The 144,179-nt window shown below is 36.9% G+C and overlaps 12 protein-coding genes, 2 long non-coding RNA genes and 1 pseudogene across 38 annotated transcripts; 10 read left to right on the plus strand and 5 right to left on the minus strand.

The window, feature by feature from the left end:
- Positions 1-30,476: 30,476 nt before the first annotated feature.
- LOC127128842 (pentatricopeptide repeat-containing protein At2g06000) lies at positions 30,477-53,505 on the plus strand. 9 transcript variants are annotated; one of them, XM_051058209.1, is made up of 2 exons: positions 30,477-31,931; positions 38,733-38,832. In XM_051058209.1, the coding sequence occupies exons 1-2, from the start codon at positions 30,659-30,661 to the stop codon at positions 38,810-38,812; spliced, it is 1,353 nt and encodes a 450-aa protein (XP_050914166.1). In that variant the 5' UTR covers positions 30,477-30,658; the 3' UTR covers positions 38,813-38,832. The 9 variants fall into 9 exon arrangements, with proteins under 9 accessions (XP_050914166.1, XP_050914161.1, XP_050914160.1 ...); XM_051058204.1 differs by lacking the exon at positions 38,733-38,832 and adding an exon at positions 32,034-32,353 and having other exon boundaries at positions 30,478-31,931; XM_051058203.1 differs by lacking the exons at positions 30,477-31,931; positions 38,733-38,832 and adding exons at positions 37,354-38,626; positions 53,014-53,505.
- LOC127128846 (uncharacterized GPI-anchored protein At1g61900) lies at positions 32,602-36,699 on the plus strand. 2 transcript variants are annotated; one of them, XM_051058214.1, is made up of 7 exons: positions 32,602-32,758; positions 33,057-33,929; positions 34,800-35,045; positions 35,150-35,173; positions 35,934-36,080; positions 36,183-36,230; positions 36,460-36,699. In XM_051058214.1, the coding sequence occupies exons 1-7, from the start codon at positions 32,725-32,727 to the stop codon at positions 36,534-36,536; spliced, it is 1,449 nt and encodes a 482-aa protein (XP_050914171.1). In that variant the 5' UTR covers positions 32,602-32,724; the 3' UTR covers positions 36,537-36,699. The 2 variants fall into 2 exon arrangements, with proteins under 2 accessions (XP_050914171.1, XP_050914172.1); XM_051058215.1 differs by having other exon boundaries at positions 35,940-36,080.
- Positions 39,301-41,656, minus strand: LOC127128855 (uncharacterized). Its single transcript, XR_007806056.1, has 3 exons — positions 41,462-41,656; positions 41,028-41,358; positions 39,301-40,928 (listed from the first exon to the last, which is right to left on the minus strand). It is a non-coding gene; the product is annotated as an uncharacterized LOC127128855 (long non-coding RNA).
- Positions 45,093-85,283, plus strand: LOC127128849 (uncharacterized GPI-anchored protein At1g61900). 6 transcript variants are annotated; one of them, XM_051058227.1, is made up of 8 exons: positions 45,093-45,111; positions 81,187-81,345; positions 81,644-82,516; positions 83,387-83,632; positions 83,737-83,760; positions 84,521-84,667; positions 84,770-84,817; positions 85,047-85,283. In XM_051058227.1, exons 2-8 carry the CDS (start codon positions 81,312-81,314, stop codon positions 85,121-85,123), a joined length of 1,449 nt encoding a protein of 482 aa, XP_050914184.1. In that variant the 5' UTR covers positions 45,093-45,111; positions 81,187-81,311; the 3' UTR covers positions 85,124-85,283. The 6 variants fall into 6 exon arrangements, with proteins under 6 accessions (XP_050914184.1, XP_050914185.1, XP_050914182.1 ...); XM_051058228.1 differs by lacking the exon at positions 45,093-45,111 and adding an exon at positions 45,408-45,426; XM_051058225.1 differs by lacking the exon at positions 45,093-45,111 and adding an exon at positions 51,513-52,118.
- LOC127128847 (uncharacterized GPI-anchored protein At1g61900) lies at positions 46,888-50,987 on the plus strand. The gene is made up of 7 exons (XM_051058216.1): positions 46,888-47,046; positions 47,345-48,217; positions 49,088-49,333; positions 49,438-49,461; positions 50,222-50,368; positions 50,471-50,518; positions 50,748-50,987. Exons 1-7 carry the CDS (start codon positions 47,013-47,015, stop codon positions 50,822-50,824), a joined length of 1,449 nt encoding a protein of 482 aa, XP_050914173.1. The 5' UTR covers positions 46,888-47,012; the 3' UTR covers positions 50,825-50,987.
- LOC127131807 (GEM-like protein 6) lies at positions 54,983-67,268 on the minus strand. Its single transcript, XM_051060708.1, has 5 exons — positions 67,259-67,268; positions 66,909-67,051; positions 62,626-62,634; positions 55,313-55,471; positions 54,983-55,226 (listed from the first exon to the last, which is right to left on the minus strand). The coding sequence occupies exons 1-5, from the start codon at positions 67,266-67,268 to the stop codon at positions 55,053-55,055; spliced, it is 495 nt and encodes a 164-aa protein (XP_050916665.1). The 3' UTR covers positions 54,983-55,052.
- Positions 75,523-78,113, minus strand: LOC127128856 (uncharacterized). 2 transcript variants are annotated; one of them, XR_007806058.1, is made up of 4 exons: positions 77,908-78,113; positions 77,737-77,833; positions 77,049-77,405; positions 75,523-75,659 (listed from the first exon to the last, which is right to left on the minus strand). It is a non-coding gene; the product is annotated as an uncharacterized LOC127128856 (long non-coding RNA). The 2 variants fall into 2 exon arrangements; XR_007806057.1 differs by having other exon boundaries at positions 77,737-78,113.
- LOC127128848 (uncharacterized GPI-anchored protein At1g61900) lies at positions 79,265-108,429 on the plus strand. Of its 8 annotated transcripts, none has more exons than XM_051058222.1 (8): positions 79,265-79,410; positions 104,377-104,535; positions 104,834-105,706; positions 106,577-106,822; positions 106,927-106,950; positions 107,710-107,856; positions 107,959-108,006; positions 108,236-108,429. In XM_051058222.1, the coding sequence occupies exons 2-8, from the start codon at positions 104,502-104,504 to the stop codon at positions 108,310-108,312; spliced, it is 1,449 nt and encodes a 482-aa protein (XP_050914179.1). In that variant the 5' UTR covers positions 79,265-79,410; positions 104,377-104,501; the 3' UTR covers positions 108,313-108,429. The 8 variants fall into 8 exon arrangements, with proteins under 8 accessions (XP_050914179.1, XP_050914176.1, XP_050914178.1 ...); XM_051058219.1 differs by lacking the exon at positions 79,265-79,410 and adding an exon at positions 79,577-79,725; XM_051058221.1 differs by lacking the exon at positions 79,265-79,410 and adding an exon at positions 92,649-92,790.
- Positions 79,606-80,811, plus strand: LOC127131808 (pentatricopeptide repeat-containing protein At2g06000). The gene has a single exon (XM_051060709.1). The coding sequence runs from the start codon at positions 79,606-79,608 to the stop codon at positions 80,809-80,811; it is 1,206 nt and encodes a 401-aa protein (XP_050916666.1).
- LOC127128845 (pentatricopeptide repeat-containing protein At2g06000) lies at positions 85,772-87,791 on the plus strand. The gene is made up of 2 exons (XM_051058213.1): positions 85,772-87,208; positions 87,311-87,791. The coding sequence occupies exons 1-2, from the start codon at positions 85,936-85,938 to the stop codon at positions 87,499-87,501; spliced, it is 1,464 nt and encodes a 487-aa protein (XP_050914170.1). The 5' UTR covers positions 85,772-85,935; the 3' UTR covers positions 87,502-87,791.
- LOC127128850 (uncharacterized GPI-anchored protein At1g61900) lies at positions 85,959-91,973 on the plus strand. Of its 2 annotated transcripts, none has more exons than XM_051058232.1 (8): positions 85,959-86,100; positions 87,877-88,035; positions 88,334-89,206; positions 90,077-90,322; positions 90,427-90,450; positions 91,211-91,357; positions 91,460-91,507; positions 91,737-91,973. In XM_051058232.1, the coding sequence occupies exons 2-8, from the start codon at positions 88,002-88,004 to the stop codon at positions 91,811-91,813; spliced, it is 1,449 nt and encodes a 482-aa protein (XP_050914189.1). In that variant the 5' UTR covers positions 85,959-86,100; positions 87,877-88,001; the 3' UTR covers positions 91,814-91,973. The 2 variants fall into 2 exon arrangements, with proteins under 2 accessions (XP_050914189.1, XP_050914188.1); XM_051058231.1 differs by lacking the exon at positions 85,959-86,100 and adding an exon at positions 86,267-86,415.
- On the plus strand, positions 92,465-94,481 carry LOC127128844 (pentatricopeptide repeat-containing protein At2g06000-like). The gene is made up of 2 exons (XM_051058212.1): positions 92,465-93,898; positions 94,001-94,481. Exons 1-2 carry the CDS (start codon positions 92,626-92,628, stop codon positions 94,189-94,191), a joined length of 1,464 nt encoding a protein of 487 aa, XP_050914169.1. The 5' UTR covers positions 92,465-92,625; the 3' UTR covers positions 94,192-94,481.
- LOC127128853 (GEM-like protein 7) lies at positions 95,969-96,920 on the minus strand. The gene is given in 3 exon segments (XM_051058235.1): positions 95,969-96,213; positions 96,300-96,646; positions 96,734-96,920. Coding segments are annotated over 3 exon segments (657 nt in total). The 5' UTR covers positions 96,870-96,920; the 3' UTR covers positions 95,969-96,039.
- Positions 98,262-99,143, minus strand: LOC127128854 (putative GEM-like protein 8; annotated as a pseudogene).
- LOC127128852 (pentatricopeptide repeat-containing protein At2g06000) lies at positions 103,111-104,409 on the plus strand. 2 transcript variants are annotated; one of them, XM_051058233.1, is made up of 2 exons: positions 103,111-103,708; positions 103,811-104,409. In XM_051058233.1, exons 1-2 carry the CDS (start codon positions 103,111-103,113, stop codon positions 103,999-104,001), a joined length of 789 nt encoding a protein of 262 aa, XP_050914190.1. In that variant the 3' UTR covers positions 104,002-104,409. The 2 variants fall into 2 exon arrangements, with proteins under 2 accessions (XP_050914190.1, XP_050914191.1); XM_051058234.1 differs by having other exon boundaries at positions 103,815-103,953.
- Positions 108,430-144,179: the final 35,750 nt, after the last annotated feature.

Below are 144,179 nucleotides of genomic sequence, written 5' to 3' on the forward strand. Positions count from 1 at the left end.
ATGATTGGGAAGATTGAGCCTACGGCTTCGAATGGGCACCGGTTCATATTAGTGGCTATTGATTACTTCACCAAGTGGGTGGAAGCAGACTCTTATACGAACGTGACGAAGCAGGTCGTTGCCAGATTCCTCAAGAGAGACATCATTTGCAGATATGGGGTTCCCGAAAGAATCATTACTGATAATGGTTCTAATTTGAATAACAAGATGATGGCAGAACTGTGTCGGGAATTCAAGATCGAGCATCACAATTCTTCTCCTTATCGTCCGAAGATGAATGGGGCGGTTGAGGCAGCCAATAAGAATATTAAGAATGGGGCGGTTGAGGCAGCCAATAAGAATATTAAGAAGATTGTGCAGAAGATGGTTGTAACCTATAAAGATTGGCATGAGATGTTGCCGTTTGCATTGCATGGGTATCGAACCTCGGTGCGTACTTCTACTGGGGCAACACCTTTCTCGTTGGTATATGGAATGGAAGCCGTGTTACCAGTTGAGGTTCAAATTCCCTCTTTGAGAGTCCTGATGGACGTGAAATTGCAAGAGGCGGAATGGGTAAGGACCCGGTACGAAGAGTTGAGCCTGATTGAGGAAAAGAGGCTGGCGGCCATCTGTCATGGGTAGTTGTATCAGCAACGGATGAAGCGTGCTTTTGACCGAAAGGTACGACCTCGTGTGTATCACATGGGTGATATGGTGCTGAAAAGGATCCTTCCTCCTCAAAACGATCGTAGGGGCAAGTTGACACCTAATTATGAAGGTCTATTCGTGGTCAAGAAGGTTTTCTCTGGCGGAGCCTTATTGTTAACGACCATGGATGGCGAGGATTTTCCATCCCTTGTGAATGCGGACGCAGTTAAAAAATACTTCGTATAAGAGACCCGCTGGACGAAAAGAATAAAATAGTCCAGGCAAAAATGGGCATCCCGACGAACCGAAAAAAATGATGAAAGGTTCGGGCAAAAATTAGGGATAAAAAAAGAAAAAACTGTACACCCGGCAAGTCGAAAACCTGAAAAGGCGGATTGGGCAAAAAAGGGTATCCCGGTGGACTGAAAACCCGAAAGGGCGGTCCAGGCAAAAGAGGGATTGAGACGAACAACTGCGTCTGGCATGATCGATTGTACTTTGGATATGACATGGATAATACCCGGTGGGGATCAATCAGAAGCGTCTTGTTCAGAAGGCAGAAAGCACGGAGAGTCTGAGGACATATGGGGTGTAACCGAGTTGGAACTCGATGAGATCACGGGTTCACATTGCCATTAGGATAGATTTTCCTTTTGTGCGCAATTACCTCTTTTCAGGAATTGCTTCCTTTGTATTGCTCATTCATGAGCCACACCTTTTCAATCAATAAAATGCATATTCAGTCAAATAATTTTGTTTTTGTTTTTATTACCGCTTTGATTGCAAAAACATCCGATTGTTTGTGATAAAGAATCTTGCATTTTAAGACATACAGGTCCCTTCCAATGCATGCTTATAAGATTGAAAACTTGAAATCTTATTCGGAAGGTTGAGTGACCCAAGTGTTGAAATCTTGACACGCCTGGGGCACGTTTTTTATCTAACGATCTCTTTTGCAGGTCCTGTTAGATATTTTCACTCACTTGCAGGTTGTGATGTGGAAGCTTTTGACGAAAGATCCCCGAGGAGTCCGATCAGGGACGAATGGATTGAGGAATGGTGAAAAGACGACGACGGAAAGATGTACGATGATCTTTGGATATTAATCAAGAAGACTCTTCAAAGTCTGAAGATTAGAAAGTTTGTACCAATCTAAGGAATTCGCTCTCCGTAGAGTACGGAGAAGTCGGGAATACCAAGGTTCGACGAGTCGACGGGTGTTCTGTGCCAGAACTTTCCTTGTTTCCCCAAGCAGAGTTGGGATTGTTACCTTCCCAGAAGATTCGAGGTCTGTGTTTCCCCTAGCAGGGTCGGGATGGTTATCTCCCTAGCGGGTTTGAGAACGGTGTTTCCTCAGCAGCCAGGCCTGGAGGTTGTTGTTTCCCAGCGGAGGTATCTATTGGTAGTGGTTTCTCCAAGCGGAGTCGGGATTGTTATATCCCCAGCAAGTCAAAGACCGTTGTTTCCCCACAGAGTGCGTTGGTGGTTCTTTCCCCAGCGAAGTCCCCGAGTGGATCGGGTGCAGAGGAGGTTATTCCTGGTAAGGGTGGCCTATTTCCCAGCAGCGGTGCTATTCCCCAGCAGGGTGGAGTTGGAGTGTTGTCGAGTTCCTCAGCAGAGTGCCTCGAGCTCCCCGAGGAGTCCCTTGAGGGGGATACTTTTTATGCATTCATCATGTAGATAAGCATAGCATATTGCATAAGTCGCGTAGCATTTCCATGTTTATGGGGCATTACGCTAAAAAATATATCATGCATCAGCATTTCAAGCATAAGCTAGTCTCAAGCCATGGTTATTGTTTGAGAGGTGGTTTCGCCAGAAGGTGAAGATATTACTCCGAGGAGTTTGGCATCGTGATTTTAATCAACAGTATTCCCCAGTAGTGCGATATTGGAGGAAGAGCTTTTGTCGGGCGGAGATGGAAATGATAATCAAAGAAGTTTCGGGGTCCAAAAAGTAAAAGAGAAAGAATAATCCCCAGCTAAACGCAAAGTGTTCGTTTGCTAGGGTTGAATAAAGGATAACATGCTCATGGCTTGTTACTCCCCAACATGGGTCGTTGGCATGCGTGCCATCTCATGTATCACTGTTCCTTTTTGCCGATGCTGACAGGCATGACGAATCTTCCGGTGTTCAGACCGAGGCGGGTATTCAGACCGATATGGCACTCAGGCCAGTTTCCGATTTTCAAATCGAAGAAGTTTCCGACGATCAGGTCGACGAACTTGTGGCATTCAAGCCAGTTTTCCGGTGTTCAGACCGAGGCGGGTATTCAGACCGATATGGCACTCAGGCCAGTTTCCGATTTTCAGATCGAAGAAGTTTCCGATTTTCAGATCGAAGAAGTTTCCGATGATCAGGTCGAAGAACTTGTGGCATTCAGGCTAGTTCCGATGTTCAGATCGAAGAAGCTTCCGAAGTTCAGATCGATGCAGCTTGTGGCATTCAGGCCAGTTTTTCCGGTGATCAGACCGAGGTGGTATTCAGACCAAGTTCCGATGTTCAGATCGAAGAAGCTTCCGAAGTTCAGATCGACGAGCTTGTGGCATTCAGGTCAATTTTCCGGTATCCGGACCGAAGTGGTGTTCAGACCAAAGTGGCGTTCAGGCCAATTGTGTGGCAGTCAGGCCAATCTCTCGGTGTTCAGACCGATATCAATACTCTCATACTATGATGTTCAGTATTCAGACTGATGAGTGGCGTTCAGGCCATGGTAGTTCCTGTGTTACCATTTATTTTGGTATCCAGATCAATATTTCCTGTTCGGTATTCAGGCCGACTTTCTTCGTACCAGACGGATTCTTCTTTTGAGATTGCTTCTTTGCCGATTCTGATAGGCATTGTTAATTATTTCCCATCAGAGTGCAAATTGTTCGTCTGTTCTTGGTATTCAATCACTCTTTACCCTGATCATCTGAAAGCCGAGGCTATTCATATCGACAGGTTCACAGTGGATTGAATAGGGGCAGTTGTAACACCTCAAAATTTGCCCTCCTCTCTTGGGACTAGCTTAGCATATTGCATTTCATTTTGTAGGTCATTAGTCATTGCATATTTGCATATCATGTGGAAACAATAAGCAAGTCATCCTCCTAGGTCTTTGTCAGAAGATGGAGAGGTTAAAAGATTCAAGCCTGAGGGTCTTGTTGAATTGATCACTAGCCATCTGAGAATTGTGTTTCAATTAGGGTTTCTTGGTTCCTCAAGGAGATTGATCATTATCTTGGTTGAAATGGTACATCACCATCATCATGGTCTCATCATCACCAAGAGGTTCATTGTTCCTGATCATGTGCCTTGGGATTAGGGTTTTGACCTCTGGTCAACCCTAATCAGTGGAATTGTGCCAATCAGGGTTTTGCAAAGAGATGAGATCTTTGTTGAGATGGGGATCATCATATGGTTTTATGGAGCTTGTATAAGCTAGGGTTTCATTTTTGGAGCCATTTCATCAAGAGATTGAGGCTCAGATTCATCAGTCAATGATCAATTCATCTGAAACCCTAGAAAGTCAACCACAAGTCAAATGTTGGATTTGGAGGTGGTAAGTGGTTAGGAATACTTCATTCATGTTCAAACAAGTCTCATTTGACATTTCAAACATCAACATTGAAGAATTTGAGGTCAGATGAAAACTTTCCAAAAATAGTAAGTGACCTGTAATTTGAAATTGCCAAAAATGGAAAGGTTTTCTCCTCAAGATTACATGATCAAGAAAGCTTCAAATGAAATTTTGTCCAACATTAAAGTTGTAGATCTTGTTCTCCCATTTCCAAAAAGTCCAAGATCATGAATTTCTCATGTATGGTTGAAAAGATATGTATCAATCATTGCCAAGTGAATTTGAACTTCAAGAAGGCATAACTTTCAAACCATAAGGCCAAATGGAGTGCTTCTTTTTTGTACATTCATGTCTTGACATGCACTATCCAATTCATGTATCATAGGCCATGCATTTCCATCACAAAAATATTTGACTTTTCATTTGAATTTTGGAGGGAAAGTTATAATTTGAATTTGGCTCATTGTTTTCACGTGGCAACACTTGCTTTGGCTCCAAAATGGCATTTCAAGTGGATTAAAACAGAATTTCGTGCACTGTTCCATTGCTTTTCCACACATGAGGTGCATTGGCCAATTTGCATTACACCTTGGTTTTAGCTAATTACACTTGCATTGCTTAATTGTGATTAACAAACATGATTAGTACATCATATATAAGCTAAAGCATAACAGAAAATTGGTTTAACATCATCACATTTCCAGATCTGAAAAAATTCACACATTGTGCTCTCAAACTTTTCTTCAAAATTCTTCATAAACATTGCTTTGTTCTTGACTGGTTCATCATCCACAAGTATAATTGAGCATTTTGGAAGCAAGATTCAGAGGATTTCATGCAAATTCGAAGCTGTTGAAGTTCACACTCATCCATGGCAGTTGGAGATTCAAGCAAGATCAAGCACGATTGAGCTATCATTCTTCATCCATTCATCCATATAAGCATTGAGGAGCATCTGTTTATGCTTTTCAAGACCTAGATCCACTGGTTTCACTTCTGCATCCTCTTGAAGGTTAGAAATCGATCTCCTCTATTTTTGAAATTGTTAGGTGCTAATTGTAGATCGTGTATCACTGAGTAACCTGAGCTTTGTTTCACTCATTTTCATGTAGAATTGAGATAGATCTATGGATTTAAAGTTTGACATATGAAACTTAAGTGTTTCGAATCTTTGAACATAGGTTGAATTAGAACAAATCATGCTTAGTTTAGTGATGTGTGATGTGAGAGGAACACGATGATATGTTTATTGTTAATTTTGGTGCACTTTTGTTCTTGACCTGTATGAACACGATGAACACGCATGAAGATGGATGAAATTTTTTCCAGAAACTTCATTTGATCTTGCTAGCGCGTGTTTGCATGAGTTTTTATGTTTAAGGACATGCATTGGTCCAGCGTGGCTATTACATGGCGTATTGATTGGATGCCGTTCATTTGCCTTGCCACATCAGTTAAGTGAAATGGTGCGTTTCACTTAACTAGCGCGCCTAATTCAAATCCTGCTTCTGTTCGAATCCGGGCGAAGACATTTCCAAAATTGCATTTCACATTTTGTTCATTTTTCTCCATCCATTCATGTCATGCTTCATCATTCATTTTTTATTTTTCATTCATTTCAAAAATTCATATCTGGTTGGTTAATGATCCAAATGGCATGGGAATTTTTGCATTGTTCTCCTCATTGTGTCTAGTATTTTTTGACTATTTTTCCAGAAATTGTGCATGGATGAAAAATGTTTTGGTGCTAGGGATTGTTCACATGTGTGTTTTCTTGACCTACCTTGCCATATGCTTTATGAAATGATGAGATTCCGTCCAATGCTTTTGAAATTTGGTATGCTTACACTAGACATCTTGATTGAAATTATGGTGTTGAGTTTGCATTTTTCTCATTTGTGGTTGCTGAGTTATGATCCTTTGAATGTAGGTGTGACAATGTGTGTCACACCTTTGCTTTCTCAACTTGTTGAATTTCTTTGCCATGCCAAATGAATGCCAAATGATGTGATATTTTGTATGATGCTTTTTATGGATGTTAGGATTGCCCATGATTTTTTGTGGAATTTTTGGATGCATTTCTGATTTGTTTGGTATTTTTCTTTCTGGATTGCCATTTGTGAGCTTTTGAATAGTCTTGAACTTCCATGATTTGTGAAATGATGGTTGTGTATCCTATGAATATGAAATTTTGCACATTGATTCTAGACATATTGAAGTTTATTGTGGCTTTGGTTTGAGGTCTTTATCATTTTTCATTTCTGTTTTAGGCTTGTGCTAAGTTGATGTAGCAAATTGTGCCCATTTGAGCTTGTTTGTGCCTACCTTGCCTTATGGAATTTCTTTACCATGCTTAAACTTGTCCAAATGCCTTGATTTTTGGTATGATGATCATGTTATGTGTTCTTTTTAGCCATGATTTTTCTTGGAATTAACTGAATCATTTTGGAATTAATGTGCATTTGTTCATTCTGTTGCTTCAATGTGCTTCCAACTTGCATGCCTTGCCTTATTTGATTTATGAAATGAATTTGGTTGATGCTATTGACATGAAACCTTTTGGATTATGTTCTTAATTGGTTGAGGTTGATTCATGTCAATTTTCATGTTCTGTTTTGAATTATTTCTCCCTCCTTGACCCTAGGCCTTGTCCTAGTGGTTTGTGCTTATGTTTGAGTTTTGTTTTCAGGATAAGAAGCATATGGCCATGAGAGGATTGATTCATTTGCTTGAGTTGGATTATTTGGTTGATGTTGACTAATCTTGACTTGTTTTGTAGGTGGCTTTTAGCTCCTTTGAGTTGAGCTTGTGCCTTGCACATTGGTGCATTATCTGTTTGACTATGTCTGTTGACTGTTGACTATTAACTGTCTGTTTGACTTTGTGAGTTGTGTCCTGATTGAGTTAGATTGTTTTCAGGTACATTAGTTGCTTAAGTTCTTTTGAACTTGCTTTTGCTGGTGCTTGGTTGCTTAACCATTTGAGGTATAATTTCTCTGACTTCATGTAGTCTGGAAGACCTGTCCTGTTACTTGGGCAGGCACCTGTCTGAAGCCCTCCTTAAGAGGCAATGCTTGTGTTTGTTTGTGTTTGTGCCAAGCAGGAAAAGACCTTTGATAAGGCAATTGGCAGATAAAATAGATGTGCAATCCATCTCCTGCTATTCAGTGTGTCATCCACTTTGCTCACACACCTTGTGTTGATGCATTGTGGATATTAACCCAAGATCTTTGTTGAGTCAGTCATATGTGGAGAAGAGTTCCAACTTTCTGAACTCCCACACTTTCATTTGTCTGAAGCTCTCCCAGGCCAGGGATAAGAGCTGTGAGGCACACCCCTCACTTCCCATTTCATCTGCTTCACCCTAACTCTCAATGTTAGGGTTAAGAGCTAACATCACCCTGATACAGTGGCTTGTTTGTCGAGGTTGACATGACCCCTTGACTAAAGCCTAACCTTGTATGAGCCCATCTGTTTGTATATAGTGTGTGTGCTTGCTCTTGTGTTTGTGTGACTTTGTTTGTCCTGATTAGGATAGCTTGCTGCCTGTGCAAGTTAGATAGAAACCTCAACCTAGGACCATTGTGGATTACATGATAACTATTAGGCTCGAGTCAGTCTCCCTTCTAGTTTGTCATTTCCCGGTCTCTGGTTAGGAGAAAGTTTCTCCCCTGTTAAGGGGAACTACGTTGCCCTGATCCTCATACCAGATGAGGTACGTAGGCAGGAGATCGCACGAGATCTCTCCGGGCACCCTTTTTATTTTTTGCGTGTGTTTGCTTGACAGTTACTAGGCTCGAGTGCCAGACTCCTTAGTAACTTGTCTGTGTTTGTTATCCTTCTTGTGTGTGTTAGGAGATGGATATAAGACCAGCGATTGGCAGTCCATATCCTATTGGTGTTTTGTTTGTGTAGAGTTCGACGTAAGTCCAGCGATTGGCAGTCGGTTTCCAGTGTGGGTTTGTTTGGTTCGGAGTCTGATGTAAGTCCAGCGATTGGCATTCGGTTTCCATGTTGGCTTGTTTGTGTGTGTTTTGTTTCGGCGTGCGTGAGCCGAACTACGGTAGCTCTGATTCTCGTTCCAGATGAGATACATAGGCATAGGATGCGATATCCTAACGAGCCCGTTCCTCTCTTCCCCCACCTGTGTTGTTTCCGGTGTGTGTGTGCATTCTTTTGAGCAGCGTTTAGCAACCTTTCTTCTATCTTTCTGAGCGTGGATCCCGTCGAGTACGACGGATACGTAGGGGTGCTAATACCTTCCCTTCGCATAACCGACTCCCGATCCCATCTCTCTTTGGTCGCGAGACCATGTCTTTTCCAGGTTTACTTCGAGCATTTCCTTTCCCTCTTTGGGATAAATAACGCACGGTGGCGGCTCTGTTTGTTTTGTTTTAGTCAGCCGGTTGTTTTTCGTGGATGCGACAAATGTGTGTTTATTTGATTTAATCTTGACCCTCGAATTCAAGTTAATCAAAGATCCACAATGGCTATCCATGTGCTATTCTATCATCCAATAAAAGAATAAGGGAATGAAAAAATTTAAAAAATCAAATAACAAAGAAGTAGAAGAAATGAAGGAGGAGAGAAACGTGATTGATCCTTTTTTTTCATTCAAATCCCAATGCCCCAATCACGGAGGGACATCTCTCTCTCTCTCTCTCTCTCTCTCTCTCTCTCTATATATATATATATATATATATATATATATATATATATATATATATATATATATATATATATATATATATATATATCAAATTGAGAATAAAAAGATTCCTTTTTTCAGCAAAGAGAGCAATTCAAGAGAGCATCCACATGATGATAACTGTCTTCTCTCTCCAACTCACATATGACCACATGTCGATCCTCTCTCTAAAAGGGTCAACGAATCTCTCTCGCTCTAACCAATACGCTATATGCGTCACCTTACCTTTCTCCCTCTCATTTTTAATACCTTTCACTCATTAAGTGAAAGAAGAAAGCTTTTTCTGCAATGTAGAAAATAAATGTATTACCCTCACTCTCTTTCTCGTTACTCCCTCAAACATCATATCTTCTTCTCCTCTTCCACCTTGTTGTTACTTCACACACACACACACACACACTCACACACACACACACACACACACACACACACACACATATATATATATATATATATATATATATATATATATATATATATATATATATATATATCAAATTGAGAATAAAAAGATTCCTTTTTTCAGCAAAGAGAGCATCCACATGATGATAATTGTCTTCTCTCTCTAACTCACAGATGACCACATGTCGATCCTCTCTCCGAAAGGGCCAACGAATCTCTCTCGCTCTAACCAATACACTCTACGCATCACCTTACCTTTCTCTCTCTCATTTTTAATACCTTTCTCTCATTAAGTGAAAGAAGAAAGTTTTCTGCAATGTAGAAAACAAATATATTACCCTCACTCTCTTTCTCTTTACTCCCTCAAACATCATACCTTCTTCTCCTCTTCCACCTTGTTGTTACTTCATAACAACCGAATAATGCCGCCTCAATTATTTCGCTGAGCTCACAGACAACTACCCATAACTCACCTATCTTCTCCATCTTCATGTGACTACTCTCTCTCAAACCTTCATTTAAACCTCCTCCACAAACTTATCCTATCACTAGCAACTCTTCATCATCTTCGTATCGTAACACTACTCTATAAACCACCTACAACTCCACCGTGATAACAATAACTTTCCTCACTTTAAAAACCTCATTCTTCCATATCATCATTCACCTAAAAGAAACATAAACCTTCGTCGTTTTCGTAAACACATCCACCACCTTCCGTTTTAATGCACATCACCATCACTCATCAATAACCACTCACTGAAAACTCCTTCGATCCATACCCTCCACATGGATTCATCAACCTCATATCCATCAAACTTACTTCACCCCTTATCAACTTCACCTTGAATCAAACTTCAACAAACCTAACAATAACATACTCCTCCTAACCACTGTGCATCCCCTCCTCACTTACTCCATCGATCTACCTTTATCATGACCAAAAGTAAGAAACCAACAACACCCACCGAAAAACCTCCGTACATGGCTGCTTCGAATCGATTTACCATAATAACCCGCCGTCGAATCTCACTCAAAAACACGAATACACCACACAACATAATCATTTTTACCTTCAACCGTGTTAGAGTTGGGACCATCAGAGGTTGCTTGGCCTTTTGTTTTAGTTTTTCCCATTTTCTATTTATGCACCTGCTTTTGGTTTGATGAGTGGTGAACTTTGGTTTTGACTGCTATGATGAACATGAGAAAGTAGACTTGTCAAAACCAGATTGGTGGCTTTTAATTTTTTTGAAAAAACTCTCTTGTCCAATTTTAGTGCATACCCCCCCCCCCTCGCTTTATTATTCATTTATGTTTTTTTTGTTAATATTTATTATTCTTGATTGTTTTATTTTTTTAGATTTAGTGTCTCGTGGCATGGGCCTTGGCCCATGTTTAGAATGTTTTTTCTCCCTATTGTACTCTTGCACCCCTTTTGGGTTATTATTTAATTGTTTAACTAATTATTCGATTAGATTTAATTAATTAATTGTATTTTTAATTAATATTTGAAGTGTTAGAGTAGTGGCTCATAGATTTTAACTTGTTTGTGTTGTGTGCTTTTGAACATATAGAATAATACAATAAGGGAAAACAATTTTGATTGTTGCTACCTTTCATTGTGTTACGATTTTGAAAGTTTAAATTTAATTTAACCTTCAAAAATCATTTAGACGCATAAGTTATGTTGATCGGCCTCTTATAGAGTGATTCCTACATGAATTACTTTATGATTTATTAACATAGCGCTAAATTCTGTTTGCTTTCAATTCCGGTTGGTTTCCGATCCGATGACTTTCTCTTGGGCCTTCTTACAATGAGATATTTCATTTACATATACTAGTTTAGTGGAATTGTATCTTAATCTCCTCTCTTTGGATTTCTTTGTTATCTTAGTTAACTTTTAACTCAAGATTAAAATCAATTGCGTTAAAAAAAGAACTAAACAATAAGTAAATCCTTGGTCTAATGGCAAGTAACTCTTCTTAAACCCGATTAATCCATCTCTCCTCAATTTCAAATATTTTCCGAATAAACATAAACTCTAAACTCTTTTCTTAATAAAAATGAAAGAAGAGGATCCTTGGAGTCTCGCATTCCCTGAATCCTTGAATGATCGGTCTTAAGGCACACGTCTTGGGAGTCTTGTTTGTTCATCCTTTCATTTCTAAAAACACTTAAGATAAAAACTTGGACAAAAAGAGGGGCCATTGGAGTCTAAAATTCTGGTGGAACCTTTGAACAATCTTTTGAATGTTCATTGTCCATCAAACGATTTCATAAATTCATTGAATGAAAAAGGTGTCATTGGAGTCTAGAATTTCGATAATACCCCAAATACTTGGTCTCGAGGCTCACGTCTCGTTCTCACCAAATATTCATCATTCACCTTAAAAACATTCAAACACAACAAGCTTATTTCTAGACCCCGTGTGATCAAAACCTTTTCACAAGAGAATATTTGTTTAATCCTTTCTAATGCGTATGTAAACCAGCGTTTAAGTCTCCACCGCGAGCATGAAAGCCCATGTTTAACAGTTAGAATGTGATCTAAACACATGTTCAATCCATAAAAAACTTTAATCAAACTCTTTTCTCGCCCTTGTGCAATCAACAAACTCTTTTTTAGAAAAGAACATTTGTCTAATCCCTTCTAATGCATATACAAACTAGCGCTTAAGTCTCCACCGCGAGCATGCAAGCCAATATTTAACCGTTAGAATGCGATCTAAGCACTTGTTCATTAAAACTTAGACCAATCAAACCTATCTTTTCTCTCCCCCATGTGACTGAAACCCTTTTCAGAAATAACATTATTTAGACCCTTCTAATGCGAATACAAACTAGCTCTTAAGCCTTCACCATGAGTAAACATGCCAATGTCTAACCATTAGAACGTGACCTAAACACTTGTTCACTAAAATCAATCAACCAACACTCTCGGCTACCAAGAACTACGTAGCTTTGAGTTCTTCGTCGCACCTGGAGATGTGTAGGAACGAGATTCACGTCTCGTTAAGCACTATAAGAAAAAACTCCAAAAATATATTTTGCATTGCCCCGAACTACGAAGCTTTAAGTTCCTCATTGTACATGAGGATATGTAGGAGCAAGACTCGCAATCTTGTCAAGCACCCTAATAAAAACCTTTTTGCGACCCCTTTTATTTTCCTTTTGTATATCTTTATCATTTGAAGAAAACAATTAACAAAATCTAACATTCAAATCGCAAATTTAACTAAAAGGTTCCCGTTGAGTACAACGTACGTGAGGGATGCTAATACATTCCCCTTGCGTAATCGACTCCCGAACCCAAATTTTATTGTGGCGACCATCTTCTGTTTTAAAAGGTGTTATCGATATTTTCCCTTTCCTTCTTTGGAATAAATAAAGTTTGATGGTGACTCTGTTCGAATCATTTTCCCACGACTTTGTGAAGGATCGTATTTTTTGAGATGCGACAATAGTGTATTTATACAATAATTCAATATAGCGAATTTTAACCTCAATTGTTTCTCATAATTTAATCACCAATTCAACTCGATAAGGTACCCAATTTTAACAAAACCTAAGCCTACGTAATAAATCGCTACCAATGTAATGAACGATAAACTACACTAAAATTGAAATACCTAAGTATGCAAATACTACAAAAATTAAATGCAAGAGTAAAGGGGAGAGATGACATCAAGATTTATAGTTCTTCAACGTTCATCCTCACTTTGTCTACGTGCATTTTCATTGGCTTCCCATTGGAACCTGCATTGTTCCTTTTTATTTGACAAATATTTGCAAGAGTTCATACAATCACCAATCCACAATAATGCTGAGAAAAATAAAATCTCATATCTTGATCTTGACTTGTATACATCATAATGCCAAAATATTATGCATAATCTTTACTCGATCAACTCTTCTTGAATCTTCCAAAATCACCAATCTACTCCAAGCCTTCGTGTGTAGCAATCAACCCCTTAATCCTACCGATTCTTTGAGCGATGAATTGTCCAAAGATTTGAGAAGAACTTTGAAGCATTATAAATATCAGTGTCATCTCTCTCTCTCTCTCTCTCTCTCTCTCCCTCTCTCTCTCTCCCTCTCTCTCTCTCTCTCTTATTCTCGCATTTAATTTCATAGTATTTTCATGCCTATGTATTTCAATTCCATCGTAGTTTATTGTTGATTCAATTGATAGAGATTTATTACATAAGCATTAGGTTATGTTGGAAATGGATACCTTGTTAAGTTAGATCGGTGATTGATATTATGAAAAACAAATTGACATTTTAATTCTATACATTGAATCATTGTGTAAACATTTCGTGAATTACACAATCGAATCAATTCGATACCTAGTGTTTCATCATATTCATCTTTGGTGTTTGTGAAATGATCTAGTGTTAACGTGATCAAAATTCGAATAATATAATTTTCATATTTTCGCATCAAACCTTTCGCTGATAATTATTTTTTAAAACACTTTGATACTTCTGTTATACGATGATTGAATTTTAATTTGGGTATCTTCACCCCCCTCTATACCATTTTTCTACTCCCATATCCATACCCAACAAACGTCTTTCTAAAATAAAATTATAGACACTTCTGCAAGGAACAACGAGGTTTTGTTAATTGATTATACATATCTTCTTTACATCCCCTAGACATATGGTTGTTCCATTGAATTCCTGAAGGCCAGAGCCTTCATACAACTTATGAGCTACTCCAGCCAAGGACCATCATCTTGAACAACTTCGAGTACATAATTTCATAGGAGCTACTATTGTCAACGAGGATCCTAGAGACGTCGAACTACCCGATTGTAGTTGTGATCACCAGGGGGAAAATATCATTGGGGACACCTTCGACCTTCACTGAGTCCCCGAAATCCAACACAGGTTGGTTTGGAATCTTCATTGACGTACCTGCATCCTTTATGTGAAAGACCGACGTCTCAACTATCTTCCTCTTAATAGTTCCCTTAGAGGGGAGATTTTCCCGAAACTTCTCTAGTGATGGAGGCGATGTACGAATGATTTCCTTTGTTGTCATCCTTGATCTCGCTATTGGTCCCAACATCTACAGTCTTCGAGGGGGACTTACCTTTAGGTGATTCCTCGCTATCTCTTTTCCCCCCTTTGAAGTATTTGGTTAGTAGACCCCTCTAAATCAGCCCCTCGATGACATTCTGCAGCTAGATGCAATCATCAGTATTATGGTAGTTCCCCTTGTGAAAGTGACAGTACTTTGATTTATCAGTGCGAAGTATTTCTCTAATGGAGCCAGGGTATTAGACTCATCCCTTATGAAATTTGGTGTTGCCGCAGTCCTGGTAGATCTTCTCTCGAGAAATAGTCAGAAAGGTGTACTTGTCTAACTGTCCTTGCATACCTCAGTTAGATTCATCTCGACATCGATGAGACTCCATCTCGATCGGGAAATTAGAGTGGTCTACGACTTAAGAGGGGTTATCGAAGCACATATTCTACTTCTCCTCTAAGACCATATAAGACTCATCCATGGTAATCATCTTTTGATGGTCCTCACTTTCTTCCTCACTATCTTCAACTTGAAGGGATGGTCCCTTAGGAGGCCGTTCTCAAAGATTCAACACTAAAGACCCTATTTGTCCCCTTCCGCCTTGAAAATGACTTGCATGAACTGGTTGATTTTAGACCTCAACCTTTCCTTCTTACCTTGGATTATTCCACCAAAGCGACTTCAGTCACTGACTGTCGCTTTCGTGTAGTAAAGTGCACCGAAAACCAGTAACAAAAACCAGTCAATGACTTAATGCACCCATCAGGGATACCGTTGAACCATAACCTGGTCGGACAAACCAGGGTCAGGGCAAAAAACTTGCACTTAGAGGTTTCATTGACACTATAGTAGTTTAGATGTTTATTGACAAGTTGGAAATGCTCGTCGGGGTCTCACTTTCCATTATATTCACCGAGCTTGGGTGGTTTTTCCTTGGATTTTGGTATCTTTCTTTCCAAAATCCTAACGCACAGTGTATGCTTCGATTGAACCTTCACTAGCCGATTTTCCACTTGATTCGAGGTAGAAGTATAACTACCTCGGTGTCCCTCGGGGCTTTAAGGAGTACTTTGTTGTTTCCTGCTCCTATGTTAATCTTTTTAGTTAGGAGCTTCACCTTTCTTCGTCGAGTTTTCCTCCGAGATGGCGGTGTGAGTTCTCATTGAAACAACTTCCTGAACGGTGTTTACTCACATATAAGTATTGTAGAGTCTCTCTTCGAGGCGTTGGATCCTTTCTTCAAATGCGTGTGAATTTTGCTGTTGAACGAGGTTGTACATACTATTCAATAACTTGTTCACACCTTTCAATCCAAGGTTTTCTTGTAACATATGGAGACCAGGCAAGGCTTCGGGCTTCAAGAATGGAGGTGGAACTATAGGTCCAATTAGAGACACTTAAACATATCTAGCTATCTTAGGAGCCTGGACTAGATCCAGATGAAATCTTCCTTCCTGGATTTGCGATGCCTTGCAGAGGAAGTGAAAATAGTTGATGAGTAGATGCTAGAGCAGCAACAACAACAACTTCACGCATATCAACATATAAAGTGGATTTGGAACCAACCATCACTTGGAATCGCAGAAACTAGAAACTTGACTTTCAAAGAATCGAAATTGAGATGATGCTTAATTGGATTAAATACGATATATCTTCGTGTTCGATTCTAAATGCTTTTGATTCAGTGCCTGAGGAGGTTACAAATTGACGAATTAAAGAATGATCGTGAAATCGTAGGAATCAAAAGTTGATTCCCATAAATGATGCAAGTGTTATGTTTGGGAACCAGAAAAGGAATGACGATTGAAAGTTATGGTGGTTCTAAGCTTTTGGCACGATGGTGAGGAGGACCTTCAAGGTTAGAACTTCAACACTCAAGTCAGTATGTCAGGAAGAAGAGTGAGTTCAAATTGTATTTGAAACTTGTTATTCGAATTTGGTGCATTCTCTATATACATTGGAGAGGGAATAAATAACTCATTATTAGTTAGGAGTGAATTATAGAGAGTCGTTGGATGCACTTGCAGTTGAGATTTTTGTGATCATCAGGATGAGAATCCTTGTGTGCTAAGAAGATTCTGGAAGGAATGCAATATGTACGGAGGGGTCGACCAACGTTGTTATGACCGACTCAGAATAAAAACCAATTATGAATCTTGAAGAAATCAAATTTAATTAAATATTTATCGGACATAAATAAGAATTCTAATATCTTTAGCAAATGGATTCAGAATAAAATATTTTTCAAATAAAAATGCACTATAAATCAAATTCTTGATTGAACAAAAAAGGAAACAAATATCGCTGAAGCGATATTCAATCAAATAAGGTACGTATGCCATAACTTGATTAAGACAAAATGTCTCACATTATGTCAAAACATCTTGCTTAACATTCAAAAATTTGCCAAACAAATGTAATAACAAACTCCCCCTTTGGTTATATTTTAAACAATCAACATCATATAAGATGTTATGCACATTCTTACACACAATCTTCCAGATGAGATCTCAAGATCATAATAACGTGAGAGACCACTCCAAAATACAACCAAAAGATTTTTCACAGCAACATCATGTCACAATGAGACAAAAAAGAAACATGCATTCAACATCATCATAAAAGACCATAATAGAGATAATTGAATTCACATATCACTAGAGAAAAATTATAATGTAATATTCTCCCCCTATTTGCCTTAAAATGGACAAAGGGAGGAAACCATTTTTACCCACAAAGGGCATACAAAATAGAAAAAATATCCAGCCACACATGGGCATAAAACATCAGTAGAGAACATGTTATCTAACCCACTGAAAGGCATAACACATCAGGAGAGAACATATTACCCAACCATACAAATACGTACATATATGTTTATAGAATCCAACAAAAAAAAGCAAAATAGAAAAGTCATAGAAACCATCAACATATTACTAAGAGGAGGCATGTGAGTCATCATTAGAGACAGTCTCATACTCGACACCTTTATTTAATTAGCACTAGATATGTATTCGTATTCACCCAATTCCATATCATCTTTCTACCCATCTAGTAAAATAGATTGAGAAGATGAACCACATGCAGTATGTGGACTTAACATTTGAAACAACCTTCTACACACACTCTTTCTTATAGTGGGCGCAACTATGTTTTCTTAAAACACCTTGGCTTGTTGCATAAGGACCTTGAGGAGGTGACTTATCACATACCCGTACATGGGTGGTATATCAATTGCGTTCTCATCAACAACTAGATTAGACTCATCAATACCCAGAATGTTGGGAAGAACAATGCTAGAGACATGTTTTCCATCAAACAACTTATGATTGAAGTTTAACTATCCAAGGGAAACACCTACTTTATCTTCAACAATAATAATATCATTCTTAGGGTTAATCAAAATACTAGAAATTAGAGATAAAAACCCCAATAGAAAGTTTTATGGTAAACAATTCAGCATGCTTAATTACTTGCTTAAAAACATACTCACAAAAATCAAAAGCTAGCCTAGTCCCTATTTGATACAATAAGCTAGATAGGCTTGGAGTAATACATGGACCATGGGAAGAAGGCGAACAAGTTGTAACACCAATTTTGTAGAGAATAACATATTTGGCACTGAGGTTTCAAGCAACCCGGAAGCCCTTGGACGACCAATCATCACAAATGTTTTAAGCGATTTCTTGTGCGGTGGTCTTTAGGGATATGAACCGGTCAACAATAATTAGCTTCCCTTTTCCAATATCGTCATTGATAATTGCATATGTGAACCCAAAGCAATTACCTTGTACATGCACCTTCCTATAAACACTGTTTCTAGCGTCATTAAATCATTTTGGTAGGTTCGTACTAAACTTCTTAACAAACTTCAGATAAAAAGGACCAATACTCATTACTATTTTCAAGACCTGAACATCACTGAGCACTCTCATGATCTCATTGTACTTCATAGCATCTTCAGATAGTTATCTTTAAAAAGTTATACATTTTTGGAACCCATGTTTTCATTTGGTAACACTTCTCGGAATGAAAACATACGTTCTAAAGGAACATCAGAGATGTTCTGAGGTAGTTTCTTTCCACCAACTACACTCTTTATTCTTTTTGCAGCAGACACCTCCAAAATGTCATCTAGGATGTCATCAATATTCTCTCTGACATTAACATAAATACATTGTATTCATTAATATAACAATTTTTATCCAAATTTTATTTAATTATCTACACAAAAAGTTTATGATAACATTTTAACATAAACACTTAATTTATAACTATTTTATGATATGAATATTTATTGTAACATATAATTAATACTAGCAAATATTTGAAATACAAAATATATTATCATACCAAAATATAAGAGTAGTAGCATGCCACATATGTCTACAAATATCCTACTAGTTATGCATGAAATCAAAACCAAACTACAAATCAGAATCCATAATATTATAGGGGGATAAGCATTGTTAGGGTTTCAGAGTTTTCTGGATCGGAGATATAACACGATGGTTTAAACTCATAATCTTCGTATTAGGGACGGCCCCGGGGGAACTCAGATTGTCCTTCGCACCAACCCTTGGCCACTCCTGTCTCGCCGGGAAGGTTATTCCGATGGGTTTCACCATGCAAGGTGTGGCTTCAACAGGTTCTTTCCTTCACTCTAAGGAAGAAGACTTTTTTGGAACGAAATACAATTTTTTTTAAAAGATAAAGATGTCGCCGAGCAATTCCATGAAGAAGCTCAATTGATGGATAATGCTCCCTCAGGCCCCAATGTTGTTCTCTCTTACAGAAATGTGGTCTCAGTTGACTTATTGTAAAAAATGAGTGAAATATTGAAGAATATGAAGATAAAGGTGACCCTGAAGATATTCATATTGAAGAAAATAAGGTTAGGGGCTACGAATGTCCGAAATTCATTATTTTGGAAAAGAGGAAAGACACATTGCTAAGCCTTTGTGCAAAGGGGCGATTGTCAAGATGCTTGGAAGAAAGATCATATTCAAGGCGTTAGAAAATCGTCTCAATCATCTTTGGGCCAGAAATGGATCTATTCACATTGTTGACTCATGGCAACATTTTTATCTTGTCACATTTACATATGAAGAAAACCAAGTTGTTATCCTTACTGATGGACCATGGATGATTCATGATCATTACCTCACTGTTAGAGAATGAAGTATCATTTTTTTCCCTAACAAAAATTCCATTGAGCAATTAGTCATTTGAGTGACAATCTATGGTCTCCCCATTGAGTACTCTGATGCTCATGTGCTAACCTATATAGGGAACAAAATTGGCAAAACGATCAAGGTTGATAGGATCCCCCTCACCAGAGAACATGGAAACTATGCCCGATTATGTGTTCAGATAAGTCTCTCCAACATGCTTCTAGCCATGTTCTCTATCAAAGGGAAACATTATAAAATTGAATATGAAGGTTTGCATCTTCTTTGCTTAGACAGTGGTCGATATGGTCATTATGCTGAACATGTGAGACCAAGACAACAAATACTCTGGAAAAGCAGGCTGATAAAGGAAAATGGATGGACCTCAATGAACCAAAAGATCAAGCTTTAGGTCCTTGGAAAATAGTCCAAAATCCTAAGAGAACTCGTAGAAGAAAAATGAAGGGTCTTCAAAGTGGCATAGATATGGAGAATCGTAACAATCAACTAAATCTCAATGATGTGTATTGTACTCTTAAGCACAAAGAAGGGTCGCATTTTAAAGTTCTAACTGTTATCCTCGAGGATCATACCTCTAAGGAAAACACTAAGATAGGAAATATGCATGCCACTCTCAACAAGAAATCTGACAGTGATCTCATATAAATTAGTCTAATGAGGGAAATGTGGGGTCTCACATATGAAGCTTATGAGAAATCAACATAGAAAATCATTAAATTGAAAGGAAATAAAGTTACAACTCATAAAAGATTGGAGATAGCCTCTCGTGGCATAACAAAGTCGAATCTCATATTGACAAAACTTGAGCTTGTAAAGGTTGCTGCCAATTCTTGGAATCTTCATGCTTTCAAAAGCCTCGTCCATAATAAGAATAGGATCTTGGGAAAAATATCAGGTATTCAAAGGGTCATTCAAGAGGGTAGAGGATATTTTCGTTTGTAGAAAATGGAAAGCAAGCTTCAACAAGATCTATCCTTTTTTTTACGGGAAATAAGAGCTATCTTTGACTCTCCATCAAGAAGAAGTCATGTAGTTTCAACATTTTAAAATAAAGTGGTTATCTGATGGTGACATAAACACTCAATTTTATCACCTTGTTATGATCCAAAGAAGAAGAAGGAAAAGTATCTGCATTATTCAGTCCAATGATAGGGTCTGGACTGATGATCCAATCAAAATTCAACAACTATTCAAAGACTTATATCATCAACTTTATACTTTTGATGTTGTTGTTACTCCTTGGAGGGATACCTGCATAAAATTTCATTCCCTTGATAGATATATTCTTGAGGATCTCAATGATGATCTCAAGGAAGAGGATATCAAGCAGGCCCTGATGAGCATGGCTCCTCGGAAGTCCCCTGGCCCTGATGGTTTCCCTGTTGGGTTTTACTAGCACTTTTGGAAGAAGGTTGGTGCCAGTGTCTACAACTTCATCTTAGACTTGTGGAACACTCCTACCAACATTACTGCTGTGAATTATATGGATGTGTGTTTGATTCCTAAGATATCTAATCCTCAGTTTGTTCATCAACTTTGCCACACAACCTTATGCAACATGAGTTTAAGATTTTAAGCAAAATTATTATGAATCATCTCAAGCATATTATAGACTACCTTATCTCTCCTTATCAATCTGGTTTCATACCTGGCAGAAGGATCCGTGATAATATTGTTATTGCTAAATAAATCTTACATAGTATTCACTGAACCAGGGGTAAATAAGGGTGCTTTGTGATGAAGATTGTCCTTGCTAAAGCTTATGACAAGTTGAATTAGAGCTTCCTTGACAAAGTTATCTCTGAAGTGGGTTTTTGTGACAAGATGAAATCCATCATTATGGAAGTTGTTTCAAGTGTGAAGATGATTGTTCTTTGGAAAGGCCGTCCTGATAAATATTTTGCAACTAAGAAAGGCATAAGGGAAGGATATCTTATCTTTCCTCTTATCTTTGTCTTATGCATGGAAAATCTTTCTAACTTGATTTTTGAAGTCGTAGAGGATGGAACTTGGAAGAGCATAAAGGCAGGCAGAAGTGGACCAAAAATCTCCCATTTGATGTTTGCTGACAACCTCCTCCTCTTTGGTCAAGCCTCTGTTAAGAAAATGCAAGTGATCAAGCATATTTTGATACTTTATGTGGTATGTTGGGTTAAAGAATTAACTTTGATAAGTCTACTATCTTCTTATCTAAAAACACTCCTTCTAGTTGTAGACAGCAGATTATCCAAATGACCAATATGAAAGAAACCAAGTGAATAGGTCTTCATCTTGGGATCCTTCTCATTACAAGAAAAATGGAAAGTTATGACGATTATTTTGGAAGGTTATGGCGGTTTGAACAACGTAAATAGTTGTGTTGCGACAATTTTGATTATGTCAGAAAAACGTGTGTTGCTAGGTTGTATTACAATGGTTATTAAAACCGTCACTCCAACCATCCTTCTAAATAACGATGGGTAGTCAACTTCCGTTAGCAACATTATTGCGACTATTTAAACCGTCATTAAATTACTTGATGTTTTTGTACTACTACGAATCCATAGGTAAAACCGTAAGTATCTCTACAGGTAAATCTGTAGGAAATGTTTAATCAACAGGTAAGTCCGCAACTAATATATTTTTTAAAATAAAAGAAAATTATTTGTTAAAATTTATCAACCTTGACAGAGTAATGAAAATAACTTATTAAGAGATCATAAACTATTTATACAAAGTTATTCAAATTATAATGTCATAGGATATAATCTAATAAGCTCTTAAAATTATACCTTATAGTCAATTGTAATTAAAAATAACTTCACATCAAATTTTATAGCTAAACTAGGTTTAGCAAAAACATTGGAGCTTCCTACAACAGAGTAACTAGACTCCATTGGAACACATTAGAACAAACCAAACTATAAATTAAATATAGGCTCAATACACTGCATCAACCTCCATTTTATTCTCAAAGCAAGCAACATAGTACTATGAACCAGTCCTCGTGTCCATGCAAATATGGAAGCAATATTGTTTGTACTGGTACAAAAACCTTTAGTATTTGGAAACAATCAGCGCCATTGTTGCCACCGTAAACATTCCTTGAAGAATTGTGAACATTAACAAGCGATTTTGATCCCCGAGCAATCCACTTAGACGCCACCACATGTTTGCTTTATGGGATTTTTTAGAAAGTTCCCTATGAAAAAGTATGGTCAATAACAGTCAAATACAACTAATGCAGCCGCAATCACGATTGAATGCCACTTTTTAAAACTTTAGTATATTTGGCAAAACCGAATGAGACGAAACAACTTGTTACTTGTAGGAAGTCATGTGAAGTAGTACCTATAATACATTTGAAGTTGTTTTACAATATTTTCAATTATTTTCACCTTCAATTATAATTTGCAAAATATATTTCCCTAACCTTCCTCTTGATGTTGTTTTACAATATTTCTAATACATTTGAAATAATCTCTTTCTATAATCTCCATATTAATCTATTGCTTTTGTTTGGAAAGTATCAAAAAAAGCTTAAGATATACTTTTCCATATTAGTACAATCACTAACAAGAACAAGAAAATAATAATATACGATAAGTAACTATCGTCCAAGAACATCAATAGGAATTGACGAGGCTATAACAACTTTGCTGTAAATTTGTTACCTGTGATAAAATGATTTTTGTACTTTGAAGTAAGTTCTCAAAAAAATCGCACATTAAACAAGCCACAAGCACCAATCAAAACTATTGTAGACTATAATACCACATCAATGAGGAATGTTTGAATGTAACTATTGCAAGAACAATGTGTGCTTGTTCCAACATCATTTCAACTACTTTAAATATCCCAACAAGCCTTGGAAAATGTTGTGTATCTTGTAAATTAAACAATTTTTTCAACATTTCAGGGAGTGATACAAAAAGATGAAAAGTTTCTTACTCCTAACCTAGATTGCCAAATACGCAGTATGCGAATTTTGTAGAAATTTTCAAAGACATTCTGAAGGAGAAATACTAGTTTCCAAAGAGATGCATAGAAGCCAAAATATAGTATAGAAGATTTCACACCCTATTAACTAAGACTTATGGAGATTGAAACATAATACATAATAAAACTAAAATTATATCATATTAAGATTTTTGACCCTTCATAATAAGTACCATCAACATGTTAAAACAAGGTAACCTGCTTCTAAGAGAAGAAATCATGGTTGAAGGCTTTAGAGTAAGTAATAAATAAATTAACTCCATGTATTTAGGTGAAGAATAACATGCTTGTTCCTACACCATCAAACAACAACACTAAAACATGTAAGAAAAGAAAATAAAACAAAAAAAGAAAACTTGCTTAGTAAATCTTTCCTGTAGTTATGATATTATCACAGGTCAACATGAGGACACAGTTAATCAGAACATATTGCCACGGTAGACAAGGCTTGCCTCAGTTGTGCAACTTCAGCAAAGCAACTTTACCTAGAAAATTAACTAGATAACCAATCAAAATAAAAAAGATTCCACTAGGACTATCAATGTAACTCAAATTGAAATTGAAACCTGGAAATTGAAATACCTTCAAATTGAATTTGAAACTTGAAAATGTAGTTAGTTGTAAATCAAAATCGAAACTGATATTGAAATTGAAAGAGAAACTTGGAAATGTAGTATGCATCTAAACCAAAATCAAAATCAAAATCAAAAATGAAACTTGGAAATGTAGTGAAAAACAAATCGAAATTGAAATTGAAAATTTAATGGGCTAAAAATCGAAAATCAAAATCAAAATAAGGGTGATATGTGATAGAAGACTTAGGTTTTGCAATTATGAGATTTGAGATAACAAGAACTATCTAGTCAAGGTTTCCAATTATAGGGAAGGAAGTCCTTTGACACCTAAATTAATTCAGTCAATGAATCCAAAGTATCGATTGGTTCTATGGAAGAGAGAGTTTCATCTAAAGTCGAGCATCGATCTCCTCTTGCAAAAGCTCGAGAACTCTTGCATACGACATACTTTTCAAATTAAGAGGAAATGGATTACAATTCATATTTAGGGGAAAAGTAAAGGGTGTCAAGCACCAAGGGAAATGAAAAATTTATGGAAAAATACTTAAAAAATGGTTGCGAGGGAGGTTACAGAAGCATCACTAGAATTTGAGTGTTAGTGGTGTGAGGGAAGTTACAAAACTGTCGTGGGTTTACTTTTTAAATAAGATTCTCTATTTTTGTAAAAATTAGTTGAGGAGAATGTTAATTATCATCGTGGCACCCGTTACATATGATAAATAAGGGCAATTTTTATGTAACCATCACAACCCAAGTGTCACAAATCAACAAAATCCCTGTAGTGTCTTACTGAGAGGAATCGTAAAGCTAAACACTACCATCATTTAATTGATAAAGTCAAACAAAGACTATACCTTTGGAGGGCCAACCAATTATTTATGGCTGGAAAGATTACCCTTACCAAATCCGTTCTTGGATAACTGTTGGGTTGAAACAGGTATAACCCATCACAACTATATTATCAATAGTTTGAATATTCATCTTTCTCTTGCTGTTTATGATCTTGTGAACGATAAAAGAGATTGGGACTAATGTAGATCAAGGTTAATGTCCCTTTCGGACATTCTTGAGAAAATTGTGTGTATTCAACCCTTGAGGAAAGATTTGGGGTCAGATGCTTGCGTTTGGGGTAGAACCAACAATGACACCTTCACCACCAAAACTGCTTATGAAGCTCTCACTGATATTGATAGTAATAATCAACATGATAGGTGACCATTTATGCAATTACTACAGAGGAAAAGTTAAATCCATAACCTAGTCCTTAAGAGATTGTAGCTCTATAAGGCATATTTGTCTTAATCTTGCGAATAAAGCCTACAAGACTGTCTTTTTCAATACCAACGTGCATGATTGGATTCACCTTAACATGACCCCAACCTCAATAGGAACCCTGACTTGCAGTGGCAGGAAATATGGGCCACTTCTTCCCACTGCATCTGACTGTGGTGTAACAAGTGATACTTCAATGATCAATTCATCATGCCTTCTTATCCCGTTTCAAATGTATGGAAGTTGTTGCACCAGTATAAGCTTTGCGATGCGTTGACTCAAAATAACATCAAAAGCCAACTATGGTGATCTGCATTAAATGGGATCCTCCCGATCTGGGTTGGCTTACGTTTAATACATATATGGTTGTTGGGAAAAACGCGTTAGCTAGCTGCGTGTGTGTGTGAGGGGGGGGGGGGGAGTGAGAAAGAACAATGGTAACTGAATCAATGGCTTCTCCAAAGGGCTGGGCATAACCAATATTTTGTAAGCTGAGATTTGAGGTATTTTCATTGGCCTGGATATGATCAAGAGTTAAACCAACATGAATTTATGTGTCAAAACAGATTGCAAGGAAGCTATTGAAGCCATCAATATAGGTAATAATTTAGATGGTATTTGTGGCAATCTTGTGAGATTGATTAAGAAATAATCATGAAGCTTCAAGGAAATCACCATCGTGAACATCCTGCGTGAAGACAATTATTTGTCGGTAGATTGGCTAGAATTGGCGACAATTATAGCATGAATATTTATTTGTATGATAAATGCCTCATAGAGACCCTGAAAGAGTTTAGAGATGATTTGGATGGTGTTTCCAAAAAGAAAATTTTACCTCATACCCCATAAATTATACCTATACCCCTATGTTATAACTTTTTGGACCAAAATGCCCCCATATAAATAGGTTATATTTATGAAAATTTCCTTTTTTACTTCACTTTCGCTTCAAGACTTCCGGAACATCACTTTTGCCGTTGTAAACTGGAACTCATAGAGTAAGTCTTCCGGTTCACAATAAACAGACATGAACTCTTAGTAAAAGACTTCCGGTTCGCTCTATATTTGAAATGTTGAACCAAAAATCTTGTTGAAAGACTTCCGATTTTCAAACTGTTTACCGGAACTCTTCTTAAAAGCTTTCGGTTTTCATGTAATTCATCGAAAGTCTTATTAAAAGTATTCAGGTGTTCAAACTTTAATTTTTTCACACCAGAACTCTTTTTAGAAGTGTTCCAATGCATTTTTTTTTTTAAATTTTTTTTATAATGGTTCGAAGACGAGGTGCCGACGGTAGGATTCAAGATCGTAGTTTAGGACGGGGCACATCTACATCCGCAACAGAGCCGATTGGCTTTCCAAGAGGGTCGTACGATACGTCTCTTTTGGTAAAGTACGGGCGTCATGTTGCTCTACATTTATGGTTCGGTGAGGTAAATAAACGACGTATATTTGTTATTGAATAATATTTGAATATTTTATATTGTGTTTTATAATATGTGTTTTAATTGTTTTCAGGAGAGAGGCCCGGAGAAAGAGTTAAAGGTTGCTGGACACAGGCTTAAGCTGACATCGAAGGTTCCAGAAGCTCTTCCATAATAGATGGAAAGTTGGGTTTCTAGGTCTGGGTTATCTTCACTTTTTGGAGAACCAATTTGACGAAGATAAACACAAACCTGGTATCCGTATTTGTGAAGAGATGGCATCTAGAGACATCTTCATTTCATATGTCGTTTGGTGAGTCTCTTGTCTACTTCACTTGCCCATCAGGGTGTGTTATGGATCCCTCAAGATGTCATTAAAGAGGTTGTTATTGAACTTGTTGTTGACTACTTAGGAGTGTCACATAGTGAGGCACATGTACATGTTCGTAGCTACATGGGTTCTTACTATAAATTGGAGTGGTTATACGATTTATTCATACATCATAAAGTTGCTTCTAGCTGGGCATATGCGACTATAGCGTATTTGTTGATGTTGGTGGGTTCCACAGTTTTTGCCGACAAGACCTTTACGCTTGTCGAGGCACGGTACCTCTTACTATTTACAGATTTAGAGAGATGTTTAGGATACAGTTAGGGAGCAGTTGCATTGGTTACCCTTTACAGATACCTCGGAGATGCTTCCATGTTCAGTTGCAAGCAGCTCGATGGATATCCTACTCTCTTATAGGTATTTAATTTAATTTTGTTATTATATGTTAATTAATTTTATAAAGTATGCTAATTTAATTTATTTTGTTTATTATGTTTTTATATTATAACAGTGCTGAATTCACGAGTACTTTCCAACAGTTGGAAAAAGATGAGAGAATTGGAAACCAGTTGATAATATTGTAACAGTGTTGGATTCACGAGTACTTTCCAACAGTTGGATTCATGAGTACTTTCCATAATTACCACCTGATACAACAATAACTACATCTTCAAGGTATGACCTAATATGATTAGGAAATTGAAAAGTGAAATGTTTTTTTTTATTGTGGTTGCTTCTTTGATAATTTCAACTTCTTCGAAGCCTGTGATGGTTGAGATTGCCTCTGTGAAGATTGAGATGCTTGATCAACATACTCATGATACAAATGGTCCCTATAAACATCATATCCTACTATTTTTTTTCCTTTCTTCTTCACTCCTTCTTTGTTTTTTAATTTCTCAGGTGGTGGACACAATAAAGTCATTATGGGGTAGGCAAGTTCACAAACCCTACTTTTTAATGTCCTTTTCCCAATAACATCTAATGATCTAAACCATTTCCATAATTCATCTATTGTGTAACTCATATCCATCTCTGATCCATCATCTGCATCTACCTCTAACTCAACTTCCATAGTTAATTTCCTCAAATGAACATGAACATCATCTATAGGTATCGGTATACCACCAAGTGTGTATCTTCCTAACTCACAAGCATAAGGTAACCCATAAGATGTTTTAAGAGTACAACCATATATTTTCCTGTTAGTTCCAACATAATCAACTCTCAATAACTCTTCAACAATACGTCTCAAAGCAGCTCGAGACACTGAACCACGCAGATTACCATAAAATGGACTTATAGGCACGTGCTCAACTTCGTAATTTTTTGTTGAAAAGAAGCTCTAATGTTGCCCAGTTGTAACCTCAAGTTGTTATTCATACCTTCCCAATATTTGACCATGTCACCTATACGGTTTCCCAACATCTACTTTAACTTCCAATGGGTAGATTCAACCCTAAAAATAATACATATTGAAAATATTAAAAATATCACATATAAAAAAATATAACACATGCCGATTAGTCGTCTTGTTACCCAAATTTAGCACTCAATTAATCCATGCTCCAACAAATCTCTGTCTATGTGGAGTCAACCATGTGTCTTTCACATGATTAATAAATCCACTAAAATCAACACATGCCTGCTCAAGTTGATACAACCGTTGATCATACTCAACCTCATCGCTAGCCCAAACAACTTCCATCCATAATGTGTCGATCGTCTTTTGCATGTCATTCACTACATATCGCTCACATTTTTCACCAACATTTTTGTTAATGTGAAATCTACATAGCAAATTAATCGACCTAGGAAACACAATTTCAATTGCTTTCATCAAAGCAAGATCTCTATCTGTCAAAATCACTTGTAGACACAAATCTTTCTTCACAAACAATTCTTTAAGTTTCTCCAATACCTAACAAAAATTCTCTGTCTGCTCAGACTCCATATATGCAAATGCGACAGCAAAAATCAACTCGGTTGATGTCATGCTAACAATTTCAAACAAAGATTGTCTATATTTGTTTGTCTTGTAGGGGCTGTCCATAACTAACACAAAAGTAAAAATATTCAACAACTTAATTGAATCGGGATGGACCCAAAATATCTCTCTCACAACTTTCGAGTCATCCCTTTTCTACTCCAATACACATAACCTGCATCCTCAATAAGCTTAAACAAATGTTGTATCTCACTTTTATGACCTCTTATCTCTTTTTCTATCATACTCTTATGCTTGTATATTTGCATGATCCGAGTGACATTTTCTGGATCTCGGTTTTGCAAGGAAAACAATATGTGTCTAGGTGGTACATGTCTCTTTGTCAAATCAAGGACATGCAGTTTCTCATCTGTGGTCAACCTACCAACAAAGGAATGAACTTCTAATCTATCAGGTAAACCATGGTTATGAATCCCATATTTTACATCAATCTTCCAACCAGACCCATCTTTCGCCGGAGTCAACCTGATTTTAAATGGACATCCACATTTTTTGGATGCACTTTGGGTTCCACTATCACTATCCTTGTATTTTCCACCTTTATCACAACCAAATACTAATTTGTTACTTCTCCCTCTTTTGCATGTTTCAGTATCTGAACGAGTGATAATAATTGTTACTTTATTATGGATTCCAACCTCTTTAATCCACCTGATCACCTCTTCCCGTGTACCAAATCTTTGAGTAGTTAAAAAAGCACAAGAAGTATCTACACATATTTGGGGAAGAATTTCCATACCTACACAATAAAAAGTTGTCAAAAAAAAATTAACAATGCAAATCGGAAGACTTCAAAGAAGAGTTCCGAATCATAGAAATAACACACCGGAAGTCTTTCAAAAAGACTTACGATATATGTTAGTCTGTTAACCGAAACACATATGTTAAGTGTTCCGGAACGGTATTTTTTAAAACTAAACCAAAACTCTTTAAGTAAGTCTTTTAGAACACGTTATGCATTGAATCAGATATCTTCCACAAAGTGTTCCGGTCTAGGAAAAAAAACATATCAAAAATCTTTTCTAATGTATTCTGATACGAGGTTGAATATTGCAATTCTCGGAAATCTCAATTAAATAGTTAAAAGTGAAATGAAAAATTGGTTAAAAATAATCAAGAATAAAATTGATATTTTAAAAAAATTATAGGGATATAAGGATAGTTGTAGAGATATAAGATAAAATTTTCTTCCAAAAATAGAGTTGTTCCTTTATAATATTTGTCTTTATGCCTCCTTTTGCTCGAAAAAAAAAACAAAAACCAAACTACAAATCACACTACAGACATTCTTTTAATCAAGAGAATCTGAAACGTTGATTTTTATTAAAGTGGCACGTGTATATCATATAACGAAGGTTCTAGTGATAGTAATTTGCTCTCCAAAGCTGAGTATCCAAACTCCTCCTTCTACCCTGAACCCCTCCTCCACCTCCACCATCAACCATCTCAAAACCCTTCCTGCCTGACGTTCCAGATGAAACGACGCCGTTTTCTTCCCAAATCGCTCATTCACAGCACGCTCTTCACAAGCTGATGACATTTTCTTCCATCTTCACCACTTTTCGAATTTCGAATACTGCCCTCGTTACCCATTACCACACTCTTAAACCCAACAAACTCGAAGCATGGTTCGTCAAAATCGTTTCAACGCTCTTTCTTCGATTCACAAACTCATCCGACGCTACATTTTCGCGTTATGTTAGTAACCACTTAACCCCTTCACTTACATTACAAATTATCAAAAGACTAAACAATCCTCAATTAGGTTTCAGCTTTTTCCAGTTCACTAAACAAAGCTTGAACCTTTCTTATTCATTTTGGACTTACAATTTTCTTTTAAGGTCCCTTTGTCAACAACATCAACATGATTCAGCAAAACTTGTTTATCATTCTATGAGGGCTGATGGGTTGTTGCCTGATAGTAGGTTGTTGGGATTTTTGGTTTCTTCTTTTGCATTTGTTGATAGGTTTGATGTTTCCAAGGAGTTTCTTCGGGAAGCTTTGTGTAATAAGGTTGATGTAAATGTTGTTGTTTATAATAACTTTCTTAACATTTTGGTTAAATGTAATAGGTTAGATGATGCTGTTAGTTTGTTTAGGGAGCTTGTTAGATTCAATTTCGATATTGATATATTCACATTCAATATCTTGATTCGAGGTTTTTGCGTTGTTGGAGAAATCGATGAGGCTTTTAGGTTTTTGAATGATATGAGAAGTTTTGGTTGTTATCCTGATGTTGTTAGTTATAATACTCTTATACATGGTTTATGTAGAATAAATGAGGTAGATAGAGCAAGAGATTTAGTGAGAGAGATTAGTTTAAGAACTGAGTTTTCTCCTAATGTTTTGAGTTATACGATTGTGATATCGGGTTATTGCAAATTGAGTAAGATGAAGGAGGCTTCTTCTATTTTCAATGAAATGGTTACGTCTGGAGCTAAGCCTAGTGCGGCTACTTTTAATGCACTTATCTATGGATTTGTTAAGGCAGGTGACATGGCATCTGCACTAGGAATGCATAAGAGGATGCTTTTTCATGGTTGTTCTCCTGATGTTGTTACTTTCACTTTGTTAATTGATGGATATTGCCGAGTTGGGCAGTTGGACTATGGTTTGGACCTTTGGAATGAAATGAAAGCGAGAAATGTTTCTGCAAATTTGTATACTTTCTCTATTCTTATTAGTGCCGTGTGCAGGAGCAATAGACTACAAGAAGCTCGTGAGCTTTTGAGACTGTTGAATCAGAGTGACATTGTTGCACAACCATTTATCTACAATCCTGTCATAGATGGATATTGCAAATCCGGTAATGTTGATGAAGCTAATGCAATTGTCATAGATATGGAGAAGAAATGCAAACCGGATAAACTGACATTTACTATTCTTATTATTGGTCATTGTATGAAAGGAAGAGCCCCCGAAGCAATTGGTATCTTTTACAAGATGTTGGGGACCGGTTGTTCGCCAGATGAAGTTACTATTAGAACTTTAAGTTCATGTCTTTTGAAGTCTGGAATGCCTAGTGAAGCTGCCCGCATTAAGGAAGCTGTATTTAAGAGTCAAAACACAAATTCATATATGCAGCAGTCTCTTTATTAAAGTGCTACTGAAAATCAGTGGTTAGGCATTGCCTTCCACTGTTTTCTCTTGAGAAAATACACTCATCAAGCAGCATGTCAATATTTTCTCTAGATTATCAACAAGGGAGTCAGAATTGGCAATTTCCCCATGATTATGCTGATGTTGTTGGAGATTGTTAATTTATTTCTCTCTATTCATCATTTTTTACTATGCAGTTTTATTTGACAGTCTTGTTCAATTGTAGTCATATTACCTAAAGAGTACAACGAGTTCTTCCTGAAAGAAATAAAAGTGACTGAAATATGGAATGCTTTCTCATTGAAATTTATCAGTTAGTTTATTGGTTACTTTACCAAACAGAGCCTTAACTTTTATTCTTACTTCTAATTGCAGATCTTAAGCTTGGAGTTTGAGGTAGTAGTCCGCCTCATCTCCTATGTGAGGCCATTTGGCTTTTCAACGGCTTCAATTTGGTTCTCCCGTGTAAAAACTCAATGTCCCCGAAGGGCTAGGAAGTTATGGGCGGCTATCAGGATGCTAATTATTATAGAGGTAAGCAATAGTAGTATGGTTTCGATTCCTTATTAGCTAATCATGAATTTTTGTAGGTTTTCATAAGTTGCTGGTTGTATTTGTATGCTAACTCTTGTAGTTTTGTTTTATAAACCCGATTATGGTAGTGTGGGTTATTGTTGGATATTCATGCTGCAATATTTAATTTGTCATGTATCAAGAAATTCTAGATTAGAGTAATGCACATTTATACAAATTGTTGGTTTGTTTTATCTTTGAACATCATTGTTTAATGACTGGTATGTATGCTAAGTCAGTCCATGTTTAATTGTTGTAGGTTCTTGGTGCTGTCGGCTAATTTTATTTGTCATCTGGCTTCCTACTTTCTTACATGTGACAGCACAAGAATCACATGCCGACCATAGGCGAACCACTTCACTAGTTGAGTTAGCTAAGGAACCTACTTCTGGAGATTCTGGGCTCTTTGACCCCATAGAAATATCACCTTCCGTCATACCTAAAGTTCCATTTCCCACCGAGTCTGTCCCACCAATGTATCCTATTCCTTATGTCCCAACCAGATATGAACCAGTTTTAACTGGTAAGTGCCCTGTAAACTTTTCGCGACCAGAAATTTCAAATATCCTCGATAAAGCAGCATTTGATTGCTTTGGGCCTTTGGCATCCCTTGTAGGGAATGTCGTATGTTGTCCACAATTTAGTAGCTTAATCCACATCTTCCAGGGTTTCTTTGGCATGAAATCCAATAATCTGGTTTTGTCAAATGCAGTTGCTGATCATTGCTTCTCTGATATTGTTAGTATTCTAGCTAGCAGAGGGGCAAATAATACAATACCCACACTTTGTTCTATTAAATCATCTAATCTTACAGGCGGGTCATGCCCTGTGAAGAATGATTCTACTTTTGAAAGAACAGTAAACACAAGTAAATTAGTTGAGGCCTGTAGAACTGTTGATCCACTTAAAGAGTGTTGCAGACCTGTTTGTCGGCCTGCAATTATGGATGCAGCGCTTCAGATTTCTGGCCGACAAATGATGATAAATAATGACAATATGGCTGGGGAAATGAATCACACTGATTATCTAAATGATTGCAAAGGTGTTGTTTATTCTTATCTTTCCAAACAACTATCATCGGAGGTTGCAAATAAAGCATTCCGGATACTATCTGCCTGCAAAGTCAACAAAGGTACATTGTTTAACTAGCCCATTCTTAATGTTGTATATTTTGGTTTGGAGGGTATGTCAATGGCATGACTAAGCATGTCATTAATGAATAATTTGGGATAAATAATATCTGGATTTAGGAAAATGTATTCAAGTGATTTTGTGTTGCTGGTCTTAACCTACCTTAGATTTCAAATTATTTAATTATTTTTTTGATGTATTGGTTATTTCTTCTTATTTTTTTGGGGGGTCTAGTCTAGATAAAGAAGAGAAGAAATAGGGACTTTTTTTTTTCCGCAAAGAAATAAGGACTTTTGATTTCATAATAATGGGGCTATATGATTGTTAATAAATATGAGAAAGTACCAAGACCTTTGAAATATGTAATATGAATAATATGATTAATAATGACTTGATACAAAAGACTGAGCACTAACCCTAGTTTATTGGGACACATACAAGATTCCCAATTTTTAATGTATAGGGAATCATGATAATAACTATGTGATATGGAAATTAATCTTAAGGGATATTTTGAGATAAGGAACTAATCTTATATGATAAACTGGGATGTCTAACATACTCTCAACCCAAGATATTCTTAGATACTTGTATCCTAACAAGTTTATTACTTCAATAGAAAAGGGGCTGGGATTCCTTTTCATTGTTGTACTAAGATTGCTAGAATATTGTATAGCAATGCACATCCTATTAACATTTTTAATTAACAAAATTTCATTATGGTATCCTGTATAAATTAAATTTATTAGAGGATCTTCTTGAAAACATGTATTCATGACATATTAAAAAATTAAAAAATTGTGTTCCACAAATTGAATTGAAACTGTTTTTGTTTATTGTTTTATTAACTCGGTAAATCTTGCTTGTGCAGTTTGTCCTTTGACTTTTAAGGAGCCTTCAGATGTAATTGCTGTATGTAAGAATGTAGCTGCTCCTAGTCCTACCTGCTGCAGTTCATTAAATACATATATTGCAGAGACACAACAAAAAATATTAATTACCAATAAACAAGCTATAATATGTGCAACACAATTTGGATCGATGTTACGTGGAGGTGGGGTGATGACAAATGTTTATGAGCTTTGTGATGTCGATTTGAAAGATTTCAGCATACAAGGTATTTATACTTATGCTTAAATGATGTCCAAATTACTTACTACCTATGACCATTATTTGAAAATCTCTAACTTAATTCTTCTTTTATCGTGACTATACATGGAGCTTTGCTAGCATTTGGAGTACAAGGTTTACTGCTTTTTCCACTCCTTGAATTTTGTTGATTGCTGTTATTTATAATTTGATAATCTGTTCTCACGAGACTTCGGAATTTATTTTATAACAATGTTGGTTAAATATGATTTCACCGTTTGAGAATAATTTCACTCATGTTTTAGTAGAATATTACATTAGATTTTGTTAGTTGAACTTGAACCGGCATGTGGGTGATATTTGGATTTGTTAATAAGAGTGTGTTTGGATTAAGGGAAAGTAATTTTTTTAAAGAATTTAAAATAATTTGGCCAAAATCCATTGTTTGAATAAAAAATATGGAGAATTGCTGTGTAAGTTAAATTTAAAACATTTAAAATTTACAAATTGGCCCATAACAGTTTCAAACATTACAAACTTGGTCCTAATAATTTTCAAAATTTACAAATTGGCCCCTTTAAATATTCAAATATTGCAAATTGGTCTCTTTTTAAAATTTTTAATTAACAAAACTTTTAAAATTTATAAAACTAACCAAAAAATTTAAGAATGAATTATTTTAATACTATATATCCAAACCAAAGAATTTAAAAATGAAGGGAATTCAGTTGAAGCATTTGAATTACGTAGAATGCTAAATTCTCTAAAAACTTATAATTAACTCATCCAATCAAAGATTTCTAAGTATAATCTTTGTTTATTCTTACAATTATAATCAGTAAGACAAGGACAGCAAAGACATACTTTTTGTCAAGGTATGATTGAATTGTAAGTTAAATTGATATTGTTGGTTTAGATGCAGGATGTCTACTCCGAAGCTTGCCGGGAGATGTGATATTTGACAATTCATCTGGTGTTAGTTTTACATGTGATTTAAGTGACAATATTGCTGCACCATGGCCCTCATCATCTTCATTTACATCTCTATCATTCTGTGCACCTGGTATGAGTTTGGACCAAGTAATTTTCACTTGGCTTATATTTGGACTTGTTAGCATATTGTTGTTAGCATTTTCTTACATTGGCTTTATTTGGACTTGTGCAGAGATGTCATTACCAGCATTACCAATTTCACAGTCATTGAAAAACATTGGTGCGTGTCATGTTGCTTCTAATTCCATTTTTAATTTTTCCTATAAATTTATACCAGAGGCTGTCTGTTTGTCAATTAAATATAGATTATTTAAATACTACTTCTTCCTGGTCTGGTTATGCCTTGAATTTCTTCCCTGAGGATTACTGGTTTACTGTAGTTCTAGCTACTTATGATGCCAATTATTACTGAGCAATATATTGACTTGTGAATATGGTGTATTGCGCAGGTTGTAATTCTGCTGGCGTGGGTTTCCTTCTTGTTATATTTACATTTTTTGTCAGTATTGTTGTACTGAGATTTTAGGGTTTTGAAGTGTGTCACGAAGGCATTTCAAAGTGTCTGGCAAGGGTTTTGCATGTATATTTTTTAATGGCCTCGTTGTATAGCATCCCCCCTCTCTCATCGCCTTTCCATGGGTCATATGCCTGTTTGATCATTAATGAGTTAGTGCTCATTTTATTTAGGATCCATAGTTGTTCCGGAATGGTATTTTTTAAAACTAAACCAAAACTCTTTAAGTAAGTCTTTCATAACACGTTATGCATTGAATCAGATATCTTCCACAAAGTGTTCCGGTCTAGGAAAAAAAACATATCAAAAATCTTTTCTAATGTGTTCTGGTACGAGGTTGAATATTGCAATTCTCGGAAATCTCAATTAAATAGTTAAAAGTGAAATGAAAAATTGGTTAAAAATAATCAAGAATAAAATTGATATTTTAAAAAAATTATAGGGATATAAGGATAGTTGTAGAGATATAAGATAAAATTTTCTTCCAAAAATAGAGTTGTTCCTTTATAATATTTGTCTTTAGGCCTCCTTTTGCTCGGAAAAAAAAAAACAAAAACCAAACTACAAATCACACTACAAACATTCTTTTAATCAAGAGAATCTGAAACGTTGATTTTTATTAAAGTGGCACGTGTATATCATATAACGAAGGTTCTAGTGATAGTAATTTGCTCTCCAAAGCTGAGTATCCAAACTCCTCCTTCTACCCTGAACCCCTCCTCCACCTCCACCATCAACCATCTCAAAACCCTTCCTGCCTGACGTTCCAGATGAAACGACGCCGTTTTCTTCCCAAATCGCTCATTCACAGCACGCTCTTCACAAGCTGATGACATTTTCTTCCATCTTCACCACTTTTCGAATTTCGAATACTGCCCTCGTTACCCATTACCACACTCTTAAACCCAACAAACTCGAAGCATGGTTCGTCAAAATCGTTTCAACGCTCTTTCTTCGATTCACAAACTCATCCGACGCTACATTTTCGCGTTATGTTAGTAACCACTTAACCCCTTCACTTACATTACAAATTATCAAAAGACTAAACAATCCTCAATTAGGTTTCAGCTTTTTCCAGTTCACTAAACAAAGCTTGAACCTTTCTTATTCATTTTGGACTTACAATTTTCTTTTAAGGTCCCTTTGTCAACAACATCAACATGATTCAGCAAAACTTGTTTATCATTCTATGAGGGCTGATGGGTTGTTGCCTGATAGTAGGTTGTTGGGATTTTTGGTTTCTTCTTTTGCATTTGTTGATAGGTTTGATGTTTCCAAGGAGTTTCTTCGGGAAGCTTTGTGTAATAAGGTTGATGTAAATGTTGTTGTTTATAATAACTTTCTTAACATTTTGGTTAAATGTAATAGGTTAGATGATGCTGTTAGTTTGTTTAGGGAGCTTGTTAGATTCAATTTCGATATTGATATATTCACATTCAATATCTTGATTCGAGGTTTTTGCGTTGTTGGAGAAATCGATGAGGCTTTTAGGTTTTTGAATGATATGAGAAGTTTTGGTTGTTATCCTGATGTTGTTAGTTATAATACTCTTATACATGGTTTATGTAGAATAAATGAGGTAGATAGAGCAAGAGATTTAGTGAGAGAGATTAGTTTAAGAACTGAGTTTTCTCCTAATGTTTTGAGTTATACGATTGTGATATCGGGTTATTGCAAATTGAGTAAGATGAAGGAGGCTTCTTCTATTTTCAATGAAATGGTTACGTCTGGAGCTAAGCCTAGTGCGGCTACTTTTAATGCACTTATCTATGGATTTGTTAAGGCAGGTGACATGGCATCTGCACTAGGAATGCATAAGAGGATGCTTTTTCATGGTTGTTCTCCTGATGTTGTTACTTTCACTTTGTTAATTGATGGATATTGCCGAGTTGGGCAGTTGGACTATGGTTTGGACCTTTGGAATGAAATGAAAGCGAGAAATGTTTCTGCAAATTTGTATACTTTCTCTATTCTTATTAGTGCCGTGTGCAGGAGCAATAGACTACAAGAAGCTCGTGAGCTTTTGAGACTGTTGAATCAGAGTGACATTGTTGCACAACCATTTATCTACAATCCTGTCATAGATGGATATTGCAAATCCGGTAATGTTGATGAAGCTAATGCAATTGTCATAGATATGGAGAAGAAATGCAAACCGGATAAACTGACATTTACTATTCTTATTATTGGTCATTGTATGAAAGGAAGAGCACCCGAAGCAATTGGTATCTTTTACAAGATGTTGGGGACCGGTTGTTCGCCAGATGAAGTTACTATTAGAACTTTAAGTTCATGTCTTTTGAAGTCTGGAATGCCAAGTGAAGCTGCCCGCATTAAGGAAGTTGTATTTAAGAGTCAAAACACAAATTCATATATGCAGCAGTCTCTTTATTAAAGTGCTACTGAAAATCAGTGGTTAGGCATTGCCTTCCACTGTTTTCTCTTGAGAAAATACACTCATCAAGCAGCATGTCAATATTTTCTCTAGATTATCAACAAGGGAGTCAGAATTGGCAATTTCCCCATGATTATGCTGATGTTGTTGGAGATTGTTAATTTATTTCTCTCTATTCATCATTTTTTACTATGCAGTTTTATTTGACAGTCTTGTTCAATTGTAGTCATATTACCTAAAGAGTACAACGAGTTCTTCCTGAAAGAAATAAAAGTGACTGAAATATGGAATGCTTTCTCATTGAAATTTTCTAGTATAGAATGTTATAAATTCTGTAAAAGCATAGGAAGATTATTATGACAATTTGCGCTGACAGGAACATTTAAAAAAGGTAGGAAGGAAATCCCCAGGCATAAAAGGTTGGCGATATATGTTAGGACTCTCATATGGGGCATGGGTCTAAGTGGGCTCAACACACCAACTTATCAATATCATGCTCTGGCCTGGTAGCTTTTGGCTAGAGGAGAGAGTAGCTAGAGATCAATGAAGAGTATTACAAATGGATTGGACCGTTAAACTTGTAAGACTTCCGGGTGTTTATGTGAACCAGATAACTTCTCTTCAAGACTTCCGAGTGTTTATGTGGACCAGACAACTTCTCTTAAAGACTTCAGTACACAAAATTCTTATCAAATTCTTTCAATTATTAGCCAACGGTAGTAAAGTGCGGCTAGAACTCCTAAAACCGTAGCCTAAATCTTTAGGCAACGATTTTCCAGTCGTGGAATAAACGGCCGTTGCCTATTCTTTTAGGGACGGTTTTTTAACCTCTACCCACGGAATTTAAACATCGTCGCCTTAAATACAAAAGGCTACGGTTTAAGGACTACTTTTAGAGTGCGGTTTTCACTAAGCAACACAATATAACCGTTGTTGCAACTATAAAAAAACCACGGGTTACTTTAAATATCACATATGAAAAGACTACAGTTTTTAATAAGCAACGCATAAAATCCGTTGCCTAAACGTTGAAAAATGTAAAAAAAAAAAAATAGAGAATCTTCTACAAAAAGATAGGCTAACTTATGATTAGAAACGTGGACCAGTCTTCTCTCATATCTGCACTCATAAAAAAATTCATAAATCATGATATTCTCCCAACATAACCATCTTAGTAACCAATTATAGGAGCAACACAAATCAAAGTTATGCAGTCACCTGTTGTCAAAATAGAGTATTATTAATTTCAAATTTTGAAGAACTTTGAGTACAGGGCTCCTAGCCAACTCCAGAAAAATAAATCCAATACCAAACAATGTTGACTATTTTACCAATTATAGTAGCAACTTAAATTAAAGTTCTACATCCTCCTAGGATCAAAATTGAGTACTATTAGTTTCAAATTTCGAAGAATATTGAGTACAAGGCTCCTAGCCAACTCCAACAAATGAAACCCAACATGACAAAAATACTAAAGAGGCATAGGACATACCAAACGATATTAACTATTTTATCGATTGTAATAGTAGCTCAAATCAAAAGTTCTACACCCTTCTAGTGTCAAAATTGAGTACTATTAATTTCATTTTTCAAAGAATTGAGTACAAGACTCTTAGCCAACTCCTACAAAAACACACAATGTTCAGTAATACAAGGACATTCAACTTCAAAAAGTATAAAGAGTATATGTGGACTATTTTTTCTTGATGGAGTTGTTTTCCATGTAAAAATTTATAGAAGAATATAACATTATGAATATTAAGGGTTCAATTTAGCTTTTAAACATACTGGTTATATCTTCAATTACAGTTGCCATATAATCTCTTGTAAGTTATATCTCATATTCATCTAAGTTTGAGAAGTTGCCTGTTCCAGATATTTGTAAGTCTTATGATATTTTGATACGCCCATTAGCCAGAAATCAAAATTGTCAACTGTAGTTATATTTATGTACTTCTGTCTTGGCTTCTCAACATCTTCACTTTGCCTCACACTCTTTATCTTCTTCACTGGAATGGAAACATGTACATAGATATACCTTTAAGAATCTCAACAAAATGTTGGAATATGAAAACTGAGAGCTATGAATAGGTTTGTTCACGACTTACCTTATAGCGCATCCTACACATTTGTCCTTTCTTATTAAAGACTTTTATTGATCTCTCGCTGTAAAATGCAACCTTTTCGGTGGAGATGAAGAGGAGACCAGCTAGAGGGCCAGATGTGGTCGACAGATAACAGTGGCAAACTTTCAACAGCCTCTCTCCCTTTATCACACTAAAATACTTCATGAACACTTTGTCCACTCCACCCATTTGAAGAATTCTTGTCCCTAAGCTCAACTTCCTTTTTATAGTTTCAGATATGTTTGTCCCCAGTCTCACTGAAATCTCAGAATTACTATCCTGCTGCGCTTTTTCTGGTTACAACTTCCTTTACCTAAAACATTGAAACACTCTATGTAAGTATAATCATCAATACTTAATGAAATTAGAATAGATAATCGTGATTCGTCCGTCTGGAAAGGAAATGAAAGTCTTACTTTTGCTTTGATGTTGGGATGGATATTGACATGGATGAGAAGCATAATCAAGTAAGTATTTGTTATTCGATTTTTGAAATTGTTTGTGTATGATTGGAATTCCAACAACTAGCTCGTGAAGCAGTGAGGTCTGCATGTTGAATGATGAATAAGGTTTGTGTTTTGTGTTTAGCAAGTAGATTGCAAGGAAGCTAGGCTCACTTGGTTAGATCCGTCCCTTTGTATTGTTAAGAGGTAGTATTTAAAGGGATGAAAAGTAAGAAGGGAATCTTGAGCCTTTTGTGGGATGACTCAACCATGATCTTGGTGATGTAATTAAGACACTACTGACATGGCAACTTGAAGGACTTTATTTAAGATAGTATTTTGACATCATGGATTGTTTGGTTGCTTTTAGGAAAACATGATAAAGAGGATATATATAAATTAGCTTTTAAAAAAATAAACTTAAAAAAGGTTAATTTTTAAAGGCTTAGAGAAAAGTTTATATATCTTAAGGAGCAAGATTTCATGGTGTATATGACACGGTGTCGGCCAATCCTTTGGAAATTAAAACAAAAAAAAGTAAAGGTTGATATGGTTTTCATGAGCAGCATAAACTTTATGAGTTGGCATTATAACTTTTGTGATGCTAGATTTGTCTAAATTCTATTGCAGGAAGGTAGGTAGGCAAAACTAAAATGTAGACAGTGTAGTAAGTTCATGTCTCGAGACATTATTTATTATTAGTTATTGGGTAATGCTAACATATTCACATGTTTTATGTTGTGTACCACTAGATACACCTTCAATCTAAAATGTAAGTAAGTGTTATATTGGTCAACCGTCTACAAACATCATCTGTAGCCAGCCTGAGGACGGATTTTAGTTTCCATTCCGTTTCTAGTTTCTGCCAGACACAAGTCCATTTCCAGTATTTATCAAACACAAATTTTATAAAATAAATTTATATTAATGATTTCTACTCTGTTTTTTTATCATAGTTTAATTTTGATTTCTATCAATTAACTTGGTAATCAATGGATTAAGAATTGAGAGAAGGGGTAATTGATTCAAATACCTAGAGATGTGAATCACTCTTTTAAATACTCTATAGTATTAGCAGATGAGAAAAAATAATAACTTCAATACGTCAAACAAAAGTTAACCTCTTAATTATTTTCCCCTAACTTTAATTATTAGAGCCAGTCAATTGAGATAAAGATCAATTGTAGTCGTTGTATAATAATTTGAAATTTATAACTTATATTGAAAATTCATAACAAGTTCAAGTACAATGAGCATACCTTAGCAGCAACAAGGCCACTAATATGAACCATGTCACACATGAAAACAGCTCCAAAGAAATCTTTCTAAACCTTCCATATTCCCATTCTATAGGATAAGAACTACCACCACGGATAAGAATTTCAGGTCTATAATCCCCCTGCTTTCTCCTCAAGTTTATCATAATCATTGTAACCAGTCAAAAGATTAACCTTATAAGACAAAGCCTCAAAAAATAGATGCTGCAGAAACCTTCTTCCCACCATCAGTATAAAAACCATGACTCAAATGTACACTAGAAGGTGGGTCCAAAACCATAATCCTATCACAAGGATTCAAAAGAGTATTATAAATAGCCAAGTGCTTCCATCACCACCCTGCACACAATTTTCATGATAAGCAATAAATTCAATTCCTTTAAATTAAAGACTTAAACTACTACTTTATTCTAACTAAATAAGTTACTTTTCCAAAGAATGAACACAACTTATTCCGCATGATGAATACATTATCACAAGATTATAAAGCTTTTAGAGTTCATACTCATTTAAGAGTCGCTCAAGAAAAAGTTATATAATCTACTGTAATTATGTTCTTTTGCATCCTTGAGGTTTCCGACAAAATTTTTGATAGAAACTCTACAAAAATTAAAAAGCACATCAAAGTCTAGAGATAGACCTGAAAATTAAAACAATAGAAAACACTTACTGCTTTTGATTTCATCGAAGAAATATCCCCAACATTGATCACCTCCTTACAAAATTCTTGATGTTTGGAGAAGTCCATGTACCATGTAGGTATTAAACTTGTTAAAAGCAATAAGAAATTAAAACGGATGAGTCTCAAACACTACATAAATCATGATAAATTGTAGCATACCTTTCAAAATCTAATATGACGAATGAGAGAATGAAGATGAACGAGTGAAAGCTAGGGCACAAATCTTTCGCGAGAATGAAAGGAACTATGAAGAAAGTGACGACACACAATTCTGTTCTGATAACAGTACAACCTAATTTCGCGTTCCTAATCTCAAAGAGTGAAACCTAATTTCACGTTTCATTTATGATAAATGTGAAAATTATATTTTAATTAAAAATATTATTATATTCTATATTAAACTAAATGGACATTGTAATCACTGAAACATATATAACTTAGTGGATTGGTGATGTGTGTAATCCCAAAGAGTATCAGTTTGAATCTAGATTTTCTTCTTTTTTTTTAAATGCTGAATAATTAAATTTCAAAGGCTTGCTTAAACGCATTGTACAACAGGTCGGGGGTTCGAACCCCATCTTAAGTAAGGTTTATTATAGCTTATTTAAATTCAAGCAAAAGTTATCTTTCGCCCACGCTCCAGAATTATTGCTTATGATGCAAAGGCGACGGTTATATTAAGGCCACACATGTAAAATCGTAGCCTAAAATTAATAGACAACAGTTCAAATCTAAAATTTAAAATTTCGTCAACAAAAAAAAAGTGCGGCTTAACCCCTTTTACACAACGGTTTTTCAGCCGCGGTCTATTATTCCGTTGCCTAAAGTGAAAAATATTGTAGTGTATGTTAAGTGTTCCGGAACGGTATTTTTTAAAACTAAACCAAAACTCTTTAAGTAAGTCTTTCAGAACACGTTATGCATTGAATCAGATATCTTCCACAAAATGTTCCGGTCTAGGAAAAAAAACATATCAAAAATCTTTTCTAATGTGTTCTGGTACGAGGTTGAATATTGCAATTCTCGGAAATCTCAATTAAATAGTTAAAAGTGAAATGAAAAATTGGTTAAAAATAATCAAGAATAAAATTGATATTTTAAAAAAATTATAGGGATATAAGGATAGTTGTAGAGATATAAGATAAAATTTTCTTCCAAAAATAGAGTTGTTCCTTTATAATATTTGTCTTTAGGCCTCCTTTTGCTCGAAAAAAAAAAAACAAAAACCAAACTACAAATCACACTACAAACATTCTTTTAATCAAGAGAATCTGAAACGTTGATTTTTATTAAAGTGGCACGTGTATATCGTATAACGAAGGTTCTAGTGATAGTAATTTGCTCTCCAAAGCTGAGTATCCAAACTCCTCCTTCTACCCTGAACCCCTCCTCCACCTCCACCATCAACCATCTCAAAACCCTTCCTGCCTGACGTTCCAGATGAAACGACGCCGTTTTCTTCCCAAATCGCTCATTCACAGCACGCTCTTCACAAGCTGATGACATTTTCTTCCATCTTCACCACTTTTCGAATTTCGCATACTGCCCTCGTTACCCATTACCACACTCTTAAACCCAACAAACTCGAAGCATGGTTCGTCAAAATCGTTTCAACGCTCTTTCTTCGATTCACAAACTCATCCGACGCCACATTTTCGCGTTATGTTAGTAACCACTTAACCCCTTCACTTACATTACAAATTATCAAAAGACTAAACAATCCTCAATTAGGTTTCAGCTTTTTCCAGTTCACTAAACAAAGCTTGAACCTTTCTTATTCATTTTGGACTTACAATTTTCTTTTAAGGTCCCTTTGTCAACAACATCAACATGATTCAGCAAAACTTGTTTATCATTCTATGAGGGCTGATGGGTTGTTGCCTGATAGTAGGTTGTTGGGATTTTTGGTTTCTTCTTTTGCATTTGTTGATAGGTTTGATGTTTCCAAGGAGTTTCTTCGGGAAGCTTTGTGTAATAAGGTTGATGTAAATGTTGTTGTTTATAATAACTTTCTTAACATTTTGGTTAAATGTAATAGGTTAGATGATGCTGTTAGTTTGTTTAGGGAGCTTGTTAGATTCAATTTCGATATTGATATATTCACATTCAATATCTTGATTCGAGGTTTTTGCGTTGTTGGAGAAATCGATGAGGCTTTTAGGTTTTTGAATGATATGAGAAGTTTTGGTTGTTATCCTGATGTTGTTAGTTATAATACTCTTATACATGGTTTATGTAGAATAAATGAGGTAGATAGAGCAAGAGATTTAGTGAGAGAGATTAGTTTAAGAACTGAGTTTTCTCCTAATGTTTTGAGTTATACGATTGTGATATCGGGTTATTGCAAATTGAGTAAGATGAAGGAGGCTTCTTCTATTTTCAATGAAATGGTTACGTCTGGAGCTAAGCCTAGTGCGGCTACTTTTAATGCACTTATCTATGGATTTGTTAAGGCAGGTGACATGGCATCTGCACTAGGAATGCATAAGAGGATGCTTTTTCATGGTTGTTCTCCTGATGTTGTTACTTTCACTTTGTTAATTGATGGATATTGCCGAGTTGGGCAGTTGGACTATGGTTTGGACCTTTGGAATGAAATGAAAGCGAGAAATGTTTCTGCAAATTTGTATACTTTCTCTATTCTTATTAGTGCTGTGTGCAAGAGCAATAGACTACAAGAAGCTCGTGAGCTTTTGAGACTGTTGAATCAGAGTGACATTGTTGCACAACCATTTATCTACAATCCTGTCATAGATGGATATTGCAAATCCGGTAATGTTGATGAAGCTAATGCAATTGTCATAGATATGGAGAAGAAATGCAAACCGGATAAACTGACATTTACTATTCTTATTATTGGTCATTGTATGAAAGGAAGAGCCCCCGAAGCAATTGGTATCTTTTACAAGATGTTGGGGACCGGTTGTTCGCCAGATGAAGTTACTATTAGAACTTTAAGTTCATGTCTTTTGAAGTCTGGAATGCCTAGTGAAGCTGCCCGCATTAAGGAAGCTGTATTTAAGAGTCAAAACACAAATTCATATATGCAGCAGTCTCTTTATTAAAGTGCTACTGAAAATCAGTGGTTAGGCATTGCCTTCCACTGTTTTCTCTTGAGAAAATACACTCATCAAGCAGCATGTCAATATTTTCTCTAGATTATCAACAAGGGAGTCAGAATTGGCAATTTCCCCATGATTATGCTGATGTTGTTGGAGATTGTTAATTTATTTCTCTCTATTCATCATTTTTTACTATGCAGTTTTATTTGACAGTCTTGTTCAATTGTAGTCATATTACCTAAAGAGTACAACGAGTTCTTCCTGAAAGAAATAAAAGTGACTGAAATATGGAATGCTTTCTCATTGAAATTTATCAGTTAGTTTATTGGTTACTTTACCAAACAGAGCCTTAACTTTTATTCTTACTTCTAATTGCAGATCTTAAGCTTGGAGTTTGAGGTAGTAGTCCGCCTCATCTCCTATGTGAGGCCATTTGGCTTTTCAACGGCTTCAATTTGGTTCTCCCGTGTAAAAACTCAATGTCCCCGAAGGGCTAGGAAGTTATGGGCGGCTATCAGGATGCTAATTATTATAGAGGTAAGCAATAGTAGTATGGTTTCGATTCCTTATTAGCTAATCATGAATTTTTGTAGGTTTTCATAAGTTGCTGGTTGTATTTGTATGCTAACTCTTGTAGTTTTGTTTTATAAACCCGATTATGGTAGTGTGGGTTATTGTTGGATATTCATGCTGCAATATTTAATTTGTCATGTATCAAGAAATTCTAGATTAGAGTAATGCACATTTATACAAATTGTTGGTTTGTTTTATCTTTGAACATCATTGTTTAATGACTGGTATGTATGCTAAGTCAGTCCATGTTTAATTGTTGTAGGTTCTTGGTGCTGTCGGCTAATTTTATTTGTCATCTGGCTTCCTACTTTCTTACATGTGACAGCACAAGAATCACATGCCGACCATAGGCGAACCACTTCACTAGTTGAGTTAGCTAAGGAACCTACTTCTGGAGATTCTGGGCTCTTTGACCCCATAGAAATATCACCTTCCGTCATACCTAAAGTTCCATTTCCCACCGAGTCTGTCCCACCAATGTATCCTATTCCTTATGTCCCAACCAGATATGAACCAGTTTTAACTGGTAAGTGCCCTGTAAACTTTTCGCGACCAGAAATTTCAAATATCCTCGATAAAGCAGCATTTGATTGCTTTGGGCCTTTGGCATCCCTTGTAGGGAATGTCGTATGTTGTCCACAATTTAGTAGCTTAATCCACATCTTCCAGGGTTTCTTTGGCATGAAATCCAATAATCTGGTTTTGTCAAATGCAGTTGCTGATCATTGCTTCTCTGATATTGTTAGTATTCTAGCTAGCAGAGGGGCAAATAATACAATACCCACACTTTGTTCTATTAAATCATCTAATCTTACAGGCGGGTCATGCCCTGTGAAGAATGATTCTACTTTTGAAAGAACAGTAAACACAAGTAAATTAGTTGAGGCCTGTAGAACTGTTGATCCACTTAAAGAGTGTTGCAGACCTGTTTGTCGGCCTGCAATTATGGATGCAGCGCTTCAGATTTCTGGCCGACAAATGATGATAAATAATGACAATATGGCTGGGGAAATGAATCACACTGATTATCTAAATGATTGCAAAGGTGTTGTTTATTCTTATCTTTCCAAACAACTATCATCGGAGGTTGCAAATAAAGCATTCCGGATACTATCTGCCTGCAAAGTCAACAAAGGTACATTGTTTAACTAGCCCATTCTTAATGTTGTATATTTTGGTTTGGAGGGTATGTCAATGGCATGACTAAGCATGTCATTAATGAATAATTTGGGATAAATAATATCTGGATTTAGGAAAATGTATTCAAGTGATTTTGTGTTGCTGGTCTTAACCTACCTTAGATTTCAAATTATTTAATTATTTTTTTGATGTATTGGTTATTTCTTCTTATTTTTTTGGGGGGTCTAGTCTAGATAAAGAAGAGAAGAAATAGGGACTTTTTTTTTTCCGCAAAGAAATAAGGACTTTTGATTTCATAATAATGGGGCTATATGATTGTTAATAAATATGAGAAAGTACCAAGACCTTTGAAATATGTAATATGAATAATATGATTAATAATGACTTGATACAAAAGACTGAGCACTAACCCTAGTTTATTGGGACACATACAAGATTCCCAATTTTTAATGTATAGGGAATCATGATAATAACTATGTGATATGGAAATTAATCTTAAGGGATATTTTGAGATAAGGAACTAATCTTATATGATAAACTGGGATGTCTAACATACTCTCAACCCAAGATATTCTTAGATACTTGTATCCTAACAAGTTTATTACTTCAATAGAAAAGGGGCTGGGATTCCTTTTCATTGTTGTACTAAGATTGCTAGAATATTGTATAGCAATGCACATCCTATTAACATTTTTAATTAACAAAATTTCATTATGGTATCCTGTATAAATTAAATTTATTAGAGGATCTTCTTGAAAACATGTATTCACGACATATTAAAAAATTAAAAAATTGTGTTCCACAAATTGAATTGAAACTGTTTTTGTTTATTGTTTTATTAACTCGGTAAATCTTGCTTGTGCAGTTTGTCCTTTGACTTTTAAGGAGCCTTCAGATGTAATTGCTGTATGTAAGAATGTAGCTGCTCCTAGTCCTACCTGCTGCAGTTCATTAAATACATATATTGCAGAGACACAACAAAAAATATTAATTACCAATAAACAAGCTATAATATGTGCAACACAATTTGGATCGATGTTACGTGGAGGTGGGGTGATGACAAATGTTTATGAGCTTTGTGATGTCGATTTGAAAGATTTCAGCATACAAGGTATTTATACTTATGCTTAAATGATGTCCAAATTACTTACTACCTATGACCATTATTTGAAAATCTCTAACTTAATTCTTCTTTTATCGTGACTATACATGGAGCTTTGCTAGCATTTGGAGTACAAGGTTTACTGCTTTTTCCACTCCTTGAATTTTGTTGATTGCTGTTATTTATAATTTGATAATCTGTTCTCACGAGACTTCGGAATTTATTTTATAACAATGTTGGTTAAATATGATTTCACCGTTTGAGAATAATTTCACTCATGTTTTAGTAGAATATTACATTAGATTTTGTTAGTTGAACTTGAACCGGCATGTGGGTGATATTTGGATTTGTTAATAAGAGTGTGTTTGGATTAAGGGAAAGTAATTTTTTTAAAGAATTTAAAATAATTTGGCCAAAATCCATTGTTTGAATAAAAAATATGGAGAATTGCTGTGTAAGTTAAATTTAAAACATTTAAAATTTACAAATTGGCCCATAACAGTTTCAAACATTACAAACTTGGTCCTAATAATTTTCAAAATTTACAAATTGGCCCCTTTAAATATTCAAATATTGCAAATTGGTCTCTTTTTAAAATTTTTAATTAACAAAACTTTTAAAATTTATAAAACTAACCAAAAAATTTAAGAATGAATTATTTTAATACTATATATCCAAACCAAAGAATTTAAAAATGAAGGGAATTCAGTTGAAGCATTTGAATTACGTAGAATGCTAAATTCTCTAAAAACTTATAATTAACTCATCCAATCAAAGATTTCTAAGTATAATCTTTGTTTATTCTTACAATTATAATCAGTAAGACAAGGACAGCAAAGACATACTTTTTGTCAAGGTATGATTGAATTGTAAGTTAAATTGATATTGTTGGTTTAGATGCAGGATGTCTACTCCGAAGCTTGCCGGGAGATGTGATATTTGACAATTCATCTGGTGTTAGTTTTACATGTGATTTAAGTGACAATATTGCTGCACCATGGCCCTCATCATCTTCATTTACATCTCTATCATTCTGTGCACCTGGTATGAGTTTGGACCAAGTAATTTTCACTTGGCTTATATTTGGACTTGTTAGCATATTGTTGTTAGCATTTTCTTACATTGGCTTTATTTGGACTTGTGCAGAGATGTCATTACCAGCATTACCAATTTCACAGTCATTGAAAAACATTGGTGCGTGTCATGTTGCTTCTAATTCCATTTTTAATTTTTCCTATAAATTTATACCAGAGGCTGTCTGTTTGTCAATTAAATATAGATTATTTAAATACTACTTCTTCCTGGTCTGGTTATGCCTTGAATTTCTTCCCTGAGGATTACTGGTTTACTGTAGTTCTAGCTACTTATGATGCCAATTATTACTGAGCAATATATTGACTTGTGAATATGGTGTATTGCGCAGGTTGTAATTCTGCTGGCGTGGGTTTCCTTCTTGTTATATTTACATTTTTTGTCAGTATTGTTGTACTGAGATTTTAGGGTTTTGAAGTGTGTCACGAAGGCATTTCAAAGTGTCTGGCAAGGGTTTTGCATGTATATTTTTTAATGGCCTCGTTGTATAGCATCCCCCCTCTCTCATCGCCTTTCCATGGGTCATATGCCTGTTTGATCATTAATGAGTTAGTGCTCATTTTATTTAGGATCCATAGTTGTTCCGGAATGGTATTTTTTAAAACTAAACCAAAACTCTTTAAGTAAGTCTTTCATAACACGTCATGCATTGAATCAGATATCTTCCACAAAGTGTTCCGGTCTAGGAAAAAAAACATATCAAAAATCTTTTCTAATGTGTTCTGGTACGAGGTTGAATATTGCAATTCTCGGAAATCTCAATTAAATAGTTAAAAGTGAAATGAAAAATTGGTTAAAAATAATCAAGAATAAAATTGATATTTTAAAAAAATTATAGGGATATAAGGATAGTTGTAGAGATATAAGATAAAATTTTCTTCCAAAAATAGAGTTGTTCCTTTATAATATTTGTCTTTAGGCCTCCTTTTGCTCGAAAAAAAAAAAAACAAAAACCAAACTACAAATCACACTACAAACATTCTTTTAATCAAGAGAATCTGAAACGTTGATTTTTATTAAAGTGGCACGTGTATATCATATAACGAAGGTTCTAGTGATAGTAATTTGCTCTCCAAAGCTGAGTATCCAAACTCCTCCTTCTACCCTGAACCCCTCCTCCACCTCCACCATCAACCATCTCAAAACCCTTCCTGACGTTCCAGATGAAACGACACCGTTTTCTTCCCAAATCGCTCATTCACAGCACGCTCTTCACAAGCTGATGACATTTTCTTCCATCTTCACCACTTTTCGAATTTCGAATACTGCCCTCGTTACCCATTACCACACTCTTAAACCCAACAAACTCGAAGCATGGTTCGTCAAAATCGTTTCAACGCTCTTTCTTCGATTCACAAACTCATCCGACGCTACATTTTCGCGTTATGTTAGTAACCACTTAACCCCTTCACTTACATTACAAATTATCAAAAGACTAAACAATCCTCAATTAGGTTTCAGCTTTTTCCAGTTCACTAAACAAAGCTTGAACCTTTCTTATTCATTTTGGACTTACAATTTTCTTTTAAGGTCCCTTTGTCAACAACATCAACATGATTCAGCAAAACTTGTTTATCATTCTATGAGGGCTGATGGGTTGTTGCCTGATAGTAGGTTGTTGGGATTTTTGGTTTCTTCTTTTGCATTTGTTGATAGGTTTGATGTTTCCAAGGAGTTTCTTCGGGAAGCTTTGTGTAATAAGGTTGATGTAAATGTTGTTGTTTATAATAACTTTCTTAACATTTTGGTTAAATGTAATAGGTTAGATGATGCTGTTAGTTTGTTTAGGGAGCTTGTTAGATTCAATTTCGATATTGATATATTCACATTCAATATCTTGATTCGAGGTTTTTGCGTTGTTGGAGAAATCGATGAGGCTTTTAGGTTTTTGAATGATATGAGAAGTTTTGGTTGTTATCCTGATGTTGTTAGTTATAATACTCTTATACATGGTTTATGTAGAATAAATGAGGTAGATAGAGCAAGAGATTTAGTGAGAGAGATTAGTTTAAGAACTGAGTTTTCTCCTAATGTTTTGAGTTATACGATTGTGATATCGGGTTATTGCAAATTGAGTAAGATGAAGGAGGCTTCTTCTATTTTCAATGAAATGGTTACGTCTGGAGCTAAGCCTAGTGCGGCTACTTTTAATGCACTTATCTATGGATTTGTTAAGGCAGGTGACATGGCATCTGCACTAGGAATGCATAAGAGGATGCTTTTTCATGGTTGTTCTCCTGATGTTGTTACTTTCACTTTGTTAATTGATGGATATTGTCGAGTTGGGCAGTTGGACTATGGTTTGGACCTTTGGAATGAAATGAAAGCGAGAAATGTTTCTGCAAATTTGTATACTTTCTCTATTCTTATTAGTGCCGTGTGCAGGAGCAATAGACTACAAGAAGCTCGTGAGCTTTTGAGACTGTTGAATCAGAGTGACATTGTTGCACAACCATTTATCTACAATCCTGTCATAGATGGATATTGCAAATCCGGTAATGTTGATGAAGCTAATGCAATTGTCATAGATATGGAGAAGAAATGCAAACCGGATAAACTGACATTTACTATTCTTATTATTGGTCATTGTATGAAAGGAAGAGCACCCGAAGCAATTGGTATCTTTTACAAGATGTTGGGGACCGGTTGTTCGCCAGATGAAGTTACTATTAGAACTTTAAGTTCATGTCTTTTGAAGTCTGGAATGCCTAGTGAAGCTGCCCGCATTAAGGAAGCTGTATTTAAGAGTCAAAACACAAATTCATATATGCAGCAGTCTCTTTATTAAAGTGCTACTGAAAATCAGTGGTTAGGCATTGCCTTCCACTGTTTTCTCTTGAGAAAATACACTCATCAAGCAGCATGTCAATATTTTCTCTAGATTATCAAAAAGGGAGTCAGAATTGGCAATTTCCCCATGATTATGCTGATGTTGTTGGAGATTGTTAATTTATTTCTCTCTATTCATCATTTTTTACTATGCAGTTTTATTTGACAGTCTTGTTCAATTGTAGTCATATTACCTAAAGAGTACAACGAGTTCTTCCTGAAAGAAATAAAAGTGACTGAAATATGGAATGCTTTCTCATTGAAATTTTCTAGTATAGAATGTTATAAATTCTGTAAAAGCATAGGAAGATTATTATGACAATTTGCGCTGACAGAAACATTTAAAAAAAGGTAGGAAGGAAATCCCCAGGCATAAAAGGTTGGCGATATATGTTAGGACTCTCATATGGGGCATGGGTCTAAGTGGGCTCAACACACCAACTTATCAATATCATGCTCTGGCCTGGTAGCTTTTGGCTATAGGAGAGAGTAGCTAGAGATCAATGAAGAGTATTACAAATGGATTGGACCGTTAAACTTGTAAGACTTCCGGGTGTTTATGTGAACCAGATAACTTCTCTTCAAGACTTCCGAGTGTTTATGTGGACCAGACAACTTCTCTTAAAGACTTCAGTACATAAATTCTTATCAAATTCTTTCAATTATTAGACAACGGTAGTAAAGTGCGGCTAGAACTCCTAAAACCGTAGCCTAAATCTTTAGGCAACGATTTTCCAGTCGTGGAATAAACGGCCGTTGCCTATTCTTTTAGGGACGGTTTTTTAACCTCTACCCACGGAATTTAAACATCGTCGCCTTAAATACAAAAGGCTACGGTTTAAGGGCTACTTTTAGAGTGCGGTTTTCACTAAGCAACACAATATAACCGTTGTTGCAACTATAAAAAAACCACGGGTTACTTTAAATATCACATATGAAAAGACTACAGTTTTTAATAAGCAACGCATAAAATCCGTTGCCTAAACGTTGAAAAATGTAATAAAAAAAAATAGAGAATCTTCTACAAAAAGATAGGCTAACTTATGATTAGAAACATGGACCAGTCTTCTCTCATATCTGCACTCATAAAAAAATTCATAAATCATGATATTCTCCCAACATAACCATCTTAGTAACCAATTATAGGAGCAACACAAATCAAAGTTATGCAGTCACCTGTTGTCAAAATAGAGTATTATTAATTTCAAATTTTGAAGAACTTTGAGTACAGGGCTCCTAGCCAACTCCAGAAAAATAAATCCAATACCAAACAATGTTGACTATTTTACCAATTATAGTAGCAACTTAAATTAAAGTTCTACATCCTCCTAGGATCAAAATTGAGTACTATTAGTTTCAAATTTCGAAGAATATTGAGTACAAGGCTCCTAGCCAACTCCAACAAATGAAACCCAACATGACAAAAATACTAAAGAGGCATAGGACATACCAAACGATATTAACTATTTTATCGATTGTAATAGTAGCTCAAATCAAAAGTTCTACACCCTTCTAGTGTCAAAATTGAGTACTATTAATTTCAATTTTCAAAGAATTGAGTACAAGACTCTTAGCCAACTCCTACAAAAACACACAATGTTCAGTAATACAAGGACATTCAACTTCAAAAAGTATAAAGAGTATATGTGGACTATTTTTTCTTGATGGAGTTGTTTTCCATGTAAAAATTTATAGAAGAATATAACATTATGAATATTAAGGGTTCAATGTTAGCTTTTAAACATACTGGTTATATCTTCAATTACAGTTGCCATATAATCTCTTGTAAGTTATATCTCATATTCATCTAAGTTTGAGAAGTTGCCTGTTCCAGATATTTGTAAGTCTTATGATATTTTGATACGCCCATTAGCCAGAAATCAAAATTGTCAACTGTAGTTATATTTATGTACTTCTGTCTTGGCTTCTCAACATTTTCACTTTGCCTCACACTCTTTATCTTCTTCACTGGAATGGAAACCTGTACATAGATATACCTTTAAGAATCTCAACAAAATGTTGGAATATGAAAACTGAGAGCTATGAATAGGTTTGTTCACGACTTACCTTATAGCGCATCCTACACATTTGTCCTTTCTTATTAAAGACTTTTATTGATCTCTCGCTGCAAAATGCAACCTTTTCGGTGGAGATGAAGAGGAGACCAGCTAGAGGGCCAGATGTGGTCGACAGATAACAGTGGCAAACTTTCAACAGCCTCTCTCCCTTTATCATGTAACCCCCTTCTAAAATACCCCAAATATTTAATTAAATCAACAAAACATAAATCAGAGTAATTATGCCCTGAAGGGTGTCACACAATCATTTCACACCAATCGTCAAAATATCCTGTCATGCTCATTTATTTAATCAAAATAAGACACTTTTGCATAATTCGCAGCGGATACAAAATAACAACATTCAAATCATGTACTACATTACATGTAAAGTTGTTCAACAACCAAAAGAAAACATAGTAAAACATCCCATCCCGATGTTACATCTACCAGAGCATGACCCACTAAGGACTACACTAGACTCCCAGGACTAGCTTCTATTCAATCACTGCTCGTTACCTGAAAACATAGTTGTAAGGGTGAGTTCCTCAATCGATATAATAAGCATTATAAAATATCATGTAATGCTAAGTAATATAACACATATCATCACCCTAATCAGATTACACATATTCAGCAACGGCAATATCAACTCATAATCATCACCATCATCATACTCAAACTCAAAACAACCATAAAACACACGTATAATATTGAAATACATCCATTCATATTATACGCCATACATTCATATATTATGCGATGAGACTCCATGCATGCGGTACCGACTACTCGTGAACATATAGTTCAACCTCACCGACCAAATCCAGGTACGGCTACCAAGCTCACTAGTCCCACTCATTTGAGACCTAGTGACTCACATCACTAATTCCTCACCATGGGAATTAGCTACCACCCCAAGGGCTATGCTATGCACGCTAAATCACCTAGCATGCAAACATCAACAACAATCCACAATAACTCATCACTAATTCCTCACCATGGGAATTAGCTACCACCATAAAGGCCACAACATGCATGCTAATCACCTAGCAATGCTACATCATCAACAACAATTCAAGAATAGATATATGCTCACACTCTAAACCATAAAACAGTCTATTCACCAATGCACACATAACTGATACATTCACAGCATCATGCATACTATCACACATCAGCAGTATTTTATCACATAAGCATATCATATCATGCCAATTAACAGCCACAGTATTAGCACACTCTACTAATACCTATACTACTCAAAACAACGGAAAATGACCCCTAATATATCATACATCATCTGAATTAAGTTACTCAGCTGAACAGTTAAAAACTGCACAACAACAGCTCAGGAAAATCACAATCCTGCCCATACGCGTATTGCCTAACCCCATACGCGTATGGCCCATCTCCTGGCCAAATCCTATACGTGTAACACCATCTCATACGCGTATGCTACGTGTCATACCCCAAAATTTGCCCATTAATATTTCAAGACATTTTTTCAGGGCACTCCGACTCATTTTTATGACACTGATCTCAAAGGAACGAAGGCCCAACTCACGAATGGCCCAATCCAGAAAATGGCCCAAACTGGCCTGTTCGCTACACGCTCGCCTAGCGAACGTTACGTTCGCTACACGCTCGCCTAGCGAACGTTCGCTACACGCTCGCCTAGCGAAGCAAACGTTCGCTACCAGCTCGCCTAGCGAAGCTGACAGACAACAAAAAATTTCGGGCTTCGTTCTGAGCCCATTAGGTCATGAAAAAGAGTATTATAAATACCAGCACTTCAGTAATGAAAAGGAGAACGAAAAAAGGAGAGAGGAGAACTCTAGCAAGCAAACCCTAGCGCTTACAGACGGAAAACCCTAAAGGAAGTCCTGAAGGAAAAGCCGGCGGCGGCAAGGTCACTTCCGCTCAATTCGATCCGATCAGCCAATTCAAGGTTACCATTCGATTACAAACAGGTTGGCATTGCTATTACTACCCTATGTTCTTAATTTGCACATGGTATCATGATTGAATTTATGAAACTATCTTAAATTTTACATATGAATTTAAGTATGCATGAACCGTTGAATGTCTAACCACATAATCTCTGTAATGAATGCTATAAAGTGTGAAGCTTGCTGCCATTATATCGTTATTAAAACCGGAATCCGCAGCCGCTCGCTAGCACATCGCTAAGCGAGCATGCAGCGAGTATTCGCTAAGCCTTCGCTAGGCGAGGCAGGCGCGAACCTGACAGTAGCCAGCTTTTCTGTTATGACTTTTCATTCATGTTTTATCATAGCCAGGCATTGTTTATTTGATCCTATTACTGTTGTGATTTCTTTTGCGGTGTAATCCTCGATTGCACCCTGATTTGGTATGCTAACCCGTTTGTTGAATTTTGCAAAGGTTCATATGTCCCAGAAAAAAAGACCGCTGTTAGGTCTTCCACTTTATTTGTGGGATACCCTTGTGGAGGCTCACCCTAAATTGCTTAATTAATTTTAATGTGTTAATTTTAATAATTAATTTTAATAATTAATTTTAATGTATTAATTTTAATGTATTATTTTTAATGTATTGATTTTAATGTGGAGATTCATCATAATCACCTAATTAACTTTAAAATGCGGCCTTTAAATATGTGATCTTGGACCTCTCTTTTGCCTTATGATATTACGGTATTACGGTCATGTCCCGCGAATGTAGGGATACACTTAGCAACGGCCCTTCGGTTAAATCATCATAAAATAAATCATGGTCCCTCGGATGTTGCCTTCGAAAATACGATTTTGTCCCTCGATGACCCTTCGGTGTAGCCTACGGTTAAATGATGATCGTCCCTTCGAATGCTAAGGTATCCTTACAACGGTTGCCTTCAATGACCTATCGATGACCCTACGATGACCCTTAAACATCCAAAAGGGTAAAATTACTTACTTCTCAATAGTAAGGACAGTTTTACCCTCATAAGGATAGGAAATGCCCATAACGACCTCAGGAAGGTATAACTCTCAATTACTGGATCATAACCTAAAACATTTTCCACCCCTCACACTTTACACTTTACAAATCCTAGAAAATCACCACTTGGTATACATTCATACTAGAATCATTACCGAGTTATATTTTTCTAAACCATTTTCAAAATCAAATGAGATAAATACTTTGTATACATTCATACGAGAATCATTACAAAGTTAAACTCTCTTTCAAACATTTTTTAAGCAATTCACCGACACTTTTCAGACAAAAATATAAGTGATCCAGTAATTAAGAGCCCATGGATAACCATGGATACAAAGGGTGCTAACACCTTCCCTTTGTATAATGTACCTCCCGAACCCAAAATCTATTGAGGTCTTTCCTGTTCTTTTCCACCTTTCCTTATTGGATAAAAGAAAAGTCGGTGGCGACTCTTGCTATCCGCGACATTGCGATAAAAAGCAAAATACCCCAAGTCAGTTCACCGTATGACAGAACTGGCGACTCTGCTGGGGACACTTAAAAAGAGAGGTTACCTTAAAAAACAAGATCACTTATTTGAATTGTTTGATTTACTTTTAAGGGATTGCTTGGGTATCCTATGCTTGAGTGAAAGATCCTACACCCGGATCTAGTGTACCTTAGGTAAGTAGCAATAGATCATCGCGACTATCCGGCGTATACTGGAATGGTTAAAATGATGGCTACGGTTAATGTGACACTTTGGTTGTCCTGATGTTCCTCATGTTACTTGAGGAAAATTTTGGCTTCCGCGTGGTGTCATCGAAGCATTAACCAGACCTTTAGAACCCTAATTGACTCATCCTGGCCATTAGAAAGTAGTGAGCTAACTGACTTCGGTTCCGACTGGGGCTTGGTTGAGACTCGATACTACACTCCTTGAGATTGGACTTTAGGGAAGCTTCGGTCAACCACTTGGCGTTGCACTGAAGTGGACTTAAAGGAAAGTCAATGATTGGAGATCCTTTTAGAACCCGGTTACTATTCTAGGACAGGTTGAACCAACCAAACTTCAGTGGGGAGGGTACTTACCTATGGAACTCATGCAAGCCTTAAAACCTAGGAATGATTGTTGTGTGACTCGTTTGTGCTTGTTATTTTACTTAACATCATAACATCATGACATCATAACATTGTACTAACCATTTCAAGGACTTAGGGATTTAACTTTGCTCTGTTTTGTATAAACAAAAAAACAAAAAAAAAAACCAAAAAAAAAACAAAAAAAAAAAAGTTTCCTTTTTTTGGTAGTTTATGCAAAGTTAAATTCCAAAAGTCCTTGAAAACATTTCATACGTTGCATAGCATAACATTGCATAACAGGTGTTCTAAAGGGATCAATGTTCTCACGGTTTTCATGCAAACAGAAAAATGGACCTCGGACAGACTGTCAAAGATCTCCATGCTCAGAATGCTCAACTCCAGGAGATGATCTTGAACTTATCCAAGGGGCAGGAAGAACTGAAGGCTCTCTTGCTCGAGAAGAAAAAAGACAAGAAATCTGTGAGGCACATTAACCCGGGAAGAAGGCAGTTTACGAAGATCAATATGACTTTAGCACAAGCACTGCAGGGTATGCTAAAAGCAAATTTAATTACCCTCAGAGGTCCTCCTGCAAAACCCAACACTACTTCTCCTAGTTATAATCCCGACGCCAGGTGTGCGTATCACTCCGATAGCCCCGGGCATAATACGAACGATTGTTGGTCGTTGAAGAATAAAATTCAGGATATGATCGACGCCGGAGAATTTGAATTGGATCCGCCTGAGACTCCTAAGGTCATCACTGCTCCTCTGCCTAATCATGACAAAACTCTTAATGCTATAGAGGATGTCGACAGCGATTGCGACCTGGATAGCTGGGTCTACCCAACAATTGGTGACGGACTCAATAATTGGAAGGCTGAAGACACTATCCCGATTTCCTTTAGTTGGGAGTAATTGTTATTGCTATTTTAGTATTTCAAAAGCATTATGTCTATACCCGGGGCATAATAGCTAATTTTAAGGGTTTGTCATTTTCATAAGCATATTCATATTCAATAAATCAATGGACTTTTTGCATTCAAATATTGCGCTCTTTATCTTTCCTGTCATTTTTCAAACAAGCTATGTTTTCTTGCACACACTCACGTAACAATTTGCCGATCCATATCCACTCTGGATCCTGTTGGTAATGACTCTGCTACTGTTCATTATGACTTTGAAAATCCGATCTACCAAGCCGAGGATGGAAGTGAGGAAGATTGTGAAGTCCCTAGAGAACTTGCCAGACTGGTACTACAAAAGACTATACAGCCGCATGAGGAATCAATTGAAATTGTAAATCTGGGTACTGAAATAAACAAGAGAGAAGTCAGAAGTTTCTTGGGGCACTCGAATTACATTGCCCGATTCATTCCACACTTGACTGCTACCTGCAGACCCATCTTCAAATTACTAAAAAAGAAAAATCAAGAGATGGTATGGAATGATGAATGACAAAATCAAGAAGTATCCCCAAGAACCTCCAGTTCCGATGCCACCAGTTGAAGGAAGACCTTTAATCACGTATTTGACCGTGTTAGAAAATTCAATAGGGTGTGCTGGGGCAACATGACGAGTCTGGTCGAAAAGAGCATGTCATACACTGCCTTAGCAAAAGGTACTGACTGTGAAACAAGATACTCACAGCTCGAGAAAGCTTGCTGCGCTTTGGCTTGGGCTGCTCGCCGACTAAGACAGTATATGTTGAATCATACCACTTTATTGATTTCTAAGATGGATCTTATCAAATATACATTCGAGAAACCTGCTGTCTCCTAAAAGAGTTATCACTGATAATGGTACTAAATTGAACTCGGCATGCAGTTCAAAATAAAACACCATAACTCTTCTCCGTACCGGCCAAAGACGAACGGCACCGTGGAGGCTGCTAACAATATCAAGAATATAACAGTAACATACAAAGACTGGCATGAGATGTTACCTTTTGCTCTTCATGGTTACCGCACTTCGACAGGGGCAACTCCGTTCTCTTTAGTCTATGGAAGGGAAGCCATCTTACCAGTGGAAGTTCAGATTCCCTCTCTAAGAATCATGAAAGGGGCAGGCTTAGATGAAGAGGAACGGATTCAGACTCGACTCGATCAGATAAATTTGATTGAAGAGACTCGCGGCTGTTTGTCATAGTCAGATATATCAGAAACGCATGACCCAGGCATTTAACAAAAGAGTCAAGAGACAGGTGTATCAAATTGGCGACTTGGTAATAAAGCGTATCATTCTACCACAAGGTGATCCCAGGGGCAAATGGACTCCCACATACGAAGGGCCACTTGTAGTTAAGAAGGTATTCTCTGGTGGAGCCATGATACTTGCTACAATGGACGGCGAAGATTTCCCGCATCCTGTGAACGCGGACATAGTTAAAAAATACTACGCACCCGCTAGGTCGACGTACCTAGGCAAAAGTAAGGGCATCCCGGCGAACCAAAAAGGTTCGGGCAAAAATTAGGGATAAACATATAAAGACGTACACCCGGCAAGTCGAAAACCTGAAAAGGCGGCTTGAGCAAAAAAGGGTATCCCGGTGGACTGAAAACCTGAAAAGGCGGTCCAGGCAAAAATTAGGGATTAAAGCGTATGACTATGCCCCGTTCTCTGTCAGCTTCACCCAAGTTTCAAGGGACCGAACAAGCCAATCACTTCTATCCGACAGCAGGAGATGAGATGCTTGAAGACATGATGACGGTAGTGGATTTAAAATCAACAGGACTTTTTCTGCATAGCTTTCTCTTTGTTTTCTTGACAATCTCCTCTTACTAGGATTTTTGTCTCCTTGTACACAAACTGCCTGTTTATAGGCCCTCTTTCAAAATCAATACAATTTCATTTCCAAAAAGATGCTTTTGTTTTACCTTTTCTGTTTTGTTTGCGTAAACGTCCATTGATTTACTTTGAATTGATTTATGCACTTGAATATGATCAATGTTTACCAAAAAAGGCATGCCTAGAATAGTAATAGCAATTACTACACGACTTCAGGATCGAGGAGAAGGTCTAATCACGCTTCCCAATGAATCTGTTGCTAATTCGATTCCCCGGCTAAGCCAGTTATTCCCCAGAAGAAATGGGCATCACTAGACGAATTGGTCATCTCTTATATCCCCAGCCAGGCTCTGTTGAATATCTCTGCCAACAGATAAAGGTCAAATACCCCTAGCTAAGGAAGGGTCATCAATACAAATATCTCCGACCAGAAGACTGAGATTTGTTTCCCCAGTAGAGTCCCCTGGAAGAACGTTTCAGACACATAGTGCATTCATTACATCATTTCACATCACATACCTACATACAATTTTCATTCCGCATCATATACATTACATCATTTCATAACATATACATGCATACAATGCTCGCATTTATTCCAGACGCATAATTCACTCATCACATCATTTCACAGCACACGCATGCATACAACATTTGCATCTCATGCATCATGACATGGCATGAAGCTAACTTTATTTTTCAGGTTAATTATCCTCTTGATACAACCAACACAAAGGTCCATTCAGACGGACATCTTTATCAATTACATTCAAGATTCAACTATATCCCTCAGATGCTACCTAGTGTACGGTACATTTCTGAAGTGTAGTCTAGTGTACGACTACCCCCTTTTTATCATCAGATTCAGCCGAATGGACGGCTCAGTCTGCTCAGATACGGTCTAATGTACGACCCAATTTGACCTTCGATGCTACCTAGTGTACGGTACATTTCTGAAGTGTAGTCTAGTGTACGACTACCCCCTTTTTATCATCAGATTCAGCCTAATGGACGGCTCAGTCTGCTCAGATACGGTCTAATGTACGACCCAATTTGACCTTCGATGCTACCTAGTGTACGGTACCTTTCTGAAGTGTAGTCTAGTGTACGACTACCCCCTTTTTATCATCAGATTCAGCCTAATGGACGGCTCAGTCTGCTCAGATACGGTCTAATGTACGACCCAATTTGACCTTCGTCTCCTCAGATGCTACCTAGTGTACGGTACATTTCTGAAGTGTAGTCTAGTGTACGACTACCCCCTTTTATCATCAGATTCAGCCTAATGGACGGCTCAGTCTGCTCAGATACGGTCTAATGTACGACCCAATTTGACCTTCGTCTCCTCAGATGCTACCTAGTGTACGGTACATTTCTGAAGTGTAGTCTAGTGTACGACTACCCCCTTTTATCATCAGATTCAGCCTAATGGACGGCTCAGTCTGCTCAGATACGGTCTAATGTACGACCCAATTTGACCTTCGTCTCCTCAGATGCTACCTAGTGTACGGTACATTTCTGAAGTGTAGTCTAGTGTACGACTACCCCCTTTTTTATCATCAGATTCAGCCTAATGGACGGCTCATCCTGCAACTCCAATACAGTATATCATAAGACCCATTTGGATCTTCAACTCAGAGACGATCTAGCGTATGATCCATTCTGATTTTTCATCCTCGGCAAAGTCATCTGCCTAACGAACAGCTCACTCTGATACTCAGATATGGTCCAGTGTATGATCCATTCTGATCCCTTATCCCCAGCAGCATATAGCATACTCAGACTCCCCAGCGAAGTCAACAGCATGATGGATGACTCATTATATGGTCTAACGTACGACCCGGTATGACACCCATGTCTTCAGATATCGTCTAACGTACGACACAATCTGAAGCTCTCATCATCAAACTTCCTGGATGGTACCTTTAAGCCCATCTTCATCAAGACTAACCTGTGATTAGCAAGAGCAAATTTTTGGGGCATTCTAGTGTTCAATAATCTTCCACCTCCAGACCACGAATGGCGTACACACCATTCTAACTCTCTCGGTTCAAGAATATTGAACAGGGGCAGCTGTCATACCCCAAAATTTGCCCATTAATATTTCAAGACATTTTTCAAGGCATTCTGACTCATTTTATGACACTGATCTTAAAGGAACAAAGGCCCAGCTCACGAATGGCCCAATCCAGAAAATGGCCCAAACTGGCCTGTTCGCTACACGCTCGCCTAGCGAACATTACGTTCGCTACCAGCTCGCCTAGCGAACGTTCGCTACGCGTTCGCTACCAGCTCGCCTAGCGAGGCTGACAGACAACAAAAAATTTCGGGCTTCGTTCTGAGCCCATTAGGTCATGAAAAGGGGCATTATAAATACCAGCACTTCAGTAATGAAAGGGAGAACGAAAAAAGGAGAGAGGAGAACTCTAGCAAGCAAACCCTAGCGCTTACAGACGGAAAACCCTAAAGGAAGTCCTGAAGGAAAAGCCGGCGGCGGCAAGGTCACTTCCGCTCAATTCGATCCGATCAGCCAATTCAAGGTTACCATTCGATTACAAACAGGTTGGCATTGCTATTACTACCCTATGTTCTTAATTTGCACATGGTATCATGATTGAATTTATGAAACTATCTTAAATTTTACATATGAATTTAAGTATGCATGAACCGTTGAATGTCTAACCACATAATCTCTGTAATGAATGCTATAAAGTGTGAAGCTTGCTGCCATTATATCGTTATTAAAACCGGAATCCGCAGCCGCTCGCTAGCACATCGCTAAGCGAGCATGCAGCGAGTATTCGCTAAGCCTTCGTTAGGCGAGGCAGGCGCGAACCTGACAGTAGCCAGCTTTTCTGTTATGACTTTTCATTCATGTTTTATCATAGCCAGGCATTGTTTATTTGATCCTATTACTGTTGTGATTTCTTTTGCGGTGTAATCCTCGATTGCACCCTGATTTGGTATGCTAACCCGTTTGTTGAATTTTGCAAAGGTTCATATGTCCCAGAAAAAAAGACCGCTGTTAGGTCTTCCACTTTATTTGTGGGATACCCTTGTGGAGGCTCACCCTAAATTGCTTAATTAATTTTAATGTGTTAATTTTAATAATTAATTTTAATAATTAATTTTAATGTATTAATTTTAATGTATTATTTTTAATGTATTGATTTTAATGTGGAGATTCATCATAATCACCTAATTAACTTTAAAATGCGGCCTTTAAATATGTGATCTTGGACCTCTCTTTTGCCTTATGATATTACGGTATTACGGTCATGTCCCGCGAATGTAGGGATACACTTAGCAACGGCCCTTCGGTTAAATCATCATAAAATAAATCATGGTCCCTCGGATGTTGCCTTCGAAAATACGATTTTGTCCCTCGATGACCCTTCGGTGTAGCCTACGGTTAAATGATGATCGTCCCTTCGAATGCTAAGGTATCCTTACAACGGTTGCCTTCAATGACCTATCGATGACCCTACGATGACCCTTAAACATCCAAAAGGGTAAAATTACTTACTTCTCAATAGTAAGGACAGTTTTACCCTCATAAGGATAGGAAATGCCCATAACGACCTCAGGAAGGTATAACTCTCAATTACTGGATCATAACCTAAAACATTTTCCACCCCTCACACTTTACACTTTACAAATCCTAGAAAATCACCACTTGGTATACATTCATACTAGAATCATTACCGAGTTATATTTTTCTAAACCATTTTCAAAATCAAATGAGATAAATACTTTGTATACATTCATACGAGAATCATTACAAAGTTAAACTCTCTTTCAAACATTTTTTAAGCAATTCACCGACACTTTTCAGACAAAAATATAAGTGATCCAGTAATTAAGAGCCCATGGATAACCATGGATACAAAGGGTGCTAACACCTTCCCTTTGTATAATGTACCTCCCGAACCCAAAATCTATTGAGGTCTTTCCTGTTCTTTTCCACCTTTCCTTATTGGATAAAAGAAAAGTCGGTGGCGACTCTTGCTATCCGCGACATTGCGATAAAAAGCAAAATACCCCAAGTCAGTTCACCGTATGACACTACGCGTACCACTTCTCCATACGCGTACCAACAGAGACCAATCTACGTTCAAAACATCATCTTCCTCATCCATACGCGTATTGCCTAGTGCCATACGCGTACCATGCCATCTCATACGCGTATTGCCTAGTGCCATACGCGTATGACCAGAAACCAGAATTCCCAGATCTGCTATGGCTTTCTCTGCTACGAGATCTATCCAATTCAACCTTCCACAGTCCAATTTTTCACATTATTCGTTCATATCTCCTAACACAATTCATATCTTATTCAATCTCACAAATCCTAACACTATTGCATCTAATTCCTACGAATTTCCTTCGATTTTAATCCAAATTCGTTCATCCCAAAAGTTCACAATTTTTCATCATACATCATTCAAATCAGAGGTAGATCAATGGTTTATCACTACCCATTACATATTATCCCATAATACCCATTAAACGATGATAAACCCCCCTTACCTGAGTAAATCCGGCAATCTCTGAGCTCCAAGCTTTTCCTCTCTTCAACCCTTGTTCTCTGGCTCTCTTTGCCCTTTTCCACTTTTCTGTCTCCTTTTTCCTTTTCACGTGAAAAATAAACCTTTTTACTAAATTCCAACTTTTATTCCAATAAAATAATAACCCAATGATAATAATAATTCCAATTATTTAATTAAATTAATAAATATATTATTAACTCAATTTAAATAATTATCTTATTTTATCGGGGTGTTACATATCACACTAAAATACTTCATGAACACTTTGTCCACTCCACCCATTTGAAGAATTCTTGTCCCTAAGCTCAACTTCCTTTTTATAGTTTCAGATATGTTTGTCCCTAGTCTCACTGAAATCTCAGAATTACTATCCTGCTGCGCTTTTTCTGGTTACAACTTCCTTTACCTAAAACATTGAAACACTCTATGTAAGTATAATCATCAATACTTAATGAAATTAGAATAGATAATCGTGATTCGTCCGTCTGGAAAGGAAATGAAAGTCTTACTTTTGCTTTGATGTTGGGATGGATATTGACATGGATGAGAAGCATAATCAAGTAAGTATTTGTTATTCGATCACTGCTCGTTACCTGAAAACATAGTTGTAAGGGTGAGTTCCTCAATCGATATAATAAGCATTATAAAATATCATGTAATGCTAAGTAATATAACACATATCATCACCCTAATCAGATTACACATATTCAGCAACGGCAATATCAACTCATAATCATCACCATCATCATACTCAAACTCAAAACAACCATAAAACACACGTATAATATTGGAATACATCCATTCATATTATACGCCATACATTCATATATTATGCGATGAGACTCCATGCATGCGGTACCGACTACTCGTGAACATATAGTTCAACCTCACCGACCAAATCCAGGTACGGCTACCAAGCTCACTAGTCCCACTCATTTGAGACCTAGTGACTCACATCACTAATTCCTCACCATGGGAATTAGCTACCACCCCAAGGGCTATGCTATGCACGCTAAATCACCTAGCATGCAAACATCAACAACAATCCACAATAACTCATCACTAATTCCTCACCATGGGAATTAGCTACCACCATAAAGGCCACAACATGCATGCTAATCACCTAGCAATGCTACATCATCAACAACAATTCAAGAATAGATATATGCTCACACTCTAAACCATAAAACAGTCTATTCACCAATGCACACATAACTGATACATTCACAGCATCATGCATACTATCACACATCAGCAGTATTTTATCACATAAGCATATCATATCATGCCAATTAACAGCCACAGTATTAGCACACTCTACTAATACCTATACTACTCAAAACAACGGAAAATGACCCCTAATATATCATACATCATCTGAATTAAGTTACTCAGCTGAACAGTTAAAAACTGCACAACAACAGCTCAGGAAAATCACAATCCTGCCCATACGCGTATTGCCTAACCCCATACGCGTATGGCCCATCTCCTGGCCAAATCCTATACGCGTAACACCATCTCATACGCGTATGCTACGCGTACCACTTCTCCATACGCGTACCAACAGAGACCAATCTACGTTCAAAACATCATCTTCCTCATCCATACGCGTATTGCCTAGTGCCATACGCGTACCATGCCATCTCATACGCGTATTGCCTAGTGCCATACGCGTATGACCAGAAACCAGAATTCCCAGATCTGCTATGGCTTTCTCTGCTACGAGATCTATCCAATTCAACCTTCCACAGTCCAATTTTTCACATTATTCGTTCATATCTCCTAACACAATTCATATCTTATTCAATCTCACAAATCCTAACACTATTGCATCTAATTCCTACGAATTTCCTTCGATTTTAATCCAAATTCGTTCATCCCAAAAGTTCACAATTTTTCATCATACATCATTCAAATCAGAGGTAGATCAATGGTTTATCACTACCCATTACATATTATCCCATAATACCCATTAAACGATGATAAACCCCCCTTACCTGAGTAAATCCGGCAATCTCTGAGCTCCAAGCTTTTCCTCTCTTCAACCCTTGTTCTCTGGCTCTCTTTGCCCTTTTCCACTTTTCTGTCTCCTTTTTCCTTTTCACGTGAAAAATAAACCTTTTTACTAAATGGGACCTTTTCTAAATTCCAACTTTTATTCCAATAAAATAATAACCCAATGATAATAATAATTCCAATTATTTAATTAAATTAATAAATATATTATTAACTCAATTTAAATAATTATCTTATTTTATCGGGGTGTTACAACTCTCCCCCACTAAAAGAGTTTTCGTCCTCGAAAACATACCTCAAGTGAATAACTCAGGATAAGACTCCTTCATCTGACTCTCAAGTTCCCAAGTTACATTGCCACCTGCTGGTCCTCCCCAAGCTACCTTTACCAAAGCAATCTCTTTACCCCGCAACTGCTTCAACTCTCGATCCTCGATCCTCATAGGTGACGATTCAACAGTCAGGTTATCTCTCACCTGTACATCATCTATTTGGACTACATGCGACGGATCATGAATGTACCTCCTCAACTGAGACACATGAAAAACCTCATGCAAATTCGCAAGTGACGGCGGTAAAGCGATACGATAGGCTACCTCTCTTATCCTTTCCAAAATCTGATAAGGACCAATAAATCGAGGTGTCAACTTCTTCGACTTCAAAGCTCGACCAACCCCAGTTATCGGAGTAACACGAAGAAACACATGATCTCCCTCTTGGAACTCAAGTGACTTCCTCCTCTTGTCGTGATAACTCTTCTGACGACTCTGAGCAATTCTCATCTTCTCCTGAATCATCTTAATCTTTTCCGTAGTTTGTTGAACAATCTCCGGTCCAACCACCGCACTCTCACCGGACTCATACCAACATAAAGGCGTCCGACATCTCCTACCATACAAAGCTTCAAACGGTGCCATACCAATGCTCGAATGAAAACTATTGTTGTAGGTGAACTCAATCAAAGGTAAATAACAATCCCAAGCACCTCCTTTTTCCAAAACACAAGCTCTCACAAGATCCTCTAGTGACTGAATCGTCCTCTCAGTCTGACCATCAGTCTGCGGATGATATGCAGAACTCAATCTCAGCTTAGTTCCTAAAGCCTTCTTCAAACTTTCCCAAAATTTCGATGTAAACCTAGGATCTCTGTCCGAAACAATACTCGACGGAATACCATGCAAACTTACAATCTTCTTAATATACAACTCAGCTAATCTCTCTAACGGATAATCCATTCTGATCGGAATGAAATGAGCCGATTTTGTCAATCTATCGACAATCACCCAAATAGCTTCAAAATTCTTACTTGTCCTCGGTAAACCAGAAACAAAATCCATACTGATACTATCCCACTTCCACTCTGGAATAGCCAACGGTTGCATTAGCCCAGACGGCTTCTGATGCTCTACCTTCGACTTCTGACAAGTCAAACAAGAATAAACAAAACTCGCAATTTCTCTTTTCATTCCCGGCCACCAAAATAACTTTTTCAAATCCTGATACATCTTCGTAGCTCCAGGATGAATACTCAAGCCACTACGATGTCCTTCCTCCAGGATACTCTTCTTAAGTTCGGTAACATCCGGAATACATACCCGATTACCAAATTTGAAAACACCATTCTCATCAACTCTGAATTCACCACCTTGACCTTGATTCACTAGAGTCAACTTATCAACCAAAAACACATCGGATTTCTGACCCTCTCTAATCTCCTCCAGAATACCACTCGTTAACTTCAACATTCCCAATTTAACACTATTGTGAGTACTCTCACACACCAAACTCAAGTCTCTAAACTGCTCAATTAAATCCAATTCCTTAACCATTAACATAGACATATGCAATGATTTCCGACTCAATGCATCAGCTACTACGTTTGCTTTACCCGGATGGTAATTCAACCCAAAGTCATAATCCTTCAGAAACTCTAACCATCTCCTCTGTCTCATATTCAGCTCTTTCTGATCAAACAAATACTTTAAACTTTTATGGTCACTGAAAACCTCAAATCTTGATCCATACAAGTAATGCCTCCATAACTTCAGAACAAATACCACAGCTGCCAACTCTAAATCGTGGGTCGGATAGTTCCTCTCATGAACCCTCAGTTGCCTCGAAGCATAAGCTATAACCTGCTTATTCTGCATCAACACACCACCCAAACCCAACAATGAAGCATCACAGTAAACCTCAAATGGTTCCGACGGACTCGGTAATATCAGAATAGGAGCAATAGTTAACCTTCTCTTTAACTCTTGGAAACCTTCTTCACATTTTGAGTCCCAAACAAACGCTTGCCCCTTTCTAGTCAACATCGTCAACGGTAACGCCAACTTAGAAAATCCCTCAATGAACTTCCTATAATATCCTGCAAGTCCAAGAAAACTCCTTATCTCAGAAACTGACTTCGGAGCTTCCCACTTAGATACCGCTTCTATCTTAGAAGGATCAACAGCAACACCACCTCTTTAAATCACATGACCAAGAAAACTAACCTCTTCTAACCAAAATTCACACTTGGATAGTTTAGCAAATAACTTCTTTTCTCGTAGAACTCCTAAAACCACTCTCAAATGTTCAGCATGCTCTTCTTCAGATTTCGAATACACCAAAATGTCATCAATAAACACCACGACAAACTGATCTAGGTACGGATGGAAAATCCTATTCATATACTCCATAAATACTCCAGGCGCATTAGTCACACCAAAAGGCATTACAGAATACTCATAATGTCCATACCTTGTTCTGAAAGCAGTCTTCTAAATATCCTCAGTCTTCACATGTATCTGATGATAACCCGATCTCAAATCTATTTTGCTGAACACACTCGCACCAACCAACTGATCCATCAAATCATCAATCCTCGGCAAAGGATACCGATTCTTGATCGTTACTTTATTCAGTTGCCTGTAGTCCACACACAACCTCATAGTACCTCCTTTCTTCTTAACCAATAACACTGGTGCACCCCACGGTGACACACTCGGACGAATAAATTTCTTATCCAACAGATCTTCCAACTGACTCTTCAATTCAGTTAACTCAATAGCAGACATACGGTACGGAGCCATCGACATTGGCCTAGTACCAGGTACCAAATCAATCGAGAACTCAACCTCACGCTCTGGTGGCAATTCACTCACTTCTTCCGGAAACACATCAGGAAAATCACACACCACGGCTAGATCGCAAATCACCAGTTTATCTTTAGCCTCCAAAGTCGCTAACAGCATAAACAACTCTGCTCCATCTACTACTGCCTCATTCACCTGCCTCGCTGATAGAAACAAACTCTTTCCTTCCTCAATCTCAGGAAAAATCACAGTCTTATCAAAACAGTTGATATATACCCGGTTAAACACCAACCAGTTCATACCCAGAATAACATCAATCTGCACTAGTGGAAGACACACAAGGTCCATTCCAAAGTCTCTACCAAAAATACTCAAAGGACAATCCAAACAAACTGAAGTAGTAGTCACTGAACCCTTCGCAGGAGTATCAATCACCATACTACCAAGCATCTCAGATATTTCTAACTTAAGTTTCACAGCACAATCCAAAGATATAAAGGAATGAGTCGCACATGTGTCAATAATAGCTACAAGAGGAAGGCCATTAATATAACACGTACCTCGGATCAGCCGATCATCTGCAGCAGTCTCAGAACCCGATAAAGCAAAGACCTTACCTCCCGACTGGTTCTCTTTCTTCGGCTTAGGACACTGCGGACTGATATGACCCACCTCTCCACAGTTGAAACAAGTCATAGTCTTCAACCGGCACTCTGCAGCCAAGTGACCACCTTTGCCACACTTGAAACACTTCTTCTCAGCACTGGTACACTCATGGAAACGATGTCCAGCCTGACCACATCTGTAACACTTAGAAGGGGCATTGGAGTCTCCCCCACTAGGCCTCTTCATCCCACTCTGTCTCTGGAAACCTTTGCCAACTGCATACGGTTTCCCACGATCATTCTGATTCTTGCCTTTCCTATCAACCCTTTGCTGATAGCTCTCTGCTCTAGCCTTGGAATCCTGTTCAAAAATCCTGCAACAGTCAACCAAATCAGAAAACACTCTAATCCTTTGATACCCAATAGCCTGCTTGATCTCGGGACGCAACCCGTTCTCAAACTTCACACACTTCGAAAATTCCCCAGTAGCCTCATTATAGGGAGTGTAATACTTTGACAGCTCTGTGAACTTAGCAGCATACTCAGTCACAGACCGATTGCCCTGCTTCAATTCCAAGAACTCTATCTCTTTCTTTCCTCTGACATCCTCTGGAAAATACTTCCTCAGGAATCTCTCTCTGAACACAGCCCAAGTGATCTCAGCATTCCCAGCAGCTTCCAACTCAGTGCGGGTAGCAACCCACCAATCATCTGCTTCTTCTGACAGCATATGCGTACCGAACCTGACCTTCTGGTTATCGGCACACTCAGTCACTCGGAAGATCCTCTCAATCTCCTTCAACCACTTCTGAGCACCATCTGGATCGTATGCTCCCTTAAACATTGGAGGATTGTTCTTCTGGAACTCACTCAATTGACGAGCAGCTCCCATTCCCATAACATTCGGGTTCCCTCCAAGTACTCCCGCTAGCATACCCAGAGCCTCAGCAATCGCAGCATCATCTCTACCTCTTCCAGCCATCTCTATTCTGAAACCCAACAAGCTAAACAATAAGTACTGATAGGGTTACACAACACCTATCCCGTACAGGGGAAACAGAATAATTACGACTCGACTCGACCGACTATGCTCTAATACCACTAATGTAACACCCTTCTAAAATACCCCAAATATTTAATTAAATCAACAAAACATAAATCAGAGTAATTATGCCCTGAAGGGTGTCACACAATCATTTCACACCAATCGTCAAAATATCCTGTCATGCTCATTTATTTAATCAAAATAAGACACTTTTGCATAATTTGCAGCGGATACAAAATAACAACATTCAAATCATGTACTACATTACATGTAAAGTTGTTCAACAACCAAAAGAAAACATAGTAAAACATCCCATCCCGATGTTACATCTACCAGAGCATGACCCACTAAGGACTACACTAGACTCCCAGGACTAGCTTCTATTCAATCACTGCTCGTTACCTGAAAACATAGTTGTAAGGGTGAGTTCCTCAATCGATATAATAAGCATTATAAAATATCATGTAATGCTAAGTAATATAACACATATCATCACCCTAATCAGATTACACATATTCAGCAACGACAATATCAACTCATAATCATCACCATCATCATACTCAAACTCAAAACAACCATAAAACACACGTATAATATTGAAATACATCCATTCATATTATACGCCATACATTCATATATTATGCGATGAGACTCCATGCATGCGGTACCGACTACTCGTGAACATATAGTTCAACCTCACTGACCAAATCCAGGTACGGCTACCAAGCTCACTAGTCCCACTCATTTGAGACCTAGTGACTCACATCACTAATTCCTCACCATGGGAATTAGCTACCACCCCAAGGGCTATGCTATGCACGCTAAATCACCTAGCATGCAAACATCAACAACAATCCACAATAACTCATCACTAATTCCTCACCATGGGAATTAGCTACCACCATAAAGGCCACAACATGCATGCTAATCACCTAGCAATGCTACATCATCAACAACAATTCAAGAATAGATATATGCTCACACTCTAAACCATAAAACAGTCTATTCACCAATGCACACATAACTGATACATTCACAGCATCATGCATACTATCACACATCAGCAGTATTTTATCACATAAGCATATCATATCATGCCAATTAACAACCACAGTATTAGCACACTCTACTAATACCTATACTACTCAAAACAACGGAAAATGACCCCTAATATATCATACATCATCTGAATTAAGTTACTCAGCTGAACAGTTAAAAACTGCACAACAACAGCTCAGGAAAATCACAATCCTGCCCATACGCGTATTGCCTAACCCCATACGCGTATGACCCATCTCCTGGCCAAATCCTATACGCGTAACACCATCTCATACGCGTATGCTACGCGTACCACTTCTCCATACGCGTACCAACAGAGACCAATCTACGTTCAAAACATCATCTTCCTCATCCATACGCGTATTGCCTAGTGCCATACGCGTACCATGCCATCTCATACGCGTATTGCCTAGTGCCATACGCGTATGACCAGAAACCAGAATTCCCAGATCTGCTATGGCTTTCTCTGCTACGAGATCTATCCAATTCAACCTTCCACAGTCCAATTTTTCACATTTTTCGTTCATATCTCCTAACACAATTCATATCTTATTCAATCTCACAAATCCTAACACTATTGCATCTAATTCCTACGAATTTCCTTCGATTTTAATCCAAATTCGTTCATCCCAAAAGTTCACAATTTTTCATCATACATCATTCAAATCAGAGGTAGATCAATGGTTTATCACTACCCATTACATATTATCCCATAATACCCATTAAACGATGATAAACCCCCCTTACCTGAGTAAATCCGGCAATCTCTGAGCTCCAAGCTTTTCCTCTCTTCAACCCTTGTTCTCTGGCTCACTTTGCCCTTTTCCACTTTTCTGTCTCCTTTTTCCTTTTCACGTGAAAAATAAACCTTTTTACTAAATGGGACCTTTTCTAAATTCCAACTTTTATTCCAATAAAATAATAACCCAATGATAATAATAATTCCAATTATTTAATTAAATTAATAAATATATTATTAACTCAATTTAAATAATTATCTTATTTTATCGGGGTGTTACATATCACACTAAAATACTTCATGAACACTTTGTCCACTCCACCCATTTGAAGAATTCTTGTCCCTAAGCTCAACTTCCTTTTTATAGTTTCAGATATGTTTGTCCCCAGTCTCACTGAAATCTCAGAATTACTATCCTGCTGCGCTTTTTCTGGTTACAACTTCCTTTACCTAAAACATTGAAACACTCTATGTAAGTATAATCATCAATACTTAATGAAATTAGAATAGATAATCGTGATTCGTCCGTCTGGAAAGGAAATGAAAGTCTTACTTTTGCTTTGATGTTGGGATGGATATTGACATGGATGAGAAGCATAATCAAGTAAGTATTTGTTATTCGATTTTTGAAACTGTTTGTGTATGATTGGAATTCCAACAACTAGCTCGTGAAGCAGTGAGGTCTGCATGTTGAATGATGAATAAGGTTTGTGTTTTGTGTTTAGCAAGTAGATTGCAAGAAAGCTAGGCTCACTTGGTTAGATCAGTCCCTTTGTATTGTTAAGAGGTAGTATTTAAAGGGATGAAAAGTAAGAAGGGAATCTTGAGCCTTTTGTGGGATGACTCAACCATGATCTTGGTGATGTAATTAAGACACTACTGACATGGCAACTTGAAGAACTTTATTTAAGATAGTATTTTGACATCATGGATTGTTTGGTTGCTTTTAGGAAAACATGATAAAGAGGATATATATAAATTAGCTTTTAAAAAAATAAACTTAAAAAAGGTTAATTTTTAAAGGCTTAGAGAAAAGTTTATATATCTTAAGGAGCAAGATTTCATGGTGTATATGACACGGTGTCGGCCAATCCTTTGGAAATTTAAACAAAAAAAAGTAAAGGTTGATATGGTTTTCATGAGCAGCATAAACTTTATGAGTTGGCATTATAACTTTTGTGATGCTAGATTTGTCTAAATTCTATTGCAGGAAGGTAGGTAGGCAAAACTAAAATGTAGACAGTGTAGTAAGTTCATGTCTCGAGACATTATTTATTATTAGTTATTGGGTAATGCTAACATATTCACATGTTTTATGTTGTGTACCACTAGATACACCTTCAATCTAAAATGTAAGTAAGTGTTATATTGGTCAACCGTCTACAAACATCATCTGTAGCCAGCCTGAGGACGGATTTTAGTTTCCATTCCGTTTCTAGTTTCTGCCAGACACAAGTCCATTTCCAGTATTTATCAAACACAAATTTTATAAAATAAATTTATATTAATGATTTCTACTCTGTTTTTTTATCATAGTTTAATTTTGATTTCTATCAATTAACTTGGTAATCAATGGATTAAGAATTGAGAGAAGGGGTAATTGATTCAAATACCTAGAGATGTGAATCACTCTTTTAAATACTCTATAGTATTAGCAGATGAGAAAAAATAATAACTTCAATACGTCAAACAAAAGTTAACCTCTTAATTATTTTCCCCTAACTTTAATTATTAGAGCCAGTCAATTGAGATAAAGATCAATTGTAGTCGTTGTATAATAATTTGAAATTTATAACTTATATTGAAAATTCATAACAAGTTCAAGTACAATGAGCATACCTTAGCAGCAACAAGGCCACTAATATGAACCATGTCACACATGAAAACAGCTCCAAAGAAATCTTTCTAAACCTTCCATATTCCCATTCTATAGGATAAGAACTACCACCACGGATAAGAATTTCAGGTCTATAATCCCCCTGCTTTCTCCTCAAGTTTATCATAATCATTGTAACCAGTCAAAAGATTAACCTTATAAGACAAAGCCTCAAAAAATAGATGCTGCAGAAACCTTCTTCCCACCATCAGTATAAAAACCATGACTCAAATGTACACTAGAAGGTGGGTCCAAAACCATAATCCTATCACAAGGATTCAAAAGAGTATTATAAATAGCCAAGTGCTTCCATCACCACCCTGCACACAATTTTCATGATAAGCAATAAATTCAATTCCTTTAAATTAAAGACTTAAACTACTACTTTATTCTAACTAAATAAGTTACTTTTCCAAAGAATGAACACAACTTATTCCGCATGATGAATACATTATCACAAGATTATAAAGCTTTTAGAGTTCATACTCATTTAAGAGTCGCTCAAGAAAAAGTTATATAATCTACTGTAATTATGTTCTTTTGCATCCTTGAGGTTTCCGACAAAATTTTTGATAGAAACTCTACAAAAATTAAAAAGCACATCAAAGTCTAGAGATAGACCTGAAAATTAAAACAATAGAAAACACTTACTGCTTTTGATTTCATCGAAGAAATATCCCCAACATTGATCACCTCCTTACAAAATTCTTGATGTTTGGAGAAGTCCATGTACCATGTAGGTATTAAACTTGTTAAAAGCAATAAGAAATTAAAACGGATGAGTCTCAAACACTACATAAATCATGATAAATTGTAGCATACCTTTCAAAATCTAATATGACGAATGAGAGAATGAAGATGAACGAGTGAAAGCTAGGGCACAAATCTTTCGCGAGAATGAAAGGAACTATGAAGAAAGTGACGGCACACAATTCTGTTCTGATAACAGTACAACCTAATTTCGCGTTCCTAATCTCAAAGAGTGAAACCTAATTTCACGTTTCATTTATGATAAAAGTGAAAATTATATTTTAATTAAAAATATTATTATATTCTATATTAAACTAAATGGACATTGTAATCACTGAAACATATATAACTTAGTGGATTGGTGATGTGTGTAATCCCAAAGAGTATCAGTTTGAATCTAGATTTTCTTCTTTTTTTTAAATGCTGAATAATTAAATTTCAAAGGCTTGCTTAAACGCATTGTACAACAGGTCGGGGGTTCGAACCCCATCTTAAGTAAGGTTTATTATAGCTTATTTAAATTCAAGCAAAAGTTATCTTTCGCCCACGCTCCAGAATTATTGCTTATGATGCAAAGGCGACGGTTATATTAAGGCCACACATGTAAAATCGTAGCCTAAAATTAATAGACAACGGTTCAAATCTAAAATTTAAAATTTCGTCAACAAAAAAAAAGTGCGGCTTAACCCCTTTTACACAACGGTTTTTCAGCCGCGGTCTATTATTCCGTTGCCTAAAGTGAAAAATATTGTAGTGTATGTTAAGTGTTCCGGAACGGTATTTTTTAAAACTAAACCAAAACTCTTTAAGTAAGTCTTTCAGAACACGTTATGCATTGAATCAGATATCTTCCACAAAGTGTTCCGGTCTAGGAAAAAAAACATATCAAAAATCTTTTCTAATGTGTTCTGGTACGAGGTTGAATATTGCAATTCTCGGAAATCTCAATTAAATAGTTAAAAGTGAAATGAAAAATTGGTTAAAAATAATCAAGAATAAAATTGATATTTTAAAAAAATTATAGGGATATAAGGATAGTTGTAGAGATATAAGATAAAATTTTCTTCCAAAAATAGAGTTGTTCCTTTATAATATTTGTCTTTAGGCCTCCTTTTGCTCGAAAAAAAAAAAAAAAAACCAAACTACAAATCACACTACAAACATTCTTTTAATCAAGAGAATCTGAAACGTTGATTTTTATTAAAGTGGCACGTGTATATCGTATAACGAAGGTTCTAGTGATAGTAATTTGCTCTCCAAAGCTGAGTATCCAAACTCCTCCTTCTACCCTGAACCCCTCCTCCACCTCCACCATCAACCATCTCAAAACCCTTCCTGCCTGACGTTCCAGATGAAACGACGCCGTTTTCTTCCCAAATCGCTCATTCACAGCACGCTCTTCACAAGCTGATGACATTTTCTTCCATCTTCACCACTTTTCGAATTTCGCATACTGCCCTCGTTACCCATTACCACACTCTTAAACCCAACAAACTCGAAGCATGGTTCGTCAAAATCGTTTCAACGCTCTTTCTTCGATTCACAAACTCATCCGACGCTACATTTTCGCGTTATGTTAGTAACCACTTAACCCCTTCACTTACATTACAAATTATCAAAAGACTAAACAATCCTCAATTAGGTTTCAGCTTTTTCCAGTTCACTAAACAAAGCTTGAACCTTTCTTATTCATTTTGGACTTACAATTTTCTTTTAAGGTCCCTTTGTCAACAACATCAACATGATTCAGCAAAACTTGTTTATCATTCTATGAGGGCTGATGGGTTGTTGCCTGATAGTAGGTTGTTGGGATTTTTGGTTTCTTCTTTTGCATTTGTTGATAGGTTTGATGTTTCCAAGGAGTTTCTTCGGGAAGCTTTGTGTAATAAGGTTGATGTAAATGTTGTTGTTTATAATAACTTTCTTAACATTTTGGTTAAATGTAATAGGTTAGATGATGCTGTTAGTTTGTTTAGGGAGCTTGTTAGATTCAATTTCGATATTGATATATTCACATTCAATATCTTGATTCGAGGTTTTTGCGTTGTTGGAGAAATCGATGAGGCTTTTAGGTTTTTGAATGATATGAGAAGTTTTGGTTGTTATCCTGATGTTGTTAGTTATAATACTCTTATACATGGTTTATGTAGAATAAATGAGGTAGATAGAGCAAGAGATTTAGTGAGAGAGATTAGTTTAAGAACTGAGTTTTCTCCTAATGTTTTGAGTTATACGATTGTGATATCGGGTTATTGCAAATTGAGTAAGATGAAGGAGGCTTCTTCTATTTTCAATGAAATGGTTACGTCTGGAGCTAAGCCTAGTGCGGCTACTTTTAATGCACTTATCTATGGATTTGTTAAGGCAGGTGACATGGCATCTGCACTAGGAATGCATAAGAGGATGCTTTTTCATGGTTGTTCTCCTGATGTTGTTACTTTCACTTTGTTAATTGATGGATATTGCCGAGTTGGGCAGTTGGACTATGGTTTGGACCTTTGGAATGAAATGAAAGCGAGAAATGTTTCTGCAAATTTGTATACTTTCTCTATTCTTATTAGTGTTGTGTGCAGGAGCAATAGACTACAAGAAGCTCGTGAGCTTTTGAGACTGTTGAATCAGAGTGACATTGTTGCACAACCATTTATCTACAATCCTGTCATAGATGGATATTGCAAATCCGGTAATGTTGATGAAGCTAATGCAATTGTCATAGATATGGAGAAGAAATGCAAACCGGATAAACTGACATTTACTATTCTTATTATTGGTCATTGTATGAAAGGAAGAGCCCCCGAAGCAATTGGTATCTTTTACAAGATGTTGGGGACCGGTTGTTCGCCAGATGAAGTTACTATTAGAACTTTAAGTTCATGTCTTTTGAAGTCTGGAATGCCTAGTGAAGCTGCCCGCATTAAGGAAGCTGTATTTAAGAGTCAAAACACAAATTCATATATGCAGCAGTCTCTTTATTAAAGTGCTACTGAAAATCAGTGGTTAGGCATTGCCTTCCACTGTTTTCTCTTGAGAAAATACACTCATCAAGCAGCATGTCAATATTTTCTCTAGATTATCAACAAGGGAGTCAGAATTGGCAATTTCCCCATGATTATGCTGATGTTGTTGGAGATTGTTAATTTATTTCTCTCTATTCATCATTTTTTACTATGCAGTTTTATTTGACAGTCTTGTTCAATTGTAGTCATATTACCTAAAGAGTACAACGAGTTCTTCCTGAAAGAAATAAAAGTGACTGAAATATGGAATGCTTTCTCATTGAAATTTATCAGTTAGTTTATTGGTTACTTTACCAAACAGAGCCTTAACTTTTATTCTTACTTCTAATTGCAGATCTTAAGCTTGGAGTTTGAGGTAGTAGTCCGCCTCATCTCCTATGTGAGGCCATTTGGCTTTTCAACGGCTTCAATTTGGTTCTCCCGTGTAAAAACTCAATGTCCCCGAAGGGCTAGGAAGTTATGGGCGGCTATCAGGATGCTAATTATTATAGAGGTAAGCAATAGTAGTATGGTTTCGATTCCTTATTAGCTAATCATGAATTTTTGTAGGTTTTCATAAGTTGCTGGTTGTATTTGTATGCTAACTCTTGTAGTTTTGTTTTATAAACCCGATTATGGTAGTGTGGGTTATTGTTGGATATTCATGCTGCAATATTTAATTTGTCATGTATCAAGAAATTCTAGATTAGAGTAATGCACATTTATACAAATTGTTGGTTTGTTTTATCTTTGAACATCATTGTTTAATGACTGGTATGTATGCTAAGTCAGTCCATGTTTAATTGTTGTAGGTTCTTGGTGCTGTCGGCTAATTTTATTTGTCATCTGGCTTCCTACTTTCTTACATGTGACAGCACAAGAATCACATGCCGACCATAGGCGAACCACTTCACTAGTTGAGTTAGCTAAGGAACCTACTTCTGGAGATTCTGGGCTCTTTGACCCCATAGAAATATCACCTTCCGTCATACCTAAAGTTCCATTTCCCACCGAGTCTGTCCCACCAATGTATCCTATTCCTTATGTCCCAACCAGATATGAACCAGTTTTAACTGGTAAGTGCCCTGTAAACTTTTCGCGACCAGAAATTTCAAATATCCTCGATAAAGCAGCATTTGATTGCTTTGGGCCTTTGGCATCCCTTGTAGGGAATGTCGTATGTTGTCCACAATTTAGTAGCTTAATCCACATCTTCCAGGGTTTCTTTGGCATGAAATCCAATAATCTGGTTTTGTCAAATGCAGTTGCTGATCATTGCTTCTCTGATATTGTTAGTATTCTAGCTAGCAGAGGGGCAAATAATACAATACCCACACTTTGTTCTATTAAATCATCTAATCTTACAGGCGGGTCATGCCCTGTGAAGAATGATTCTACTTTTGAAAGAACAGTAAACACAAGTAAATTAGTTGAGGCCTGTAGAACTGTTGATCCACTTAAAGAGTGTTGCAGACCTGTTTGTCGGCCTGCAATTATGGATGCAGCGCTTCAGATTTCTGGCCGACAAATGATGATAAATAATGACAATATGGCTGGGGAAATGAATCACACTGATTATCTAAATGATTGCAAAGGTGTTGTTTATTCTTATCTTTCCAAACAACTATCATCGGAGGTTGCAAATAAAGCATTCCGGATACTATCTGCCTGCAAAGTCAACAAAGGTACATTGTTTAACTAGCCCATTCTTAATGTTGTATATTTTGGTTTGGAGGGTATGTCAATGGCATGACTAAGCATGTCATTAATGAATAATTTGGGATAAATAATATCTGGATTTAGGAAAATGTATTCAAGTGATTTTGTGTTGCTGGTCTTAACCTACCTTAGATTTCAAATTATTTAATTATTTTTTTGATGTATTGGTTATTTCTTCTTATTTTTTTGGGGGGTCTAGTCTAGATAAAGAAGAGAAGAAATAGGGACTTTTTTTTTTCCGCAAAGAAATAAGGACTTTTGATTTCATAATAATGGGGCTATATGATTGTTAATAAATATGAGAAAGTACCAAGACCTTTGAAATATGTAATATGAATAATATGATTAATAATGACTTGATACAAAAGACTGAGCACTAACCCTAGTTTATTGGGACACATACAAGATTCCCAATTTTTAATGTATAGGGAATCATGATAATAACTATGTGATATGGAAATTAATCTTAAGGGATATTTTGAGATAAGGAACTAATCTTATATGATAAACTGGGATGTCTAACATACTCTCAACCCAAGATATTCTTAGATACTTGTATCCTAACAAGTTTATTACTTCAATAGAAAAGGGGCTGGGATTCCTTTTCATTGTTGTACTAAGATTGCTAGAATATTGTATAGCAATGCACATCCTATTAACATTTTTAATTAACAAAATTTCATTATGGTATCCTGTATAAATTAAATTTATTAGAGGATCTTCTTGAAAACATGTATTCACGACATATTAAAAAATTAAAAAATTGTGTTCCACAAATTGAATTGAAACTGTTTTTGTTTATTGTTTTATTAACTCGGTAAATCTTGCTTGTGCAGTTTGTCCTTTGACTTTTAAGGAGCCTTCAGATGTAATTGCTGTATGTAAGAATGTAGCTGCTCCTAGTCCTACCTGCTGCAGTTCATTAAATACATATATTGCAGAGACACAACAAAAAATATTAATTACCAATAAACAAGCTATAATATGTGCAACACAATTTGGATCGATGTTACGTGGAGGTGGGGTGATGACAAATGTTTATGAGCTTTGTGATGTCGATTTGAAAGATTTCAGCATACAAGGTATTTATACTTATGCTTAAATGATGTCCAAATTACTTACTACCTATGACCATTATTTGAAAATCTCTAACTTAATTCTTCTTTTATCGTGACTATACATGGAGCTTTGCTAGCATTTGGAGTACAAGGTTTACTGCTTTTTCCACTCCTTGAATTTTGTTGATTGCTGTTATTTATAATTTGATAATCTGTTCTCACGAGACTTCGGAATTTATTTTATAACAATGTTGGTTAAATATGATTTCACCGTTTGAGAATAATTTCACTCATGTTTTAGTAGAATATTACATTAGATTTTGTTAGTTGAACTTGAACCGGCATGTGGGTGATATTTGGATTTGTTAATAAGAGTGTGTTTGGATTAAGGGAAAGTAATTTTTTTAAAGAATTTAAAATAATTTGGCCAAAATCCATTGTTTAAATAAAAAATATGGAGAATTGCTGTGTAAGTTAAATTTAAAACATTTAAAATTTACAAATTGGCCCATAACAGTTTCAAACATTACAAACTTGGTCCTAATAATTTTCAAAATTTACAAATTGGCCCCTTTAAATATTCAAATATTGCAAATTGGTCTCTTTTTAAAATTTTTAATTAACAAAACTTTTAAAATTTATAAAACTAACCAAAAAATTTAAGAATGAATTATTTTAATACTATATATCCAAACCAAAGAATTTAAAAATGAAGGGAATTCAGTTGAAGCATTTGAATTACGTAGAATGCTAAATTCTCTAAAAACTTATAATTAACTCATCCAATCAAAGATTTCTAAGTATAATCTTTGTTTATTCTTACAATTATAATCAGTAAGACAAGGACAGCAAAGACATACTTTTTGTCAAGGTATGATTGAATTGTAAGTTAAATTGATATTGTTGGTTTAGATGCAGGATGTCTACTCCGAAGCTTGCCGGGAGATGTGATATTTGACAATTCATCTGGTGTTAGTTTTACATGTGATTTAAGTGACAATATTGCTGCACCATGGCCCTCATCATCTTCATTTACATCTCTATCATTCTGTGCACCTGGTATGAGTTTGGACCAAGTAATTTTCACTTGGCTTATATTTGGACTTGTTAGCATATTGTTGTTAGCATTTTCTTACATTGGCTTTATTTGGACTTGTGCAGAGATGTCATTACCAGCATTACCAATTTCACAGTCATTGAAAAACATTGGTGCGTGTCATGTTGCTTCTAATTCCATTTTTAATTTTTCCTATAAATTTATACCAGAGGCTGTCTGTTTGTCAATTAAATATAGATTATTTAAATACTACTTCTTCCTGGTCTGGTTATGCCTTGAATTTCTTCCCTGAGGATTACTGGTTTACTGTAGTTCTAGCTACTTATGATGCCAATTATTACTGAGCAATATATTGACTTGTGAATATGGTGTATTGCGCAGGTTGTAATTCTGCTGGCGTGGGTTTCCTTCTTGTTATATTTACATTTTTTGTCAGTATTGTTGTACTGAGATTTTAGGGTTTTGAAGTGTGTCACGAAGGCATTTCAAAGTGTCTGGCAAGGGTTTTGCATGTATATTTTTTAATGGCCTCGTTGTATAGCATCCCCCCTCTCTCATCGCCTTTCCATGGGTCATATGCCTGTTTGATCATTAATGAGTTAGTGCTCATTTTATTTAGGATCCATAGTTGTTCCGGAATGGTATTTTTTAAAACTAAACCAAAACTCTTTAAGTAAGTCTTTCATAACACGTCATGCATTGAATCAGATATCTTCCACAAAATGTTCCGGTCTAGGAAAAAAAACATATCAAAAATCTTTTCTAATGTGTTCTGGTACGAGGTTGAATATTGCAATTCTCGGAAATCTCAATTAAATAGTTAAAAGTGAAATGAAAAATTGGTTAAAAATAATCAAGAATAAAATTGATATTTTAAAAAAATTATAGGGATATAAGGATAGTTGTAGAGATATAAGATAAAATTTTCTTCCAAAAATAGAGTTGTTCCTTTATAATATTTGTCTTTAGGCCTCCTTTTGCTCGAAAAAAAAAAACAAAAACCAAACTACAAATCACACTACAAACATTCTTTTAATCAAGAGAATCTGAAACGTTGATTTTTATTAAAGTGGCACGTGTATATCATATAACGAAGGTTCTAGTGATAGTAATTTGCTCTCCAAAGCTGAGTATCCAAACTCCTCCTTCTACCCTGAACCCCTCCTCCACCTCCACCATCAACCATCTCAAAACCCTTCCTGACGTTCCAGATGAAACGACACCGTTTTCTTCCCAAATCGCTCATTCACAGCACGCTCTTCACAAGCTGATGACATTTTCTTCCATCTTCACCACTTTTCGAATTTCGAATACTGCCCTCGTTACCCATTACCACACTCTTAAACCCAACAAACTCGAAGCATGGTTCGTCAAAATCGTTTCAACGCTCTTTCTTCGATTCACAAACTCATCCGACGCTACATTTTCGCGTTATGTTAGTAACCACTTAACCCCTTCACTTACATTACAAATTATCAAAAGACTAAACAATCCTCAATTAGGTTTCAGCTTTTTCCAGTTCACTAAACAAAGCTTGAACCTTTCTTATTCATTTTGGACTTACAATTTTCTTTTAAGGTCCCTTTGTCAACAACATCAACATGATTCAGCAAAACTTGTTTATCATTCTATGAGGGCTGATGGGTTGTTGCCTGATAGTAGGTTGTTGGGATTTTTGGTTTCTTCTTTTGCATTTGTTGATAGGTTTGATGTTTCCAAGGAGTTTCTTCGGGAAGCTTTGTGTAATAAGGTTGATGTAAATGTTGTTGTTTATAATAACTTTCTTAACATTTTGGTTAAATGTAATAGGTTAGATGATGCTGTTAGTTTGTTTAGGGAGCTTGTTAGATTCAATTTCGATATTGATATATTCACATTCAATATCTTGATTCGAGGTTTTTGCGTTGTTGGAGAAATCGATGAGGCTTTTAGGTTTTTGAATGATATGAGAAGTTTTGGTTGTTATCCTGATGTTGTTAGTTATAATACTCTTATACATGGTTTATGTAGAATAAATGAGGTAGATAGAGCAAGAGATTTAGTGAGAGAGATTAGTTTAAGAACTGAGTTTTCTCCTAATGTTTTGAGTTATACGATTGTGATATCGGGTTATTGCAAATTGAGTAAGATGAAGGAGGCTTCTTCTATTTTCAATGAAATGGTTACGTCTGGAGCTAAGCCTAGTGCGGCTACTTTTAATGCACTTATCTATGGATTTGTTAAGGCAGGTGACATGGCATCTGCACTAGGAATGCATAAGAGGATGATTTTTCATGGTTGTTCTCCTGATGTTGTTACTTTCACTTTGTTAATTGATGGATATTGTCGAGTTGGGCAGTTGGACTATGGTTTGGACCTTTGGAATGAAATGAAAGCGAGAAATGTTTCTGCAAATTTGTATACTTTCTCTATTCTTATTAGTGCTGTGTGCAGGAGCAATAGACTACAAGAAGCTCGTGAGCTTTTGAGACTGTTGAATCAGAGTGACATTGTTGCACAACCATTTATCTACAATCCTGTCATAGATGGATATTGCAAATCCGGTAATGTTGATGAAGCTAATGCAATTGTCATAGATATGGAGAAGAAATGCAAACCGGATAAACTGACATTTACTATTCTTATTATTGGTCATTGTATGAAAGGAAGAGCACCCGAAGCAATTGGTATCTTTTACAAGATGTTGGGGACCGGTTGTTCGCCAGATGAAGTTACTATTAGAACTTTAAGTTCATGTCTTTTGAAGTCTGGAATGCCTAGTGAAGCTGCCCGCATTAAGGAAGCTGTATTTAAGAGTCAAAACACAAATTCATATATGCAGCAGTCTCTTTATTAAAGTGCTACTGAAAATCAGTGGTTAGGCATTGCCTTCCACTGTTTTCTCTTGAGAAAATACACTCATCAAGCAGCATGTCAATATTTTCTCTAGATTATCAACAAGGGAGTCAGAATTGGCAATTTCCCCATGATTATGCTGATGTTGTTGGAGATTGTTAATTTATTTCTCTCTATTCATCATTTTTTACTATGCAGTTTTATTTGACAGTCTTGTTCAATTGTAGTCATATTACCTAAAGAGTACAACGAGTTCTTCCTGAAAGAAATAAAAGTGACTGAAATATGGAATGCTTTCTCATTGAAATTTATCAGTTAGTTTATTGGTTACTTTACCAAACAGAGCCTTAACTTTTATTCTTACTTCTAATTGCAGATCTTAAGCTTGGAGTTTGAGGTAGTAGTCCGCCTCATCTCCTATGTGAGGCCATTTGGCTTTTCAACGGCTTCAATTTGGTTCTCCCGTGTAAAAACTCAATGTCCCCGAAGGGCTAGGAAGTTATGGGCGGCTATCAGGATGCTAATTATTATAGAGGTAAGCAATAGTAGTATGGTTTCGATTCCTTATTAGCTAATCATGAATTTTTGTAGGTTTTCATAAGTTGCTGGTTGTATTTGTATGCTAACTCTTGTAGTTTTGTTTTATAAACCCGATTATGGTAGTGTGGGTTATTGTTGGATATTCATGCTGCAATATTTAATTTGTCATGTATCAAGAAATTCTAGATTAGAGTAATGCACATTTATACAAATTGTTGGTTTGTTTTATCTTTGAACATCATTGTTTAATGACTGGTATGTATGCTAAGTCAGTCCATGTTTAATTGTTGTAGGTTCTTGGTGCTGTCGGCTAATTTTATTTGTCATCTGGCTTCCTACTTTCTTACATGTGACAGCACAAGAATCACATGCCGACCATAGGCGAACCACTTCACTAGTTGAGTTAGCTAAGGAACCTACTTCTGGAGATTCTGGGCTCTTTGACCCCATAGAAATATCACCTTCCGTCATACCTAAAGTTCCATTTCCCACCGAGTCTGTCCCACCAATGTATCCTATTCCTTATGTCCCAACCAGATATGAACCAGTTTTAACTGGTAAGTGCCCTGTAAACTTTTCGCGACCAGAAATTTCAAATATCCTCGATAAAGCAGCATTTGATTGCTTTGGGCCTTTGGCATCCCTTGTAGGGAATGTCGTATGTTGTCCACAATTTAGTAGCTTAATCCACATCTTCCAGGGTTTCTTTGGCATGAAATCCAATAATCTGGTTTTGTCAAATGCAGTTGCTGATCATTGCTTCTCTGATATTGTTAGTATTCTAGCTAGCAGAGGGGCAAATAATACAATACCCACACTTTGTTCTATTAAATCATCTAATCTTACAGGCGGGTCATGCCCTGTGAAGAATGATTCTACTTTTGAAAGAACAGTAAACACAAGTAAATTAGTTGAGGCCTGTAGAACTGTTGATCCACTTAAAGAGTGTTGCAGACCTGTTTGTCGGCCTGCAATTATGGATGCAGCGCTTCAGATTTCTGGCCGACAAATGATGATAAATAATGACAATATGGCTGGGGAAATGAATCACACTGATTATCTAAATGATTGCAAAGGTGTTGTTTATTCTTATCTTTCCAAACAACTATCATCGGAGGTTGCAAATAAAGCATTCCGGATACTATCTGCCTGCAAAGTCAACAAAGGTACATTGTTTAACTAGCCCATTCTTAATGTTGTATATTTTGGTTTGGAGGGTATGTCAATGGCATGACTAAGCATGTCATTAATGAATAATTTGGGATAAATAATATCTGGATTTAGGAAAATGTATTCAAGTGATTTTGTGTTGCTGGTCTTAACCTACCTTAGATTTCAAATTATTTAATTATTTTTTTGATGTATTGGTTATTTCTTCTTATTTTTTTGGGGGGTCTAGTCTAGATAAAGAAGAGAAGAAATAGGGACTTTTTTTTTTCCGCAAAGAAATAAGGACTTTTGATTTCATAATAATGGGGCTATATGATTGTTAATAAATATGAGAAAGTACCAAGACCTTTGAAATATGTAATATGAATAATATGATTAATAATGACTTGATACAAAAGACTGAGCACTAACCCTAGTTTATTGGGACACATACAAGATTCCCAATTTTTAATGTATAGGGAATCATGATAATAACTATGTGATATGGAAATTAATCTTAAGGGATATTTTGAGATAAGGAACTAATCTTATATGATAAACTGGGATGTCTAACATACTCTCAACCCAAGATATTCTTAGATACTTGTATCCTAACAAGTTTATTACTTCAATAGAAAAGGGGCTGGGATTCCTTTTCATTGTTGTACTAAGATTGCTAGAATATTGTATAGCAATGCACATCCTATTAACATTTTTAATTAACAAAATTTCATTATGGTATCCTGTATAAATTAAATTTATTAGAGGATCTTCTTGAAAACATGTATTCACGACATATTAAAAAATTAAAAAATTGTGTTCCACAAATTGAATTGAAACTGTTTTTGTTTATTGTTTTATTAACTCGGTAAATCTTGCTTGTGCAGTTTGTCCTTTGACTTTTAAGGAGCCTTCAGATGTAATTGCTGTATGTAAGAATGTAGCTGCTCCTAGTCCTACCTGCTGCAGTTCATTAAATACATATATTGCAGAGACACAACAAAAAATATTAATTACCAATAAACAAGCTATAATATGTGCAACACAATTTGGATCGATGTTACGTGGAGGTGGGGTGATGACAAATGTTTATGAGCTTTGTGATGTCGATTTGAAAGATTTCAGCATACAAGGTATTTATACTTATGCTTAAATGATGTCCAAATTACTTACTACCTATGACCATTATTTGAAAATCTCTAACTTAATTCTTCTTTTATCGTGACTATACATGGAGCTTTGCTAGCATTTGGAGTACAAGGTTTACTGCTTTTTCCACTCCTTGAATTTTGTTGATTGCTGTTATTTATAATTTGATAATCTGTTCTCACGAGACTTCGGAATTTATTTTATAACAATGTTGGTTAAATATGATTTCACCGTTTGAGAATAATTTCACTCATGTTTTAGTAGAATATTACATTAGATTTTGTTAGTTGAACTTGAACCGGCATGTGGGTGATATTTGGATTTGTTAATAAGAGTGTGTTTGGATTAAGGGAAAGTAATTTTTTTAAAGAATTTAAAATAATTTGGCCAAAATCCATTGTTTGAATAAAAAATATGGAGAATTGCTGTGTAAGTTAAATTTAAAACATTTAAAATTTACAAATTGGCCCATAACAGTTTCAAACATTACAAACTTGGTCCTAATAATTTTCAAAATTTACAAATTGGCCCCTTTAAATATTCAAATATTGCAAATTGGTCTCTTTTTAAAATTTTTAATTAACAAAACTTTTAAAATTTATAAAACTAACCAAAAAATTTAAGAATGAATTATTTTAATACTATATATCCAAACCAAAGAATTTAAAAATGAAGGGAATTCAGTTGAAGCATTTGAATTACGTAGAATGCTAAATTCTCTAAAAACTTATAATTAACTCATCCAATCAAAGATTTCTAAGTATAATCTTTGTTTATTCTTACAATTATAATCAGTAAGACAAGGACAGCAAAGACATACTTTTTGTCAAGGTATGATTGAATTGTAAGTTAAATTGATATTGTTGGTTTAGATGCAGGATGTCTACTCCGAAGCTTGCCGGGAGATGTGATATTTGACAATTCATCTGGTGTTAGTTTTACATGTGATTTAAGTGACAATATTGCTGCACCATGGCCCTCATCATCTTCATTTACATCTCTATCATTCTGTGCACCTGGTATGAGTTTGGACCAAGTAATTTTCACTTGGCTTATATTTGGACTTGTTAGCATATTGTTGTTAGCATTTTCTTACATTGGCTTTATTTGGACTTGTGCAGAGATGTCATTACCAGCATTACCAATTTCACAGTCATTGAAAAACATTGGTGCGTGTCATGTTGCTTCTAATTCCATTTTTAATTTTTCCTATAAATTTATACCAGAGGCTGTCTGTTTGTCAATTAAATATAGATTATTTAAATACTACTTCTTCCTGGTCTGGTTATGCCTTGAATTTCTTCCCTGAGGATTACTGGTTTACTGTAGTTCTAGCTACTTATGATGCCAATTATTACTGAGCAATATATTGACTTGTGAATATGGTGTATTGCGCAGGTTGTAATTCTGCTGGCGTGGGTTTCCTTCTTGTTATATTTACATTTTTTGTCAGTATTGTTGTACTGAGATTTTAGGGTTTTGAAGTGTGTCACGAAGGCATTTCAAAGTGTCTGGCAAGGGTTTTGCATGTATATTTTTTAATGGCCTCGTTGTATAGCATCCCCCCTCTCTCATCGCCTTTCCATGGGTCATATGCCTGTTTGATCATTAATGAGTTAGTGCTCATTTTATTTAGGATCCATAGTTGTTCCGGAATGGTATTTTTTAAAACTAAACCAAAACTCTTTAAGTAAGTCTTTCATAACACGTCATGCATTGAATCAGATATCTTCCACAAAGTGTTCCGGTCTAGGAAAAAAAACATATCAAAAATCTTTTCTAATGTGTTCTGGTACGAGGTTGAATATTGCAATTCTCGGAAATCTCAATTAAATAGTTAAAAGTGAAATGAAAAATTGGTTAAAAATAATCAAGAATAAAATTGATATTTTAAAAAAATTATAGGGATATAAGGATAGTTGTAGAGATATAAGATAAAATTTTCTTCCAAAAATAGAGTTGTTCCTTTATAATATTTGTCTTTAGGCCTCCTTTTGCTCGAAAAAAAAAAACAAAAACCAAACTACAAATCACACTACAAACATTCTTTTAATCAAGAGAATCTGAAACGTTGATTTTTATTAAAGTGGCACGTGTATATCATATAACGAAGGTTCTAGTGATAGTAATTTGCTCTCCAAAGCTGAGTATCCAAACTCCTCCTTCTACCCTGAACCCCTCCTCCACCTCCACCATCAACCATCTCAAAACCCTTCCTGACGTTCCAGATGAAACGACACCGTTTTCTTCCCAAATCGCTCATTCACAGCACGCTCTTCACAAGCTGATGACATTTTCTTCCATCTTCACCACTTTTCGAATTTCGAATACTGCCCTCGTTACCCATTACCACACTCTTAAACCCAACAAACTCGAAGCATGGTTCGTCAAAATCGTTTCAACGCTCTTTCTTCGATTCACAAACTCATCCGACGCTACATTTTCGCGTTATGTTAGTAACCACTTAACCCCTTCACTTACATTACAAATTATCAAAAGACTAAACAATCCTCAATTAGGTTTCAGCTTTTTCCAGTTCACTAAACAAAGCTTGAACCTTTCTTATTCATTTTGGACTTACAATTTTCTTTTAAGGTCCCTTTGTCAACAACATCAACATGATTCAGCAAAACTTGTTTATCATTCTATGAGGGCTGATGGGTTGTTGCCTGATAGTAGGTTGTTGGGATTTTTGGTTTCTTCTTTTGCATTTGTTGATAGGTTTGATGTTTCCAAGGAGTTTCTTCGGGAAGCTTTGTGTAATAAGGTTGATGTAAATGTTGTTGTTTATAATAACTTTCTTAACATTTTGGTTAAATGTAATAGGTTAGATGATGCTGTTAGTTTGTTTAGGGAGCTTGTTAGATTCAATTTCGATATTGATATATTCACATTCAATATCTTGATTCGAGGTTTTTGCGTTGTTGGAGAAATCGATGAGGCTTTTAGGTTTTTGAATGATATGAGAAGTTTTGGTTGTTATCCTGATGTTGTTAGTTATAATACTCTTATACATGGTTTATGTAGAATAAATGAGGTAGATAGAGCAAGAGATTTAGTGAGAGAGATTAGTTTAAGAACTGAGTTTTCTCCTAATGTTTTGAGTTATACGATTGTGATATCGGGTTATTGCAAATTGAGTAAGATGAAGGAGGCTTCTTCTATTTTCAATGAAATGGTTACGTCTGGAGCTAAGCCTAGTGCGGCTACTTTTAATGCACTTATCTATGGATTTGTTAAGGCAGGTGACATGGCATCTGCACTAGGAATGCATAAGAGGATGCTTTTTCATGGTTGTTCTCCTGATGTTGTTACTTTCACTTTGTTAATTGATGGATATTGTCGAGTTGGGCAGTTGGACTATGGTTTGGACCTTTGGAATGAAATGAAAGCGAGAAATGTTTCTGCAAATTTGTATACTTTCTCTATTCTTATTAGTGCTGTGTGCAGGAGCAATAGACTACAAGAAGCTCGTGAGCTTTTGAGACTGTTGAATCAGAGTGACATTGTTGCACAACCATTTATCTACAATCCTGTCATAGATGGATATTGCAAATCCGGTAATGTTGATGAAGCTAATGCAATTGTCATAGATATGGAGAAGAAATGCAAACCGGATAAACTGACATTTACTATTCTTATTATTGGTCATTGTATGAAAGGAAGAGCACCCGAAGCAATTGGTATCTTTTACAAGATGTTGGGGACCGGTTGTTCGCCAGATGAAGTTACTATTAGAACTTTAAGTTCATGTCTTTTGAAGTCTGGAATGCCTAGTGAAGCTGCCCGCATTAAGGAAGCTGTATTTAAGAGTCAAAACACAAATTCATATATGCAGCAGTCTCTTTATTAAAGTGCTACTGAAAATCAGTGGTTAGGCATTGCCTTCCACTGTTTTCTCTTGAGAAAATACACTCATCAAGCAGCATGTCAATATTTTCTCTAGATTATCAACAAGGGAGTCAGAATTGGCAATTTCCCCATGATTATGCTGATGTTGTTGGAGATTGTTAATTTATTTCTCTCTATTCATCATTTTTTACTATGCAGTTTTATTTGACAGTCTTGTTCAATTGTAGTCATATTACCTAAAGAGTACAACGAGTTCTTCCTGAAAGAAATAAAAGTGACTGAAATATGGAATGCTTTCTCATTGAAATTTTCTAGTATAGAATGTTATAAATTCTGTAAAAGCATAGGAAGATTATTATGACAATTTGCGCTGATAGAAACATTTAAAAAAGGTAGGAAGGAAATCCCCAGGCATAAAAGGTTGGCGATATATGTTAGGACTCTCATATGGGGCATGGGTCTAAGTGGGCTCAACACACCAACTTATCAATATCATGCTCTGGCCTGGTAGCTTTTGGCTAGAGGAGAGAGTAGCTAGAGATCAATGAAGAGTATTACAAATGGATTGGACCGTTAAACTTGTAAGACTTCCGGGTGTTTATGTGAACCAGATAACTTCTCTTCAAGACTTCCGAGTGTTTATGTGGACCAGACAACTTCTCTTAAAGACTTCAGTACACAAAATTCTTATCAAATTCTTTCAATTATTAGACAACGGTAGTAAAGTGCGGCTAGAACTCCTAAAACCGTAGCCTAAATCTTTAGGCAACGATTTTCCAGTCGTGGAATAAACGGCCGTTGCCTATTCTTTTAGGGACGGTTTTTTAACCTCTACCCACGGAATTTAAACATCGTCGCCTTAAATACAAAAGGCTACGATTTAAGGACTACTTTTAGAGTGCGGTTTTCACTAAGCAACACAATATAACCGTTGTTGCAACTATAAAAAAACCACGGGTTACTTTAAATATCACATATGAAAAGACTACAGTTTTTAATAAGCAACGCATAAAATCCGTTGCCTAAACGTTGAAAAATGTAAAAAAAATAAATAGAGAATCTTCTACAAAAAGATAGGCTAACTTATGATTAGAAACGTGGACCAGTCTTCTCTCATATCCGCACTCATAAAAAAATTCATAAATCATGATATTCTCCCAACATAACCATCTTAGTAACCAATTATAGGAGCAACACAAATCAAAGTTATGCAGTCACCTGTTGTCAAAATAGAGTATTATTAATTTCAAATTTTGAAGAACTTTGAGTACAGGGCTCCTAGCCAACTCCAGAAAAATAAATCCAATACCAAACAATGTTGACTATTTTACCAATTATAGTAGCAACTTAAATTAAAGTTCTACATCCTCCTAGGATCAAAATTGAGTACTATTAGTTTCAAATTTCGAAGAATATTGAGTACAAGGCTCCTAGCCAACTCCAACAAATGAAACCCAACATGACAAAAATACTAAAGAGGCATAGGACATACCAAACGATATTAACTATTTTATCGATTGTAATAGTAGCTCAAATCAAAAGTTCTACACCCTTCTAGTGTCAAAATTGAGTACTATTAATTTCAATTTTCAAAGAATTGAGTACAAGACTCTTAGCCAACTCCTACAAAAACACACAATGTTCAGTAATACAAGGACATTCAACTTCAAAAAGTATAAAGAGTATATGTGGACTATTTTTTCTTGATGGAGTTGTTTTCCATGTAAAAATTTATAGAAGAATATAACATTATGAATATTAAGGGTTCAATGTTAGCTTTTAAACATACTGGTTATATCTTCAATTACAGTTGCCATATAATCTCTTGTAAGTTATATCTCATATTCATCTAAGTTTGAGAAGTTGCCTGTTCCAGATATTTGTAAGTCTTATGATATTTTGATACGCCCATTAGCCAGAAATCAAAATTGTCAACTGTAGTTATATTTATGTACTTCTGTCTTGGCTTCTCAACATCTTCACTTTGCCTCACACTCTTTATCTTCTTCACTGGAATGGAAACCTGTACATAGATATACCTTTAAGAATCTCAACAAAATGTTGGAATATGAAAACTGAGAGCTATGAATAGGTTTGTTCACGACTTACCTTATAGCGCATCCTACACATTTGTCCTTTCTTATTAAAGACTTTTATTGATCTCTCGCTGCAAAATGCAACCTTTTCGGTGGAGATGAAGAGGAGACCAGCTAGAGGCCCAGATGTGGTCGACAGATAACAGTGGCAAACTTTCAACAGCCTCTCTCCCTTTATCACACTAAAATACTTCATGAACACTTTGTCCACTCCACCCATTTGAAGAATTCTTGTCCCTAAGCTCAACTTCCTTTTTATAGTTTCAGATATGTTTGTCCCCAGTCTCACTGAAATCTCAGAATTACTATCCTGCTGCGCTTTTTCTGGTTACAACTTCCTTTACCTAAAACATTGAAACACTCTATGTAAGTATAATCATCAATACTTAATGAAATTAGAATAGATAATCGTGATTCGTCCGTCTGGAAAGGAAATGAAAGTCTTACTTTTGCTTTGATGTTGGGATGGATATTGACATGGATGAGAAGCATAATCAAGTAAGTATTTGTTATTCGATTTTTGAAACTGTTTGTGTATGATTGGAATTCCAACAACTAGCTCGTGAAGCAGTGAGGTCTGCATGTTGAATGATGAATAAGGTTTGTGTTTTGTGTTTAGCAAGTAGATTGCAAGGAAGCTAGGCTCACTTGGTTAGATCAGTCCCTTTGTATTGTTAAGAGGTAGTATTTAAAGGGATGAAAAGTAAGAAGGGAATCTTGAGCCTTTTGTGGGATGACTCAACCATGATCTTGGTGATGTAATTAAGACACTACTGACATGGCAACTTGAAGGACTTTATTTAAGATAGTATTTTGACATCATGGATTGTTTGGTTCCTTTTAGGAAAACATGATAAAGAGGATATATATAAATTAGCTTTTAAAAAAATAAACTTAAAAAAGGTTAATTTTTAAAGGCTTAGAGAAAAGTTTATATATCTTAAGGAGCAAGATTTCATGGTGTATATGACACGGTGTCGGCCAATCCTTTGGAAATTAAAACAAAAAAAATTAAAGGTTGATATGGTTTTCATGAGCAGCATAAACTTTATGAGTTGGCATTATAACTTTTGTGATGCTAGATTTGTCTAAATTCTATTGCAGGAAGGTAGGTAGGCAAAACTAAAATGTAGACAGTGTAGTAAGTTCATGTCTCGAGACATTATTTATTATTAGTTATTGGGTAATGCTAACATATTCACATGTTTTATGTTGTGTACCACTAGATACACCTTCAATCTAAAATGTAAGTAAGTGTTATATTGGTCAACCGTCTACAAACATCATCTGTAGCCAGCCTGAGGACGGATTTTAGTTTCCATTCCGTTTCTAGTTTCTGCCAGACACAAGTCCATTTCCAGTATTTATCAAACACAAATTTTATAAATAAATTTATATTAATGATTTCTACTCTGTTTTTTTATCATAGTTTAATTTTGATTTCTATCAATTAACTTGGTAATCAATGGATTAAGAATTGAGAGAAGGGCTAATTGATTCAAATACCTAGAGATGTGAATCACTCTTTTAAATACTCTATAGTATTAGCAGATGAGAAAAAATAATAACTTCAATACGTCAAACAAAAGTTAACCTCTTAATTATTTTCCCCTAACTTTAATTATTAGAGCCAGTCAATTGAGATAAAGATCAATTGTAGTCGTTGTATAATAATTTGAAATTTATAACTTATATTGAAAATTCATAACAAGTTCAAGTACAATGAGCATACCTTAGCAGCAACAAGGCCACTAAAAACACACAATGTTCAGTAAATACAAGAACATTCAACTTCAAAAAGTATAAAGAGTATATGCGGACTATTTTTTCTTGATGGAGTTGTTTTCCATGTAAAAATTTATAGAAGAATATAACATTATGAATATTAAGGTTCAATGTTAGCTTTTAAACATACTGGTTATATCTTCAATTACAGTTGCCATATAATCTCTTGTAAGTTATATCTCATATTCATCTAAGTTTGAGAAGTTGCCTGTTCCAGATATTTGTAAGTCTTATGATATTTTGATACGCCCATTAGCCAGAAATCAAAATTGTCAACTGTAGTTATTTATGTACTTCTGTCTTGGCTTCTCAACATCTTCACTTTGCCTCACACTCTTTATCTTCTTCACTGGAATGGAAACCTGTACATAGATATACCTTTAAGAATCTCAACAAAATGTTGGAATATGAAAACTGAGAGCTATGAATAGGTTTGTTCACGACTTACCTTATAGCGCATCCTACACATTTGTCCTTTCTTATTAAAGACTTTTATTGATCTCTCGCTGCAAAATGCAACCTTTTCGGTGGAGATGAAGAGGAGACCAGCTAGAGGCCCAGATGTGGTCGACAGATAACAGTGGCAAACTTTCAACAGCCTCTCTCCCTTTATCACACTAAAATACTTCATGAACACTTTGTCCACTCCACCCATTTGAAGAATTCTTGTCCCTAAGCTCAACTTCCTTTTTATAGTTTCAGATATGTTTGTCCCCAGTCTCACTGAAATCTCAGAATTACTATCCTGCTGCGCTTTTTCTGGTTACAACTTCCTTTACCTAAAACATTGAAACACTCTATGTAAGTATAATCATCAATACTTAATGAAATTAGAATAGATAATCGTGATTCGTCCGTCTGGAAAGGAAATGAAAGTCTTACTTTTGCTTTGATGTTGGGATGGATATTGACATGGATGAGAAGCATAATCAAGTAAGTATTTGTTATTCGATTTTTGAAACTGTTTGTGTATGATTGGAATTCCAACAACTAGCTCGTGAAGCAGTGAGGTCTGCATGTTGAATGATGAATAAGGTTTGTGTTTTGTGTTTAGCAAGTAGATTGCAAGGAAGCTAGGCTCACTTGGTTAGATCAGTCCCTTTGTATTGTTAAGAGGTAGTATTTAAAGGGATGAAAAGTAAGAAGGGAATCTTGAGCCTTTTGTGGGATGACTCAACCATGATCTTGGTGATGTAATTAAGACACTACTGACATGGCAACTTGAAGGACTTTATTTAAGATAGTATTTTGACATCATGGATTGTTTGGTTCCTTTTAGGAAAACATGATAAAGAGGATATATAAATTAGCTTTTAAAAAAATAAACTTAAAAAAGGTTAATTTTTAAAGGCTTAGAGAAAAGTTTATATATCTTAAGGAGCAAGATTTCATGGTGTATATGACACGGTGTCGGCCAATCCTTTGGAAATTAAAACAAAAAAAATTAAAGGTTGATATGGTTTTCATGAGCAGCATAAACTTTATGAGTTGGCATTATAACTTTTGTGATGCTAGATTTGTCTAAATTCTATTGCAGGAAGGTAGGTAGGCAAAACTAAAATGTAGACAGTGTAGTAAGTTCATGTCTCGAGACATTATTTATTATTAGTTATTGGGTAATGCTAACATATTCACATGTTTTATGTTGTGTACCACTAGATACACCTTCAATCTAAAATGTAAGTAAGTGTTATATTGGTCAACCGTCTACAAACATCATCTGTAGCCAGCCTGAGGACGGATTTTAGTTTCCATTCCGTTTCTAGTTTCTGCCAGACACAAGTCCATTTCCAGTATTTATCAAACACAAATTTTATAAAATAAATTTATATTAATGATTTCTACTCTGTTTTTTTATCATAGTTTAATTTTGATTTCTATCAATTAACTTGGTAATCAATGGATTAAGAATTGAGAGAAGGGGTAATTGATTCAAATACCTAGAGATGTGAATCACTCTTTTAAATACTCTATAGTATTAGCAGATGAGAAAAAATAATAACTTCAATACGTCAAACAAAAGTTAACCTCTTAATTATTTTCCCCTAACTTTAATTATTAGAGCCAGTCAATTGAGATAAAGATCAATTGTAGTCGTTGTATAATAATTTGAAATTTATAACTTATATTGAAAATTCATAACAAGTTCAAGTACAATGAGCATACCTTAGCAGCAACAAGGCCACTAATATGAACCATGTCACACATGAAAACAGCTCCAAAGAAATCTTTCTAAACCTTCCATATTCCCATTCTATAGGATAAGAACTACCACCACGGATAAGAATTTCAGGTCTATAATCCCCCTGCTTTCTCCTCGAGTTTGTCATAATCATTGTAACCAGTCAAAAGATTAACCTTATAAGACAAAGCCTCAAAAAATAGATGCTGCAGAAACCTTCTTCCCACCATCAGTATAAAAACCATGACTCAAATGTACACTAGAAGGTGGGTCCAAAACCATAATCCTATCACAAGGATTCAAAAGAGTATTATAAATAGCCAAGTGCTTCCATCACCACCCTGCACACAATTTTCATGATAAGCAATAAATTCAATTCCTTTAAATTAAAGACTTAAACTACTACTTTATTCTAACTAAATAAGTTACTTTTCCAAAGAATGAACACAACTTATTCCGCATGATGAATACATTATCACAAGATTATAAAGCTTTTAGAGTTCATACTCATTTAAGAGTCGCTCAAGAAAAAGTTATATAATCTACTGTAATTATGTTCTTTTGCATCCTTGAGGTTTCCGACAAATTTTTGATAGAAACTCTACAAAAATTAAAAAGCACATCAAAGTCTAGAGATAGACCTGAAAATTAAAACAATAGAAAACACTTACTGCTTTTGATTTCATCGAAGAAATATCCCCAACATTGATCACCTCCTTACAAAATTCTTGATGTTTGGAGAAGTCCATGTACCATGTAGGTATTAAACTTGTTAAAAGCAATAAGAAATTAAAACGGATGAGTCTCAAACACTACATAAATCATGATAAATTGTAGCATACCTTTCAAAATCTAATATGACGAATGAGAGAATGAAGATGAACGAGTGAAAGCTAGGGCACAAATCTTTCGCGAGAATGAAAGGAACTATGAAGAAAGTGACGACACACAATTCTGTTCTGATAACAGTACAACCTAATTTCGCGTTCCTAATCTCAAAGAGTGAAACCTAATTTCACGTTTCATTTATGATAAATGTGAAAATTATATTTTAATTAAAAATATTATTATATTCTATATTAAACTAAATGGACATTGTAATCACTGAAACATATATAACTTAGTGGATTGGTGATGTGTGTAATCCCAAAGAGTATCAGTTTGAATCTAGATTTTCTTCTTTTTTTTTAAATGCTGAATAATTAAATTTCAAAGGCTTGCTTAAACGCATTGTACAACAGGTCGGGGGTTCGAACCCCATCTTAAGTAAGGTTTATTATAGCTTATTTAAATTCAAGCAAAAGTTATCTTTCGCCCACGCTCCAGAATTATTGCTTATGATGCAAAGGCGACGGTTATATTAAGGCCACACATGTAAAATCGTAGCCTAAAATTAATAGACAACAGTTCAAATCTAAAATTTAAAATTTCGTCAACAAAAAAAAAGTGCGGCTTAACCCCTTTTACACAACGGTTTTTCAGCCGCGGTCTATTATTCCGTTGCCTAAAGTGAAAAATATTGTAGTGTATGTTAAGTGTTCCGGAACGGTATTTTTTAAAACTAAACCAAAACTCTTTAAGTAAGTCTTTCAGAACACGTTATGCATTGAATCAGATATCTTCCACAAAATGTTCCGGTCTAGGAAAAAAAACATATCAAAAATCTTTTCTAATGTGTTCTGGTACGAGGTTGAATATTGCAATTCTCGGAAATCTCAATTAAATAGTTAAAAGTGAAATGAAAAATTGGTTAAAAATAATCAAGAATAAAATTGATATTTTAAAAAAATTATAGGGATATAAGGATAGTTGTAGAGATATAAGATAAAATTTTCTTCCAAAAATAGAGTTGTTCCTTTATAATATTTGTCTTTAGGCCTCCTTTTGCTCGAAAAAAAAAAAAACAAAAACCAAACTACAAATCACACTACAAACATTCTTTTAATCAAGAGAATCTGAAACGTTAATTTTTATTAAAGTGACACGTGTATATCATATAACGAAGGTTCTAGTGATAGTAATTTGCTCTCCAAAGCTGAGTATCCAAACTCCTCCTTCTACCCTGAACCCCTCCTCCACCTCCACCATCAACCATCTCAAAACCCTTCCTGCCTGACGTTCCAGATGAAACGACGCCGTTTTCTTCCCAAATCGCTCATTCACAGCACGCTCTTCACAAGCTGATGACATTTTCTTCCATCTTCACCACTTTTCGAATTTCGCATACTGCCCTCGTTACCCATTACCACACTCTTAAACCCAACAAACTCGAAGCATGGTTCGTCAAAATCGTTTCAACGCTCTTTCTTCGATTCACAAACTCATCCGACGCTACATTTTCGCGTTATGTTAGTAACCACTTAACCCCTTCACTTACATTACAAATTATCAAAAGACTAAACAATCCTCAATTAGGTTTCAGCTTTTTCCAGTTCACTAAACAAAGCTTGAACCTTTCTTATTCATTTTGGACTTACAATTTTCTTTTAAGGTCCCTTTGTCAACAACATCAACATGATTCAGCAAAACTTGTTTATCATTCTATGAGGGCTGATGGGTTGTTGCCTGATAGTAGGTTGTTGGGATTTTTGGTTTCTTCTTTTGCATTTGTTGATAGGTTTGATGTTTCCAAGGAGTTTCTTCGGGAAGCTTTGTGTAATAAGGTTGATGTAAATGTTGTTGTTTATAATAACTTTCTTAACATTTTGGTTAAATGTAATAGGTTAGATGATGCTGTTAGTTTGTTTAGGGAGCTTGTTAGATTCAATTTCGATATTGATATATTCACATTCAATATCTTGATTCGAGGTTTTTGCGTTGTTGGAGAAATCGATGAGGCTTTTAGGTTTTGAATGATATGAGAAGTTTTGGTTGTTATCCTGATGTTGTTAGTTATAATACTCTTATACATGGTTTATGTAGAATAAATGAGGTAGATAGAGCAAGAGATTTAGTGAGAGAGATTAGTTTAAGAACTGAGTTTTCTCCTAATGTTTTGAGTTATACGATTGTGATATCGGGTTATTGCAAATTGAGTAAGATGAAGGAGGCTTCTTCTATTTTCAATGAAATGGTTACGTCTGGAGCTAAGCCTAGTGCGGCTACTTTTAATGCACTTATCTATGGATTTGTTAAGGCAGGTGACATGGCATCTGCACTAGGAATGCATAAGAGGATGCTTTTTCATGGTTGTTCTCCTGATGTTGTTACTTTCACTTTGTTAATTGATGGATATTGCCGAGTTGGGCAGTTGGACTATGGTTTGGACCTTTGGAATGAAATGAAAGCGAGAAATGTTTCTGCAAATTTGTATACTTTCTCTATTCTTATTAGTGCTGTGTGCAGGAGCAATAGACTACAAGAAGCTCGTGAGCTTTTGAGACTGTTGAATCAGAGTGACATTGTTGCACAACCATTTATCTACAATCCTGTCATAGATGGATATTGCAAATCCGGTAATGTTGATGAAGCTAATGCAATTGTCATAGATATGGAGAAGAAATGCAAACCGGATAAACTGACATTTACTATTCTTATTATTGGTCATTGTATGAAAGGAAGAGCCCCCGAAGCAATTGGTATCTTTTACAAGATGTTGGGGACCGGTTGTTCGCCAGATGAAGTTACTATTAGAACTTTAAGTTCATGTCTTTTGAAGTCTGGAATGCCTAGTGAAGCTGCCCGCATTAAGGAAGCTGTATTTAAGAGTCAAAACACAAATTCATATATGCAGCAGCCTCTTTATTAAAGTGCTACTGAAAATCAGTGGTTAGGCATTGCCTTCCACTGTTTTCTCTTGAGAAAATACACTCATCAAGCAGCATGTCAATATTTTCTCTAGATTATCAACAAGGGAGTCAGAATTGGCAATTTCCCCATGATTATGCTGATGTTGTTGGAGATTGTTAATTTATTTCTCTCTATTCATCATTTTTTACTATGCAGTTTTATTTGACAGTCTTGTTCAATTGTAGTCATATTACCTAAAGAGTACAACGAGTTCTTCCTGAAAGAAATAAAAGTGACTGAAATATGGAATGCTTTCTCATTGAAATTTATCAGTTAGTTTATTGGTTACTTTACCAAACAGAGCCTTAACTTTTATTCTTACTTCTAATTGCAGATCTTAAGCTTGGAGTTTGAGGTAGTAGTCCGCCTCATCTCCTATGTGAGGCCATTTGGCTTTTCAACGGCTTCAATTTGGTTCTCCCGTGTAAAAACTCAATGTCCCCGAAGGGCTAGGAAGTTATGGGCGGCTATCAGGATGCTAATTATTATAGAGGTAAGCAATAGTAGTATGGTTTCGATTCCTTATTAGCTAATCATGAATTTTTGTAGGTTTTCATAAGTTGCTGGTTGTATTTGTATGCTAACTCTTGTAGTTTTGTTTTATAAACCCGATTATGGTAGTGTGGGTTATTGTTGGATATTCATGCTGCAATATTTAATTTGTCATGTATCAAGAAATTCTAGATTAGAGTAATGCACATTTATACAAATTGTTGGTTTGTTTTATCTTTGAACATCATTGTTTAATGACTGGTATGTATGCTAAGTCAGTCCATGTTTAATTGTTGTAGGTTCTTGGTGCTGTCGGCTAATTTTATTTGTCATCTGGCTTCCTACTTTCTTACATGTGACAGCACAAGAATCACATGCCGACCATAGGCGAACCACTTCACTAGTTGAGTTAGCTAAGGAACCTACTTCTGGAGATTCTGGGCTCTTTGACCCCATAGAAATATCACCTTCCGTCATACCTAAAGTTCCATTTCCCACCGAGTCTGTCCCACCAATGTATCCTATTCCTTATGTCCCAACCAGATATGAACCAGTTTTAACTGGTAAGTGCCCTGTAAACTTTTCGCGACCAGAAATTTCAAATATCCTCGATAAAGCAGCATTTGATTGCTTTGGGCCTTTGGCATCCCTTGTAGGGAATGTCGTATGTTGTCCACAATTTAGTAGCTTAATCCACATCTTCCAGGGTTTCTTTGGCATGAAATCCAATAATCTGGTTTTGTCAAATGCAGTTGCTGATCATTGCTTCTCTGATATTGTTAGTATTCTAGCTAGCAGAGGGGCAAATAATACAATACCCACACTTTGTTCTATTAAATCATCTAATCTTACAGGCGGGTCATGCCCTGTGAAGAATGATTCTACTTTTGAAAGAACAGTAAACACAAGTAAATTAGTTGAGGCCTGTAGAACTGTTGATCCACTTAAAGAGTGTTGCAGACCTGTTTGTCGGCCTGCAATTATGGATGCAGCGCTTCAGATTTCTGGCCGACAAATGATGATAAATAATGACAATATGGCTGGGGAAATGAATCACACTGATTATCTAAATGATTGCAAAGGTGTTGTTTATTCTTATCTTTCCAAACAACTATCATCGGAGGTTGCAAATAAAGCATTCCGGATACTATCTGCCTGCAAAGTCAACAAAGGTACATTGTTTAACTAGCCCATTCTTAATGTTGTATATTTTGGTTTGGAGGGTATGTCAATGGCATGACTAAGCATGTCATTAATGAATAATTTGGGATAAATAATATCTGGATTTAGGAAAATGTATTCAAGTGATTTTGTGTTGCTGGTCTTAACCTACCTTAGATTTCAAATTATTTAATTATTTTTTTGATGTATTGGTTATTTCTTCTTATTTTTTTGGGGGGTCTAGTCTAGATAAAGAAGAGAAGAAATAGGGACTTTTTTTTTTCCGCAAAGAAATAAGGACTTTTGATTTCATAATAATGGGGCTATATGATTGTTAATAAATATGAGAAAGTACCAAGACCTTTGAAATATGTAATATGAATAATATGATTAATAATGACTTGATACAAAAGACTGAGCACTAACCCTAGTTTATTGGGACACATACAAGATTCCCAATTTTTAATGTATAGGGAATCATGATAATAACTATGTGATATGGAAATTAATCTTAAGGGATATTTTGAGATAAGGAACTAATCTTATATGATAAACTGGGATGTCTAACATACTCTCAACCCAAGATATTCTTAGATACTTGTATCCTAACAAGTTTATTACTTCAATAGAAAAGGGGCTGGGATTCCTTTTCATTGTTGTACTAAGATTGCTAGAATATTGTATAGCAATGCACATCCTATTAACATTTTTAATTAACAAAATTTCATTATGGTATCCTGTATAAATTAAATTTATTAGAGGATCTTCTTGAAAACATGTATTCATGACATATTAAAAAATTAAAAAATTGTGTTCCACAAATTGAATTGAAACTGTTTTTGTTTATTGTTTTATTAACTCGGTAAATCTTGCTTGTGCAGTTTGTCCTTTGACTTTTAAGGAGCCTTCAGATGTAATTGCTGTATGTAAGAATGTAGCTGCTCCTAGTCCTACCTGCTGCAGTTCATTAAATACATATATTGCAGAGACACAACAAAAAATATTAATTACCAATAAACAAGCTATAATATGTGCAACACAATTTGGATCGATGTTACGTGGAGGTGGGGTGATGACAAATGTTTATGAGCTTTGTGATGTCGATTTGAAAGATTTCAGCATACAAGGTATTTATACTTATGCTTAAATGATGTCCAAATTACTTACTACCTATGACCATTATTTGAAAATCTCTAACTTAATTCTTCTTTTATCGTGACTATACATGGAGCTTTGCTAGCATTTGGAGTACAAGGTTTACTGCTTTTTCCACTCCTTGAATTTTGTTGATTGCTGTTATTTATAATTTGATAATCTGTTCTCACGAGACTTCGGAATTTATTTTATAACAATGTTGGTTAAATATGATTTCACCGTTTGAGAATAATTTCACTCATGTTTTAGTAGAATATTACATTAGATTTTGTTAGTTGAACTTGAACCGGCATGTGGGTGATATTTGGATTTGTTAATAAGAGTGTGTTTGGATTAAGGGAAAGTAATTTTTTAAAGAATTTAAAATAATTTGGCCAAAATCCATTGTTTGAATAAAAAATATGGAGAATTGCTGTGTAAGTTAAATTTAAAACATTTAAAATTTACAAATTGGCCCATAACAGTTTCAAACATTACAAACTTGGTCCTAATAATTTTCAAAATTTACAAATTGGCCCCTTTAAATATTCAAATATTGCAAATTGGTCTCTTTTTAAAATTTTTAATTAACAAAACTTTTAAAATTTATAAAACTAACCAAAAAATTTAAGAATGAATTATTTTAATACTATATATCCAAACCAAAGAATTTAAAAATGAAGGGAATTCAGTTGAAGCATTTGAATTACGTAGAATGCTAAATTCTCTAAAAACTTATAATTAACTCATCCAATCAAAGATTTCTAAGTATAATCTTTGTTTATTCTTACAATTATAATCAGTAAGACAAGGACAGCAAAGACATACTTTTTGTCAAGGTATGATTGAATTGTAAGTTAAATTGATATTGTTGGTTTAGATGCAGGATGTCTACTCCGAAGCTTGCCGGGAGATGTGATATTTGACAATTCATCTGGTGTTAGTTTTACATGTGATTTAAGTGACAATATTGCTGCACCATGGCCCTCATCATCTTCATTTACATCTCTATCATTCTGTGCACCTGGTATGAGTTTGGACCAAGTAATTTTCACTTGGCTTATATTTGGACTTGTTAGCATATTGTTGTTAGCATTTTCTTACATTGGCTTTATTTGGACTTGTGCAGAGATGTCATTACCAGCATTACCAATTTCACAGTCATTGAAAAACATTGGTGCGTGTCATGTTGCTTCTAATTCCATTTTTAATTTTTCCTATAAATTTATACCAGAGGCTGTCTGTTTGTCAATTAAATATAGATTATTTAAATACTACTTCTTCCTGGTCTGGTTATGCCTTGAATTTCTTCCCTGAGGATTACTGGTTTACTGTAGTTCTAGCTACTTATGATGCCAATTATTACTGAGCAATATATTGACTTGTGAATATGGTGTATTGCGCAGGTTGTAATTCTGCTGGCGTGGGTTTCCTTCTTGTTATATTTACATTTTTTGTCAGTATTGTTGTACTGAGATTTTAGGGTTTTGAAGTGTGTCACGAAGGCATTTCAAAGTGTCTGGCAAGGGTTTTGCATGTATATTTTTTAATGGCCTCGTTGTATAGCATCCCCCCTCTCTCATCGCCTTTCCATGGGTTATATGCCTGTTTGATCATTAATGAGTTAGTGCTCATTTTATTTAGGATCCATAGTTGTTCTGTGAAGGGTTTCAATTGTTTTTTTGTGAATGAAATGCGGCCAAGTAGGGACAAAAGTTAGCACACTGAAATTCTGTTCTTGATATACCACACCAGTAACAAAAAAAAACGATATTTTTTTTTCCATGCGTCATATTTTAATTTTTGGAATATATATATTTTTTTAAAATTGGTATTTTTTTGTATTTTAAAAAAATAATTATTTTTTGTATTTTCGTTAAAAAATGATTTTTTAAAAAATAAAATTGACTTTTGATATTTTCCCAAAAACTTATTTTTTAATTTTTGAGAAAAATCATTTTTTTGTATTTAAAAAAACTGATTTTTTTCTAAAAAAATATACTTTTGTATTTTTGAAAAAATGATTTTCTAATATTTGAAAAAATTGATTTTTTTTTTAATTTGTTTTTTTTTTATAAATTTAATGGAGAAAAAAAATCAATTGAATCATTACAATGTATTAAATGAATTTTTTAATGGATGAGTTGAATGAATTTTGTTTTAATAGAACCAAGTTAAAATCAAATATAGACAAAATATTGTTCAAAGAATGAGTGAAAATATAGCACTTCTAATTTAAAACTATTAGGTTTCTTAAGTTTTTTCTTCTCCCATTTCTACTGCCAGTAAGGTGCACATCGTTAAATAGAATATGCAACGTACATTCTTTTTCACCCTAACCATCTCTTATACGGATCCAATAAACTATGTAAGGTGCACATCGTTAAATAGAATATGCAACGTCCATTCTTTTTCACCCTAACCATCTCTTATACGGATCCAATAAACTATGTACATTCAATCTGTCAAGTATAGACCTGTGTACTTACACAAGCAAAACAAAAAAATAAACACGCACTAACGAAAGAGAAATAAAAAGACAATTTGGAGGACATTGTAGAATCTATAACTTAGATAATGAATCTGTCAAGCTTAAACTCAATGAGCTCCTCCATGAGCTGTTTGTTCCATACATATTGCGGGTCAACCTATTTCCATAGTGACTTACTCATTCATCCTCCGGCTAACTCGTTTCTTCTCTGCAAGAAAAGCCATGAAATTTTGTGACTCCGTAATGCAAGCTTTCAAAAGTGGGTGATATAGGTATTTTAACAAACAATTGGTGGGCAAAAGCTGAGAACAAATTATTGTTAACAACTCTTGGTTTCTTTGATGAATCAACCATCATCGGAGAAATTCCGCAAATGCTGCAACATTTGTATCAGTCATCTATGGATTAATATGAGAAACAAAGGAAAACAGATATTGAAGAGGAAAATGATGTTGGTGGATTTAACAACACGTGAAAAATACATATGTTGGCACGACGACGATGATGAGGTTGAATTTGTTTCCATTTCTTTTCACATTTACCATTGTATCATCGCATGTTCTATCCATACCCGATCTAATCCTTACCAAGGTTGATCGTCATGTAAGTCATCTCATCCCTTTCATTTCACCGTTTAGGGTTCCAATCTCGCTTCATTTCAATTTCTCAGATCTACTATAATTCTATGTTCTTTACTCACGATCAAAATGCATTTTCTTTTTCATAAAACGTTGTTGAACCTGATATTTCGTTGTTTATTTTGTTCTTTTAATTGAATGTGCACTTAACATGCTTTGGAAATTGGATTCATGTAATATAATAACATATGATGCTTAATAAAAGAAGAATTATGGCCACCTTTGCATTTCTTATGCCAAAATTGAAGCTTCTGGTTCATTTTTTATGCAAACCCTTTGACAATCACGTGACTGGAATTTTCTAAAATTAATTTTAGTTTAGGGAGGTTTAAAAAACCCCACAATCTAACACTTTTTTTTTGGCAGTCAAGCTTGATGTCGTGACGTGTCACACCAGCTTTGGTTAGACCAAATATAAGGTAGTGACCAAAATTGTAGAGGAAAAATTTTAAGAGTATCATTTTTTAAGAAACATTTTTTAGGGACTAAAATTAAATATTGTGATATTTATGAGGATCCGAAAGACATTTAATCATACGATATATTATACTTTAATATATATATATATATATATATATATATATATATATATATATATATATATATATATATATATATATATATATATATATATATATATATATATATATATATATATATATATATATATATATATATATATATATATATATATATATATATATATATATATATATATATATATATATATATATATGCAGCATGTGCTGCAACACAGGGTCCCAAATATTAGAGGGTCCAAATTTTTGAAAATTTCAATTTTTTTTCATAAATATTAATAAAAATAAATAAAATGTTATTAAAAAAACCTCAATAATCGAAAAAAATGTTATAATAAAAACTCAATACATACAAAAATCAAGATTGATCAAAATTTAAAATAATTATAATTACATTTATTTTTAATTAATATATAATTAAATTTTTGATATATATTTTTTAATTATTATAATTGTGTTTTAAAAAAAAATTAGGTCTATTTTTATAATTAGAACGGGGCCACGGATATAATTGGGCCGGCCATATATATATATATATAATTCGAAGTACACAATGAAGTCAAAATAAAATAGAACCGAAAATAGTGTTCCTAAAACAAATACTATATACTACTACGTATGATGTACTCAGACCCTGGTCCTACACGGTCTCGTGTACTGCAATGTCCCACGTGTCTTCTCCATCATGGCATATAGAACACCCATCACCTCAGTCATTCAGAAAGAGTCCTCTGTCTATACATGTATGCCCAATCTCCATGATACGACGACATTTAGGCAACACATCAACAATATGATCTGCCATAACCTGCTCCTCCTATAGTATCTCCTGATGAGCTGGCCTAGGTGGATCTCATGTAGCATCAGACATCATATAAGGATGTGACACCCTGAAATACCACTGGATATAGCTGTGTACAACACTTCAGTCGCTATGAGGTATGGTACTATGTGCCTCATCCAATATCAGATGATTAAGATAATCATCAAACATGGTATCCATATCTCCACATGTCATAGTGAGAGCACTACACTTAAAAGGGTATATGGGAATAACTAACATTTAGCCGAACTTCCAAATGACGCGCTTAGGCAGATAAGGATATGTTAGATGTGAACGACATGTCAACCATCCATAGTAGAAGGAAACGCCGTCCAATGGATGCGTCTCACGCTGATCTACATAGGAATGAAAGTGTATATCCTTTGCTACCATGCGGGCAAGATTCACTCTGTATCACTTCATCGCCTGATTCACTATTAGCGGGACAAATGTAGAAGCACATGGCATATCCTCAGTGTAGGTCGGCACACATGACCACCCGAATATGCGTGGGAAGTGTTGGAGGATCCCAGTCTGAAAATGGTACATATGAATTATTAGTAAAAGATGAAGAAATGCACGTAGCAAAAGTGTCATGAAAATGACATATAAACACTAAAAGATGCATAAATATTATTGACAACAATGTGATGCAACCTGTCGCCTATTTGATCTTCTACATACAGCCTTCGGTTAATTTGGACTACACGTAGATCAAGCAAGCAACCCCGAATTGTACTAATGGGTCCGCTCCAAGTCATCGAAGTATCGCAGGTAAATCACATCCACATAAGCGACACTCTTGTCGACAAAAATGGACGTGCCAACCAAATACAACAGGTATGCTCTTAGAGCGTATGCTCTATGCTGTGCAACTTGCTCGTCATCACCAACAGTTGGCTCTACATCAGACAATTGTTGTGTATACAACTTCTCTAGGAATCAAAACCTAGCATGAGCCCCATCAGGTGGCTTCTAACTCCTTCATGGTTTCTCTTGGGCCAGATCCCAAATAGTCTACCATTATCTCTAGTGTGCCATTTATGTTAATCCTGCTATGGTCTAACAGTTTCCCCCCAATCAAAAGATGCAGCATGCACGAGACATCATTTAGTGTGAGAAACATCTCACCATGTGGAAGATGAAATGATGACGTCTCTGAGTGTCATCTCTCTACAAACATGAACAACATACCATGGTTAATTATAACATAACCGGTTCTGCGCAAGTCTCTCAACCTAGATAACTACAAGACATCCTGAAACCACTACTCATAAAGTTGTTGTTAACCCGTAATCCTTCTGGCATGTTTGATGAATTTTAAAGCATCACAGTCATGCGGAAAAACAAATCATCTTCAGACATATCTTTCAAAGAATACTTCGAATAACATAACAAACAAACATGTTTTTCCAAAGAATGCATACAATTGAACTTTATCTCTCTGTTCCAGACATGTCTGACAGTATGGTCGGGGTATAAAGGCAACAAAGATAAGTCGGGCGTGCCTCCTCCAAACCCCTACGGAGTCTCAGGTGCCTGCGGCGCTTCGGGTGCCTCTATAGGTGACACCTGTCTCCTACGGGAAGATGGGGGTGGAGACGCACGAGCTCTAGAAGTTGATGCCACCGCAATAACTGGGCTATAAACAATAGGTGCTTGCAAGGCTTGGGATCTTTCTCTCCGAACTGATGCATGTTATTGCAACTCTATCATACCTCAATCTATCTTGTTTATCAGGCATACTGCATATAAATAAAACACACAAGCATTACACAAATGAAATACAATGAGGTAAAGCAAAAAAAATATAAACAAATAAGTTCCAGAGATGCATCTTCGAATTCTAGAAATCAAAATGTTGGACAATTCCGGAGATGCATCTCTGGAATGTCTGCAACTCAAAATCACGTTAATGGAGAAAATGCAGTACATCTAAACATCCAAAATACTGCATTGATCAATAAAACTATATATCAAACACACTGCTTATGTAAATAATATATCTAAACTACTCATTACATAACCTAATGCTCATTTTCTACAAATATATAAAAAATAAAAAAAAACTTAAGAAAATAAAAGATTTACCAAATGTGAGTTTAGTTGGATGTTGAGTGAGCTCTTTAATCATTTGATATTAATGGAAGAAGCTTTGAAGTGCATTGAATGATTTTGGAAGAATGTGAATTGAGAGAGTTTGAGAAACTTGAGAGGTTGAGAGTTTGAGAGAGTATTTTGATAAGTAAGGAATGAGAAAGAGTCTGACACGTTTTTGATTAAACAACGTCTGGAGATACATCTCCGTAAGTTACACGGAGATACATTTATGTAATATTTTTTTTGCATTCCCTTAAAGTCTAACTCAAGAACGAATGTTTGAGGTGCGCAGGAGATACATCTCCAAATTCTAAGAATATTTTTATCTTTTCACGAGGATATGATTAAGGTACCTTAAATTTTTTCCAAAAAACATATCTAATTGAAATAATTGTTTATGGGTGTAATAGATAATTCGCCGGCCGTCTCATATGAGGAACCATGAGTGCATTAACCCTGTTTACATTAGAGTACAGTGAAATCTACGTCCTTGAGTAAAAAGGAAATGGTATAAGATTCTTTTTTGATGGGAGGAAATGGTATAAGATTATAGTTTAAAAAACGGGGTAAAAAGATTAAAGATGAAATTTGAAACAAATAGAAAATTAGTTGAAAAGAGATAGATCATACAAGTCATTTCATTTTTCTAAGGGTGTGTTTGTGTGCTAAGGAAAAAAGGGGAGGATTGTTAATTTTTGTGTATAATAATTTTTTTTATTTGGAGAAGTTCAAATAATTTTAATATATAATATGATTATGGTGATGAAAATAATTTTAGAATTGTTTATTTTATAATACGATTATATATAGGTTTTTCAGGGTTTAGAAGGTAAATATTTATTTATTATTCTGTTTAAAAATATTTTTAAAAATATGTTATTAGAGTTATCAATTTTTTCTTCAGCTCATTCCTGCAAATGTCTCTTCTACTTTTAAGCTATCTATTAGAGATTTAAGAAAATCTTAAACTGAAAAAAAAATCATAGATTACCTTTTAATTTAAATAGAATAAATGAAATAGTGAGTGTAAATCTCATCCATTCAAATGAGTCTATTAAGTTTTTATCTCTTTAGAAATAAAACAAGTACATGAAAAGTCATATGTCTTTCTAAGTGTACAATCATACTTTAAGCTATTTGAACCTACTTTTCAGATTCATTTAGTTTGGTGATAAATAAAATTCAATCTCCTTCAAGATATATTGCCCACCAATTATGAATAAAGATTGTTGTCTCAAAATATGTGTTATAACAGATGCGATCAAATGATGTTTGTATCTTGTTATGCTGATTTTAGATAATTTGATTCAAAGACTCTTAATCTTTACATAAATCACCTTTACTATTTCCAAACCAATTCTTCAATGTAGTATGAGCAGATTCAACTTTGTTAGTTGTTGTATTTCCGAAGTATTTTTCACACACCCGCCTAAAATGTATTACAAATGCAACATATGACTTTTTCGTAGAAGAATTTATCATAACATTATAGGAATAGATAATGCTTTCCAAGATCACACCAGCTTTAACCATTTTCTCATCTTCACCTTTATTTGTTTGGTCCCTACCACAAACTTAAGTTTACTTCTCACATTTTCTATTATGTGATGCCTACAAAATAATGCATATGATGTATGAAACACCTTTGCAACAAAATTCATCAGTGCATTATTGTGATCAGTGGCAATGATCTTTGACATGTTTTCTTGGTCCTTCAACAAAGTCTGACACACTTCTAAAACCCAAGTAACTTTTTCATGTTTTTCACTTTCCAAAAATGAGAATTCAACTAAAAAAAATCATCTTTGTAGAAGTAACACCAACAATTCCAGAAGTGGTGGCCTGTATTTGTTGGTCTTATATGTTGCATCAATAAAGAGCAAAATGGTAAATGTGTTGAACAACTTGATGGAATCATGCTGAGTCAAAAAAATATCTTGAACGCTTTCTCCATCCTCGCACATTTTTCTATTATGTGATGCCTACAAAATAATGCATATGATGTATTTGCAACTAAATTCATCAGTGCATTATTGTGATCGGTGACAATGACCGTTGACATGTTTTCTTGGTCCTTCAACATAGTCTGACACACGTCTAAAACCCAAGTAACATTGTCATTGTAGATGTTTGATTGGCTGCATTATATGGTAAAACACTAGCTGGATCCTAATGTCTTGACTGATGTCATGACATGCTGTGGAGATGTTTGTTTGACTGCATTGTATGTTAGAATATCTAGCTGTACTCTAATGTCTTGGCTGATGTCATGACATACCTGAGTTGTATACTGCAGGAGTAGCTAATACAGGATTTATTGAATGTCAAATTGGATGTTATGACATTCATCCCTGTCAGCAGATACTGAGGAATAGAACAGTTGGTGTTTAGTTATAACTCAGTATTTATTTTCAGTCTGCTTATCAAGAAGATAACAGACCTGGCATAAGGCCTACTGTCTGAATGTCAAACTAGATGTTATGACATTCATCATTGACATCATATGCTGAATAATAGGCAGGTTGGTTGTCTGCTACAATTCAGTATGTATCTCAGTCCGCTCATCAAGAGGATAACAGACCTGACATAAGGCTCAATGTGTAAATGTCAAATTGGATGCTTTGACATTTATTAATGTACGTTGCTACTGTAGAATGGACAGATTGGTCCTGTACAGTTCAGCAAATTTGTACTGTCTGTTTTTAGGAAAAACAGACTTAGCATATGGTCCTTGATTTGGATGTCAAACTGAATGTTGTGACATTCATTCCTGACAGCGTATGCTATATTGTAGGTTGTTTAGTTTTTCTGTTTCAACATTTTTCTCAGGCTATTCTTCAGGGATTCAACAGCTGAGAGAAAATCCAGGAAACCAACAACCAAGCTACAATTAATGAACCTAACAAATAGCCTATTTGTTAGTAACCTAGATGTGGAATTTAGGGGAACTCGCGTGACCTTAATTTCAAAAAAATACAAGTACACGGCCCAAGTGCTGCAATATAAAAGGATGGCAATCCTTCATTCAGAACTAGGGATTTTTAGGCGTGAAGATTTAGTGTGTCCATCATACTTCACTGTTGTATTTTTGTGTGTCTTGTATTAGACGTATCTTGTAAGCCAAGCTATTATCACGTAGATGATTGCTTTGGTATAGGGTGTTCATTGAGTTGTAAGTGTTGTGTCACTCTAAGCTTTTAAGCGTGAGTGCTGTGTATCTTGATTAAAGCTGTTAAGCACAATCAAGAGTTGTTTGAAGTGTGACTTCATAATTGTCTTTAATATTGATTAAAGGTAGTAATCACTGAGGTGATTTAGGGGGAGTGAGTAAGAACTCTGATCTTAGTGTAAGATTGAAATTGCATTGGGTAGGTATTAAGTGATAGGGTTAAACAGTTGGTTTAAGGTCTGAATTAATACTACTAATAGTGGATTTCCTCCCTGGCTTGGTAGCCCCCAGACGTAGGTCATGTTGGACCGAACTGGGTAAACAATTACTTGTGTTATTTACTACACTTACATTTTAATTTCTGCATAATTCTTGTCTGCGCAGAATTGGATGTCATAACAACCCTTGTGACATCGAAAGTCTGTTAACTAGAATTTCAATTGGCATCAGAGCAGGCACCCTGCCTGTTAATTTCTGGGTGAGATCTAGGGAAGTTACTTTCTAGTACCATGGACAAGGATGTAGGACACTCAAATAGACCACCCATGCTGGATGGTTCTAACTATGATGACTGGAAGCCTCGTACGATAGCCTTCTTAAGGTCTCTAGATAGCAAAGTCTGGAGAGCTGTCAACAAAGGATGGGAACATCCAACGAAGACAGGTAACGATGGAGTCAGTATGCAAATCCCTGAAGAAGAGTGGGACAAGGAGCAAGAGGCATTAGCCCTTGGAAATTCTAAGGCCTTGAATGCATTGTTCAATGGAATAAGTAAGAACATCTTCAGACTGGTGCACCACTGTGAGCTGGCCAAGGAAGTGTAGGATACCCTCAAGGTAACTCATGAAGGTACCTCTTTAAGACCCCAATTTTGGCCCTAAGATCCCTCATGGCCCATATCATACCATATCATTGCCTCAAGGATCATTGCATACCTTTGCTTCCCTCCTAGTGGGTGGGTCACCTTGTGAGTGTGATTCTTGATCACCAAGCATGTTTTGCAGTTGTATATCTTTGCTTTTCATTTGTTTACTAACCAAAAGTACAAAAATATTGTCATCTAACCATGTTACTTGCAGCTGAAGCAATCTACAGTCAAAATCAGTCAAAGTCAGTCATTGAGATAGATGGTGGCCATTCTTGCAGAATTTGGGCACCATGATCATTCATCAAGAGTTCATATGAGTTGTGACATCATGTTGGATCAAGATATCAAGTGGTAGGGGCTTGGAATTCATCAGAACATGGTTCAGTCAAGCAAAACCCTAGAAAAGTCAACTGAAGTCAACCTTGGTCAACTGTCCATTTAATCAGTGATTTGATGTTGGGAATTGGTCTGAGAGGTCTCATTCATGTCCATATAAGCCTCATATAACATGTCAAGCATCCACAGTGAAGAAAATAAAGTCAGACAAGAAATTTCCAGAAATAGAAAGTTGACCTGTAATTGGAATTTGCCAAAAATGGAAACTTCTTCTCCTCAAAATTACATCATGATACAAGCTTCAAATGAATTTTTTCCCAACATGAAAGTTGAAGATCTTGTTCTCCCATTTCCAAAAAGTCCAAGAACACTCAATTCCCATTTATGGTTGACAAGTTATGATCAAATCATTCTCAAATATTTTTGAACTTCAAAAGGCCATATCTTCCAAACCATTTGGCCAAATTGGGTGGGGTTTTTTGCTACAAGTCCTATTTGATGCCCTCTTTCCAAATCTTCCATCACAATTTACCAAAAACTCACCAATCAAAATGACATTTTTGAAGTGGTTTGAATTATTTCAAGTAGGGTGAAAAAATTGACTTTCCAAAATAACCAATTCCAATCATTTTTACCACTTGCAATAGTTCAGAAAACTCATTTGGAATGTGGTATAAGGCCCAATTCGCAGCTGTTAGTTCAGGCACATGCAACTTGAAGTGAAATTGGTCAATTAGCAAAAACACCCAAAATTAGCAAATTGGATTACCACTCACTAACCAAACATTAAGCAATGTTAATCATAGTATATATGCTCACTTTTCTGCTGAAAAACCCTAGCAGCCAAAACATTCTAAACAGAAAAAATTCCATTTCTCTCTCAATTTCTCATATTCTTCATTTTAAGACTTTTCTGAAAAAACTCCAAAGAGCACAAGCTAGCCTTGGTTGCTTCATCATTCACCATCACTTTGGAAGCATTTGGGAGCATTATCTCTCCACTGTAAGCAAGGAATCTTCAGCTGCTATAACAAGAGCTCATCCATGGCAGATCGTATTTTGAGCTGTCTTGAACCTTCCTGAGCCAAATTCCCTCCTCCATTCATCTTTTGGAAGCTTGTAGTGCACCTGTTTCAGCCATTTGCAACCAAACAACAACTACATCACAACTGTTCTTCAAATCAAGTAAGAATTCGACCTTAACCATTCACTAAATCATGATATGCTTTAGATAGGTTTTGCTTTGCTGATCATTATGAAGTTTGAATCGTGTGAAATGGCTGTGCATTGAGTGAGAAATCTGATTTTAAAGTTTCATATCCAAACTTGTTTTTGCTCGATGCTTCCTTGATAGCTTGATTTAGTGAGTATGGATGTTGTATTATTGATGTGCATTGCTTGATGGTTCGAATGCCATGCTTGTTTTCAAAAACTGTGACCAAATTTTTTTCACGATTTGAACAAGATGATGAATGTACACTGTTGCTTGCAAACCCTAGAACATTTGCCCAGATTCTGGAAACGCGATTGGCTGATTTCGTTTTTTGCCTTGCATGAATGTACTGTTACATTGCCATGCACGTATCACATGATGACACCTCCTTAAGTGAAACGGTGCGTTTCACTTAAGGGACACTAATATTACACAAATGCCATTCCGTGCCTAATTAATCAATTAAATCATTTTGTTTTGCAATAATTATTTCATTTTGTGACCAATCTTTGAAAAATCATAGAGCATTCATTTTTTATCCAAAATTCATGAGACTTTTTGCATAATGTTCATCTTGACCTCTAGTTTTTAATCATGATTTTTCCATATTTTTGGCATGGATGGATTTTTATTTGTGCTAGGGTTTTGTTCATGTGTCCATTTTTTGTACACTTTGCCAAATCAATTGTGAAATGATGATGCTTTATCCAATGCCTTTGAAATTTTTTGTGCTTAAACTAGACACATTCATGGTGATTTTGGTGTAGAGTTTATGAATTTATCATTGCTGGTTTGTGAGTTATGAGTTTTTGAATTAGGGTGTGACAATTTGTGTCACACCATTGATGTCCAACTTCATGATTTTTAATACCATGCTTCTTGAACTCAAATTGGTTTGAATTTTTGCATGAACATACTTGTGGATGTCTAGTTTACATGTGAAGTTTTCTGGAATTATTGATGGCATTTCCTAATTGTTTGGGATTTTCTCCCCTGTTTGGTCATATGTTGACTTTTTGTGACACATGTTCTCATTTGATTTGTGAAATTCTCATACATTATTGGATGAACTTGAAATTTGACATGTGATTAGTAGACATCTTAAGGTTTCTCATGGTTTTAGTCCCATTCATTTCTCATATGTTGTCACTGATTTATGATTTATTGAAGTTGGTACATGTTTGGTTGACTTCTTTGAGCATGCTTGAACTTGCCTTGCCTTTCTGATTTTCATTGACCAACTTCCCTTTATCCAAATGATCTGAAATTTGATATGCATATCATGTTATGGATTATGTTTGATCATGAATTATTTGATAATTTTTTGAAATGTTTATGATTGGTTTTGAGTTAAGTCTTGCTGTTGACTTCTATGAGCTTTTATATGCCATGCCTTGACCTAATTTGCTTATGAAATCATAATGGTGAATGATATGAACATGAAACCAATTGAGTTTGTTTCTTAATTGTTTGAACTTGATTTTGATTGGATTTCACTTGCTGTTTTGACTTTCTCATCCCTTTTTGACCCTAGGCCTGTCCTAGTGGTTCTGTTGCTCATGATTGAGTTCATTTTTTCAGGTTAAGCAACAAATGCTCCAAAAAGATCATTACAAATTGATTGAGCTTGATTTGATTATCATGACTAACTTGTTTGTTTTGTAGGTTGCTTGGCTCACATGCTTTGAGCCTTGTGCATTGCACACTTAACTGATTGTGTTGGCTGTTAATTCTTATCTCATTTTGCTTTAACTTTGAATGGTATACTGATGTTGTTTGACTGGTTTCAGGTACCTTTAGTTGCTTTTAGTTCCTTGTGAACTTTTCTTTGCTTTGCTTTAATAGCAATTTACATTGAGGTATATTTCCTTATCTTCATGTAGTCTGGAAGACCTGGCCTGTTACTTGGCCAGGCAACTGTCTGAAGTCCTCCTTAAGAGGCAATGCTTGTGTGTGTTTACATTTGTCCCAAGTAGGAAAAGTCCTTTTAATAAGGCAATTGGTAGATCAAAGAGATATGTAACCTATCTCCTACTATTCTGTGAGTCTTCTCCTTGCTCCCATCACATGGTTGTAGCATTGAGATCCAAACCCAAGATCTATCGAGTCAATAATCTGTGGAGAGAGTTCCTACTTTCTGAACTCCTGCACCTTCTGATATTCAAATGCTCTCCCCGGCCAGGGATAAGAGCAATGAGGCACACCCCTCATATCTTTTCATCTGCTTCACCTTAGCCCCTCAATGGCAAGGTTAAGAGCACCATTAACCCTATTCCAGTTGGCTTCAATGCCTAACCCTTTGTGTGAGCCTAATTGTTTGGTTATAGTGTGTGCTGAATGACTTCATTGATTGATTGCTTATCTCATATACACATGTCTGCTTGCATGCTTTGTGCATTTACCATCATTAATTGCTCATTAATGCATGATCATTACATTTGTGTCTGTGACATGTCTTTGCTGTTTGCCCATTGAGGACAATTGTAAGACCATCCATTGGCCATTGTTCCTGTGATATGGAAGTGAGTATAAGACCATTTCATTGGCCACTCATCTTATCATTGCTTGATGCATTTGTTTGATTGTATGTGAGGATGCAATTGTAAGTCCCTGTAAGTTGGCATTTGCTTTCCTATGATCATATATTGCATTGTTTGGTTGTATGTGAGGATGCAATTGTAAGTCCCTGCAAGTTGGCATTTGTATTCCTAGGACCATACTGTGGAGGTTAGAGTAAGCCCAGATAAATTGGCATCTGACATCCAAATGTTGTCTTTGTTGTTGGAGATTGGTATAAGCCCAGATAGATTGGCATCCGGTATCCGCTTTCATTTCTTTGTTGAGGAGATTAGTATAAGTCCATAGAGTGGCCTCTGATATCCAGTTTTGTTTTAGGAGATTGGTATAAGCCCAGTGATTGGCATCCGGTATCCGCTTTTGTTGACTTCCTTATTTTGCTTTGCTTGTTTGTTATTACCCATTGCCTATTCCAAAGGACACACTTGAGTCGTCTTCTATATGATTTCAAGAGGTGAACCTCCTAAGAAGTTTTACAATCCATCTTCATCCATTCATTCCCATTATGTCCTAAACCTTTTCACACATCACTTTCAAACTTGAGATAGATATTGTGCAAACATCTTCATGTTTTCAAATTAAAAACCTGGACCCAAGTCCTTGACTTTTTTTCAAACTCCATTTCATAATACTTCTTTGAATTAATCTTAACCATACTTTGACCCTACTTTCATGAATACTCATAATCAATTAATTCCACCCATTCAATTGTTTTGTGGCTTTGTCCATTCTTGCTAAGTTTTCATACATGAGTTATAGGTTTGATTTATCCTAGTTGGTTGATGTCAATCTCACCTATTTGTCCTTAGTTGATTGAATTGTAAGTCTTCCTTGCTTATTATAGGGTTAACCCCTCACTAGCAAGTTGAAGCTGTTCTCACATGGTGGACTTGTTGTTTGTATAAGGTTGAGTTTTCTCTCGTGGATAACGTAAGACCTTAGGGCTTGTGTTTAAAATTGAATCCACTAACTTTTGGAAATCTTTTAGCCGAACTACGGCGTTTTGATCCTTACCTTTGATGGAAGGTACGTAGGCAACGGGTTCATCCGTTCGAACACAAAAATAATTAACTTGTACATTCTTTTCTCATCATCCCAATCATGTTTGCACAATACTTATGTCATAACAAATAACAATTTTATACAACAAGTGTGAAAAGGGCTCCCTAGGAGTACCTAGGACGTAGTGGGTGCCTAACACCTTCCCATTGCGTAATTTACCCCTTACCCAGACTCTCTGATCTTTTTATTAGTTTTCTACGTGTAAAACTTCTTAGGCTTTTGTTCGCTTTTTAGCCAATCCTTTGGATAAATAAAAGTGCGGTGGCGACTCGAAAATTTATTATATGCTTTGCTTATGGTTTAATCGATAAATCATATAGCGACGAATACACCGCTACAACCTCCAAGGTGAAGATGTCTAAACTTCAGATGCTGACCACCAAGTTTGAAAATCTGAGGATGAAAGAGGATGAGACTATTCATGACTTTCACATGAATATTCTTGAAATTGCCAACACCTCTGGTGGCTTAGGTGAGAAAATGGCTGAAGAGAAACTTGTAAGAAAGATTCTCAGGTCTTTACCTAAGAGATTTGCAATGAAGGTCACTGCTATAGAAGAGGCTCAGGAGATCTGCAAGATGAAGGTGGATGAGCTCATTGGTTCTCTCCAAACCTTTGAAATGGGCTTGTGTGAGAATGTTGAAAAGAAGAACAAAAGCATAGCTTTTGTATCAAATACTGAAGAGGAGTCAGAAGCTGGATATACTGGAGGTGATGAAAGCATATAAGAAGACATAGCCATGCTTGGGAGATAGTTCAACAAGTTCGTGAAGAAGATTGATCAAAGAGGTAGACCAAATGTCAAGAACATCCCGTCTGACATAAGGAAAACTTCTGAAGAAAAGTTCAACCAAGGCAAGGGAATCCAATGTCATGGATGTGAAGGTTATGGACACATTAGAGCTGAATGCCCTACTTACCTCAAGATGCAAAAGAAGGGGCTAGCTGTCACATGGTCTGAGGGAGATTCTGAGAGTGAATCTGAAGGAGAATCTGCTAAACATGTCACTGCACTAACGAGTGTTTGTGCCACTGATGATGACTCAAGTGCAGATGAACTGACCTTTGATGAACTTGCTGCAGCATATAAGAAGCTATGTGTCACCAGTGCAGAAGTGCGTGTACAAGGAGAAAGGCAGAAGAAGCTCATCAAGGAGCTGGAGGATGAGAAACAAATGCATCTGACAGTCATAGAGGGTCTAAATGGTGAGATAACCTTGCTGACCTCCAAGCTGGATCAAATGACTAAATCCATCAGAATGTTGAATAAAGGAACTGACACCTTGGAAGAGATCCTAAAGGTGGGACAGAAGTCTGGAACCATGTCTGGTTTAGGCTTTGTGAAAAAATCCTCAGCTGAACTCAAACGCTTAAAGGCTAAAGTTCAGAAATTCAAGCGGAGGTCACACCCAATGTCTCAACATCAGGGAACCAGGATGAGTAATCATCAGAAGAGGAAATTCCAGCAATGGAGATGTCACCACTGTGGTAGGCTTGGCCATATAAAAGCCTTCTGCTACAGGCTTCATGGTTACCCTAACCAAGCCCCTCATGTCAGATCTAAGCATAAGACATATAGGCACAATGTCCCCATCAAGAAGCGACAAAGGTATGCTAGGTTAGCTCACACAACTCTAAGGGCATCTACCAGAGAAGACTGGTACTTTGACAGTGGCTGCTCAAGACATATGACTGGTATGGAGAATTTATTGGTGGATATACAACCTCACACTACCAGCTATGTGACCTTTGGTGATGGTGCTAAAGGAAAAATAAAAGGTGTGGGTAAGCTGGACTGCTCTGGAGTTCCAGAACTGAATAATGTGCTATTAGTAAAAGGACTAACGACAAACCTCATCAGCATAAGCCAGCTGTGTGATCAAGGGTTTTATGTTCAGTTTACTAAGGAGCTATGTGTTGTGACAAATGGAGACAATCAGGAAGTTATGAGAGGATCCAGATCCAAAGATAACTGTTATCTGTGGGAACCTAAAGTCTCAAACTTCTCCACAATCTGCTCCTCAGCCAAGGAAGAACAGGAGGTGAAGCTGTGGCATAGACGCCTTGGACATCTCCACTTACGGGGAATGAAGAAGATCATATCCAAGGAAGCAGTCAGAGGAATCCCAAAGCTGCTTATTGATGAAGGAAGAGTCTGTGGAGAATGCCAGGTCGGCAAGCAAACCAAGATGTCACACCCTAAGCTGGGACATCCTACAACCTCCAAAACTCTGGAACTTCTGCACATGGACTTAATGGGACCTATGCAGGTTGAGAGTTTGGGTGGAAAAAGGTATGCCTATGTGGTTGTTGATGACCATTCCAGATACACTTGGATAAGCTTCATCAGAGAAAAGTCAGATGCATTTGATGTCTTCAAAGAACTGTGCATCAGACTTCAAAGGGAAAAGGACAGTTGTGTTGTCCGAATTAGGAGTGACCATGGGACGGAGTTTAAGAATTCCAGGTTTGATGAGTTTTGCTCGTCTGAAGGGATAAGTCATGAGTTTTCCTCTCCTATAACTCCTCAGAAAAATGGGATAGTTGAAAGTAAAAACAGAACTATTCAAGAATCTGCCAGGGCAATGATTCATGCAAAGAAGCTTCCTATGCACTTTTGGGCCGAAGCGATGAATACAGCTTGCTATGTTCACAATAGAGTTACCTTGAGAAAAGGAACCTCCTCCACTCTGTATGAAATATGGAAAGGCAGAAAGCCCACTGTGAAGTACTTTCATATCTTTGGAAGTAAATGTTACATTCTCACAGATCGTTAACAGAGAAGGAAAATGGATCCCAAAAGTGACGAGGGTATATTCTTAGGATACTCAACTAACAGCCAAGCTTACAGAGTGTTCAACTACAGGACCAATGTCCTGATGGAATCCATAAATGTTATTGTGGATGATAAAGAGGAAGGAATCGATGTCATAGAGGATGTTGGAACATTCCTTGATACTTCAACAGACATATCAGTCAAGTCTGACGAAGTACAGGAGCCTCCTCCTGAATGTGAGGTAGATGCACCCACCAAAATGCCATCTATCAGAATTCAGAAAGACCACCCTAAGGATCTTATCATAGGGGATCCCAATAGTGGTGTGACTACCAGGTCAAGAGGAATTAGCTCAAATTCCTGCTTTGTATCCAAGGGTGAACCAAAAAATGTGAAAGAAGCCCTGACTGATGAATATTGGATCAATGCCATGCAAGATAAACTGGAGCAGTTTAAAAGGAATGAAGTATGGGAGCTAGGTCCACGACCTGAAGGGACTAACATCATTGGTACCAAGTGGATTTACAAGAACAAGTCTGATGAGAAAGGAGTAACCACTAGGAATAAAGCAAGACTAGTGGCTCAAGGATATACTCAAGTTGAAGGGGTTGATTTTAATGAGACGTTTGCACCTGTTGCTAGACTTGAGTCAATCAGATTGCTGTTAGGTGCGGCCTGCATTCTGAAGTTCAAATTGTTCCAAATGGATGTGAAGAGTGCATTTTTGAATGGCTACTTAAATGAAGAAGTCTATGTGGAACAACCTAAAGGGTTTTGTGATCCAAACCAACCTAAATACGTGTACAAGTTGAGGAAAGCCTTGTATGGGTTAAAGCAAGCACCTAGAGCTTGGTATGAAAGGTTGACTGAATTTCTGACCTCTCATGGGTACAGAAAGGGTGGGATAGATAAGACCTTGTTTGTGAAGGATACAGATGGCAAAATCATGATTGCCCAAATTTATGTGGATGACATTGTCTTTGGTGGAATGTCAGAGCAAATGGTGAAACATTTTGTTCACCAGATGCAATCTGAGTTTGAAATGAGTCTGGTTGGGGAACTGACTTATTTTCTTGGAATGCAAGTTAACCAAATGGAGGATTCTATGTTTCTCTCCCAGAGCAAATATGCCAAAAACATAGTTAAGAAGTTTGGTATGGATAATGCTAGGCACAAAAGAACTCCTGCACCTACGCATTTAAAGTTAACCAAAGATGATGGAGGTCCCAGTGTTGATCAATGCTTGTATAGAAGCATGATAGGTAGTCTACTGTATCTAACTGCAAGTAGACCTGATATTTCCTATGCAGTTGGAGTGTGTGCTAGATACCAAGCAGAGCCCAAAGTGAGCCACTTGAATCAAGTCAAGAGGATTCTCAAGTATATCAATGGGACTTGTGACTATGGTATGTTATACTCTCATGGCTCTGAGCCTGTCCTATCTGACTATTGTGATGCTGATTGGGCTGGGAGTGCTGATGACAGAAAAAGCACATCAGGAGGATGTTTCTTCTTGGGAAACAATCTCATATCATGGTTCAGCAAGAAGCAGAACTGTGTATCTCTGTCCACTGTAGAGGCTGAATACATAGCAGCTGGAAGCAGTTGTTCCCAACTGGTGTGGATGAAACAGATGCTTACTGAGTACAATGTCTCTCAAAATGTCATGACATTGTTCTGTGATAATCTCAGTGCCATCAATATTTCCAAGAACCCCATCCAACACAGCAGGACCAAACATATTGACATTAGACATCACTTCATCAGAGATCTGATGAAAGACAAAGTGATTACCTTAGAACATGTAGCCACTGAACTACAATTGGCTGACATATTTACAAAGACTCTGGATGCTACTCAGTTTGAAAACCTAAGAGGCAAACTGGGAATATGCCTCTCTGAGGACTTATAGCAACCAATGATGTTTGGGATGTATTGTTTAATATCTCAACCTATTAAACAATTGAAACTGTGCTATGACTGGAGAACAGTTCACAGCTATGTTACTTGCTGCAAGATGTTACGGGGATATCCTAACATAGGTCGGCCTATGTGCCTGCTGGACTTCAAGAAAGTGTTCATGCAGGAGGGGTTCAAGATGTCAGACTCAAAGTCATGGCATCTGATATGGGTGTAAAGCAAGAATGTGTAACTACTTGATCAAAGCTGTGAAGCAAGATCAAGTGGATGATGTCTTGATCAAAGCTGTAAAGCAAGATCAAGAGGGGGTATGCTTGATTAAAACTGTGAAGTAAAATCAAGTCTGTAATTCTGTCATTTGTGTGTAATTCTGTTTATGGTATGTTGGTCTGTAACTTAAAGTGTTGCTTTGGCAACATTTTTGACAAAAAGGGGGAGTAACACATGTGATGCCCCCAGGACAACAGATTTGTTTTGTTAAACAGATATTGAAGACAGATATTCAAGATCCTCGACTCTGCAGCTGATGTTCCACTTCTATGAGTGTGAGTGTGTGTATGTGTGCTGCAATTAAAAGTTTTTATTTAACTTTTGTATGTGTGCTTGTAGCACCTCAAATTTGCACCTCCCATTTTGTATATACATTTTCATGTTTAGGTCATTAACATTGCATTGTCCATTGCATAGTTCATCAATTCATCAGTCAAGACTGGTCAGGAGGTTCAGTTGTGCAAGCAAGCAAGTGCATTTTCTATGGAATCAAAGCCCTAGGGTTGGTTCAATGAGTTCATATGATCCAAGGATCATTTTGAAGTGGTTTGGCCAAAGATTGAAGGCTCAAAGCTCATCAGTCAAGGTGCAATTCATCTGAAACCCTAGAAGGTCAACAAAAGTCAACTGTCAGTTCAACCATGGATTTGGAGGTGGGAGATGGTTAAAGATGCCTCATTCATGTCCATACAAGTCTCATTTGACATTTCAAACATCAACAATGAAGAATTTGAGGTCAGATCAAAACTTTCCAAAAATAGTAAGTGACTTGTAATTTGAATTAGCCAAAAATGGAAAGGTTTTCTACTCAAGATTACCTCATCAAGAAAGCTTCAAATGAAATTTTTTCCAACATGAAAGTTGAAGATCTTTCTCTCCCATTTCCAAAAAGTCCAAGATCATAGATTTCTCATGTATGGTTGAAGAGATATGGATCAAACATGGCCATGTGACTTGAACTTCAAACATGCATAACTTTCAAACCAAATGTCCAAATGGAGTGGTTCTTTTTGTAATGTTCATATTTTGACCTATACTATCCAAATAATACATTTCATTTCATGAATTCTCATCACATAATCATTTGCATTTTCACTTGATTTTTGGAGGGAAAAATTATAGTTTGAAATTGGTGCATTGCTTGATCATTCTAACACTTCCATTGGCTCTAAAATGACATTTCAAGTGAAATCCCAATGCAGCTCGTGTACTGTTCCATTCATAATTCCATGCATAGGGTGAGATTATCAAATTGGCACATGCACCTTATTTTGGCTAATACAATTAACCATTGCCTAAACCTGATTAAGGACATGATTAAGAGGGAGTATAAAGCACAAACCCTAACAGATTTCATGATTAACACTCACAATTTTCAGATCTAGAAAAAATTCTTCAAACTTTCTCTCTCAATTTTCTTTGAAATTCTTCAAACAAATCGCACTTCTCTTTATCCATTCATGTTTCTGAATCATCATTGAGCATTGTTGAACCTAGATCCACAGGAATTCGTGCAGTTTGAAGTAGCTTGGAGCTTTGATACATCAATGGTGAAATCTGGTTTTGGAGAGATCAAGCACGATTAAGCCTTCATTCTTCATCCAATCAACTCCACAAGCACTTTGGAAGATCTATTGAGCTTTGCCAAGGCCTGAATCAAGCAATTCCAGTTCTGTTTTCTCCATGAGGTCAGGAATCGATTCTCTCAATTCTCAAATTGCTTATGCTAGTTTTGTTCATCTTTCAATGCTGATGAATCTGAGCTTTATTTCATGAAAATCCACGCACAATTGAGCTAGATATGTTAGATTAAAGTTTCATGTGTGATTCTTCTTCTCTTCGATTCATGCGTATGTGTTGATGTCTTGATGAAATATTGGTTGATTATTGATGTATGTTGAAAGACCTTCACGTTGATATGCTCAAATTCCATTTATGAGAAGTTTGTTCTTGAGGCCTGGCAGTGTTCATGATGAACACGATGAAGCTGATGAAATTTTCTGTCCAGAATGTGTTTTGATCTTTCCAAGCGCGTTATCTGAGTTATGCATGTGTTTTTGTAATACCGTACATGTATTGGTCCACCTCGGCATATGCATGGCATTTTGATTGGTTATTATTGCTTGGACATGCCACGTCTGTTTAATGAAACGCTGAGTTTCACTCAGCAAGCACGCTCATTCAAAATTGGCTGGTGTTCGATACCGGCTGGTGACATTTTTCCATGTGCTTCACATATTTTCCCATTTCCTTCCATTCATGTTCATATGCCTTTGTTTCATGATTTTTTATTTTTTCTTTCTCTTCCAAAATTCATAAATCCTTGATAAATCATCCAAAAAATATGAGGATTTTTGCATCACGTTCCTTATTGTTTCTAGTTTTTTTTCATCATTTTTGCATAAATTGTGCATGGCTGGAAAATTATTTTGCCTAGGGTTTATGAACATGTGTGCTATTTGTACCTTACCTTACCATATCTTTTGTGAAATGATGGTTGTTTATCCAATGCTCATGAAATTTTGCATGCTTAAACTGGACATTTTGCTTGAAATTATGGTGTTGATTTTGTATTTTAGCCTTCACCATTTCTGTTTTATGATCATGTTAAGGTAGGTGTGACAATTTGTGTCACACCTTTGCTTGTCCAACTTGATTAATTTGTTTTCCATGCCAAATGAACTTCAATTGATGTGATTTTATGTATGATGCACATTAGGGACGTTTTGATTACTTATGATTTTTGATGGAATTTTTGGATTGATTTCTGATTTGATTGAGATTTTTCATTTTGGATGGTCATTTTTGAGCTTTTGAATTGCCTTGATTTTCATTTGTTTGTGAAATGCTTGTGCTTTATCCTATGAATGTGAAACTTTGCATACTAATTCTAGAAATGTTGAAGATTGTTTTAGCTTTGATTTGAGGTTTTTACCATGATTCATTTCTGTTTTAGGCTTGTGCTAAGTTGGTGTGCCATTTGGTGTCACACATGTGCTTGTTATGTTTGCCTTGGCTTATGCAATTTGATTATCATGCCTAATGTTGCCTAATTGCCCTAATTTTTTGTGTGATGATCGTGTTGTATTCTGTTTACACATGAATTTTATTGAGATTAATTGAATCATTTTTGAATTAATGTGCATTTGTTCATTCTGTTGTCACAATGTGATCACAACTTGCATACCTTGCCCTATTTAGTTCATGAAATGGATTTGGTTGATGATAATGATAGGAGACCTTTTGGATTGTATTCTTATTTGATTGAGGTTGATTCATGTTGAATTTCATGTTCTGTTTTGGAATTTTTCTCCATCTTTGACACTAGGCCTTGACCTAGTGGTTTGTGACTCACAGTTGAGCTTTGATTTCAGGTTAAGAAGCATATTGCCATGATTGAAGTGGTTCACTCATTTGGATTTACTTAATTGGTTGATGTTGACTAAATTTGAGTTGTTTTGTAGGTTGATGCCAAGTCATTTATGTTTGGGCTTGTGCCTTGCACATTGTTGCATTGCTTGTTTGACTGTGCACTATTGACTGTTGACTATTGGTTGTCTGTTTGACTTTTTGAATTGTAAACTGATTGGGTTAGATTTTTTCAGGTACCTAAGTTGCTTAAGTTCTTTTGAACTTGCTTTTTCTTTGCTTGGTTGCTTAACCATTTGAGGTATAACTCTCTGACTTCATGTAGTCTGGAAGACCTGTCCTGTTATGTGGGCAGGCACCTGTCTGAAGCCCTCCTTAAGAGGCAATGCTTGTGTATGTTTATCTTTGTGCCAAGCAGGAAAAGACCTCTATGAGGCAATTGGCAGATAAAAGAGATGTGCAATCCATCTCCTGCTATTCAGTGTGTCATCCACTTTGCTCACACACCTTGTGTTGATGCATTGTGGATATTAACCCAAGATCTTTGTTGAGTCAGTCATATGTGGAGAAGAGTTCCAACTTTCTGAACTCCCACACTTTCATTTGTCTGAAGCTCTCCCAGGCCAGGGATAAGAGCTGTGAGGTCTTATCCTCACTTCCTATTTCATCTGCTTCACCCTAACTCTCAATGTTAGGGTTAAGAGCTAACTACACCCGATTCCAGTTGGCTTGTGTTTCACAGCCTAACCTTGTATGAGCCCAATTGTTTGCATATAGTGTGTGTGCTTGCTTTTTGTGCTTGTATGTTTTTGCCTGTGCTGTTTAGGATAGCTTGCTCCCTGTGCAAGTTAGATAGCAACCTTAACTTAGGGATCGTATGCATGATAACTTCTAGGCTCGAGTCGCAGTCTCCCTAGTAGTTTGTGTCTCCCTTTGTATCTGGTTAGGCTAGTCCTTTTTCCCTGCGTAGGGGAACTACGTCGCCCTGATCCTCATACCAGATGAGGTACGTAGGCAGGAGATGAGCTGATCTCTCAGGGCGCTTTTTTTCTTTTTCAACCCCTTTGTGTGTGTTTGGAGTCTGACATAAGTCCAGCGATTGGCAGTTGGTTTCCTGTGTGTGTGTTTGTGGGTTCGGAGTCTGATATAAGTCCAGCGATTGGCATTCGGTTTCCATGTTTGCCTGTTTGTGTGGAGTCCGACATAAGTCCAGCGATTGGCAGTCGGTTTCCTGTGTGGTTTTGTTTGGCGTGCGTTAGCCGAGCTACGAGTGCTCTGATTCTTCTCCGGTCAGAGAAGATACGTATGCATAGGATGTGACATCCTAGCGAGCACGTTTCCCCTGTCCCGAACTACGTCGACTCTGATGTCTGTGTCTGACAGACTACGTAGGCCCAGGATGCGATATCCTGCCGAGTCCCGTTTCTTCCGTTTTTCTGTGTTTCCTTCCAGCCTTGTGCAGTTTGTGAGCAGTTTCTAGCAACCTTTCTTCCTTCCTTTTGTGCGTGGATCCCGTCGAGTACGACGGATGCGTAGGGGTGCTAATACCTTCCCTTCGCATAACCGACTCCCGATCCCATCTCTCTCTGGTCGCGAGACCATGTCTTTTCCAGGTTTACTTCGAGTGTTTCCTTTCCCTCTTTTGGGATAAATAACGCATGGTGGCGGCTCTGTTGTTTTCGTTTTCCCGCCGGTTTTTTCGCATAATGCGACAGCTGGCGACTCTGTTGGGGAAATAGAGAAGTTGACCTCTTGCTGGTCCATCTTCCCTAAGCGAGTCTCTCCTAGCGCTCTCTAGGTTAGGGTTTGGTTGCTTTTGCTGTTTCATTTATTGCATTCATTTATTGTTTGCATTTATGTTTACATTTATGTTTGCATTCATTCATATTCATCTGTTCATCTGGCTGTGCTGTGTTGTCTCTCTGTTGGGGTGGGAGTTACTCGAGGTAAAAGGCCCAATGCCTAAGCTATGAGTGAAATCTAGGACACCTAGGAATAGAGTGATTCATGGGAAGCGGGTGGTATCGCGCCACTTAGCGGAACATTGATATCACGAGCAGTTCAGACTCTGATGGGGTATCGTCGTTACATACTTCGGGTGTGTATATGATGATATTCTATGAAAGGGTTATTTATGCTGCATTTCTCTCGACCTTACCCTGGCCTAGATGACACCCGTGAGTGGGGAGGGAATGATCATTATTACAGGTACAGTTGGTGACTTGTCGGTGACTAGTTGGTGACTTGTGATCTTGTTGGTGACTTGGTTCTTCAGATTGGGTTATCTCAGATGACTTTGGGTTTCAGATGAATTGTGGTTCCAAGTTCAAGCCGAAGCGTTCATCCTGTGTTCCGAGATGCACATCCAGCCAGTCTTGTCTGCATCATCTGCATCATAGCATGTTTATTTTTAAAAAAAAAAACTGAAAAAGATTCAGAGAAAAGAAAAAAGCTAATCTCTGCATGCATATCATTTCTCAGGTTCATTCAAGAGTTCGATTCACTGTGAGAGATGGCAACCGGTCCAGAGTTGAAGCGGAAGACTTGTTCCTACAGCTTTCATCGTGAGCCTTTGACGTCGTTGATAGAGTTGAGCAACCTTATGACCAGTGGTAATCAGAAGGGGTTTGTTGATCAGTATGGGGATTTGTTGACACTGTTGAAGATGGTAGTTGATCCAGTGCCGTTGCAGACTCTTCTACAGTTCTACGACCCAGAGCTTCGATGCTTCACCTTTCAGGATTATCAGTTGGCGCCTACTCTTGAAGAGTACTCTATTCTGATGAATGTTCCTACCCAGTATCAGGTTCCTTTCTTGGGCGTGCCTAAGGAGGTTGATTTCAGAGTTGTCTCCAGAGTCCTCCATTTGGGTATCAAAGAAGTCAGTGATAATTGGAAGTCCAGTGGGGATGTTGTAGGGTTGCCTTTGAAGTTTATGTTGAGGGTAGCTAGAGAGGAAGCAGAGAAGGGGAATTGGGAAGCTTTTCATGCTCAGTTGGCCATCATGATCTATGGGATTGTCTTGTTCCCAAGTATGCCCAACTTTGTGGACTATGCTGCAGTCACTATTTTTCTTGGAGGAAACCCGATTCCTACCTTGTTAGCTGACACTTACTATGCTATTCACAGTAGGCATGGTAAGGGTGGAGCTATCAAATGCTGTCTCCCACTTTTACTCAGATGGTTCTTGTCTCTTCTGCCAGTCAGTGGACCTTTTATGGATGCTCAGAGCACGCATAAATAGACTCAGAGGGTTATGTCTCTTACCTCTTATGATATCAGGTGGCAGTCTTACCGGATGGATGTGCGTAATGTCATCATGAGTTGTGGAGAGTTCCGGAATGTGCCACTTGTAGGGACTAAGGGTTGCATCAATTACAATCCGGTTCTTTCTCTTCGCCAGTTGGGGTTCGTGATGAATGGAAGACCGCTTGATGCTGAGATAGCTGAAAGTGTGTGTTTTGAGAAGCGGAATGACCCTGTCAGCTTGGAGCGAGTGGGAAGAGCTTGGAAGACCATTGGTGTTAAGGATGGAGCTGTTCTAGGGAAGAAGTTTGCCATTGCTATGCCTGACTACACTGAGTGGGTCAAGAAGAGAGTGGAGACTTTGCTGTTGCCCTATGATAGGATGAAGTCTTTGCAAGTGCAACCACCTTTGATCCTTGCTGAGAGTGTACCTGCTGAGCAGTACAAGCAAGCCCTGATGGAGAATCGCAGGTTGAAGGAGAAAGAGCAAGATACTCAGATGGAGCTCTACAAAGCCAAAGCTGACAGGTTGAACCTGACTCATCAACTCAGAGATATGCAGAGTGTGGATGCTAGTGGAGCAAAGAGCAAGAAGAGATCTTATGAGGAGATGGAGAGCTTGTTGAATGCAGAACACCGGGAGTGCTTGAGGTTGCAGAGAGTTGAGGCCAGTTATCAGAAGAAGATAAGAGACTTGGAGAAGCAACTCAGAGACAAAGATATCCAGTTGAAGAAGGAAGTTGACTTGAGATGTGAATCAGAGAACCAACTTGGAGGAGAAGTTGTAGAGCTCAGAAGACAATTGAAGGAGAAGCTCACTCCCTTGCCAGAATGTTCAGAGTGTGACCTGTTGATAGACCAGTGTCAGTACTTGAAGACGCTCATTCCTGGAAGTCATTTGTCTTAGCTTGTATTTCTGATGTGTATGTTGAGAATCACCTCCAGGCTTGTTGGATGGGATTCATCGTTGTACTTTGACCATTTGGATCTTTGTTGACATTGTTGTATGATCCTTTGTTGCTCTTATCTGTGTATGAGATTGTTGGTGTTTCACCTTGTACTCATTACTCTTGTGCATGTTGTTCTGTGTTGTTCTTGCTGCAGGTTGCCATCTTTTGAAGATGAATTAGGCTCTTTGAATGCCTGAGAAATGAACATATCATGTGCATCATATGCATTAGCATCATACACATATCATTTTGCATAACAGGTGTTCTTGTTCGTGACTTCTCACTCTGATTCCTGTGTCAGGCAGGATAGCTGATCAGCGACCGCATCGCTACTCAACCAGACTAAATCATCAAAGGAATATGGATCAAGTTCAGACGGAGTTGGATGAGATGAGGGCTAACATGGTCCAATTCATGACTATGATGCAAGGGGTTGCGCAAGGTCAAGAGGAACTTCGAGCCCTGGTTCAGAGACAGGAAACCGTGATTCCGCCGTCCAACCGTGCGTCACCAGTGGGTGTGCCCATTCATGAGAATGTTGCTGTTGTTCCCGTCAATGACTACGCTGTAGGGAATGAGTTAAGGGGGATAAGAATCAATGGACAACCTCTTGCTGCAGAGACTGTCAATGCCAGAGCTACCCGGGCTCCGACTCGTCATCCTGCTCCGCTTGTTGACAGACAAGAGGACATGTTCACTCTACTCAGTGAAGATGATGAGGTTGCTGGAAGAGTTGAAGAGAGGGACCGTAAAGTTGACGCCCTTGCTGAGAAAATCAGAGCTATGGAATGTCAGAATTCCCTGGGTTTCGATGTGACCAACATGGGTCTGGTGGAAGGGTTGAGGATTCCCTATAAATTCAAAGCACCATCATTTGACAAATACAATGGTACTTCTTGCCCTCGCACCCATATGCAGGCTTATTATCGGAAGATCTCTGCTTACACCGATGATGAGAAAATGTGGATGTATTTCTTCCAGGATAGCTTATCCGGGGCTTCCTTGGATTGGTACATGGAGCTTAAGAGAGATTCTATCCGATGCTGGAGAGATCTGGGTGAAGCCTTCTTGAGGCAGTATAAACATAACATGGACATGGCGCCGAGCCGGACTCAGTTGCAGAGTCTTTGTCAGAAATCTGGTGAAAGTTTCAAGGAGTACGCCCAGAGGTAGCGTGAATTGGCTGCTAGAGTACAACCCCCTATGCTGGAGAGGGAGTTAACTGACATATTCATCGGTACACTGCAGGGTGTGTTCATGGACCGGATGGGAAGTTGCCCATTCGGTAGTTTCTCAGACGTTGTGATATGTGGTGAAAGGACAGAGAGCCTGATCAAGGCAGGTAAAATTCAAGATGTGGGTTCTTCATCGTCCAAGAAGCCGTTTGCTGGGGCACCTCGTCGGAGAGAGGGTGAAACCAGTGCTGTGCAACACGGTAGAAGGGTTGTAAACAGAAATCAGTATCGCCAGGTTGCTGCTGTGACTATTCCGGCACCTCAACCTCGTCAACAGCAACAACAGAGGGTTCAACAACCGCCACAACAACAACAACAGCAACGTCCGTATCAGCCTAGACAGAGGATGCCTGATCGACGTTTTGACCCATTGCCGATGACCTATGCTGAGTTGCTACCTGAGTTGCTCAGATTGGGATTCGTTGAGTTGAGAACCATGGCACCGTTGACAAAGATACCACCTGGGTATGATGCCAACGTGCGTTGTGATTTCCATTCTGGTGCACCGGGGCACCACATTGAGAACTGCAGGGCTTTTCACCATAAGGTCCAGGACCTAATTGACGCTAAAACTATCAATTTTGCTCCTGTGCTAAATGTTGTAAACAACCCTATGCCTCCGCATGGTGCACACAGAGTGAACAATGTCGAAGGGGAAGAAGCTGAAGACTTGGTTGTTAGTATTGAGGAGATCTAGACTCCGCTGTCAGTTGTGAAGGATCGTTTGTTGAATGGAGGTGTATACCCGGGCTGTTGTGAAGGTTATGCTGATTGTGCTGAATCAGAGAACGGTTGTAATCAGTTGAGGGCCGGTATACATAATTTAATTGATGAGGGTTGTTTGCAGTTTGTCCGGGCTGATAGAGATCATGGGGTGGTGTCAACCGTCACTATCTACTTCAAACCGTCTGAGGGACGTGGTCAGAGGACTGTTAGTGCGCCTGCAGCTAGTGGTACTCCTATTACCATCTCTGCTCCTGTAACCGTCAGTAATCCGACCACTATTGTTGCTCCGGGCAGAAGGGTTGTTGACAGTAGGGCTGTGCCATGGAGATATGACAACGCTTATCGCAACAATCGAAGGGCTGAGAATCAGACCAGGCCGGTGAATCAAGCGCTTGTGACTATTGGTGTGCCAGTAAGAACTCCTGTGGTTGTTAGTCCAGTTGTGGACAATGTTGGGGGACCAGGAGGCTTTACTAGAAGTGGACGCTTGTTTGCTCCGCAACCGTTGAGGGACAACAATGTCGAGGCTCTCGCCAAGGCTAAAGGCAAACAGGAAGTGGTTGATGAAGAACCGGCTCAGAAGGAGGCGCCTGAGGGTTCATTCGAGAAAGACATGGAGGAGTTCATGAAAATAATCAAGAAGAGTGACTACAAGATTGTAGATCAGTTGAATCAGACTCCGTCCAAAATTTCCATACTCTCTTTGCTGTTGTGCTCTGAGGCACATCGTAACGCCTTGTTGAAGATGCTGAATCTGGCTTACGTACCTCAGGAGATCTCGGTCAACCAGCTGGAGGGTGTGATCGCCAATGTCAGTACCAGGCATGGTTTGGGGTTCACTGATTTGGACTTAACGCCTGAAGGACGTAACCATAACAAGGCCTTGCATATCACCATGGAGTGCAAGGGTGCTGTTTTGTCTCACGTGTTGGTAGACACTGGTTCTTCTCTGAATGTGCTGCCTAAGAAGGTGTTGACAAAGCTTGATGTTGAAGGGGTTGTGCTCACTCCGAGTGACCTGATTGTGCGTGCATTTGACGGATCCAAACGTTCTGTTTTTGGTGAGGTCACCTTGTCGGTGAAGATTGTTCCGGAGGTCTTTGACATTATCTTCTATGTGATGGACATCCAGCCAGCTTACAGTTGTTTATTGGGGCGTCCTTGGATTCACGCAGCTGGGGCAGTCTCGTCGACTCTCCACCAGAAGTTGAAGTATGTCTGGAACGGTCAGATTGTGACCGTGTGCGGCGAAGAAGATATTCTGGTAAGTCACCTATCCTCTTTCAAGTATGTGGAGGTGGATGGCGAGATCCATGAAACCTTATGCCAGGCATTCGAGACTGTTGCTCTTGAGAGGGTGGCTTTTGCTGAGCAGAAGAAGCCAAGTGCCTCAATTGCATCGTATAGGCAAGCAGTGGAAGTTGTCAACTCTGGTAGAGCTGAAGGCTGGGGCAAGATGGTGGATTTGCCTATCAAAGAGGACAAGTTCGGAATTGGCTATCAACCCTTGCAGGCGGAGCAGGGTATGCAGACAGGGCCGAGTACCTTCACCAGCGCTGGGCTGATGAATCATGGTGTCGTCTTTGCAGCCAGTAGTGAAGACGGGGACAGTGACTACGATGTGGACAACTGGGTTCGCCCATGTGCACCAGGGGAGTCGGTCAACAACTGGACAGCAGAAGAAGTGGTCCAAGTTACTCTTCAAACAGAGTAATTTTCTTTTGTTTTTCATTTTGCACAAAACCCTACGTTCTGCCCAAGGCGTAGTGGTTCATTGTAGGGCCTCATCATGTTTTTCAATGATATCATTAATAAAGGACATTTTGCAAACAATTTTGTGATCCCTGTCTTTCTATTTTTGTTTTCATTTTTCAAAACAAATAAAAATGGCAATGTTTTTGTTTTTTGTGACTTTATTGAACTCCTTTTTCTAAAACAAAGCATTAAACATGCAGAAGTGATCTCACGGAATCCACTATGAACAGTTCTGTTATGGCTCAGTATGATTTCAATAATCCCATCTACCAAGCTGAAGAGGAGAGTGAGGAAGACTGTGAACTCCCTAAAGAATTGGTCAGATTGTTGAAGCAAGAGGAAAGGGTCATCCAACCTCATCAGGAGGAGTTGGAGATTGTTAATCTTGGTACTGAGGACGCCAGAAGAGATATTAAGATCGGGGCTACTTTGAAAGAAGATGTCAAAAGCAGGTTGATTGAGATGCTGAGAGAGTACGTGGAAATATTCGCCTGGTCTTATCAAGATATGCCTGGGTTGGATACCGATATTGTGGTGCATAGACTACCTCTCAGAGAAGATTGTCCTTCGGTCAAGCAGAAGCTTCGGAGAACAAGTCCTGATATGGCTGTTAAAATCAAGGAAGAGGTTCAGAAGCAGTTCGATGCGGGTTTCTTGTCAGTAACGACTTATCCCCCGTGGGTGGCCAACATCGTTCCCGTGTCGAAGAAGGACGGCAAAGTCAGAATGTGTGTCGATTACCGGGATTTGAATAGAGCGAGTCCGAAAGATGATTTCCCATTACCTCACATTGATGTATTGGTGGATAGTACGGCTCAATCCTCGGTGTTCTCTTTCATGGATGGATTCTCTGGTTATAATCAGATCAAGATGGCGCCAGAGGACATGGAAAAGACGACATTCATTACACCTTGGGGCACGTTTTGCTATAAGGTGATGCCATTTGGGCTGAAGAATGCCGGTGCTACCTATCAGAGGGCTATGACGACTCTCTTTCATGATATGATGCACAAAGAAATTGAAGTGTACGTGGATGATATGATTGCGAAGTCGCAGACAGAAGAGGAGCACTTGGTTAATTTGCAGAAGTTGTTTGAAAGGCTGAGAAAGTTCAAACTGAGGCTGAATCCGAACAAATGTACGTTTGGTGTGAGATCTGGTAAGCTGTTGGGTTTCATTGTCAGTGAGAAAGGGATTGAGGTTGATCCAGCGAAAGTCAAAGCTATTCAAGAAATGCCTAAACCGAAAACAGAAAAGCAGGTTCGTGGGTTTTTAGGGAGATTGAATTACATTGCAAGGTTTGTATCTCACCTAACTGCCACGTGTGAACCGATATTCAAATTGCTAAGAAAGAATCAAGCAATCAGGTGGAATGATGATTGTCAGAAAGCTTTTGACAAGATAAAAGAGTATTTGCAGAAACCTCCAATCCTTATTCCTCCAGTTCCTGGGAGACCGCTGATAATGTACCTGTCAGTGACTGAGAATTCGATGGGGTGTGTATTGGGACATCATGACGAGTCTGGTCGAAAAGAGCATGCCATATACTACCTTAGCAAAAAGTTTACCGACTGTGAAATCAAATGTTCACAGCTTGAGAAAACTTGCTGTGCTTTGGCCTGGGCTGCTCGCCGACTGAGACAGTATATGTTGAACCATACTACCTTGTTGATTTCTAAGATGGATCCAGTGAAGTACATCTTTGAGAAGCCGGCTCTCACCGGACGTGTTGCCCGTTGGCAGATGATCTTAACAGAATATGATATCCAGTACACGTCGCAGAAGGCCATCAAAGGTAGTATTCTGTCAGACTACCTCGCCGAGCAACCGATTGATGATTATCAGCCGATGATGTTTGAATTCCCTGATGAAGACATCATGTATCTTAAGATGAAAGATTGCGAAGAACCTCTTGTCGAGGAAGGACCGGATCCTGATGACAAGTGGACACTGATGTTTGATGGGGCTGTGAATGTGAACGGTAATGGTGTTGGTTCGGTGCTTATTAATCCAAAAGGTGCCCATATACCTTTTTCTGCCAGACTGACTTTTGACGTCACCAACAACGAGGCTGAGTATGAGGCTTGTATCATGGGGATAGAAGAAGCCATTGATCTGAGGATCAAAACACTCGACATATATGGAGATTCCGCTCTAGTGATTAACCAGGTCAATGGAGATTGGAATACCAATCAGCCGCATTTGATTCCTTACAGAGATTACACCAGAAGAATATTGACGTTCTTCAAGAAGGTGAAGTTGTATCATGTCCCCCGGGATGAGAATCAGATGGCTGATGCTTTGGCTACTTTGTCTTCCATGATCAAAGTTCATTGGTGGAATCATGTGCCACATGTTGCGGTGAATCGACTCGAGAGGCCTGCGTATGTGTTTGCAGCCGAGTCTGTTATTGATGAGAAGCCGTGGTACTATGATATCAAGAACTTACTCAAGAGCCAGGAATATCCTGAAGGTGCGTCGAAGAATGACAAGAAAACCCTGAGAAGGCTAGCTGGAAGCTTTTATTTGAATCAGGATGATGTGCTGTATAAAAGGAACTTTGACATGGTCTTGCTCAGATGCGTGGATAGACACGAAGCAGACATGTTGATGCAAGAAGTGCATGAGGGTTCGTTTGGTACCCATGCTGGTGGTCATGCAATGTCTAAGAAATTGTTGAGAGTCGGTTATTACTGGATGACTATGGAATCCGATTGTTTCAAGTACGCTCGGAAGTGCCATAAGTGTCAAATCTATGCTGATAAGGTGCATGTACCACCAAGCCCTCTAAATGTCATGAATTCACCTTGGCCGTTCGCCATGTGGGGCATTGATATGATTGGGAAGATTGAGCCTACTGCTTCTAATGGACATCGCTTCATCCTGGTTGCGATTGATTACTTCACCAAGTGGGTGGAAGCAGCTTCCTATGCTAATGTTACCAAACAAGTGGTTGCCCGGTTTATCAAGAAGGAAATCATCTGTCGTTATGGAGTTCCTGAGAGAATCATCACTGACAATGGTTCGAATCTCAATAACAAGATGATGAAAGAGCTTTGCAAAGACTTCAAGATTGAACATCACAATTCTTCTCCTTACAGACCAAAGATGAATGGTACTGTGGAGGCAGCAAACAAGAATATTAAGAAGATTGTGCAGAAGATGGTCGTGACGTACAAGGATTGGCATGAGATGCTGCCTTTCGCTTTGCATGGGTACCGTACCTCAGTACGTACATCGACCGGGGCAACCCCGTACTCCCTTGTGTATGGTATGGAAGCTGTCCTACCTGTTAAAGTGGAGATTCCTTCTCTGAGAGTTTTGTTGGATGTTAAGCTTGACGAAGCCGAGTGGATTCGAACAAGGTTTAATGAGTTGAGCCTTATCGAGGAGAGACGGCTAGCAGCTGTATGCCATGGGCAGTTGTATCAAAGAAGGATGAAGAGAGCCTTTGATCAGAAAGTGCATCCTCGAAGCTATCAAACTGGTGATCTAGTTTTGAAGAGGATTCTTCCTCCCGGTGCAGATAACAGGGGCAAGTGGACTCCTAATTATGAAGGTCCATATGTTGTGAAGAAGGTTTTCTCCGGTGGAGCCTTGATGCTTACAACTATGGATGGTGAAGATTTTTCGTCCCCTGTTAACTCAGATGTAGTCAAAAAATACTTCGCATAAATTGACCCGCTGGACAAAAAGAATAAAAGAGTCCAAGCAAAAAAGGGCATCCCGGCGAACCAAAAAACAGAAAGAAAAGGTTCGGGCAAAAGTTAGAGATAAAAATGAAAAGAATTTATACACCCGGTAAGTCGAAAACCCGCAAGGGCGGCTTAGGCAAAAATGGGTATCCCGGTGGATTGAAAACCCGAAAGGGCGATCCAGGCAAAAGAGGGATTAAAGCGAAGACTACAGTCTGAGTTATCTGTACTTCAGCGCGCTTCGTCGTATGCCATCTCAAAAGATGTGATCGGTCCAGTCATTCTTCTCAGAAAGCAAGGAAGTTGGGAGGAAAACTGATGATCTGTGGGTTATAACAGAATTGAGAAATAGTGGACGCCGTGTTCACATTGCCATTAGGATAGATTTTTTCCTTTTGTGCGCAATTACCTCTTTCTAGGAATTGCTTCCCGATGTATTCGCCTTTTCAGGCCCATTTTCAATCAATAAAAGTCTCGTTATTCAGATAAATTGCTCTCTTGTTTTTATTTTACTGTTTTGTTTGCAAAAACGTCCGAATTTTTGATAAACATTGCATATAAAAACGTGAAGGCTAAATAATAACGTGCAGAAAGATGAAACATTTGAAAATCATTTTGAATGTTGAGGACACTTGAGCGTATCTTGTCCATGCAACCCCTGGGGCATGTGTGGCGTGCTGTTTTGCAGGTTGTTACCTTTGATTCCTGGCTGAAGCAGATAAGCCACGGTTGATTCCTCAGCAGTGTGAGAGAATGGGGATGTTCCCCAGCAGATAAGGCAAGTTTGAGACTTGTCTTTCCAGCATTTGCTGAGATCATGATCAGAGTTTCCCCAATTGAGTTCCCAGCTGAGTATGAAGATTGATTATCCCCACTGAGTTGGAAGGATGTTGTATCCCCAGCAAAGGTGTCAGTGGAGTGTTATTCCTCAGCAGTCCGGTTTGAAGTACTGTTATCCCTAGCGTGGTCGTGAACGCTTGTCCCTGGCAGAGTTGTGTATGCTATTTCCAGCATGGTCTGGTATATTCTTTCCCCACCAGAGTTATGCTTTTCCTCAGCAGAGTGGTGAATGCCTGTCCCCGTCAGGGCTGTGATGAGTTTTCCCTAGCAAATCTCCCGAGCAGAGGTTTGTGTTGATGGTTTTCCCCAGCAGGTTCCCCGAGTGGATCATGTTCGTTGAAAATTATCTCCGACAGAGTTTATCCTACCTGTGGATTGGCAGCTCTCCCCAGCAAAGTTACTTTGGTTATTCCCCAAGCGGAGTCCCCGAGTGGATTGGGATCCTTTCCCCAGCAGCGGTGCTTTTCCCCAGCATGAGTGAGAAGTCGGTGCTACTCCCCGCAGAGTATTCCTCAGACAGAGTATCCCCACAGGGTTGGAGTATCTGATCATTTGGCTCCCCAGCAGGAGTTCATCATTTTGCATTTGGCATGTAGTGATCATTGCATCCTCAAATCGCGTAGCATTTCCATTCAATATGGAGCATTACGCCATAGAAAAATTCAATCATATGCATTCATGTGTTGAAACCCAATCAGACCATATCCCCGGCAGAGGCGGATCGTTGTTCAAACATCTGTACAACACGTTT

The sequence above is a fragment of the Lathyrus oleraceus genome, chromosome 3, assembly GCF_024323335.1.
Source record: "Lathyrus oleraceus cultivar Zhongwan6 chromosome 3, CAAS_Psat_ZW6_1.0, whole genome shotgun sequence".
Classification (NCBI taxonomy): Eukaryota; Viridiplantae; Streptophyta; class Magnoliopsida; order Fabales; family Fabaceae; genus Lathyrus; species Lathyrus oleraceus.

Coding starts and splice junctions, on each gene's coding strand:
- LOC127128842 (XM_051058204.1), top strand. CDS start 30,659: ATGACATTTTCTTCCATCTTCACCACTTTTCGAATTTCGAATACTGCC. Junction 31,932..32,033: donor AGATGGATATTGCAAATCCG/GTAATGTTGATG, acceptor ATTGTATGAAAG/GAAGAGCCCCCGAAGCAATT.
- LOC127128846 (XM_051058214.1), top strand. CDS start 32,725: ATGGGCGGCTATCAGGATGCTAATTATTATAGAG. Junction 33,930..34,799: donor TGCCTGCAAAGTCAACAAAG/GTACATTGTTTA, acceptor TTGCTTGTGCAG/TTTGTCCTTTGACTTTTAAG. Junction 35,046..35,149: donor GAAAGATTTCAGCATACAAG/GTATTTATACTT, acceptor CTATACATGGAG/CTTTGCTAGCATTTGGAGTA.
- LOC127128847 (XM_051058216.1), top strand. CDS start 47,013: ATGGGCGGCTATCAGGATGCTAATTATTATAGAG. Junction 49,334..49,437: donor GAAAGATTTCAGCATACAAG/GTATTTATACTT, acceptor CTATACATGGAG/CTTTGCTAGCATTTGGAGTA. Junction 50,369..50,470: donor TCTATCATTCTGTGCACCTG/GTATGAGTTTGG, acceptor GGACTTGTGCAG/AGATGTCATTACCAGCATTA.
- LOC127131807 (XM_051060708.1), bottom strand. Junction 55,227..55,312: donor TGTGTAGGATGCGCTATAAG/GTAAGTCGTGAA, acceptor ATCTATGTACAG/GTTTCCATTCCAGTGAAGAA.
- LOC127131808 (XM_051060709.1), top strand. CDS start 79,606: ATGAGGGCTGATGGGTTGTTGCCTGATAGTAGGTTGTTGGGATTTTTG.
- LOC127128849 (XM_051058227.1), top strand. CDS start 81,312: ATGGGCGGCTATCAGGATGCTAATTATTATAGAG. Junction 81,346..81,643: donor GGATGCTAATTATTATAGAG/GTAAGCAATAGT, acceptor TAATTGTTGTAG/GTTCTTGGTGCTGTCGGCTA. Junction 83,633..83,736: donor GAAAGATTTCAGCATACAAG/GTATTTATACTT, acceptor CTATACATGGAG/CTTTGCTAGCATTTGGAGTA.
- LOC127128845 (XM_051058213.1), top strand. CDS start 85,936: ATGACATTTTCTTCCATCTTCACCACTTTTCGAATTTCGAATACTGCC. Junction 87,209..87,310: donor AGATGGATATTGCAAATCCG/GTAATGTTGATG, acceptor ATTGTATGAAAG/GAAGAGCACCCGAAGCAATT.
- LOC127128850 (XM_051058232.1), top strand. CDS start 88,002: ATGGGCGGCTATCAGGATGCTAATTATTATAGAG. Junction 88,036..88,333: donor GGATGCTAATTATTATAGAG/GTAAGCAATAGT, acceptor TAATTGTTGTAG/GTTCTTGGTGCTGTCGGCTA. Junction 90,323..90,426: donor GAAAGATTTCAGCATACAAG/GTATTTATACTT, acceptor CTATACATGGAG/CTTTGCTAGCATTTGGAGTA.
- LOC127128844 (XM_051058212.1), top strand. CDS start 92,626: ATGACATTTTCTTCCATCTTCACCACTTTTCGAATTTCGAATACTGCC. Junction 93,899..94,000: donor AGATGGATATTGCAAATCCG/GTAATGTTGATG, acceptor ATTGTATGAAAG/GAAGAGCACCCGAAGCAATT.
- LOC127128852 (XM_051058233.1), top strand. CDS start 103,111: ATGAGAAGTTTTGGTTGTTATCCTGATGTTGTTAGTTATAATACTCTT. Junction 103,709..103,810: donor AGATGGATATTGCAAATCCG/GTAATGTTGATG, acceptor ATTGTATGAAAG/GAAGAGCCCCCGAAGCAATT.
- LOC127128848 (XM_051058222.1), top strand. CDS start 104,502: ATGGGCGGCTATCAGGATGCTAATTATTATAGAG. Junction 105,707..106,576: donor TGCCTGCAAAGTCAACAAAG/GTACATTGTTTA, acceptor TTGCTTGTGCAG/TTTGTCCTTTGACTTTTAAG. Junction 107,857..107,958: donor TCTATCATTCTGTGCACCTG/GTATGAGTTTGG, acceptor GGACTTGTGCAG/AGATGTCATTACCAGCATTA.